General features: G+C 44.8%; 1 protein-coding gene and 1 pseudogene across 2 annotated transcripts; one reads left to right on the forward strand and one right to left on the reverse strand.

Annotated features, from left to right (window-relative positions):
- Positions 1–702: 702 nt before the first annotated feature.
- Positions 703–62235, reverse strand: OTUD4 (OTU deubiquitinase 4). Of its 2 annotated transcripts, none has more exons than XM_073549798.1 (20): positions 61610–62235; positions 54256–54339; positions 39223–39273; positions 37836–37882; positions 37245–37317; positions 36537–36618; positions 34521–34665; positions 30253–30310; positions 27979–28081; positions 19483–19547; positions 11592–11692; positions 9222–9343; positions 8969–9134; positions 7907–8063; positions 6179–6293; positions 4427–4476; positions 3265–3394; positions 2428–2682; positions 2305–2345; positions 703–1974 (listed from the first exon to the last, which is right to left on the reverse strand). In XM_073549798.1, the coding sequence occupies exons 1-20, from the start codon at positions 61763–61765 to the stop codon at positions 865–867; spliced, it is 3111 nt and encodes a 1036-aa protein (XP_073405899.1). In that variant the 5' UTR covers positions 61766–62235; the 3' UTR covers positions 703–864. The 2 variants fall into 2 exon arrangements, with proteins under 2 accessions (XP_073405899.1, XP_073405900.1); XM_073549799.1 differs by lacking the exon at positions 61610–62235 and adding an exon at positions 59202–59348.
- Positions 62236–82953: 20718 nt separating this feature from the next.
- LOC141052543 (large ribosomal subunit protein uL3-like) lies at positions 82954–84168 on the forward strand (annotated as a pseudogene).
- The last annotated feature ends 60011 nt before the right edge of the window (positions 84169–144179 follow it).

Consider the following 144179-nt stretch of genomic DNA (forward strand, 5'->3'; position numbering starts at 1 on the left):
TCCCTCCAAGATCTACAGGTTCACCTGACCTACTAATGTGTATGGCTGCCTTTAGTTTATCGATAGCTATATGTCACTCTACTTAAATATTGTTTCTAGTGCACTACTCTGAATCACAAATGGCATGATGTCATCATGCTAACTAACCAAGCTTTAAACAAAGAACTGCTGAATAATAGTTAGAATTTACCATAGGATGGAGGGTCTGAGACAAAAAAAATATATATATATTTCCATATTTACATTTTTAGTTGCCGCATAGACATTGACCCCCTCAAACAGTGAAGTGGTTTTACAGTCTGCAATTTACAGCACATCACCATAAATAACTACATTCAAGTTTCTCCTCTGTGTTGGAGTTTAAGTTGAAAGGCCTTTGGAATGGAAGCACAATCAGAAGCATCAACCTTTATTAAAAAAAATAAATCCCCAACTGTTCGGTAGTTTTAAAGAACAGTAAGGCATTTACACAAACAGCCAAGTTCAAACGTAGCATGACAATCTAATATCACTGCAAGTCTACTAAGTGCTGAGAAACTGGAGATCAGGCTGTCCAATCAGTCCTCTACTCACTACATATAACTACTCTGGTGGTAACAAATTACTACCACATCGTCGCTTTAGCTATTCCCACTATCAGTCTACTTCATCATTAGAACAAGAATAGTAAGAAACCCAAGTGGTATAAATTAAGCCGAGAAGTTAAAAAAAAATACAAATTTATTGACTACATTGCCCTTTCTCCCATTTCCGAACTTGTACTTTAAGAATATGATTCTCGTTTTCTTATCTTAACTATATATTGTCCAAATAAATATGAAGAAAAACATACAAACACTCTTAACTGTGATCAGTTATCAACTTCTACTCATGTTGCGGTTTATAAGAATCCACAAATTGTCGCCTTCGATTTGGCCGGCCTCGAAAATTTCTGTAATAGCCATCTTCTCTGCCTCTTTGTCCCCTCCAGCCCTCATCAGTTCTGGCATACTGGTAGCCCCCTCTGTTGGTTTGATAATACCTGTCATTTCGAGGCCGCCTACTCCCATATGTCTGATTGTAAAAGTTTTTGGATCTTCCACTACTCAGCATGTTAGACACCTCTCGCTCATCCTCTGAGCTCTCTTCCCTAGCTCTAAGTGACCTATCCGCAGGTGGAGTTATCTGGGCCATTATTGGTGGTACTGAAGCTGCTTCCTTTTCAATGGATGCTTTGCCATCTGGTATTTCAGGTAAGACCACAAGAACGTCCGTCACATTAGCTGGAGGCTTCTGCTTCTCCTTTCTGGCCATATCTGAAGTTGGTTCCTCTTGGACTACAGTGGTATTCGACACAAACTCTCTGGAATCAGCAGCAGGCAACAAAGGCCCAACTGGTTCGCTCACAAAATGCTGGGACGGATTTATTGCTGTTTGAACTGTATTATTTTCTAAGACAGTCCCTGCTGAAATATTTTCAGACAAACTTGAATCCTGAGGGTTAATATAGACATTATGTCGTACCATTGGGTTTTCAATGAACCCTTGATATGGATATCCATACCAAACATGTGGGAAAAATGGAGATGCTATTGGAAGAGGTCCCATATATGAGCCCTGTCCGAAAGAAGGTTGAGGAAGCATTGCCTTGTTTGATAGCTGGTCTTCAAATTCACTACCTTGTGCCTGAAACCGGCACTTTTCTTCTGAAGAAACAAGTTGTGGAGACATTTCTTCACCAATTATTGGGATTTGGACAGGCGAGGGCTGAACCACTGGGGGACATAAACTTGTAGGCAGTTGACTCTCATTCCCCACCATACTCTGATGAGCAAAGCATGAAGGCTCTACTTCACTTTGGTTTACAGCAGCTTCTTGTACCCAATGGCTTTGTGGGTAAACATGAACATTTGGATACATCCTGCAAATATTTAAATAGGCTTGATGAAGGGGATGCAGGTATAAGTGTGGGGGCCACATTGGACATGTATAAGCCTGGGGAGAAATGAATGAAGAGATAAAGTTTATTTGCTGTAGTTCAAACAGAAACAAGTCACAACATTAAAACTATAAAAAATTAACTAAAAAGTAATACAAAATTTTGTTAAAGGGGTTATTCACTTCTGGACTATGAAGGAACGTGTTCAGCTAACATGGCATTGTGGTGTTAACAGGTCTGCTAATATTTCGTAAGTAGCTTTTGCATCACTTCAGTACAGGCACTCACCTCTCGACATGAAAAGGAGAGGCACAGAATAACAAATCCACAGATATATGTACTATGAACATAATGATTGAGCATCTTTCACATGTCTGAACACTAACCTTTATGCCAAGGTTGTAAAAGAAATGCAGGATGCTTTTATCTGGAAAAAAAAAATTGAGGTCTTTAACACACTTGACAATAGTTACATCTGAAAAACAAGAGTCCACCTTAGTGGGACTTACCAGTAGGAAGGTCATCTCCGTTCTTACACAGAGAATAGGGAGGAGGAGCAGTGGCTCTCTCACCCTTCTCGTTTACTGGAAATCCAGGGTACAGGGGATCTTGGTAAGCACTCAGTGTCTGTGGCATAGGCAGTAAAGGCTGGGAAACTGCTGGAATTGAAACTGGAAGTGGCGAAAACTGGGCTGAATTCACCTGAGGTTGTAATATAGATTCTGATTCAGCTCTGGGTGAAGTAGGCATCTCCACTGAAAGCCCTGAAAAATGAAAGGCAGGTACATCAGCTACTATTGAAGTTTGGGTTTTTATGATCATGTAATATGAAAAACTTAAATATTTATATGTATCAAATCAATAGTAAGCCAAGAGGAGAGTCACCTTACTTTCCACGTGATTGTAGCAACAGCTCATCTTGACTGTTTTGTCACATACACAGGTCTATTAGATCTGTATGTCCAGATTTCATGTAACCCGCAAGGTCTGATTTACTCTGCTTGGTAACAGCAGTGGAGTCAATATATATATGTAAAGGCGGGAACCATCAATAATACTTATGTGGGACCACCTAAATGCATATCCATTAATATCAAAGCATACAAAAAGAAAAGACTATGTGCATATAGTCTTTTCTTTTTGTAAGCAGTGGAGTCAATAAGACACCTCCAGCTCCAGGGATACAGACCATACAGTTTGCAGCCATCCACTATACTCTTGTTGACCCTTGTAACGGATCTCATTATAGGTCCTGCATGTTTCCGTGATACATCATCCGTCTCACTATTTCACTAGGTGCTATTCTTTTACAGTTATATTTATGTGAGCAAGAAATTAAGACTAACCTGACCAAGGCGGGACCACGGTGGGTTCAGAAGGCACTGCGGTGGGCATCTGCTGCTCAGCAGGGGTTGGAAGATCGGTGTCATCATGTAAAACATCAGATTCAGAGGTAGCAAATGGCTTTATGATTTCCTGTCAATTAAAAATCAGCAATAAGTGAACAGGAGTATTATAATTTGCATTTTACAATGTTGCCAAATAATATAAGCACATCCTGACACTTAGCCTCCCTGCTCACTTTTTTTCTCTTCTAATAACGGGCCTCACTGCAGCAGCGAATATATGCATTGTATGGACATGGAGATTACATTGTGATTTAATTCATTTTATATTTCAATAAGTTGGATTTTTACATATAAAAAAGTGATATTTTTCTGTTTTTTTTAATTTTCAAACCGGGAAAATGTGGGTCGATTTAAATCTTTTTAAATATACTTAAATAAAACGTGTACCAGTTTTTTTTTACTCATTAAGTCTGCCTAGGGAACGCAAACCTGCACTCGTTTGACCACTTGCACTTATACTGTAACACTTCAGTACACAGTAGAAATGATGATCCGTGATCACGCCACCTAGATATGCTATTGGCACCTGCACTGTGATGGGAAGCTGTTAACTCTAGGCGATACGATCCTTTACCACTATAGTCAGGGAGTCATATCTACTTAGTTACCGTGGTGTACAATTACTTATCTAGCCTCTAGATTGGTAATACGCTATCTGTGGGGCAACATCTTTAGGACTTCCACCATTTTTTCTATAATTGGGAGATGAATACACAGTTGTGGGAAAAAAAAACAGCTTTGCACATTAAGAACTAATCTGGAGAAACGCTTAAGCTGGCCATACGCATAAGATGGTTGTCGGCCATTAGTTTGTTTGGCCATCTCTCCAGACTCCCCATATACACTCGAGGGATCTTGTGTTTTAAAGCATGGAGAGAGGAGAAAATTGCAGCCTGCCATCGACAGGTTCTGCTGACATTCATTTAATGTGTATGGAGGCCTGCACTCATCGATTATCTTTCATAGGAATTTAGGAAGCAACACTGCATTCAGCAATTGTGAAACCAAAAGTGGTTATTGACAGGTAGCCGCCCCCCCCCCCCCCCCCCCCCCCCCCCCCCCCCCCAAAAAAAAAAAGTTAAGGTAATTTAGTACTTACCTCACTTAATTTCTCCTCGATCACTTTTGGGGGCTCTGCTAATTTGGAGGCTTAGCAAAAGAAAATTACATATATTAAAAAAATTACATGTACACATAAAAGGTTAATAAGTTTTAAAACATAACCTAAAAGGGTATTTACAAGGAAAGATTATTTCACTTGGTGAACAAGAATTTTGAAGCAGGCCTGTGTGAGTTGGTAAGCCAAACTTTCGACTTCAACTCCTCAAATCTCCCCGCGCAGGATGCTTTGCCCAACTGCGGGCAAAGCCAAAAAGCAGTGGTGCGCATGCACCGGTGAACTAAGTCCCGGAACACAGCAAAATACTTTCGGGACATAGTTCACCGGTGCATGCGCACTAATGCTTTTCGACTTTGCCCGCAGTTGGGCAAAGCATACTGCGCGGGGAGATTTGAGGAGTTGAAGTCAAAGGTTTGGCTTACCAACTCACACATAGCAATTGAGCATTTCTGCTACACACAGGTGATCTCCCATGGAAACTATAGAAGCATGCAAAAAGTAAAAAAAATTTTTTAAAAAATATCAATATGTACAAGTTAACTTCAAATCACCTCCATTTCACCCAATTCAAAATAAAACCAAAAGAAAATCAAATATAAACAGCGTTAATGAGAAAAAAAAAATCAAAACGTCAGAATTACGTTTTTTTCTGGTCGCCGCTAGATTGAAATAAAATGTAATAACGAGCGATCAAAAGATCGTATCTACACCAAAATGGTATCAATAAAAACGTTTGGAGTGCAAAAAAAAAAGCCCCAGATCACGAAAAATAGAGACGCTACAGGTCTTAAAAAAAAAAAAAAGACAATTTTTTTTTTTTTTTTTTTTTTTACCAAACTTTAGATTTTTTTTTTTACCAATAAAAAAAACCACCGAGACATGTTTAGTGTCTCTTACAAACTCGTAATGACCTGGAGAATCACAATGGCAGGTTAGTTTCAGCATTTAGTGAACATGGTAAAAAAGCCAAACAAAAACGAGTGTGGGAATGCACTTTTTTTGCAATTTCACAGCACTTGAAATTTTTTCCCCAATTTACGAGTGCACGATATGTCAAAAGCAATGGTGTCGTTCAAAAGTACGACTTGTCCCGCAAAGAACAAGGCTCACATGACCATATTAATGGAAAAATAAAAAAGTTATAGCTCATGGAAGAACAGGAGCAAAAAACGAAAATGAAAAATGAATATGCCTCTAGCCGTGAAAGGGTTAATGATATAAAAAAAAATGGCGTACGACCCTTGTTAAGATGGATTTTTGGCACTCGCCGGAAAATCTCTTCTTGGAGCCTTCTTTGGGGGACACAGGTAACCATGGGGTGTATACTGCTGTCACTACGAGGCTGACACTAGGCAAAAAAAAAAGCGTTAGCTCCTCTTCAGCAGTATACACCCATCGACAGACTCAAAGCTCATTAGCTATGAAAAAGCAGTAGGAGAAACCATAGAAACCAAAACATCAAACTACCAGACCCAACATAGGCACAAAACACGAAGGGGTGCTGTCTCCCAAAAGAAGGCTCCAAGCAAGATTTTATGGTGAGCATCAAAAATCCATCTTTTTTAAGGCTTCATTGGGAAACACAGCTAACCATGGGACGCTCGAGAGCGAAGGTTAAATTACTGCAATTTGTTATTAAATAAGGTATTTCCTGACCATCGCCAATTGTTGTAAGTCGGAATGCTGGACACCCCATCATATAGGTCTGTAGGAATAGGTTTAGTAACTAACCTTTGTTTTTCTGATCATCTCCTTCAGATTTCCTCCTGGTGCTTTTTTCAGTTGGTGCTGGGATCTTTTTCAAGGGTAAAACTTCAGATCCCTGTACAGAATCAGCAGTTGAGGCCTGAAACAAAAATATACATAACATTTACCACTGTAGGCAGAGGCAAAAAATATCAGTAGAAGTTTGTATTCACAAGCCTAGGTTGTGTGGTTGACTCGTAGGGCTTCTGCTCATCACAAGATTAAAGGGGTTGTACAGTAAAAAAAAAAAATTATCACCTTTCCAGGATAGGTGACAAATTACTTATCGGTGGGAATCCAAGCGCTGGGACCAACACCGATCAGCAGATCAGATTGCTGGAAAAGGTTCAGCGTAGAACTCGGCAGCCCCATAGGGAATGAATGAAGAGCAGGTTGAACATGCTCACTGCCACTCCATTTTAACAAGGATAACACCTCTTCGTTCTGCTAATCGGTTAAGGTCCAACTGGACCTGACTGGACCATTACCTATCAAAAAGTTATCACCTGTTTATTAGTTTTCACCGGAGAATCCCTTTAGAGACCTTTGGGCTTTAGTTCCTGGTCACTGCACAATGCCCGTTTATTATTTAATCACGTCTTTGCTGCCAACAATAATGTATATGAAGCCTCACAGATCATTTTTACATGTATGTAAAGTAAAGGAGAGCAGATTTTCACCAAACATTTGTGTGAGATACAGAAGAATAAAGACCCCGTCACACACAGCGATATCGCTGTGTGTGATATGGATCATCAACCGGCCCCCCCTTGCCGGGTATCGCTGATTGCGTTCGAACATCCTGGGCCGTTTTTTTTGATCGTTGGTCTCCCGCTGGCCAGCACGCATCGCTGCTTGTAGCAGCGGGAGAGCAACGATCAGCGACGCTGGTTTCCAATGTAAACAGCGGGTATCTAAGAGCCGCGCGGCTCTTACATACCCGCTGTTTACAGTGGAAACTAGCTTGCTCGCTGGTCCTGATCGCTGGAGGGGCTGTCTATGTGACAGCGCACCAGCGATCAACTATGTCCCAGGGATCCCATCCACGTTGGATCGTTGGTGGGATCGCTGGGACATTGCTACGTGTAACGGGGCCCTAAGAAACATGGGGTTTTATTTTGCTTTCACGAGCAGAAATGCATGTAATCTACAGGACTATCAGTAAGGTTTTATCACAGCTGGGTTACTGAGGAAACAGGAGGTCTCAAAAACAAAAACTGCATTAGAAAAACGTGATAAAAATTCATGTAAGAAAGAAAAAAAAATGCACCCAAATTAGCTACCTGGAGTATAAGGCTATGGGCCCACGTAGCGTTTTAAAACGCACAATGAAAACCGGACTCCTTCCCAGAAATCGCGCAGTTTTTTCCGCGCGATTTCACCGCGATTCTGTTTGCGATTTTGCCGCGAAAAAAAGCGCAGCATTAGCACAGCATGTGGGGAATGCCATAGGAATGCATGGAGTGCGTCATGTACAAGATTTTAAAACGTTTTCGCGCCGAAAATCGCGGCAAAAACGCTTAAAAATCGTATCGTGGGCACACAGCCTAAAAGGCTGCTAAAAATCTGCAATATGAAAAACGTAATAAATCAGCACCATAGGAACTTAGCCTTACACTGTTGGTAAATATTTGACCAACAAACTACAGAGCTTCTTACAGCGGCCATTTTATCATGGCAAGAAAGATGCAATAAGACGCAGATAGAACGTACAGAGAGTGCAGGAAATGCATCGGTGTCTCGGTTTTGCATTTCATACAAGGACTTGGATTCCTCGATCACTTGTCTCTCCCTACGCTCCTCTGGGGTTAGGCCAAAGTGGACATTCTCGCGTTTGAAATAACTGGATTCCTCACTTTGCTCAAGCTTCCTGTAAAAAGAAGGTAAAGAAGTCAAGAATTCCAACTCTCTTCTCAAGTTACATATTGGGACAACTTCTGTTACGTCCCAGAGAGTAATAACCGTAAAGTGTCATTTTTCAAATTCAAAACAATCTTGTAACTGTTTAGAAATATTAATTTCAGTTTGACTGACAGTTCGCTCTGCACCGATGCAGGGAAGGCTGTCAATCAATGTGCCAGGGAGAGAATATGGCAGCTACTCACAGTACAGCGAGCGCTGACTAACCACTCCTTGCACGTCCCTATCGTGGACATAACTCAGCAGAGAGGAGCTCAGATAAAGACTAAAACCTCTGTCAGAATGAGCTCATTGACAGGTTCTTAGTTAACTCATTCTGCAACCAGCAATACACAGTGTAGTAGAGTGGCTATAAAATTCAAATTTTGCAAACTTTTTAATGAAACCCAATTGCAAAAAGGTTATCGTTTTCGCCCTAAATTCATGAGTTTAAGTTTAAAAAAAAATGTCCCCAACCTCATTAATTCTATAGTGTACTGCTTGTTGCCTAGGTTATCAGCCTCCTAAGATTGGCTGGTCTAGTCAAAACCAAACTGCTGGTTCCAATTTCAGTACCCCTGCTGCAGAATCAAACCATGCCATAGGGCTGATCGGTCAATCTTGAGAAGGCTGCGAAGTAGAGGAATGGTGCAGTCCTGCAGATTGAAGATGAGCGCAACCCTTTAGCCTGGAGAATCTTTGGAATGGTAAAGAAGCCCTCATGGAATGTGACTGTCTAACACTGATGGACACTAGTGCTCAGAACACTATCAGACAAATCTAACATAACCTACTGGGATCCCATAAACGTCCTAATGTACATAGTTATTTTTTTTTCCATATTCATAACTGCAGTATTTGCATTACGCAGTTCACCTTCCAGGCACTTTCGGAGGAGTCCTGCTCCGTCCCTTGTTTTCGATTAGGGTAGCTTGATCTGAAGACATCCCGTATGACTTGTTTGTGGAAGACTGGAGGCGGGAAGATGGAGGCTGAGATCTCACAGCTTTACTATAATTTTTTTGCCCTCTGTAATCCTTCTCTAAAGATTTGGGAAAAAATAAACATTGATAAAGCCCTCCTCTAGTATCTTCGCACAGAAAACCAGAACTGAAGCAGCTATGGTTACCTATAGGACCACTAGGGCCACTTGCAGGGGTCTTCTTTATCTTTTTCCCTGCAACAGTGTTCCAGCCATCTGCGCTGCTGTTTAGGGGGACCGGCTTAAGATTCTTTAACTGAACAGAATGTCTACAGAAAGTAAAAAGATAGAAGAAAATGAAAATAATATAAAACACTAGAACTGAATCACATCTACCTATACAAAACTGGAAACAATATCAACTGCAGCCCCCTTATCCAACTTTAGGGACATATATTGTGCTCTGTGGAATCTTCTGCAGGTACTATGGGGGTTTTACCTTTGCCTTTAACCAACAGCATTACATTTGAAGAATATGGATACCTTAGGGCACAACTTCGTTTTAGTTAAAGGGAACTGGTCACCTACAAAAAACGCTTTTTACTTTCAGTTATGGTGATAATCTGCAGGCAAATAGCGTTTAAACCTTCCCTGGTTATCTTACTGGAGCAGCGGCTACAGGGAGAAAATGAAGTTATATCCTCCCTGCAGCCGCTCGCTTTCAGTCATTGGGGTGGTGCAGAAGCTGTTCGTCACCTGTCACTACATAGTGAGTGTGCTGTAATTACTCCCCAGCACTATGACAGTCAGCTCTGCACACACTGCGGTGGTCAAAGAGTGTGTAGCCATGATTACAGATGATGGCTTGTTTTTTGGGAGAGGAGTTTTCATTTTGAATGGCACAATCCATTTTATCATGTGTGCTGAAAAGCAGGAAAAGAAATTCCGAGTGTGTCAAAAAAGCAAGAAAAAAAACTAATTCTGCAGAGGTTTTTTCTTTAAATTTACATCACTCATTATATGGTAAAAATGACATGCAAAGTTTTTTTTTTCCATTTAAGTGGTGGAAAAAAAATGAGATTTGGAAAAAACAAAACAAAAACAAACCTGTTTTGTGTCGCCATTTTCCAAGAGCCATAAAGGCTTCAATTTTTGGGCAATGGAGCAGTGTTAGGGCTTGTATTTTTTATTTTTGCACACTGAGCTGACATTTTTACTGATACCATTTTGAGGTAGATTCAATGTTTTTATTGCCTCAATTCATTTTATATTTTGATAGATCAGACTTTTATGAACATAGCTATACTACATCTGCATTTTTAAAGGAGGAGAGTTAAACTTAAATATAATTTTATAAAATTTGTGTTTCACAAATTTATTGTACTTGTCAGTCCCCGATGGGGACTTGAACATGCAACTTTCACAGAAGTACCGTCATGACTGACATATGAGTTTTCAATAAACCCCTGGCTATCAAGGTAACCCCTCAGTGCCCCATGATTTGTGTTGTGGGATTTCTGATGGCCGGTTAGAACAGATTGACAGCCACAAAGACAAGAACAGACTATCGAGTTTCACATGAAAGTTCTTTTCTTCTGGCCATTTTGAGAGTTTAATGGAACCAACAAATGTAATGCTCCAGATTCTCAACTAGCTCAAATGAAGGTCAGGTTTATAGCTTCTCTAATCAGCCAAACTGTTTTCAGCTGTGCTAACATACATGCACAAGTGTTTTCAAGGGTATTCTAACCATCTGTTAGCCTTCTTACACAGTTAGCAAACACAAAGTACCATAAAAAGACTGGAGTGATGGTTGTTGGAAATGGGCCTCTATACACCTATGAAGATATTGCATTACAAACCAGACGTTTGCAGCTAGAATAGTCATTTACCACATTATCAACGTATAGAGTGTATTTCTGAATCATTTAATGTGCCTCATGATTTGTGTTGTGGGGTTTCTGATGGCTGGTTAGAACAGATTGACAGCCACAATTAACATGTTAACAGCTGGTTTCCAAGCTTCACTTCACTTGTGACTGTTAGAGTAGGTTCACACAAGTGTATAAAAAATTGTTCACAGTTTCATCCAGGAAACTCAGGTGATTTTTTTTCTCGCCTATCCGAGTGCAGTTTGTATGCGATCAGTTTTTACAGCAGCAGCTATTAATCATTTACGAGGCCATTCCCAGTTTCCTCTGCTAAAAAATTGCAATGTGGCAGTAAAAAAAAAAAAAAAGGTGTCATGTTGTAGCTCAACATAGACTTGAATGGGTGAATTTCATCCAATTCACAGATGAAAGTAGTGCATGATGCAATTTTTTTTCACACAGATTTTGTCAGTAAAAAATAAATTTGCTCATCTGCACTGCCCTACTGAATAACATTGGTCCAAGTGCTGTCTGTTTTTTCATGGACAGCACTCAGACTGAAATTATGGTAGTGTGAATGAACCCTTGGAGGCACATGATGGCCAGGTTTCTGAGCCCACATCAAATTCAAGGAGCTAGCATATGATGTACCAATATGCCATGAATGGTAAGGGGTTAAGTATAAAGATGTAAAAGGAAAACGCACTTCTGCCCCAGTTCCTCCACAAAGACGTCAGCCGATGCATTATCTGCTCCAACCTCCTGGATGTGCGCATTATAAAACATTCCTCCGAGCTCCAAGCGAACCTGCAATCAGTAATTACCAGAATGGAGTACAGAAGAATCGTGCAATATAGAAAATGCAGCAGAAAAGAGCTCCCTAAAAACATCACTAATAGAGTCAAGTTAGCCATCATTGTGAGATGAGACACGGGCACATGATGGACACTACGGTGTCATGCATCCACTCATAAAAGCCTATGGTCACCAATTTTAAAAAGAAAAATAACTGTAGGAGGCAGCTAATAAGTGATCGCAGTTAATTTTTCATGGATGCGATATACACAAGTCCTTCCTTACTGTTCCTTGTGACTCGAGATGTTCTGGGACAAGTAGTGCAAGAGGACTAGCGATGAAGAAAAATTTGGGTAACAATGACTGACGGGGTGGCTGATCAGGTCATGATGCTCATCAATAGACATCTCCATCCAAGAGGACAGGTAAAGGAGGACACCGCAGTATAGCAGTGAAGAGTAGGGGTTAGAAGAACTGTGAAGGCGAATATATTAACGGATCTAATAAATGTGAGGTTTTAAATTATTTTTCCCAGTGGTTGCTACTATTTTCCTCTCCTTAAGATATTAAGTTCATATTTTCTGTATGATAAATTGTAGAAAAGGAGATTTTTGTGTACTCACTGTAAAATCTCTTTCTCTTAGCCTCCAATTGGGGGACACAGAACCATGGGTGTTATGCTGCTGTCCACTAGGAGGCGACACTATGCATAATCTGAAAAAGATTAACTTTGGCTCCTCCTCTGCAGTATACACCCCTGGACAGCGTCAGCCTTCTCCAGTTTTGTGCAAAAGCATTAGGAGGAACATAAACAGAAATAACATAACCATGCCTGTAAGAAGGCCATTATGTACAAGCTCAAAGAACAATATGAGAACTCAACCGTAACAACAGCCCGTAAGGGCAACAGGGTGGGAGCTGTGTCCCCCAATTAGAGGCTAAGAGAAAGAGATTTTACTGTGAGTACACAAAAATCTCCTTTACTCTGTCGCCTCATTGGGGGACACAGAACCATGGGAGGTCCCAAAGCAGTCCCTGGGTGGGAAGCAATGGACGAATATTGTGCTGACAGGTCCCTAAACTTGGGGCACTGCCGCCTGCAGAACCCGTCTACCCAGGCTCGCGTCCGCTGAAGACTGGGTATGAACTTTGTAGTGTTTTGTAAACGTGTGTAGGCTAGTCCAGGTGGCCGCCTTACACACTTGTTGTGCCGAAGCCTGGTGCCGAATGACCCAGGAGGCCCCTACCACCCGCGTAGAATGTGCCGTGATACCGGCCGGAAGAGGAGAGTTGTTAAGGTGGTAAGCCTCTTGTATGGTGGACCTGATCCACCTGGCAAGGGTAGCTTTGGAAGCCGGCAGACCCTTGTGAACGCCTTCCGGAAGAAGGAAAAGGGAATCAGACTTCCGGAAGGGTGCAGTCCTAGACATGTATATACGCAATGCCCTGACGAGGTCAAGCGTATGCAGAGCCTTCTCGACTCTATGAACCGGAACTGGGCAAAGGGATGGCAGTTAAATTTCCTCATTGAGGTGGAAGTTGGACACAACCTTCGGAAGGAAGGATGGAACCGTACGGAGAACTACCTTGTCCTGGTGAAAGGCCAGGAAGGGCCGTTTGCAGGAGAGTGCCGACAGTTTAGAAACCCTGCGTAGCGAGGTGATTGCCACCAGAAAGACCACCTTCTGTGATAGAAGGCGGAGTGGGACTTCTTTAAGGGGTTCGAAAGGTGGTGCCTGCAATGCTGTCAGGACCAGGTTGAGGTCCCACGTCTCCAGTGGATGTCTGTAGGGGGGAACCAATCGGGAGACCCCCTGGAGGAAAGTCCTCACTTGAGGCTTGTTAGCAATGTGTCTCTGGAAAAGCACTGAGAGCGCTGACACCTGGCTCTTAAGTGAGCCCAGGGATAGCCTGGCGTCCAGGCCTGATTGAAGAAAACCAAAGAACTTTTGGGAGGGAATAAGGGAGTGGTATCTGGCCACGGGATTCGCACCACGTAAAGTAAGCTCTCCAGGTACGGTAATAGATCTTGGCGGAGGCTGGCTTCCGTGCCCTGATCATGGTTCTAATGACATCCGGTGAGAGCCCTGCCTGGGTTAGAACCCAGGTCTCAAGGGCCACGCCGTCAAATTGAGGGCCCCTGAGTTCTGGTGGAAGAACGGGCCTTTTGACAGAAGATCGGGAGGGTCGGGGAGACGCCAGGGGGCGTCTGCTGTAAGTTGTACGACGTCTGTGTACCATGTACATCTGGGCCAGTCTGGCGCGATCAGGATGGTTGGAACTCCCTCTTGTTTGATCTTCCTCACGACTCTGGATATCAGGGGAAGAGGTGGAAAAATGTACAGAAGCTGGAACTGGGTCCAGTCCTGAACCAGGGCATCTGCTCCGAGCGACCGCGGATAGCGTGTCCTGGCCATGAAATTGGGGACCTTTGCATTGAGATAGGATGCCATTAGGTCCACGTCCGGGGTCCCCCAGCGATGGCAGATCTGGCGAAAAATTTCGGGATGGAGAGACCACTCCCCCGAGTCCATTCCTTGTCTGCTGAGGAAGTCGGCTTCCCAGTTGTCCACACCCGGGATGTGGACCGCAAAGAGTACCGACCTCGTGTCTTCCACCCAGTGGAGGATATGTGCCACTTCTCTCATCGCCTGGGTACTGCGGGTCCCGCCTTGGTGATTCACATATGCCACCGCCATGGCATTGTCCGACTGTACTCTGATATGAGAGACTGCCAGTAATTGACGAAAAGCTCTCAATGCCAGGAAGATGGCCCGAATTTCCAGGATGTTGATGGGCATGTTCGCTTCCACTGGTGACCACTTGCCCTGTGCTTTGTGATGTAGGTGCACCGCACCCCAACCTGTCAGGCTCGCGTCGGTGGTCAGGACCTTCCATTGACCTGAGAGAAAGGATTTTCCCGTTGCAAGTGAGGTTGGCTTGAGCCACCAGTGTAGGGACCTCCTGGTTGCCGATGTTAGCCGGAACTCCCTGTTGAGGGAGAAAGGATTCCTGTCCCAGGACTTGATGATGGCTAGTTGAAGAGGCCTGAGGTGAAACTGGGCAAATGGTACCACCTCCATTGCTGCGGCCATTATGCCGAGTACTCTCATGGCAAACCGGAGAGATCGGGGGGGAATTGTGGAGGAGTATGCGGACTCCTAGACGGAGAGCCAGTGTCTTGTCCCTGGGAAGGAGCACCAGACCTCTGGAGGTGTCGAATAACATCCCCAGGAAGGTCAGAGACTGACTCGGGGTAGTTGATGACTTTTGTAAGTTGACTAACCAGCCCAGGCGACTCAGAGTGTCGATAGTGATTGAGACGCTGACCTCGCAATCCTTGAAGGTGGAAGCCTTGATGAGAAGGTCGTCCAGGTATGGAACAACTACTATGCCTCTGGAGTGTAGAACGTCTATGGTGGCTGCCATGATCTTGGTAAACGTTCTGGGAGCCGTGGCGAGTCCGAACGGGAGAGCCACGAACTGGTAGTGGTCCTGGTTGATTGCGAATCTGAGAAATCTCTGATGGGCGGGAGCAATCGGTATATGTAGGTATGCATCTTGTATGTCTATGGAGGCGAGATATTCTCCCTTCTCCACGGACGCAATGATTGACAGAAGGGACTCCATGCGAAAATGACGAACCCAAACATACTTGTTGAGTTGTTTTAGGTCTAGTATGGGCTGAACGCTGCCTCCTTTCTTGGGGACTACAAACAGATTGGAGTAGAACCCTCGGAAGCGCTCTTCTGCAGGAACCGGTACTGTGACTCCTGCCTGAAGGAGGGAGGAAACAGCTTGATGGAAGGCACGAGCTTTGTCTGGCAGTTTTGGGGGAACAGAGAGGAAGAACCGATTCGGTGGGCTGGAAGTGAACTCGATCTTGTATCTGGAAGACACTATTTCCTTGACCCACCTGTCTTCTGTAATAGGCAGCCAGACCTGCTGAAAGAGTAGCAGTCGTCCGCCTATGGGTGAGGTGTCCGGAATTTGAAAGTCATGAAGAGGAGAAAGTCTGAGGTTTCCCTCCTTTGGGCTCTGCCTGGCCTGCTTTCGACTGCCAGGTCCTGTCTGGCCTCTGCGCCGCCCGTGGGTTGTCTGTGCGCGGAGAGCTTTTACGATTTTGTGCTGGGCACGAGACGGACCAGCCTGAAGAATTCCGAAAGGATCGGAATCGAGTTTGGTTATGCCTTTTTGAACGTGCGTTTAGGTTTTAGTTGAGGGAGAGAGGTACTCTTACCCCCGGTGGCATTGGATCTCATTGTATCCAACTTTTCACCGAAAAGCCGCCCACTGAGGTACGGGAGATGCGTGATGGACTTCTTTGAGGCTGCGTCCGCTTTCCATTCCCGCAGCTAGAGGATACGCCGGATCGTGATGGCGTTTGATGCTATTCCCTCTACACCTCTTGCGGAATCCAGAGCTGCATGAAGCATGTAATCTGCTACCACCGCTATTTGCACCGCCTGGTCCGACAGCTCAGGATTTGAGGCTTGGAGGCCAGCCTGCAATTTTTTGGCCCAAGCTATAATGGCCTTGGCCACCCAGACTGAAGCGAACGCGGTAGCCAGAGAGGCCCCTGCCGCTTCGAAGATTGAACGAGCCATGCTTTCTACCTGCCGGTCTCCTGCGTCCCTGAGGGTTGAGCTATCTGGCAGTGAGAGGAGGGTCTGTACTGCTAGCCTAGAGACTGGGGGGATCCACTTCGGGTGGATCTCTCCACTCCTTGGTGTCCTTCTGTGGAAAGGGGTACCTTGCTTTCAGATATTTGCGATTGGCGAATTTCTTCTCAGGCTGCGAAAACTGCTTAGTAAGTATCGCCTGAAATTCCGGGTGATTAGAGAAGACCTTAGGTGGTTTTAGAACACTTTCAAAACAAATTTTGTGTTCTGGGGCTTCCGGGGGTGGATCAGAAAAGTCCAGCATCCGATGGATGGAAGAAATTACGTCCTCAACTAGCGCCGTATTGCTCGGGGGGGCCAGGGGCCTCTCTGTTTCGTTGTCTGAGTCGGAGTCACAGATGCCTTCCGATTCCTGCGTGTCGCTAAGACGTTCCCTGGTGGGCGAACTGGGGCGGAGGTCTTCTGTGGTCAGGGATCGCTGTGGAGATCTGCGTTGTCTGTCTCTGTTAGGGGACGGTCTAGGTGACCTGGGACCACGGTGTCTCTCCCTGGAGGGTGATGACCGTGTGCTATGGGATGACGCAGATGAACGCGACCTGTGGGTCCGCTTACGTCTGTGAGTGTCGGAAATGGCATGTCCTTGACAAGAGCTGTCCCTTTGCTGGGTAACGTTCATAGCCGAGGCATGACCCTGCAGAGCCTGGAGTAGTGTGGAGGTTAGGTTATCTATGGACTGTGTCATAGACTGCGACATCTGAGTAGCCCATTCAGGCATGGTAGCCGACGCTGAAGCAATGGTAGGGGCTTCTTGGGGCTCTGACCCAGAATTTTGGATACAATCCCGGCAATGCGGGTACGTGCTGCCACTGGGGAGAGTGGTTTTGCAGGCTGTGCAGAAAGCATAAAAGCAGTCCTGCCTGGTTCTCTTCCTTGAGCCTGGCATAGTGCACAGAGGCTGGCTAGCAGAGGACCCTACAGGGGTGGCTACGCAGAGGAAAACTATAGGAGAACCTTATAGGTAATATGGATTCACAGCCGAGTAAAGAGAACCCAGCTGTGATCTTACCCCACCAGTGTCCCCCCAGGTCCAGCTCCGACAATTCACAGTCCTGTGCCCCCCGGAGACTGCTGACGTTGCTGCTGATGTCACAGACGACATCTGCTGCAGCGAAGATGGCCGCCGAGAAGACGAGGAGGAAGAAGAAGGGGGAGGAGAGCTGAAAAAGAGCAAGCAGGGCTATGTAAAAATGCGCCCTTTCTGCCTCGATCTGCCCCTTCTATGACACTGTAGAGTGTCATAGTCGTCATCCGGGGGCGGGAAGGAGGCGGCGGCTTCAGCTAGGCCAAAGCCGCGGTCTAAATTAGAAGCCTGATGCCCAGGAGGGCTCCAGGCCGGCGCGGATGTCCGGGAGGGGGTCTGATCTGAACCTGACCCCTCCGGATTGCGAGGCAGGATAGCGGTGGGGCTAGCAAGGGTAACGGGTCCATGTGAGGGGTCACCCTGAGGCGCTATGGAGCTGATGCTGCCGCAGTGACAGGAGCGCAGGGAGCCCTGTCTCTGTATGTGCCATGTCTGCCTGCACTCTCCCCCCGGCCCCAACAGGAGCCCGCAGCAGGGCTGGGGTCCCTGGCTGTTTAAGCTGCAGAATGCTGCCTTGTACCGACCCTACCTGGGGCGTCTCAACCTAATGCCCCCAGAGGGGGATTAGGGAGGGTACGTCTGTCAACATCAGGGGTTTTCATCCTCGCCTCGACCTCAACCCAGACCCCAAAGGGATTGGGGAAGGAGGGGGGTCTCGACTTCGAACCAGTACCCGAGGGACTGGGGAAGGAGCGACATGGGGAATAGCCATCTCAACTTCAACCGGGAACCCCATAATAGGGGGCCGAGGAAGGAGCCATGCCAGGAGTCTCGCTGGAGACCCACTTTTCTTCATCCGTAATCCGTCGGGAAAAAAAAAATCTTTAGGTGTGCCTCCTTGCGACACTAAGCAAAAACAGGAGAAGGCTGACGCCATCCAGGGGTGTATACTGCAGAGGAGGAGCCAAAGTTAATCTTTTTCAGATTATGCATAGTGTCGCCTCCTAGTGGACAGCAGCTTAACACCCATGGTTCTGTGTCCCCCAATGAGGCGACAGAGTAATTTTCAGGATCTCTGCTTGCAGTCAGCGAATAGAAACCCTCAGTGGACATTTCCAGGTGATATTTACGTGGTTGCAGGGCTTGTCACAGTCATTTTGTAGAATTCACATTGCTCTTGCAATGAGTTGAGCCTGTGTGCCCATCTCATGGTCTGGACAGATTATTCATTCCCATTCACTGAATTCAGTTCCCATGCATGGCACGTGATCGCATGTACACAAATCACATACTTAAAGTACATTTTAATCGATAGATCTTGGACTAATAATAATAAAGTCCACAATTGGATGTGTTTTAAAAAATGTTCCTGTGCTGAGAATCTTATAAATGTGCTCCTGTACTGTGTAATGGCTGTGTCTGACCGTACAGGAACATGGTCTGATCATATCACAGCTCCTGGGTAGGGAGGCAAGCAAAAGAGAATATACAGACATTACACCAGGGGATCACAGCTGATTCTTTTTGGGATATGAAGCATTTTCCTGCCTGTTTCTAAAAAATGTTTTACTAAAAAATGAAAAATCAGCTGTAATCTCAAACTCCAATATCTTAATACTCTTTTTCAACACCCCCCCCAGGAGCTGTGATAGGATCAGACCATGTTCCTGTGCAGTCAGACACGGCCATTACACAGTACACAGCAGGGGCACATTTATAAGATTATCTCAGCACAGGAACATTTTATTTAAAACACATCCAATTGTAGAAATGATTATTCCAAGTTCTATTGATTAAAATGAACTTTTGTTTGTGGGAAAACCCCATTACGGTCATGCACCTGCCACTCCCAGCACCGGAGAATCCTCACAGTGCACAGTGTACACAATGTGAAGATTCATAAATCTGCAGTCACATAGATTGACTGCAGGCTTGTACCTTAACTCTGGACAAACTTAAGAAAATGTCAAAGAAACAAAGAATAATCATTTTGTAAAAAAAAAACAAAACCCCAGCAACCACCAGATGGCACAGAATATAGTTAATGTTTTTTTTCTAGTATGAATACCGCACTTCGAAATAATCACAGAGTAACTTACCTGACATTTGTCTCCAACAGAATACTGCATGCCGGCAGCGATGGAGAAGTCCAGCTTCTGCTGATCTACAACACAAGCACATTAGGCATAGGCATACTAAATATACAAAGGTGATACAGAGCATGAGCCACTAAGTGGCTATCGGATGAACAAGAAACAGTGTGCACACTGACTCACGTATGACCTCATCACAGAGCGATGAACACAGACCCTATGGTAGTTACACAGGTATATCCCTCCCTAATATTTAGTCATCATCAGATCATAGATGCCAACTTGATAGTAAAGATAGTGAAGGTGCAAGAAGAAAACACACTGGTAGTACAGTCAGAAATAGGAGGCTGCGGTATTAATTTAGGATATTATGGGTGATTAGAAAAACCTAAGCAAAAAGGAGATTTTTGTGTACTCACCGTAAAATCTCTTTCTCTTAGCCTTTAATTGGGGGACACAGAACCTTGGGTGTTATGCTGCTGTCCACTAGGAGGCGACACTATGCATAATCTGAAAAAGATTAACTTTGGCTCCTCCTCTGCAGTATACACCCCTGGACGGCGTCAGCCTTCTCCAGTTTTGTGCCAAAGCATAAGGAGGAACGTAACCAAATAACATAACCATGCCTGTAAGAAGGCTACTATGTACGAGCTCAAGAACAATATGAGAACTCAACAGGAAACAACGGCCCGTAAGGGCAACAGGGTGGGAGCTGTGTCCCCCAATTAAAGGCTAAGAGAAAGAGATTTTAGGGTGAGTACACAAAAATCTCCTTTACTCTGTCGCCTAATTGGGGGACACAGAACCTTGGGACGTCCCAAAGCAGTCCCTGGGTGGGAAGCAGTGGACGAATATTGTGCTGACAGTCCCCTAGACTTGGGGTACTGCCACCTGCAGAACCAGTCTACCCAGGCTCGCATCCGCTGAGGACTGGGTATGAACCCTGTAGTGTTTAGTAAACGTGTGTAGGCTAGTCCAAGTGGCCGCCTTGCACACTTGTTGTGCCGAAGCCTGATGCCGAATGGCCCAGGAGGCCCCTACTGCCCGTGTAGAGTGTGCCGTGATACCGGTCGGAAGAGGGGAACTGTTAAGTCGGTAGGCCTCATGTATGGTGGACTTGATCCACCTGGCAAGGGTAGCCTTGGAAGCCGGCAACCCCTTGCGACTACCTTCCGGAAGAATGAAGAGGGAATCGGATTTCCGGAAAGGTGCAGTCCTGGACACGTAAATCCGCAATGCTCTGACTAGGTCAAGCGTATGCAGAGCCTTCTCCACTCTATGGACCGGAACCGGGCAAAGGGAAGGCAGTGAAATCTCTTCGTTAAGGTGAAAGTTGGACACAACCTTCGGAAGGAAGGATGGTACCGTGCGGAGAACCACCTTGTCCTGGTGAAAGGCTAGGAAAGGTCGTCTGCAGGAAAGTGCTGACAATTCCGACACTCTGCGTAACGAGGTGATAGCCACTAGAAAAACCACTTTCTGAGACAGAATGAAGAGTGGAACTCCTCTAAGAGGTTCGAAGGGTCGAGCTTGCAATGCTGTCAGGACCAGATTGAGGTCCCACGTATCCATCGGACGTTTGTAGGGAGGAACCAATCGGGAAACTTCCTGGATGAAAGTCCTTACTTGCGGTTTAATAGCAATGCGCTTTTGAAAAAGGACTGAAAGCGCCGACACCTGACTCTTAAGCGAACTTAAGGATAGCTTGGCATCTAGGCCCGATTGAAGAAAACCTAGTACCTTCGGGAGGGAATAAGGGAGTGGGACTTGTCCATGAGATTCGCACCAAGAAAAGAAGGCTCTCCAGGTACGATAATAGAGCTTGGCGGAGGCAGGCTTCCTTGCCCTGATCATAGTTGCAATGACTGCCGGTGAAAAACCTGCCTGGGTTAGAATCCAGGTTTCAAGGGCCATGCCGTCAAATTGAGGGCCCCTGAATTCTGGTGGAAGAACGGACCTTGAGACAGAAGGTCGTGGCGGTCGGGTAGACGCCAGGGGGCGTCTGCCGTAAGTTGGACGATGTCGGCGTACCAAGTACGTCTGGGCCAGTCTGGCGCGATGAGGATGGTCGGAACTCCCTCTTGCTTGATCTTCCTCACGACCCTGGCGATTAGGGGGAGGGGTGGAAAAATGTACAGGAGTCGGAACTGGGACCAGTCCTGGACCAGGGCATCCGCTCCGAGCGACCGCGGGTCGTGTGTCCTGGCCATGAAATTGGGAACCTTGGTATTCAGATGGGATGCCATTAGGTCCACATCCGGGGTTCCCCAGCGTTGACAGATCTGGTAAAAAATCTCGGGATGGAGAGACCACTCCCCCGAGTCCAATCCTTGCCTGCTGAGGAAGTCGGCTTCCCAGTTTTCTACACCCGGAATGTGTACTGCAGAAAGTACCGACCTTGTGTCTTCCGCCCAGCGGAGGATATGAGCCACTTCTCTCATCGCCTGGGCGCTGCGGGTCCCGCCTTGGTGATTCACGTATGCCACAGCCGTGGCATTGTCCGACTGTATCCGTATGTGCGAGGCTGCAAGCAAGTGATGAAAGGCTCTCAGTGCCAAGAGAATGGCCCTGATTTCCAGAACATTGATGGGCAATGTCACTTCCCTCGGTGACCACTTGCCCTGTGCCCTGTGATGTAGGTGCACCGCCCCCCAGCCTGTCAGGCTTGCATCGGTAGTCAGGATCTTCCATTGTCCTTAGAGGAATGGCTTCCCTCGTGTAAGCGAGGTTGGTTTGAGCCACCAATGCAGGGACCTCCTGGTTGATGACGTCAACCTGAACTCCCTGTCGAGGGAGAAGGGGTTCCTGTCCCAAGATCTGAGTATGGCTAGTTGAAGGACCCTGAGGTGAAACTGGGCAAATGGCATCCCAGACGGATGGCCAGTGTCTTGTCCTTGGGAAGGAGCACCAGGCCCCTGGTGGTGTCGAATACCATTCCCAGGAATGTTAGAGTCCGAGTTGGGATGGTCGACGATTTCTGTAGGTTGACTAGCCATCCCAGGCGACTCAGAGTGTTTAGAGTGATTGAGACACTGACCTCGCAGTCTTTGAAAGTGGGAGACTTGACGAGGAGGTCGTCCAGGTACGGGACGACTAGAATGCCTCTTGAGTGCAGGACGTCCATGGTGGCCGCCATGACTTTGGTGAACGTTCTTGGAGCCGTGGCGAGTCCGAACGGAAGGGCGACAAACTGGTAGTGGTTTTGGTTGACCGCGAACCTGAGAAACCTTTGGTGGGCGGGAGCAATTGGTATGTGGAGATACGCATCCTGTATGTCTATGGAGGCGAGGTATTCTCCCTGCTCCATGGATGCAATGATGGACAGGAGGGACTCCATGCGGAAATGAAGGACCCGTACGTAATTGTTGAGCTGTTTTAGGTCCAGTATGGGTCGGACGCCGCCTCCTTTCTTGGGGACTACGAACAAATTTGAGTAGAATCCTCGGAATCTCTCGTTCGCGGGAACCGGCACCACAACTCCTGATTGAAGGAGAGAGGAAACCGCTTGGTGGAAAACACGAGCCTTTTCTGGTGGTGTTGGAGGAACAGAAAGGAAGAACCGGTTCAGTGGAACGGAAGTGAACTCTATCTTGTATCCGGAAGACACTATTTCCCTGACCCACCTGTCTTCTGTAATAGGCAGCCAGACTTGCTGAAAGAGTAAAAGTCGGCCGCCTACTGGTGGGGTGTCTTCCGGAGGTCTCGAGTCATGATGAAGTGAAGTTCTGAGGTTTTCCTCCCTTGGGTTTCGCTTGGCCTGCTTTCGACTGCCAAGCCCTATCCGGTCGCTGCTGCGTCCGTGGGTTGTCTCTGCGTGGAGAACGGTTGCGGTTTTGCACTGGGCGCGAAACGGACCAGCCCGAGGAATTCCGAAAGGATCGGAATCGCGTCTGGTTTCTTCGTTTAAACGTGCGTTTCGGTTTTAGTTGAGGGAGAGAGGTACTCTTACCCCCGGTGGCATTGGCTATCATGGTGTCCAACTTTTCGCCGAAAAGTCTACCAGTAGAATACGGAAGTCGCGTGAGGGACTTCTTTGAGGCCGCATCCGCTTTCCATTCTCGCAGCCAGAGGATGCGTCGGATCGTGATGGCGTTTGATGCTATTCCCGCTACACCTCTGGCGGAATCCAGGGCTGCATGAATCATGTAGTCTGCTACCACTGCCATCTGGACCGCTTGGTCCGAGAGTTCAGGATTTGAAGCCTGAAGACCCTCCTGTAGTCTTTTGGCCCAAGCTAGGATGGCCTTGGCTGCCCAAACTGAAGCAAACGCAGGGCCCAAAGAGGCGCCTGCCGCTTCGAAAATAGAACGAGCCATGCGTTCTACTTGCCGGTCTGCTGCGTCCCTGAGGGTTGAGCTATCCGGCAGAGAGAGTAAAGTCTGCGCTGCTAGCCTAGAAACCGGAGGGTCCACTTCAGGTGGATCTGCCCATTGTTTGGTGTCTTCCTGTGGGAAGGGGTACTTCGCTTCCAGATATTTGCGATTAGCGAATTTTTTGTCAGGCTGCGCAAACTGTTTGGTAAGTATTTTCTCAAACTCATCGTGATTAGGGAAGACCTTAGGTGGTTTTTGAACATTTTCGAAGCAAATCCTATGTTTTGGGACTTCCGGGGGCGACTCTGGAATTTTTAGCACCCGATGAATAGAAGAAATTATGTCCTCAACTAGCGCTGTATTGCTAGGGGGAGAAGGTACCACGGACCTGACCGTTTCATTATCTGAGTCGGAGTCACCGATGCCCTCCGAATCCTGTGCCTCGCTAAGGTGATCCCTGGAGGGCGACCTGGGGCGGGGGTCTTCTGTGGTGGGGGATCCCTGTGGTAAATTGCACTGTCTGTCTGTGGCAGGGGACTGCCCAGGAGACCTGGAATGACGCTGTCTCTCCCTAGAGGGGGACGACCTTGTGCTATAGTGCGACTCAGGTGATCGAGACCTGTGAGTCCGCTTACGTCTGTGAGTCGGAAGCAGCATGTTCCTGAGACAAGCTGTCCGTTTGCTGTGTACCGTCCATAGCCGGGGCCCGACTCTGCAGAGCTTGCAGCAATGTAGCAGTTAGGTTGTCTATGGACTGTGACATAGACTGAGACATCTGAGTTGCCCATTCCGGCGTGGCCTGTGACACTGAAGCGTCAGTAGGGACTCCCTGGGGTTCTGACCCAGAGTTCTGGATGCAGTCCCGGCAGTGCGGATACGTGCTGCCACTAGGGAGCGTGGCTTTGCAGGCTGTGCAGAATGCATAGAAACATTCCTGCCTGGTTCTCTTCCTTGAGCCCGGCATAGTGCACAGAGGCTGGCTATAAGGGATCGTACAGGGGTGGCTACGCAGAGGGAACCCACAGAAAGCCTTATAGGAAGTATAGATTCACAGCTGAGTAATGAGAACCCAGCTGTGAGCTTACCCCACCGGTGTGCCCCTAGGTCCAGCGCCGACAGATTCCAGTTCTGTGCCCCCCGGAGACCGCTGTGATGCTTCTCTCCTGGATCTCATCCAGAAAAAATGGCCACCGGGGCTCTGAGGAGAGGGAGGAGGGGGCGGAGAGCTGAAAAGGGCGCGCTGGGCTGTGTAAAAACGCCCCCTTTCTGCCTCAATCCGCCCCTTCTATGACACTCCAGTGTGTCATTTTGGTCATCCGGGGGGCGGGCTGGGGGGCGGGGAAAAGGCGGCGGCTTCAGCTAGGCCGAAGCCGCGGTCTAAATTTGAAGCCTGATGCCCAGGAGGGCTCCAGAGCGGCGCGGTAGTCCGGGGGGGGGGGGGGGGGGCGGAATTGTACCAGACCCCCCCAGAACGGTCGACTGGATAGCGGTAGGGGTAGCGGTTTTTGTATGGGGGGCCCCTGAAGGGCTATGGAGCCGCTGCTGCTGCAGAGACAGGGACGCAGCAAAACCCTGTCTCTGCTGTGCCATCCAGTCCGCACCCTCCCCCGGCCCCCACAGGATCCCTCAGCCGGCCTGGGGTCCCTGGAAGCTGCGGAATGCTGCCTGATCTCCGACCCTACCTGAGGCGTCTCAACCTAATACCCCCTGCGGGGGATTAGGGAGGGTGCGTCTGTCACCGTCAGGGGGTCTTCATCCTCGCCTCAACCTCAACCCAGACCCCTTAAAGGGGTTGGGGAAGGAGGGGGGTCTCGACCTCGAACCAGGACCCGAGGGACTGGGGAGGGAGCGACATGGGGAAAAAAACCACCTCGACCTCAACCGGGTACTCCTAATAGGGGACCGAGGAGGGAGCCATGCCGGGAGTCTCGCTGGAGACCCACTTTTCTTCATCTGTATTTCCGTGAAAAAAAAAAAACGGAAGAAAAAAGGTGTGCCTCCTTGCGACACTAAGCAAAAACTGGAGAAGGATGACGCCGTCCAGGAGTGTATACTGCAGCGGAGGAGCCAAAGTTAATCTTTTTCAGATTATGCATAGTGTCGCCTCCTAGTGGACAGCAGCATAACACCCAAGGTTCTGTGTCCCCCAATTAGGCGACAGAGTAAAGTGTGCGTCTCCAGTGCAATATCTAATAATGGCGCATTGAGTTTGGGCTTACAGTTTGTGTTATTTGGTATTTAACATTAATAAATTTATATTTCTGACACCAGCATATTCCACAGCACTTTACAATTCAGAGGGGACATGGACAGACGATCTCAAACATTACAGAGTAACACATAATTGTCCAGATCTCAAGATAAGGGAGGGCCTGATTACAATTCACGAGGTCTAGGGAAAGACAAAAGGTAAAAACTGCTGGTCGTGTCTGGTCCAGTCTTTAATATAACAGGGGCATCCAAATAATGCTGTATGAACCGGTCATCATGCAGTCTTATAATGTTATACATAGCAATTTGTTAAAAAAGTTGTCCACTACTCCCTCAAATCAAACAGTGCCCCATGTAAACTAAACACCCTGGACTGCCACATCATGTGAATGCTGCAGCCAATCAGTGGTTACCGACTGGATGTATTGCTCACACTTCTCTTGGAAGAAACAGTTTTGGACCAGGGAAGCCGATATGTTAGGCCTGTTTCACATTTCCGCTATTTGACGGGAGGCTAAATCCGCCAGAGCCGTTAAAAACGGATCCGCCTCTGTCATGCGCTAAATGGATGTCAGCAGATCCGTGTAGTGTACGGAGAGAGGGAGATTTTTGCATTGCTGCGGCTTTTCCGGAAATGCAATTCAGGGTTAAATAGCTCGGCAGAGGAATTCTGCCGGCCATGCGCAATTGATAATAGCGGACCGTCGCTCTGAAAAAACGTTTCAGAGTCCGTCTCCTCCGCCCGGGAACTGCTAAAATTTTCACGGATCCGTCAAAAAACAGATGTGACAGACGACCACAGTCAAAATCCGCCACTAATGTAAGTCTATGGGGAAAAAAATGGATCCGCCAAAAAAAGGGGCGGATCCGTTTTTTTCTAGAAGTGGCGGATTTTGACTGACGTCAAACAACGGAAATGTGAAACAGGCCTTAACTGCAACTTTAGCAGCGGCGAATGATTGTTCAACTGTAGCATTCACTATACATGCCCGAAGAGAAAGCTCCAGTCACAAAAGTGAGTGTACTTGAGGTCTACCATGAGTCCCTGTGTCATGCCAACACTAAAGCATCCTGAGAGCCTTCATGCGTTGAGTTGCTTTTCATTCATGGAGTGGGATCACTCACAATTTTGCCAAAAGAACACTGCCATGAATAAAGAATGGGATTCAGAATTTTCCAAAAGCAACTTCTCCCAAGGTTCCAGAAGCAATTTGTTGATAAAGTTTTTTTTAGCAGCATGATGGAGTACATTGTCACAAGAAGTGATACTCAAGTGGCTCAGTGAATAAAACATTGAAATTTTGGATCAACAGCCAGGAAACTTCCCAGACGCCAATAACATTGAGAACTTGTGGTCAATCCTCAAAAAGTGGGTGGAGAAACAAAAACACAGAAATCATGATAAACTCCAAGCACTGATTAGACAAGATTGGATTGTGATCAGTCAGAATTTGACCCAGAAGCCGAGCATGTCAAGGTGAGTTGAAAAACTCTTAAAAAATAGAGTCAAAGCTGTAAATATTGTGTCTTTGTATAAACCTGATGCAATCATCAGTAAAAGTGTAAAAACTTATGAAATGCTTAAAATTCTACTCCAGTAACCACAGAAACATCCGACTATAAAAGACCTAAAGACTCTAGCAGCAAACTTTGTGAAAACAATTTTTCGTATCAGTCTCTCAACTTTTAGCCACAACTATACTGCGGTTTTTGTTTCACATGAGGCGCTTTTACTTCAGAATGGGCTGTTTAAGTAGTGGACAACCGCTTTAAATTGTTATACTGTGTGTGTGGGGGGGGGGAACTACTACCGCACACATGAATCCTGTTTCCAGCTGCTCCCATACACCATTAGATGGATACAAACATTTCTTCAAAAATTACCCCAAGCAAGGTGATAAAAGCACAAACAACTCCACCATATATAAACTCTTATTACTGATGCAAGTCTAGATACACCTACAGTATATAGTTTTACCTCTTTGTGATTTCATCCAGACCTCATACTCCACATTTCTAAACACTGCCGGGTTAAGCGATCTGAGAACAGATGTGGGGATAGAAGACTTTCTTTGGGGAAACTGCAGAGACCACACAGAAAAACGAGAGAGAAAAAACCCTTCCAGGTCTAATCAACAATGCTGAGTATTTAAACCATTGAGACTTGGTCTATTGTTAATCATACTGACTTTATAATAAATGAAATAAACTCTTAGAAAAACAATAAGTGTTATACAAGAGATAACCCTATGACTATATATTATCAATATAAAAAGAAATAATCAATGTCCACGTGAAAACATTTTTGTATTTGAAAAGTTCAAATGGAAAACATTTCCATGACAATATACAATTGAACATACAGCATCTGTATATGGGACACTGGTACTTTTATATTAAAGAAGCACTCCTCCATCAAAGTTTTTATCCTCTTAATATATTGCAATCATCATATTATAGAGCACAGTGTACTTACAATTGCTCATTTTGCCCTTCTACCCAGTTAATTCTTCTTGTTTCCATTAGGTCTATGACATCACATGATTAGTAACTGACTAGCTGACTCCTTCTAAGCTCTATGTAGAAACAGGAGGTCAATTTTCCCTGTATGAGTTGTCAAGGCAAAAGTCCCTGACAGGGGGAGGAAGTAACAGCTGGGTTAGGAGTTGAAGTGGGGAATGATAAATGCAGGGACAAGAGACTTCCTGTTTCTACACAGATTAAAGGGAAGAATTAGCTGGGTAGAAAGGCAAAATGTGCAATTGTAAGTACATAGTGTTGTATAATATGATTGCACTATATTAAAAGGGAAATCTGTTAACAGGTTTTTGCTACCTCATCGAGAGCAGCATAATGTAGCCAGAAAAGTGGAATCAGACGATGGATTATTTAGATTACTGTGTGCAGCCTTTCTGATACAATCAGAGCTTGCTTGTAGATTTAGAATGAAGCAGAGCTGAGGAATCTAATCCCACCCACACCAGGCTCTCCATAAACAAAGTCCATAGACAGTGAGCAGCTTAGTTGCCGGACTGAATAAACAACAGCATGCAATTTGACAAGTGACATATCTCTTAATTCTGTGTTTCAGCCTCTAGCTCCTGCTGTCTGCAGATTGCACAGCAAAAACCAGCTGACAGATTCCCCTTAAAGAGGATAAAAACTTTTATGGCAGGGATTCTTTAAAAAGAACTTTACAGCAGATGGTTCTGGCAGCATTAGTCAGACACTGGCTGTTTCAGAGATAATATACAAATAAAACCTAGTCAGAGACAATCTCTAATGACTAGTCCAAGAGGAAGGGTCCTGGTGGCTTCTCTCCCTGCAGAGTCTCCCTGAAAAGTCTTGTTAGCCCTAGAGAATGGGGTGGAGAGAAGTCACTAGGGACCTGTGCCTTGGACAACTTTTAATACTTGGCCTTTATTTTATTGCACCGATACCTTGTGAGCAGATATTTTTTTTTTATGGGGAAGATTGCCCAATATAGGATTTTTGCTATGACGGGGGGGGGGTTGGTCTAGGATTTCTATCTATGTAATTTAAATGGAGGCATTGGTTTTGGTTGGGGCACGACTAGTTTATAAAAAGGTATTGAGGGAAATCGTTTTTTTGCCGGTATTGTTACTTTAAGGGGATACTCAGATCATAATAACTGGAAATGGATACTTGGGGTATTGAAACCGTCAAAAGGAACATATGGCACCTTAATGCTGTCCAGGAGCAAAAAGGGAACCGTATTACTTTCTACTGGACCCATTTAAGAGGCACTTTCTGCCTGGCACACAGTCTGTACAGTTATGTTTTAATTTAGCTACAGTTTTTTTGACAGTTAATCATTATATTGTGGTAGGTGGATAGTTGGAAAGTTGATCTTTGTAGAGGTATGGTATTTCATATTTATTCACTATGTAGTTGTATTGTTAGTGATCGTGTAGTGGTGTTTTGTTGGCCTTGTATCGTGGTAATTTTGGTAATATTGACCTTTGTATAGTGGGTTTTAGTTTATAATGCTTATTCGTGGTATGGGAACAACAGTGATGGATGATATTTTATTTTAAGTGGCAGAGGGCAAGGTGGGTGTCGTATAGGGAGACATTTTGTAGGAGGGCACTCAAACTTTTAAATAACCTACCAATTTTCCAGGGTGGAAAAAAATAAGCACTCAATTGTTTCTGTAGTCATAATTCATCATTTTTAAGTCCTAGAGTGATTTGCTTATAAAGAGCCAATAGTAACATAAGCTATAACGTACCTTGCCATCCTTGTGAGATTTAAACCCATTCATATTCACAAAATTCAGATTATTATTCCTGCAACAATTAGGAAAAGGTCTAATAAATACCACTATGTATTCAGCCTCAAACAGATTTGCTTCATTTTTATTACAAAATCCTCACTCCTTGTCAAAATCGGGCGAGGGGTATCTAAATGACATCTCAATGAGGCCTAACATACTGACAACTGTATAGAATGGTCAGTCATTGATGAAATTCTATTCTCAGTCTCTTACTTGACTATTAAAGAACTTGTCCCCTCTCATAAAACTGTGTGCAGATGGCACAAGCTGCTGAGCTCAATGATTGACTGCAGACATGCCATCAGCGCTGCAGACAAAAAGCAGCAACAGAGACAGCAGCAGACAATCAGCACTTGATCCGGGGAAGGTAAGCAACACTATTTTATTACCACACCTTAAGGCCCCGTCTCACTAAGCGACTTACCAGTGATCCCGACACCGATATCAAGGTGTCAGGATCGCTAGTAAGTCGCTATGTGATCGCTGGTGAGCTGTCACACAGACAGCTTCACCAGCGATCAGCACAGCGATGCCGAGCGCCCTGCATCGCTGGCTATCGCTGTAGAAAATAGATTCAAAATAAAAAATATAGTTATTATCACCTTCCGATGTCCCGCGCAGTCTTCCTGCCTCTCTCCACGCTCCGGTCCCAGTGATCCTTTGCATGAATGACCGCGAGATGTCGCGGTCTCGCGGGATAACAAAGTCTCGCGGTCATTCGTGCAAAGGATCACTGGGACCGGAGCGTGGAGAGAGGCGGGATGGCTGAACGGGACATCGGAAGGTGAGAATAACTATATTTTTTATTTTTTTTATTATTTTTTACACCTGATCGCTGGTCTCCCGCTGTCACACACAGCGATGTGTGCTGGCCAGCGGGAGACCAGCGACCAAAGAAATGTCCAGAGATTTCTTGCAGCGATCAGCGATACCGGCAGGGGGGCCGCTCGCTGATCGCTGTCACACACAGCGATCTCGCTGGTGAGATCGCTGTTACGTCACAAAAGTTGTGACTCAGCAGCGATCTCGCTACCGAGATTGCTTAGTGAGACGGGGCCTTTAGAGATCAGAGTTCACAAAGTAAACAACCCCCTTTAAGTGCATGTATTCTAGATATAACAATACTAGTGCACCTCTGTTATGAAACAGAAGAACTTTACGAAATAATAAAAGTGGATAAAACAAAGAGGATCAATTATATGTACAGATAAGAAAAAAAAAACCCTAAAAAAACATATTTCTAGTTCATAAGTAAAAATACCTTAAAATTAACTTTTCAAAAAGCTGCACTGCAAACAGTGGGATTAAATCTAAAAATCTACAATATGTCACTACCTGCCTGCGCAGGTTGGCACCCTAGAGAGAAGAGAAAATGACACCCTATAAGGTTTTGTACCCATAATGAAGCATATAGTAAATTTTTATACATACCTTTGTTTCTAGTTCCTCTGGAGTTTTATATATGTTGTTATATCAATATTAACTTATGCACAGTAAAGGGAAGGTGCTTCACTATATAATAAGTCGATACAATTTCCACTAAGGAAGGGAAACTAACGCCACAAAAAAAAAACAAAAAAAAAAAAAAAAACACAGAAAAAAGACAAAATTGGACATAATTTCACACTAAACCCCAAACATTTTGTGCCACTCTGTTGCAAACTGCTCCAGGTCTCTCATATTTAAAGGGTGCCTTCTCTCAACAGCAATTTTAAGATCTTTCCACAGGTGTTTAGTGGGATTTAGATCGGGGCTCATTGCTGGCCACTTCAGAACTCTCCAGCGATTTGTTTGCATCCATTTCTGGGTGATTCTTGAAGTATGTTTGAGTGTCACTGTCCTGCTGGAAAACGCATGACCTACGACATAATTTCAGTTTTCTGACACTGGGCACTACATTGCGACCCAAAATCCTTTGGTAGTCGTCAGATGCCTTACACACAGTCCAGGCACCCAGTGCTGGTAGCAGCAGAACACCACCAAAACATCTTTGAACCTTCACCGTATTTGACTGTAAGTACTGTGTTCTTTTCTTTGTAGGCCTCATTCCATTTCCAGTCAACAGTAGAATGATGTGCTTTACCAAAAAGCTCTATCTTGGTCTCATCTGTCCACATGACGCTTTCACAGAAGGATTTTGGCTTACTCATGTACATTTTGGCAAACTGCAGTCTAGCTTTTAAATGTTTCTGTGTCAGCAGTGGAGTCCTCCTGGCCTAGAGTTTCATATCAAAGATGACTGATCGTTTTTGCTGACATTGATGCATCCTGAGCCTGCAGGACCACTTGAATTTCATTGGAACTTGATTGGGGCTGCTTATCCACCATCTGGACTATCCTGCGTTGCAGTCATTCATCAATTTTTCTCTGCCGTCCACATCCAGTGAGATTATGGCCAGTGCCATGGGTTGTAAAACTTCTTGATTATTTTGCGCTCCATGGACAAAAAAACCATCAAGATCTTTGGAGAGTGTTGATATTTTTCAAGTTAGCTTAGTGTAGCACACGCAGACACACAATGCAAAGATTGAGGTAACTTCTCCCCTTTTTATCTGGCTTCAGGTATGATTTTCATATTGCCCACACCTGTTACTTTCCAAAGGTGAGTTTGAACGAAAATCCCATGCTTGAAGCAAATAGTTTACCCATCTTTTTGGGGAGGTGCCAACAATTTTGTCTAGACCATTTTGGGGTTTAGCATGAAAGTATGTCCAATTTGGCTTTTTTTCTTCTGTTTTTTTTTGGGGGGGTTGTTCCAATACACACAAAAGGAAGAAACGTGTATAACAAAATATGTGCAATTTTAATAATTTTGTGAAGCAATTTCAAGGGTGATACCAATTTCGGCCATGACTAAGTCACATACTATTATTTAACCCCTTCGCGTCGCAGCCCTTTTTCATTTTTGTGTATCGGATTTTCCCTTCCCTTCTTCCCAGAGTCAAAACTTTTTTATTTTTCCGTCAATATGGCCATGTGAGGGCCTGTCTTATTGCGGGACAAGTTGTAGTTTTGAACGACACCATTGGTTTTACCATATCGTGTACTCAAAGATAGGAAAAAAATTCCAAGTGCAGTGAAATTACAAAAAAAAAAAAAAGAAAAAAGAAAAAAAAGTGCAATTCTACAACAGTTTTTTGATTTTTTTTTACCATATTCACCAAATGCTAAAACTGAGTATTACAATTCTCCAGCTCATTACGAGTTCATAGACATCAAACATGTCTAGGGGTTCTTTTTTATTTAAGTGGTGAAAAAAAATTCCAACGTTTGTAAAAAAAAAAAATAAAAAAAAAATTGGAGTCATTTTTCTGAGACCCGTAGCGTCTCCATTTTTGTGATCTCGGGTTGGGTGAGGGCTTATTTTTTGCATGTCAAGCTCACGTTTTTAATGACTTTGGAGCAGATACGATCTTTTGATGTTGCGGCAACCAAAAAAAACCCCGCAATTCTGGTGTTAATTTTTTTCTCGTTACGCCGTTTACCGATGGGGTTAATTCTTTTTTTATATTGATAGATCAGGCGATTCTGAATGCAGCGATACCAAATATGGATTTTTTTGTTTTATTTTGAATAGTGCGAAAAGGGGGTGATTTGAACTTTTAACTAGTTCGGCGCATGTCGCAAAGTGGTTAATTACATTTGTAGAACTTATTTAAAGTGTTATTTCCAGTGATTAGAAAATTATCCCTTTTCCTGAAGCTAGAAGATAACCTACTGAGTGCTGGGGGTTTGACAGCAGGGACCCTCAGTGATCCTGAGAACATGGCTCTGCAGAGCCCAGTCTTGAATAGAGTGGCAGTGCGCATGATTAACTTCTACTCCTTTCATTGTCTATGGAACTGAAGTGAAATATCTGAATGCTCTGCTCAAGTTTCTTTGGTATTTTCTTACTAAATAATAATAATAATCTTTATTTTTATATAGCGCTAACATATTCCGCAGCGCTTTACATTTTTGCACACATTATCATCACTGTCCCTGATGAGGGCTCACAATCTAAATTCCCCATCAGTATGTCTTTGGAGTGTGGGAGGAAACCGGAGTACCCGGAGGAAACCCACGCAAACACGGGGAGAACATACAAACTCCTTGCAGATGTTGTCCTTGGTGGGATTCGAACCCAGGACTCCAGTGCTGCAAGGCTGCAGCATCTTGGTAATAACCATTTAAAATATTTGCAATTCAATTTTGCAATCAATTTACACATTGCTTATAATTACCCAGCGAGTTTATTTTCCTCATCAGAACCTAAAGCTCCACTGATGAAATCCTCTTCAGGCTTTGAATCAAAAGTATCTGCTTTTAAGACTTCTTTTGTAACAGAAAGCCCCAATACCTTTTCATAGAGCAACTCATAAATGATGGCTAAAAAAAAAAAAAAAGATGCAAAACAGATTAGTCACCCACAAGCAAATTCATTTGCGTTCGCTGTAAAAGTATAAAGAACTGAATAAGTAATGCACACCATCCAATCATAATACAGAAGAAATTTTTTGCTTTTGAAAGGGGTTGTCCGGGCTTTTCACATAATCTCAGTACATATCTGGGCTGCAGAATTCTGACAATAAGTAACTAGTTTGCACGGTTTTCTAGATATTCTGAACAGAACGTCCAAGGGGGGGGGGGGGGGTGTTATGGCATTGAAATGAGAACTAGTCGTAACCTCCTACTCTACTCCAAACATACCCTATATAGCAACAACCCCACCCTCCATAGGTACAGGCCCTCCCCGTCCACATGAAGCAGCCCTCATCACACAGTAACAAATTCTTCCCCTCCAGCAGCCTCACTGCAGAGAGCAGACCACCCAGCTGCTCCTCCCCCAGACACACGCTGAACAGTGATCTATGGAAAGTGAAACTAGTAAGGAGTGAAAATCGTCCTGTATTCTGGGTCACTCCATGATTACAATACATAACTCATTATCAGTAATTCCTTCCCTCACTGTCCCAGGCTGCTGGCAGCAGTGAGAACAGACTGTGTGATGGCCAGTGATGGGGGTCTGCAGATTCTAATCTGCACAGGGGATGGCAGTCACTGATGTAATCTGTTGTGTGACAAAGCCTCTGCTGTGTGAATGAGACAGCTCTGTGTCACTGATATCTTCACACAGCAGTAGATTTGGTGCAGTGTATGTGCGAAGCTCCACCGAACTCCCAGCAAGCTCCAGTGACCAGCACCACCCACTGCCCACTCATTGGCTGGCAGTAAACTGCACCAGCACTCATCTTTATCATTATTCCAGCATTGGAAAGAACACAGCAGTGATCCTGTATTTGTGAAAGCAGCACAATACATACATATATACACCCCCCAACACTTCACACTGTTACAGCTGCTGATTGGTCAGGCTGCTCCCATCAGTATTTGTGTCATTAGAGACACAGTGCTCACACATACACTGCACCAAATCTGCTGCTGTGTGAAGACATCAGTGACACAGAGCTGTCTCATTCACACAGCAGAGGCTTTGTCACACAACAGATTACATCAGTGACTGCCATCCCCTGTGCAGATTAGAAGCTGCAGACCCCCATCACTGGCCATCACACAGTCTGTTCTCACTGCTGCCAGCAGCCTGGGACAGTGAGGGAAGGAATTACTGATAATGAGTTATGTATTGTAATCATGGAGTGGCCCAGAATACAGGACGATTTTCTCTCCTCACTAGTTTCACTTTCCATAGATCACTGTTCAGCGTGTGTCTGGGGGAGGAGCAGCTCTCTGCTCTCTGCACTGAGGCTGCTGGAGGGGAAGAATTCCTGTGTGATGAGGGCTTCTTCATGTGGACGGGGAGGGCCTGTAGCTATGGAGGGTGGGGTTGTTGCTATAGAGGGCATGTTTGGAGTAGAGTAGGTTACGACTAGTTCTCATTTCAATGCCATAACAACCCCCCCCTTGGACGTTCTGTTCAGAATATCTAGAAAACCGTGCAAACTAGTGACAGAAAGTAAATTACTTATTGTCATAATTCTGCAGCCCAGATATGTACTGAGATTATGTGAAAAGCCCGAACAACCCCTTTAATATCTCTTTAGAGCTTAGGTGAGCAACACCAAGCCACCATGGGGAAACCCCTCTATGTCTTGTACCATCATTTGACACATGGGTTTTTTTTGCCTTCCTCTGGATCAACATGTTAGGGCAGGTTAGGATAGGATATGGGTTCAACTAGATGGACTTACAGTCTTCCTTCAACCTTAATAACTATGTTACTATGTTTTAGATTTACTCACATTGGCACAGAGCGGCACTCTCAGGAAAACGTGCAGGGTATATGATGTCATAATGATTTCCATTAGAAAAACAAAGCAAGATCTAAAAGAAAAAAACACAATATGTACAACATCCTTTCAGTGTGGAATTACAGATCGCTCTTAAAAACGTCGGGCACAATGATCTTTTGGTTTGCCCAAAACATCTCGGCAGCACATAGTCACTTGTAAACGGGACCTACGGGGCCAAGAACAATGGCAGCCTATGCACACAGAATGGTCTACTGCAGATCGCTCAGCGTGCATCTTTAGAGCATTCTGCCTGTCTAACCTATTAATCGAATGGAACCAAGCAGCTGACTGGTGGTTGTGGTACTGCTACCGGTCGGCCGGTGTAATCCGCCAGTAAGGATAATTGGCCACAGGTAAACAGGTCCTGATATTAGCATGGCAGCAATGTAGGCTACTGGAATTGGGACAGAGGCCTAACGTTGTGTTATCAGTCAGACGCTCATTATACTCATCTGCTTGCCGCTGTATAACCTGGAGATATAAATATTAGATAACGGTTGTAAAATGTCATCTAGGATTGTTTTTATATTCGCTCTTTTATTCTAAATAATCATAAAAGAATGGAAATGTGGGTTTGCCCAGCAAATGTCTAACATTAGCTAATAAATCAATGGCATAATGAACCGTGCATTATAATTGTATAAAAATCCAACCAACCTTATCAGAAAAGCCATTATCAGTGACACGAGCAGGAGGAGCATTAGGTTCTTGATAAATGATAAAATCTTTGCTAAAGAATAAAAAGAAGAAACACTATCAGGTGTATCAGCTAACACAAGATATTTTACCCATTACTGAAGCAAAATGCTTGTGGTAAGAGGCAAGGTGTCCAGCATATGACATTTCTAAGAAATGGAACGCCGTTATAAAAACACATTTAGCTTCAAAGGAAATGTGGAACTTTTCCATAGACATCATAACCATTATATTTACAGGATCCTCTGGGGCTCCAAATAAGTAGTACTAATGCGTAAAGGGAACCTACCATCAGATGCTAGTTGATCGAACCGAATGCAGCTATGAATGTTTTACGCTGAAATGCCAATCATGGAGCATCTAATTAACTGAAAACTTCTAACACTGTTTACACAAGAACCACAAGACTGATTTCTTCACCCCAGGAATCATTTAAACAGTATAACACTGCCAACCTGACAGTGTCTGTCATTTACTTAGCAAAATCCTGCTGAGAGGTTCTCTTTAAATCTTTACTGCACATATATATGAAAAAGAAATGACATCACCTACCTGAACATTAAAGAAAGGGCACTTATTTCAACTTGACCAACCCATTCCTACAAGAAACAGGAAATTACAGTAAAAAAGTTCCCAACATAATTAGAAAATAAAAGCTATGCAAACCACAGTATACTATCACTAGAAAAACAAGAACAAAACACAAATCAGCTTTTAAAGGGACTCTGTCAATAGGATTATTCCTCCTAACCTGTCTATATGGACATGTAGGTCATAGGAAGCTGAATAAAATGATACTTGATATCTGCGATATGAAGTCTTATTCCAGAGAAATCCATGGGTTTTTTTTTATATGTAAACGAGTTGTTCCAGGTTCTGGGGAAGATGCCTGGAAGACAACTCTGCCTCCAATGCTTATTTTACATGAAGGGGAGTTACCAGTGTGATGTGCAATGGCCGCTCTCTGCAGAGCTGTGTGTGACAGGTTCCCTTTAAAACTAGTTAGGAATACTTCTTGAGATATTCCATGCTTTAGATAATCTTTAACTCTGATGTCTAACTTAATCCCTAGAAACGCAGATCTTCTCTACAAAGTCCCACATTTACCGTATATACTCGCATATAAGCCGACATTCAGCCCATTTTTGGGGGCTGAAAGTCCCCCTCTCGGCTTATACGCGAGTCATATACCGGGGGTCGGCCGGGCGGGGGTGTAGGCGATCATACACACCTCTCCTAGCATGTCTCTTGCAACCCCCATGCTTATTCCATCTTCTCTGCGCTGTTCTTCCTGCTTTCAGCGGTCACGTGGTACCGCTCATTACATATGTGCATATGTAATGAGCGGCTCATTACATATGCGCATATGTAATGAGTGGCACCACGTGACCGCTGAAAGCAGGAAGAACAGCGCTGAGAAGATGGAATAAGCAAGGGGGCTGCAAGAGACATGCTAGGAGAGGTGAGTATAGCGGAGGGAGACATTCACCTGTCCCCCGTTCCACCGCTGCGCCTCGCTCTGCTGTCTTGCTTCCTCTGGCAGTGACGTTCAGGTCAGAGGGCGCCATGATGTAGTTAGCAGGCGCCCTCTGCCTGAACAGTCACTGTGCAGAGCCGGCAACGCTGAGGAGCAGCAGCTGCAGCAGCAGGGACGAGGTGAGTATATAGGTTTTTTCTTTTTTAATTGAGGCAGCGGCAGCATTATAAGGGGCCACTAATAACTGTGCATCATTGTAAGGGGCCGCTCACTGTGCAGCATTATAAGGGGCCACTAATAACTGTGCATCATTGTAAGGGGCCGCTCACTGTGCAGCATTATAAGGGCAGTAGCTTCGGCATTTTCGGCATTTAGGCTTATACGCATTTGCCATTTACTTTTTATTTAACGCTTTGTTAACTTGAATATTAATATATCAGTCTACTATAGCATCTAGCGTACCTGTGGATTTTCCAGACGTTTCAAATACTCTTCAAAAGAGCCCTCAATAAACTAAAAAAAGAATAACAATTGATCATTAAGGTAAGAAGGACATTCCCCATCAATAGAAATTGCATTGCAATTTGCTGTGTCCTATTGTCTAGAATTTATATAGATCTAAACTCTCATAAGAGACAGTGGCTTTTCCCGCACTCCCAATGCTGGCTGCAGACAGGATCACAAAGGCCATCATAGCTGTTGCCCAACATCAATGACCCAGAGAAAGCCAGAACACTAAAATGGTTGTTCAGAATTAGAGAAAGATTTGTGCGTTCTCCACTCCTGTCCATGTATACAGTTGGCAAAGACCACAGCTTCTTAAGAAAATAAAATGCAGACCTTTTTTGAATCTCATATTACCCAATTAACCCCTCAGTGACCGAGGCAAGTTCAACCTTAATTATCAAAGCTTACAATGCTGTCACTATGTGGCAACAACTCTGGAACGCTTCAACATATCCCAGTGATTCTGAGATGATATTTTCGTGACACATTGTCATTTATGATTGTGGTAAATGTAGGTTGATATGTTCAGTGTTTCTGGTGAAAATTTTGAAAAATCTGCATTTTTTAAACTTTCAATCTTTATATATTTAATTACTGTACTTTCCGACATGCGCCGTATAGTTGTGTTCTTGCAAACCGCCGTACATATACGGTGCCGTGATTGCGCGGGCTCATGCTGAGTGCCACTGCAATGAAATGAGGGTGCCAGCTCTATATGAGAGCTGAAACTCTGCAGCAACACCCACGATCGCAGGTGTTTAACCCCCTCTGATGCTTCTGCCAATTGTGACAGCAACACTGTGTGGCATCGCATAGGGAGGGAGCTCCCTCTGTACTCCCATTGGCACAACGCGTTATGCCGATGGTCTCCATGGTGACCCCGGGGTTGCCCAGGGACGAAGGTGGCCTGTCATCTCATGCTCTGAAAAGCCGACACGCCTCGCTCCTGTATTTTAGATCACAAAATAAATAATGACCAAAAAAAAGAAAAAGTATGAATCCAGTAAAAACACATTTATGTACAAAAAAAACACTAAAAAAGTACATATTTGGTATCGCCGAGTCCGGAACGACCCGACCCATAAAACGGTCTCACTAGTTAACCAATTGCACTAATCTGTACCTCCCACTCCCAGCTCCAAAACTTCTCCCAAGTTGCGCCAATACTCTGGAATGCTCTACCCCAAGAAATTAGGACTAACCACAACATATACAGTTTTACGCGCTCCCTAAAAACACATCTGTTTAAAGCGGCCTATCATGTTGCCTAAATGAAGTCTCATATATATATATATATATATATCTATATATATCTATCTATCTATCTATCTCCCATTCACTATTTATATGAAAATAGCTCTCAATCAAACTCCACCGCACCCAAAACCCCCAAAATATTGGCTGGTGATTAAAGGCCCCATTACATTTAACGATGCACCAGCGATCCCGATCACGATATGACCCTGTCAGGATCGCTGGTGCATCGCTAAATGGTCGCTAGTGAGCTGCCAAACAGGCAGATCTCACCAGCGATGCAGCAGTGGTCGGCACTCACCTGTCAGACACGGCGATGATGACCGTCTTCCACCCGCGCCCATAGAGTCGCTCGTTGGCGCCAGCAGGAAGCCGACGACGAGAAATGGACCAGGCCGATCTCACGCGATCAACGATAGCCAGCGGGGGGAGCAGGTCGGAGGTAAGTGTCACATGTAGCGAGATCGCTACTGATATCGCTGCTGTGTCACAAAATCTGTGACGCGCTAGCGATATCGCTATGTGTAAAGCCCCCTTAACTCACGCAACCTTTATCTATCCCCCATCCCCTCAAGATAGCTGGATCATCACTGTAAATATGCACCTGTACTTTGTGTCTCCCCCCCCCGCCACATTGTAGATTGTAAGCTCTTACAAGCAGGGTCGTTTTCATTATGCTTTAATTTTTGTATTATCTTTAACATTGTTACTTATGACATAAATAATAAAAACAGGCAAAAAAAAAAAAAAAAAAAAAAAAAAGCATTTGCATTTTTCGTGAGCTCGGATTGAATGAGGGCTTATTATTTGCGCGCTGAGCTGATGGTTTTAACTATGCCATTTTGGTGCAGATACTGTAGGATCTTTTGATCGTCTGTTATTGCATTTTAATGCAATGTCGTGGCGACCCCCCCAAAAAAAAGTCATTCTGGCGTTTTGACTTTTTTCTCGCTACACCGTTAGCGATCAGGTTAATCCTTTTTTTTTGGTAGATTGGGCGATTCTGAATGTAGCGATACCAAATGTGTATGTTTGATTTTATTTCTATTGTTTTATTTTGAATGGGGCGAAAGGGGGGGTAATTTATTTTTTTAATTTTTAAACATTTTTTTTAACCTTTGGCATGCTTCAATAGTCTTCATGGGCGACTAGAAGCTGCTACAACCCGATCGGCTCTGCTACATAGGGGCGATGATCAGATTGCCTCTATACAGCGGATTTACTCACTTGCTATGAGCGCCGTCCACTGGGTGGCGCTCACAGCAAACCGGCACTGACAACCATAGCGGTCTCCAAGAGCCCTCCAGCTGTCATGCCAACACTCTGGTGACCCGCGATTACGTGATGTGGATCACCGATATGCGTATTTCCGGTAGCACTTGTTAAATGTCGCTGTCAGAGTTTGACAGTGGCATCTAACTGGTTAATAGCCTCGGGTGGATCGCGATTCCACCCACAACTATTACGGGCACATGTCAGCTGTTCAAAACAGCTGACATGTCCTGGGAAAGATATGGGCTCACCACTGGTGCCAACATCAAAGGGAGGGAGCCTGACATCTGCGTAAATGTACGCCCGGTGTCAGAAAGGGGTTAAAATAAAGCCAATTGATCACCTGCTGTTGATTTTTTCATTCTACCTCCCAAAAATCGCAGCAAGGCTCGGTGCACATTTATCCTGCGCTGATCACTTACAGTGGGGTTTCTCCGTAAATCTCTCATATACGTGATTCAGATGGCAACCCCGGTGGAAGATTCCCTAAAATGAGACAGATGGAAGCACTGTGGACGCTGTCTGGCCACCTGTGATCCGGCGCTGGCAGTCTTTTAGGCGTGCATAAAAGTGCTGTCCCACACAGTTTTGTGCACCTCTGAAAAGGACACCGCTGAACAGAGGCCAGACGGAGTCCAGAGTAACTCTGCTGCCTCATTATAGTGAATGGATCCATCGGGGGTGTCATCTGAATCACATCACTCAAAGATTTAGATGGAAACCCAAAAGTAAGTGGCCAGTGCAGAGAGCCGGACAAATGTGATTTCAAATGTTAAGTAAAATGTTTCCAACAAAAGCTTCAATTCAATTCATAAAAAAGCAAGTCCCCACTCAGATCTGTTATCTGTTAACGGAAATACAGGGGGCTTCCGTGTTACTGGTAGCACAAAGGCTCTGGAATAGCTCTAGGGCTCTTCGCCCCCCCCCCCCAAATGTAATTCAGCAAATTCTGCCCTCCCAAAATGGAAATGTCCCCTCCCTTTTAAGCCCCAGTGTGCCTGAACCACATTTAGCATCCACGTTTGGTATTTCTGTACCGAAGACGGCCCGCCTAATTTACATGTGCGGGTCTCCATAAGCATGAGCTGGGCACCACAGCGTACTGGTGACCACAATGTACTGGTCACTACAGTGGCAGTTTGCAATTTTCACTCAGCAACATCCACTGTTGCTTTTTTCTGCAACACACCCATGGAGTCAAAATCATCACTACACCTGTAGATAAATTCCCAAAGTGGTATAATTCCCAAAATGGGGTCACTTGAGCGGGGATTCTGCTCTTCTAGCACTGAGGGGCTCTGTATATGGAGACCGCAAACTATTCTTGCAAAATTTGTGCTCCAGGAGTCAGGAGTAAAATAGCGTAGTAATTACTTTTTATTCACTGTTATAAAACTCTGTGACACGACTGTGGTGTCGATATGATCACTGCACCAGTAGATGAATTAATAGAGAAGCGTAGCGTGTAAAATGGGGTTTACTTATTGGGGGGGGTGCTGTTTTGGCATCTCAGGAGCTCTACGAATGCACAACAAATTTTGGGGTTTACTTTTCCCTGTTAACCTTGTGAAAATAAAAAAAATAAAAAAAAAAGTTGTGGGCTAAAAGAACAGTGTGGGAAAAAATTTGATTTTATTTACACGGCTAAACGTTATAAGCTCCTGTGAAGCACCTGGGGGTTTAAGGGTGTTCACCAAACATCTAGATACATTCCTTGTCTAGTTTCCAAAATGGGGTCTCGTGGGAGGTTCACCACTGTTTTGGCACATCAGGGGCTAATTATTACAGCAAATTTTATATTCAAAAATTCAAAAGGCGTTTCTTCCCTTCCAAGCTCTACTGTGTGCCAAAAGAGTAGTTTTCCCCCACATATGGAGTATTGGGGTATTCAGGAAGAATTGCACAACAAATTTTGGGGTCCATTTTTTTCTGTTACCCTTGCGAAAATAAAAAAAAAAAAAAATGTGGGTCCAAAGCAAAATTTGTGTGAAAAGAAAAAGTTAAATGTTCATTTTTTTCTTCCACGTTCCATTAATTCCTGTGAAGCACCTGAGAGGTTTATAAACTTCTTGAATGTGGTTTTGAGGACTTTGAGTAGTGCAGTTTTTAGAATGGTGTCACTTTTGGGTATTTTGTCATATAGGCCCCTCAGTCACTTCAAATGTGGTACTTAAAAAAAAAAAAAAAGAAATAGAATTTGAAAATTTTGTTGGAAAAAATGAGAAATTGTTGGTCAACGTTAAACCCTTCGAACTCCCCATATAAAAAAAAAAAAAAAAAATACAATTTGGCTGATGTAATGTAGACATGTGGGAAATGATATTTATTAACTATTTTGTGTGACACTACACTCTGATCTGTAAAGTTTGAAAATCGCTAAATTTTCACCAAATTTCCGATATTTTCACAAATAAATGCAAGTCATATCAAACAAATTAGCGTTCCAGAATTATTACAACAAAGTGACACTGATCAGAATTGTAAAAATTGGACTTGTCAGGAATATGAAAATGTGAATACAGGCTTCGGGGGTGAAGGGGTTAAACCAGTCATGCTGTACAAAATAATAATTAAATACCATATTACATATGCCTACTTTAAATCTGCATCATTTTTTAAACGGTAATTTATTTTGCTAGGGTGTTAAAAGGGTTAAAGGTGTAACAGCAATTTATTTTTTCCCTTCCTGCCTTCAGCGGTCACGTGGTACCACTCATTAAAACTCATGAATATGCACATATTCATGAGTGTAATGAGTGGTATCACGTGACTGCTGAAGGGAGACCATGGAGAAGCGGGGCTGCAGAGACCGTGCCAGGAGGGGGTAAGTATAGCAATATTCACCTGTCCGGGGTCCATCGCTGCTCACCGCTGTCTGCTGCATCCTCTGTCAGTGACGTTTAGGCAGCAGAGGGCACGATGACGTGGTTAGTGCGCGCTGCAGCCTCTGCTGGCTGAACAGTCACTGAGAGGGTACGGCGAGATATACTTCGCGTTCTCGCCTGTTGATGGTTCAGGGGAGAAGGGCTCCTTGAAAGGGTCCGTCACCCCCTTCACTCTGTTAACCCCTTCATGACCCAGCCTATTTTGACCTTAATGACCTGGCCATTTTTTGCAATTCTGACCAATGTCCCTTTATGAGGTAATAACTCAGGAACGCTTCAACGCATCCTAGCGATTCCGAGATTGTTTTTTCGTGACATATTGGGCTTCATGATAGTGGTATATTTAGGTCAATAATTTTTGCGTTTATTTGTGAAAAAAATGGAAATTTGGCAAAAATTTTGAAAATTTTGCAATTTTCAAATTTTTATTCTGTTAAACCAGAGAGTTATGTGACACAAAATAGTTAATAAATAACATTTCCCACATGTCTACTTTACATCAGCACAATTTTGGAAACATTTTTTTTCGTTAGGAAGTTATAAGGGTTAAAAGTTGACCAGCAATTTCTCATTTTTACAACAAAATTTACAAAACCATTTTTTTTAGGGACCACCTCACATTTGAAGTCACTTTGAGGGGTCTATATGGCAGAAAATACCCAAAAGTGTCACCATTCTAAAAACTGCACCCCTCAAGCTACTCAAAACTATATTCAAGAAGATTATTAACCCTTCAGGTGCTTCACAGGAACTAAAGCAACATGGAATGAAAAAATGGACATTTTAATTTTTCCAACCAAAATTTTATTTTAGCATCAGTTTTTTCATTTTCACATGGGTAACAGGATAAAATGTATCCTAAAATTTGTTGGGCAATTTCTCCTGAGTACACTGATACTTCATATGTGGTCATAAACCACTGTTTGGGCGCACGGCAGGGCTCAGAAGGCAAGGAGCGCCATTTTACTTTTTGAATGTAAAATATGCTTGAATGTTTAGCGGTTGCCATGTCTTGTTTTAAGAGTACCTGTGTGCCTAAACATTGGAGCTCCCCCACAAGTGAGCCCATTTTGGAAACTAGACCCTCCAAAGAACTTATCTAGATGCATAGTATGCACTTTGAACCCCCAGGTGCTTCACAAATTGATCTGTAAAAAAAAAAAGTACTTTTTTTTTTTCACAAAAATTTTATTTGGCCTCAGTTTTTTCATTTTCACATGGGCAACAGGATAAAATGGATCCTAAAATTTGTTGGGCAATTTCTCCTGAGTACATCAATATCTCATATGTGGTCATAAACCACTGTTTGGGCGCACCGCAAGGCCCGGAAGGGAAGGAGCGCCATGTGACTTTTTGATTGGAAAATTAGCTCCAATCGTTAGCGGACACCATGTCGCATTTGGAGAGCCCCTGTGTGCCTAAACATTGGAGCTCCCCCACAAGTGACCCCATTTTGGAAACTAGACCCCCGAAGGAACTTATCTAGATGTGTGGTGAGCACTTTGAACCCCCAAGTGCTTCACAGAAGTTTATAACGCAGAGCAGTGAAAATAAAAAAATAATTTTTTTTCCTCAAAAATGATTTTTTAGCCCGCTATTTTTTATTTTCCCAAGGGTAACAGGATAAATTGGACCCCAAAAGTTGTTGTCCAGTTTGTCCTGAGTACACTGGTACCCCATATGTAGGGGAAAACCACTGTTTGAGCGCACGGCATGACTCAGAAGGAAAGGAGCGTCATTTGACTTTTTGAATGGAAAATTAGCTCCAATCGTTAGCGGACACCATGTTGTGTTTGCAGAGCCCCTGTGTGCGTAAACTTTGGAGCTCCCCCACAAATGACCCCATTTTGGAAACTAGACCCCCTAAGGAACTTATCTAGATGCATAGTGAGCACTTTGAACCCCCAGGTGCTACACAGAAGTTTATAACGCAGAGCCGTTAAAATAAAAATATTTTTTTTTCCTCAAAAAATTATTTTTAGTCCACTATTTTTTATTTTCACAAGGGTAACAGGATAAATTGGACCCCAAAAGTTGTTGTCCAGTGTGTCCTGAGTACGCTGGTACCCCATAAGTGGGGGGGGACCACTGTTTGGGCACACGTTGGGGCTCGGAAGGGAAGTAGTGACGCTTTGAAATGAAGACTTGATGGAATGGTCTGTGGGCGTCATGCTACATTTGCAGAGCCCCTGATGTACCTAAACAGTGGAAACCCCCCACAAGTGACCCCATTTTGGAAACTAGACCCCCCAAGGAACTTATCTAGATGTGTGGTGAGCACGTTGAACCCCCAAGTGCTTCACAGAAGTTTATAACGCAGAACCGTGAAAATAAAAAATCTTTTTTTTCCACAAAAATAATTATTTTAGCCCCCATTTTTTTATTTTCCCAAGGGTAACAGGAGAAATTAGACCCCTAAAGTTGTTGTGCAATTTTTCCTGAGTACCCTGATACCCCATAAGTGGGGGTACACCACTGTTTGGGCACACGTCGGGGCTCGAAATGGAGGGAGCACCGTTTGACTTTTTGAACGCAAAATTGGCTGGAATAAATGGTGGCTCCATGTCGCGTTTGGAGAGCCCCTGATGTGCCTAAACAGTGGAAACCCCTCAATTCTATCTCCAACCCTAACGCCAACACACCCCTAACCCTAATCCCAACCCTAATCATAACCCTAACCACAACCCTAATCCCAACACACCCCTAACGAAATCCCAACTCTAACCCTAACCACAAGCCTAACCGTAATCCCAACCCCAACCCTAACCCTAAATTCAACCCTAACCCTAAATTCAACCCTAACCCTAAATTCAACCCTAACCCTTAGTCCAACCCTAACCCTTAGTCCAACCCTAACCCTTAGTCCAACCCTAACCCTTAGTCCAACCCTAACCCTTAGTCCAACCCTAACCCTTAGTCCAACCCTAACCCTTAGTCCAACCCTAACCCTTAGTCCAACCCTAACCCTTAGTCCAACCCTAACCCTTAGTCCAACCCTAACCCTTAGTCCAACCCTAACCCTTAGTCCAACCCTAACCCTTAGTCCAACCCTAACCCTTAGTCCAACCCTAACCCTTAGTCCAACCCTAACCCTTAGTCCAACCCTAACCCTTAGTCCAACCCTAACCCTTAGTCCAACCCTAACCCTTAGTCCAACCCTAACCCTTAGTCCAACCCTAACCCTTAGTCCAACCCTAACCCTTAGTCCAACCCTAACCCTTAGTCCAACCCTAACCCCTAGTCCAACCCTAACCCCTAGTCCAACCCTAACCCCTAGTCCAACCCTAACCCTTAGTCCAACCCTAACCCTTAGTCCAACCCTAACCCTAGCCCTAACCCTAGCCCTAACCCTAGCCCTAACCCTAGCCCTAACCCTAGCCCTAACCCTAGCCCTAACCCTAGCCCTAACCCTAGCCCTAACCCTAGCCCTAACCCTAGCCCTAACCCTAGCCCTAACCCTAGCCCTAACCCTAGCCCTAACCCTAGCCCTGGACCTAACCCTAATGGAAAAAAAAAAAATATATATATTTTATTATTTGTCCCTACCTATGGGGGTGATAAAGGGGGCGGTGATTTACTTTTTATTTATTTTGATCACTATGAAAGTTTATCATAGTGATCAAAATAAATGAATGAATCTGCAGCGTTGCAGATTCGATTCGGCGCACTGCGCATGCGCCCGCCATCTTGCAAGATGGCGGCGCCCATGACGCTGGACGGCAGGACACCGGGACGGATAGCGGGAGATCGGAGGCACAAAGGAGGGTGAGGGGGTGATCGGAGGGTGAGAGGGGATGATCGGAGGGCTGGGGGGGCGGAGAGAAGGCGGGGGGGCAGATCATGACGGCGGCTGCCGATCGGTGCCGTCAGAAGGTGGCGGCAGCCGATCGGTGCCGTCAGTCGGTGTGGGGGGGGTCGGGTCTCGGTGTCCAGCCATGTCCGATGCTATTTCAGCATCGGCCATAGCTGGATTGTAATATTTCACCAATTTTCATTGGTGAAATATTACAATCGCTCTGATTGGCAGTTTCACTTTTAACAGCCAATCAGAGCGATCGTAGGCACGTGGGGGCTAAGCCACACCCCCAGGTGTTAACTCTGAAGGGTCCTTTGTGTGCGGGTCGGGTGACCTTTCAGTGACCCCGGTCACCCGACCCGCAGGGGGGCTATTTATAGCATGACGCCTACGTAGGCGTCATAGGTCGTTTGGGCACTGCTTTTCATGACGCCTACGTAGGCGTCATAGGTCGTGAAGGGGTTAACTAAAAAATAAAAATTTACAGAAAAAAATCAAAAATTGAAAACAAAAACGTTGGGGTCTGAAGCCAGACCCAAGTTCTTCCTACAGACACTAAGCAAGAACTGGTTCAATCCCAGCCAGTGGGCGGGTGTATACTGCAGAGGAGGAGTTAACTTCTATTTTTTCACTTAGTGTCCTCCTAGTGGCAGCAGCATAACACCCATGGTCCTGTGTCCCCTCAATGAGGCGTAGGAGAAAATTTAGTTTATTTGATGCAAATTTGTCACTTAGAAAAGAGTTAATAGGTGAAACTAGACCCACCAATTTATTGCACAATTTCTCCTGAACATGGTGATGCCCCAGAAGTCACCAAAAACTACTGTTTGGCCACACATCAGGGCTGAGAAGGCAGGAGCGCCATTTGACTTTTGGAGCCTTAGAATAGTTTGCAGGCGATGTTTGCGGAGCCACTAAAGTATCAGAAGAGCAAAGTCACCCTATTATAGAAATTACACCTCTCAATGAATTATCTATGACTGCAGTGACTATTTTGTAACATACACCCCATGATTTTATTTCTGGACAATTGCAAATATGCCAGTCTAGTGTCCATACATTGTGCTCCCACATACACTGTGCTTCTGGAGACACACACTGCTGTAAGGCTATGTGCACACATTGCGGAACTCCCACGGAAGTTACCGTGGGAATTCCATTCCGCGGGAAAACCGCTTTTTAAATTCCCGCGGGAAAACTAGCGATTTGCAAGCGTAATTAGCTTGCAGAACACTAGCGTTTTCCAAGCGATCTGTAGCATCACTCGGAGAACTGATTGACAGGTTGGTCACACTCGTCAAACACAGTGTTTGACTAGTGTGACCAACTTTTTACTATTGAGGCTGCCTATGCAGCATCAGTAGTAAAAAGATCTAATGTTAAAAATAAAAAATCGTGTTTTTCTCACCGACGTCCCGCGCAGCGTCCCCGATCCTCGTGATGATCCCGTTCCCAGTAATGCCTTGTGAGACCACTACGTCATCACAAGTCCTTGCCACAAGGCATTACTGGGAACGGGAGTTGGCGGGAGCATCGGTAAAGGCCCCGCTACACATAACGATGTCTGTTGTGAATTCGCTTTCTGGCCTACCTCTGGTTACTAGTGAAGGTAGTGGAGCTTGTTATATTGACAGAGGGGTCGTGAGTTCACTTTCCGGGCTGCCTCTGGTGGTTACTGGAGGTAATGGAGCTGATCTAATTAACAGAGGCCTGCCACCTGGTAATGAGGCGTATGACTGGAGATCTGGAGTTTCTGACTGGATTTAAGACAGCCTACTCCCTCTATCCCTGCTGGTGATTTTTTCCTGCCTCCTGAGGTCTTAGTTTCCAGCTCAGTCCCTGCATGCTCAGCTAAGTGTTCTTTTGTTATTGTTCACATTTGATCTGGTTTTGTCTATTTCAGTTTTGTGTGGTCAGCCAGCTCCGGCTGGGGCTGTGCTGAATTTCCATCCTTATGTTACTGCTTGTGCCAGTTTGTTTTTGTCCCTTATTAGATTGGCCTCTTTTTGCTCTGCTTTCAGAATATACCAGAGTGCTGATATAGTGGGCGAAGTCTAGTGACTTCAGTATTTTTCTATCAGACGTGTTGGGCATTTTTTGCAGGGTTTTTTGCGTGATTGCAGACAGAGTCTTTCCTTTCCTGTCTAGTTAGTGTGGGCCCCATCGTTTGCTCAGTCTGTTTTCCTACCTGCGTTTGTGTTTTCATCTTGTCTCACCGACAATATATGTTTGGGTGGCTATCTATTCCTTTGGGGTCTGCTCTGGGGCAGTTTAGATTTCCCCTTTCTTGCTTTAGGCTTATTTAGTTCTCTGGCTGTGTCGAGGCGTCTAGGATCATCGTAGGTACGCTCCATGGCTACTGCTAGTTGTGTGGATAGGATCAGGGGTCTGCAATCCGCTTAGTTACCAACCTCTCTGGTTTTCTGTGGCTTAGCTTGGTCTTGCTTTCCTCCTCGGTGACCCAATCATAACAGATGTCCCAGCGATCCCACCAACGATCCGACATGGATGGGATCGCTGGGACATCATTAGACAGCCCCTCCAGGGATCAAGACCAGCGAGCAAGCTGGTTTCCAATGTAAACATCGGGTATCTAAGAGCCGCGCGGCTCTTAGATATCCGATGTTTACATTGGAAACCAACATCGCTGGTCTCTCGCTGCCACACGCAGCGATGCGCACTGGCCAGAGGGAGACCAGCGATCAAAAAACGGCCCAGGACGATGGAGCGCGATCAGCGATACCCAGCAGGGGGGCCGGTCGCTGATCCCAGTCACACACAGCGATCTCACTGGCAAGATCGCTGTGGCGTCACAAAATCAGCCGGAAAATAAATACGCCGGAAAGTAAATATAACCCGATTTTTTATTTTAATTCTATTTTTTACAGGGATATAGTACCCACAGCCTGGAGGAGTCTCCTCTCCTCCACCCCCTGGGTACCATCCGCAAATGTTCTGCATACTTTTCGTATGGTGGGCACAGCCACATGCGGAAAGTAAACAGAACAATGCATTCCTATGTGGGCGGAATCACTGCGATTCCACAAAATAATGAGCATGCTGCGTATTTTTCCGCGATGCGATTCCACCACGGTAAAATCCGCAGCATTAGCACAGCATTGCGGAATCCCATAGGATTACATGGGATGCTGTTCTTTTGCGTTTTCGCAGCAAAATCGCGTGCTAAAAACCGCCGCGAAAAAACTGCAACGTGTGAACGCAGCCTAAATTGTTAAGTGTGCACTCCCCGCCACAATAATGCAAACATCTGGCCCCTTACTGCGGTTTAATACAGGAAAGATGTATATCTTTGTTCCGCGTTAGCCAGTAGATAGAAAAATATTTAGAATTGAGAGTCCTCAGTGGTTGATACCTTTTAATGGCTAACTGAAAAGATGGTAACAAATTGAAAACTTTTGAGACCTGATGATGAGACCTGAGTAGTCTCGAAAGCTAAAAAGACGCCTAAAATGGTGGGATACCACCGGAACAGAGAGCAGACTGAGTCCATAGGGACTCCATGTGGCTCATAAGAGTGTAGTTCAGTCAGGGCTTTTGTCTGAATAGCGGTTTTTGTCATGTACACAGAAACCCCGACAAGCGCTCAGAGGAGAGCGCATGATAAATGTGAACAGAGCCTTGGTCTGATTTTTTTGGGAGGTGAAATTAATACAGACAGTATAGAATAGAATAGTTCTCATTTTTGTGAAGTTCACTGTGAGGTATAAGTGATAAGGTGGATTTATCCTTCGGGTCAGTACACTTACAGCAATAGAAAATTTATATTGTTTTCTTATATTTTGATAATATCACACAGTAAAAATGCTTTTTCATAAAAAATAGTTTTCTGTCGCCACATTTGAGCGCTGTAACTTTTTATTTTTAGTCGAACAAAGCTTTATGAGGGCGTATTAATTGCGCAACGAGTTGGATGATATATTGGTACCTTCTTGGGATACATAATGTTTTTTGATCACTTTATATTCAGATTTTTTAGATGCAGAATGAAAAAAAAAACAGCAATTTTAGTTTTTATTTTATATTTTTTCTTGCGCAGTTCACCGTGCGGTAAAAATGATAAGACCGATTTGTTCATCAGGTCTGTACAATTGCAGTGATATCAGATTTATTTTTTTTATGCATTTCTACTTTTACAGACTAAAAATATTTTACAAAAATGAATTTGTTTTTGCATCGTCATTCTGAAAGCTGTAACTGATTTTTTTGACAAATGAGCCATATTAGGGCTTGTTTTTGTGGGACAGTTTGGAGATTTCATATATACAAATTTTTTACATGTCTTTTTGATCGCTTTTTTTACTCAATTTTTGTGTGTCAGTATGATTAAAGTGTGACTTTTTTTAGTGGTGAAATGATTGTTTTTTTTGGTGCACTTTGTGTTTATTTTACCTTTTCACTTAGTCCTACTGCGGGACATGTATATTTTTTTGTGTACTGCAGTGCCTGAGACCCGTCAGAGAATCTTTTCCATGGCCCGTCAGGACTCGGCTTATAGCTGGATCTCACAGGCCACTGTACCCTTGTGTCATTGGATGACCTCAGGGTACCACGGCACCAAGCAGCCCCCGACATTACAATCGCGGGGAAGTGGGGGTACGGTCCTGCCATAGTGTTTTAACCACTTTGATACCTCATGGCAGCAGTATTTAAGGGGTTAATCGGGCCCGATCGGTTCCAAAACCGGCAGGCAGGGGCCAATACCGCAGGGTGTCAGCTGTCATCCGGGGGATTTGTGCCAACCTGGGGGTGCTATTCACTTATTCCTGACCGCTGTTTAAACACAGCCCTGAGGAACACGTCCCCAAAACGGCCTATTGGTGGTGGTTAAGATTGTTCCCATGAGGAGTTTTTGGTTCGTGTTTGACGTTGAGAATTTTCACTGAGCAAAACATTCATCACCTTACAGTCCAGCACAGTGGGTGGGTGTCCAATCTTATGCCCACTGTGCTTTCTTCTTACACCGGGCAAACTGACCGGCCGTGCGATTTCTACATCGGCAACATGTCAACTTCTCTTGCTAGGGTCATAAAACTAAGCTTTATGTGCGGATTTTCACCACAGAATTGCATCAGATGCAGAAAGTGCATATGCCTTTTTCAGAGCGCTGCACGAAAGCGGTTAAAATACTTGGAATCCGAACATGACTGTATGAATAAAGTTTTGTTAAACGCAAATACCAGGAAGTATTGAAAACACTGCAGCTTTAATTAAAACTTGACATTAAAAAAAGAAAAAAAAATTGCAGCATCAAAACCCAAGTTACTTAATTTACCTAATAGGGGCAGAAAATCTGCAACATCAAAAACTCCCCAAATACTCATCATGGCAGCATTGCCTACAACTCTGGAAAGGAGACGGCGTAAGTGCTGTATAGGTATGTAGATTTACTTGCCTCCAGGCTTTCACATTAATGCAGGTAACTATGCCTGTTCTGCAAAGAACTGCAACAACAAAAAAAATCACGCACCGACGCCAGCATCAGGAGACCGGGCAGTGGCAGCTAATAATTAGGAGTGATGGCAAATTATAGTTTTATCGCTTTCTTTCCCCAGTAAAGCATAGCCTTCCTTCAGAGACAATACGGAACAAGACAAGAGAGGAATGCCCACTGAAACGAAGGGACAACTCTTTATTAAGATCATCATGGAACCTATGAGCCCATTAGATGGAAAGTCTCCATCAGCTGGTGATGTCCCAACAGGATGTATGATGGAGCTGGGAAACTAGACACTGGGAAATGGAAACTCTCATCTTACTTACCGATTCAAAATGGGCTCGATTGTCGCTCAGATACTGTATACAGGATCGCCTTATTTCCAAATGTCTTGCCTGAGAGTGCAAAATCTAAAACAGGAACATAAACATATTACATAATCAGATTATGCCATCCTTCTATTGATTCCTGCCAACATGCAGAATGAGACTTTCTACACTTATTACAGTGTCACTACCTAAACTCTGATGGAAAGAGCAGAAGTGTCCATTCTTGGCACCCTGGAAATGGCCAGAACGGGCAGTGTGGCTGAGTGGGCATTGCCTGTATGCCAAGAGGGGACCCGGGAAACAGGCTAACAGGTACCAGGTAAGCAACAGAAAGGGAGCTGCAGAGGATTGGGGAGGGTGACAAAAAAATAAAAACAGTCAGCATGAATCAGACCCTGGCTGCACAACTGCAGCCAGGTATTGGCTTGTTTTCTCCAAAATGCTCCAGTGTTATGCCGAAAACAGTTTCAAAAGGCAAGTGATGGGAGAAGACGATAGTGAGACAAGACTAGTCTGGCGCGCTCCCACGCTTCAGCACGTTCCGCTCTAGATGACAGGTCTCTTGCATGTGTGTACACAGGAAAGGGCCTGTCAATCACCTGTAAAGGCGGAGGGAAAAGCCAGCAGGGGACTTCATCACTGGTCTAATCTCGCATATGTCTATAGTACCAGGTGGCAATTCAAACTATATTCAGAGAGAAATTGAGCAGCCACGTGTCGATTCACGCTGCTTGTAGCTTACGCACCATGAATAGAGTGACTGCTTTCCTGTCTAAATATTTTTGACTGCCTGGAAAGAGGCTATAGGAATCGGTGCAGGAGACCAGCAGCTGGTCCATACCTGGTGGTCCGTACGCAAACTGGGAATGTCTAAGGGAATCTGTCACCTATTTTTTCACATATAAGATGCGGCCATCGCCATCAGGGGTAGTACCGCTGAGCACTGCAGTGCACAGGCAAAGTTCAGAGAAGTCCGGCGCCTGCGTACTGCAGTACTCTGCCCTCAACAGGGGGGGGAGAGAGAGAGAGAGGGGGGAGAGAGAGAGAGAGGGGGGAGAGAGAGAGAGAGGGGGGAGAGAGAGAGAGAGGGGGGAGAGAGAGAGAGAGGGGGGGAGAGAGAGAGAGAGGGGGGGGAGAGAGAGAGAGGGGGGAGAGAGAGAGGGGGGAGAGAGAGAGAGGGGGGAGAGAGAGAGAGGGGGGAGAGAGAGAGAGGGGGGAGAGAGAGAGAGGGGGGAGAGAGAGAGAGGGGGAGAGAGAGAGAGAGGGGGAGAGAGAGAGAGGGGGAGAGAGAGAGAGGGGGAGAGAGAGAGAGGGGGAGAGAGAGAGAGGGGGAGAGAGAGAGAGGGGGAGAGAGAGAGAGGGGGAGAGAGAGAGAGGGGGAGAGAGAGAGAGAGGGGGAGAGAGAGAGAGAGGGGGAGAGGGAGAGAGGGGGAGAGAGAGAGAGGGGGGGAGAGAGAGAGAGGGGGAGAGGGAGAGAGGGGGAGAGAGAGAGAGGGGGGGGAGAGAGAGAGAGAGAACGTCCACTCAAGACAGCAGACGCCAAAATTATGACAGATCCATCAAAAAACGGATGACTATCCGTCAAAATCCGCCGCAATGCAAGTCAATGGGAAAAAAACCGGATCCGCCAAAAAAAATGTCGGATCCGTTTTTTGCAAAACGTCGGATTTTGACTGTCGTCAAAAAACTGAAGTGTGAAACAGGCCTAATCCAACTGTAATATAACCAAATATTTTAATCTCATGCACGAAACATTGGAAATAAGAGGTAACATTACAACTTTTTTCCCAATCAAGAATGTATCAGTGTGAAGTGGTAGTACTATAGGATCTGTGTTTTGACACCGTACTAAACAATGTAGTCATAAATAAATACGGTTAAACTTTGACTGGTTTCACCCTTGTCCTATGTATCAATTTTGCTGTACATTATACATCTAAGAGAACCACCTTCTTTGTTAGACAGAACGCTACAGGAGCCATTCATCCCCCTAAGCGGATGATCATGCATGTGAATTTGTGTTGTGAATTACTGATCCTCATTACGATGGCGGTGATACGCTTTATCTTATCATCAATATCAAGAATCTGAAATCTTCATCAAATTCTTGAGTTCACATGAGTAGATAACAAGTATATACAAGCACTGCATAGTAACACAGACAGGTGCGTCATGCTGCCTCTGGCTGCAAATATCTAAGGGGCAACTAAAGGATAAGAGCCGTGTACCGCCTCATTACACCACAACGCTCGCCCTCGGGGATAAACCCCGGACCCCCACTGATCAATAATTCTAAACAGAAGCTACTTGATATCAAAACCATTTCTAAATGTTTAGCTATCCTATAGGATGTGTATACCCGGGGCGTACACATCGCATTTTTTCCCATCCAGAATTTCTGTGGGCAGAAATTGCGCTGCATACTGGGACTGGTGAAGTGTTGATAAGATTTCACAAAGTCTCATCCACATACTAGGGAGAAAGACTGGAGCAGAAGCTGACCAGAATTGTGCCATGTTCTCACAGACCTGCCCGCTGGCGAGCTTCTGCAGAGCAGTAACCGCTGCGGAGTTGTGCAGAACTACTCCCGATTTGCTGCGCATTTCACCTATTACAGTGAGGTCTTTGGTGGAGGAAATCCAGACTTTTTGACTATACATCCTAGAATAACTTTCTGTGGTTTTGTCCTGACAAAGAAGTTTGATACTTCGAAACGCGCTGACCAATACGTTGAACCCATTTTGTTTCCATTGCTTTTAGAATAAGTTCGAGTATTTTTGGCTTGGCATAAACTGCAGTAAAAAAAAATAAGTGTGAAATTCTGCTGCTGTTATATGCAGATTTTTTGGGGGAAAGAAAATCTGCAAAATCTCCATGTTCACCTACTCTCAAACTCCGCACCATCTCAATTTATGCTGTGTATTTCCCTAATGATTCCACCTTTTGTAAACGAATAGGATGAAAATGACTAAAAATCGAACCCATATTGAGCTGTTGAAATGTCACGACAGATAGGCACTTTGGCATTGAAGGTACCAGTTTTAGACTACTCGGGCTAGTATACAAACATCCGTAGAAATGTACTTTCTGCTATGATCAGACTAATAACTAGAGATACCTGGCAGATACCTATAGTACCAGGATCACCCACACACAAACATGATCATCTCAATGTTCAGTGGGGTGGGAAAGAAGCTGATGCCAAACAACTGATAGTGGCTTATCTCCTTTGAACACAAAAGGATCGGGTGTTGAAATTTTCAAAGTCTGATCCTTCTGAGCCTGAAGGGGCCTTTACACATAGCGATATCGCTAAAGCGTCATCAATTTTGTGACGTAGCAGCGATATCGCTGTGTGTGATACTTACCTCCGACCGGCTCCCCCGCTGTCTGTCGCTGATCGCGCGAGATCGTCCATTTCTCGTTGGGCGCTTCCTGCTGGCAGCGACGCGGGCGGGAGGATGTCAGGATCGCCGCGTCTGAAAGGTAAGTAATGACCGCTGCTGCGTCGCTACATCGCTGTGAGAGCTGACTGTGTGGCAGCTCACTAGCGACCATTTAGCGATGCACCAGCGATCCTGACCGGGTCGTATCGTTGTCGGGATCGCTGGTGCATCGCTAAATGTAAAGGGGCCTTGACATCCGACAACCAGGACCCCTGCTAAGTGCCCAAGATGGGTTTCCATAAATAGCAGTGCTGAGCCTCCTGAATCTACAAGATTGATTATACTCAGTGGGAGAAGCAGAATAATAATCTTGTAGTTATGATACCTTTTAATAGCTAGCAAAAACAAAATAAGTGAAGTTACAAAGCAAGCTTTCCAGAACACTTAGGCTGTGTGCACACTCTGCGGATTTTGCTGCGGTTCCGCAGCGATTTTGGCCATGTACCATGATTCCCTATGGGAACCAAAAACCGCAGTGCAGACGGTGCGGAATTTTCCGTGCGGATTATCTGCGGTTTTCAATCCGCAGAAAGAATTGACATGTCAATTCTTTCTGCGGATTCTCCTGCGGTTTGCCATCTCCTCTATTGACGAGATGAAAAACCGCAGGGCAAAACCGCAGGTCTTTTGACCTGCGGTTTCACCTGCGGATTTTACAGAATCCGCAGCGTGTGCACACAGCCTTAGGTCTCTTCCTCAGGCCTAAGTAGTCTTGTTAGCCATTAAAAGGTATAACTACAAGATTAAAATGTTGTTTCTTCCACTGAGAACAATCCTGAATCCAAAGGCACTCCTAAAACATGGAGAATGCGCAATCATGCATCAGGGCACTAAGGGGGAAAGGACAAGCCGCCATTGTGTCTGCTGGGATCACAAGACAGCAACACCTGTCTCCCACCTCCACACTGCACATGTCTAGTGTACAACTAAAGTACCACTTGAGGCTAGTTACACACTAGCGGTTCTCAGAGCTGTGGAGGGCTGCGGACGTCCTCCGTGTAGCTCCACCCGTTGCCGCACCTCCTCCGGTCAGCTCTGCCTACAGCCGCATGCAGCCTGCATATCCTATCATTAACATTAGGTACGCAAGCCGGACGGATGAATGCGGATGCGATCGCATGCGTCATTTTGACGATGTGGTGACCCGTGTAGAATGCAACGAGTTGGAAATTTTTTTTCACTGCATCGTCAAAACGTCACATGCGGATGCATCTGCATGGCCTGCGTACCTAATGTTAATGATAGGGTATGCAGGACACATGCGGCCATAGGCGAAGCTGACCGGAGGAGGTGCAGCAATGGGCAGAGCTACATGGAGGACGTCCGCAGCTCTGAGAAACCCTAGTGTGAAACTAGCCTTAGTTGTTACAAACCGTTATCTGCCGAGTCTCCATGTGTGAGACAAACTAGCACATATTTAGCCCCAGGAACGCTCATTGGTCTTGTGATCTCTACTGCATGTTATATGTCACCAAGAAGTGTACTGTTCATACCCACCTATCAACAGTAAGGTGCATGCACACCAGCACTACCGCCAGGTAAGGAGCTACAACTCAGGCTCAACCACCCATCTTGGAAAGCCGGCTCATCTACACAGTCCCTTAGGACTCATGCCAACCCACAGAGACACCCCCCCCCACCTAGTGTTCAGGCCCATCCGCAGGGACACCCCCCGCCCCACCTAGTGTTCAGGCCCATCCGCAGGGACACCCCCCGCCCCACCTAGTGTTCAGGCCCATCCACAGACACCCCCCTCACCACAGTATTCAGGCCCATCCACAGACACCTCCCCCACCACAGTATTCAGGCCCATCCACAGGCACCTCCCCCACCACAGTATTCAGGCCCATCCACAGACACCCCCCACCACAGTATTCAGGCCCATCCACAGACACCCCCCCCACCACAGTATTCAGGCCCATCCACAGGCACACCCCCCCCACCACAGTATTCAGGCCCATCCACAGGCACACCCCCCCCACCACAGTATTCAGGCCCATCCACAGGCACACCCCCCCCACCACAGTATTCAGGCCCATCCACAGGCACACCCCCCCCACCACAGTATTCAGGCCCATCCACAGGCACACCCCCCCCACCACAGTATTCAGGCCCATCCACAGGCACACACCCCCCACCACAGTATTCAGGCCCATCCACAGGCACACCCCCCCCACCACAGTATTCAGGCCCATCCACAGGCACACCCCCCCCACCACAGTATTCAGGCCCATCCACAGGCACACCCCCCCCACCACAGTATTCAGGCCCATCCACAGGCACACCCCCCCCACCACAGTATTCAGGCCCATCCACAGACCCCCCCCCCACCACAGTATTCAGGCCCATCCACAGACCCCCCCCCACCACAGTATTCAGGCCCATCCACAGACACCCCCCCCCACCACAGTATTCAGGCCCATCCACAGACACCCCCCCCCCACCACAGTATTCAGGCCCATCCACAGGCACACCCCCCCCACCACAGTATTCAGGCCCATCCACAGGCACACCCCCCCCACCACAGTATTCAGGCCCATCCACAGGCACACCCCCCCCACCACAGTATTCAGGCCCATCCACAGGCACACCCCCCCCACCACAGTATTCAGGCCCATCCACAGGCACACCCCCCCCACCACAGTATTCAGGCCCATCCACAGGCACACCCCCCCCACCACAGTATTCAGGCCCATCCACAGGCACACCCCCCCCACCACAGTATTCAGGCCCATCCACAGGCACACCCCCCCCCACCACAGTATTCAGGCCCATCCACAGGCACACCCCCCCCCACCACAGTATTCAGGCCCATCCACAGGCACACCCCCCCCCACCACAGTATTCAGGCCCATCCACAGGCACACCCCCCCCACCACAGTATTCAGGCCCATCCACAGGCACACCCCCCCCACCACAGTATTCAGGCCCATCCACAGGCACACCCCCCCCACCACAGTATTCAGGCCCATCCACAGGCACACCCCCCCCACCACAGTATTCAGGCCCATCCACAGACCCCCCCCCCACCACAGTATTCAGGCCCATCCACAGACACCCCCCCCCACCACAGTATTCAGGCCCATCCACAGACACCCCCCCCCCCACCACAGTATTCAGGCCCATCCACAGGCACACCCCCCCCACCACAGTATTCAGGCCCATCCACAGGCACACCCCCCCCACCACAGTATTCAGGCCCATCCACAGGCACACCCCCCCCACCACAGTATTCAGGCCCATCCACAGGCACACCCCCCCCACCACAGTATTCAGGCCCATCCACAGGCACACCCCCCCCACCACAGTATTCAGGCCCATCCACAGGCACACCCCCCCCACCACAGTATTCAGGCCCATCCACAGACCCCCCCCCCCACCACAGTATTCAGGCCCATCCACAGGCACACCCCCCCCACCACAGTATTCAGGCCCATCCACAGACACCTCCCCCACCACAGTATTCAGGCCCATCCACAGACACCTCCCCCACCACAGTATTCAGGCCCATCCACAGACACCTCCCCCACCACAGTATTCAGGCCCATCCACAGACACCTCCCCCACCACAGTATTCAGGCCCATCCACAGACACCCCCCCCCCCCCACCACAGTATTCAGGCCCATCCACAGGCACCTCCCCCACCACAGTATTCAGGCCCATCCACAGGCACCTCCCCCACCACAGTATTCAGGCCCATCCACAGACACACCCCCCACCACAGTATTCAGGCCCATCCACAGACACCCCCCCACCACAGTATTCAGGCCCATCCACAGACACACCCCCCAGCACAGTACTAACTAGGCCCATCCACTGAGACCCCCTCTCTCCTAATCCAGACACCCCCCAGTGTCCTGGCCCATCCCCAAAGGACCCCACATAACCCGCTCAGGGTCTGTACCTGCTCAGCCACTGCCCTGAACAGACAGGAGCCGTCCTTGGCAATCTTCTTCCTGTACAGCCCAAGTGCCCTCAGATAAGAGTCCATTGCAGCCTCCTCCGGGCCTCCATCACTGCCGGGGGCAGGGGCTGCGCCTTGCTCTCTGTGGCCGGCCATGGCTGCCCAACTGCCACAAAGCAAACGCCGAAACGAGAGTCAGGAAAGGCCAGCGAAGCGTCCTTATCTAGCCCACATGGGCGAGGGGTAGGCGGGCAGACGGGCCGTGTGGCATGGAGCCTGTGTGTGGGGGGCATGAGAGGGGCACAGGGTCTCCACGTGTAGTGCCAGCTGGAGGTGACAGACAGGGCCCTGCTACAGAGCGGCGGGCAGCATGGAGCCCGGGCACATGACGGCGACCAGAGGAGGAGGGCGGAATGAGCCTCAGTGCAGGAGCCGCCGGGGACACAGCCAGAACCGAAAGTGACTCCGGAAAGGGAAAAGTTTTGTTTTCAGTTTGGAGGAGTAATGGGAGCAGGAAGGCGGCGGGAGCAACGGGAGGAGGAGCAGGAAGTGCGGGGAGCAGCGCGGACAGGCGCACAGCGGCCTCACTGCGAGCGCCCCCGAGCTCTGGGCTGAGGGAGCACAGCGGCGTGTGCGGAGGGGGCTGCACGCTGTGCTGGAGGGGGCGTACCTGTACACTGCTAGTAATGGGGGATGTGTACCTGTACACTGCTAGTAATGGGGGATGTGTACCTGTACACTGCTAGTAATGGGGGATCTCTACCTGTACACTGCTAGTAATGGGGGATGTGTACCTGTACACTGCTAGTAATGGGGGATGTGTACCTGTACACTGCTAGTAATGGGGGATGTGTACCTGTACACTGCTAGTAATGGGGGATGTGTACCTGTACACTGCTAGTAATGGGGGATGTGTACCTGTACACTGCTAGTAATGGGGGATGTGTACCTGTACACTGCTAGTAATGGGGGATGTGTACCTGTACACTGCTAGTAATGGGGGATGTGTACCTGTACACTGCTAGTAATGGGGGATCTCTACCTGTACACTGCTAGTAATGGGGGATCTCTACCTGTACACTGCTAGTAATGGGGGATCTCTACCTGTACACTGCTAGTAATGGGGGATCTCTACCTGTACACTGCTAGTAATGGGGGATCTCTACCTGTACACTGCTAGTAATGGGGGATGTGTACCTGTACACTGCTAGTAATGGGGGATGTGTACCTGTACACTGCTAGTAGTGGGGGATGTGTACCTGTACACTGCTAGTAATGGGGGGGTGTACCTGTACACTGCTAGTAATGGGGGATGTGTACCTGTACACTGCTAGTAATGGGGGATGGGTACCTGTACACTGCTAGTAATGGGGGATGGGTACCTGTACACTGCTAGTAATGGGGGATGGGTACCTGTACACTGCTAGTAATGGGGGATGGGTACCTGTACACTGCTAGTAATGGGGGATGGGTACCTGTACACTGCTAGTAATGGGGGATGGGTACCTGTACACTGCTAGTAATGGGGGATGGGTACCTGTACACTGCTAGTAATGGGGGATGGGTACCTGTACACTGCTAGTAATGGGGGATGGGTACCTGTACACTGCTAGTAATGGGGGATGGGTACCTGTACACTGCTAGTAATAGGGGATGTGTACCTGTACACTGCTAGTAATGGGGGATCTCTACCTGTACACTGCTAGTAATGGGGGATCTCTACCTGTACACTGCTAGTAATGGGGGATGTGTACCTGTACACTGCTAGTAATGGGGGATCTCTACCTGTACACTGCTAGTAATGGGGGATCTCTACCTGTACACTGCTAGTAATGGGGGATCTCTACCTGTACACTGCTAGTAATGGGGGATCTCTACCTGTACACTGCTAGTAATGGGGGATCTCTACCTGTACACTGCTAGTAATGGGGGATGTGTACCTGTACACTGCTAGTAGTGGGGGATGTGTACCTGTACACTGCTAGTAATGGGGGATGTGTACCTGTATACTGCTAGTAATGGGGGATGTGTACCTGTACACTGCTAGTAATGGGGGATGTGTACCTGTACACTGCTAGTAATGAGGGATGTGTACCTGTACACTGCTAGTAGTGGGGGATGTGTACCTGTACACTGCTAGTAGTGGGGGATGTGTACCTGTACACTGCTAGTAGTGGGGGATGTGTACCTGTACACTGCTAGTAATGGGGGATGTGTACCTGTACACTGCTAGTAATGGGGGATGTGTACCTGTATACTGCTAGTAATGGGTGTGTGTGTGTGTACCTGTACACTGCTAGTAATGGGGGATGTGTACCTGTATACTGCTAGTAATGGGTGTGTGTGTGTGTACCTGTACACTGCTAGTAGTGGGGGATGTGTACCTGTACACTGCTAGTAATGGGGGGGGTGTACCTGTACACTGCTAGTAATGGGGGGGTGTACCTGTACACTGCTAGTAGTGGGGGATGTGTACCTGTACACTGCTAGTAATGGGGGATGTGTACCTGTACACTGCTAGTAGTGGGGGATGTGTACCTGTACACTGCTAGTAGTGGGGGATGTGTACCTGTACACTGCTAGTAGTGGGGGATGTGTACCTGTACTCTGCTAGTAATGGGGGATGTCTACCTGTACTCTGCTAGTAATGGGTGTGTGGGTACCTGTACACTGCTAGTAATGGGGGGATGTCTAACTGTACACTGCTAGTAATGGGGGGATGGGTACCTGTACACTGCTAGTAATGGGGGTGCGTGTACCTGTACGCTGCTAGTAATGGGGGTGCGTCTACCTGTACGCTGCTAGTAATGGGGGTGCGTCTACCTGTACGCTGCTAGTAATGGGGGTGAGTCTACCTGTACGCTGCTAGTAATGGGGGTGCGTCTACCTGTACGCTGCTAGTAATGGGGGTGCGTCTACCTGTACGCTGCTAGTAATGGGGGTGCGTCTACCTGTACGCTGCTAGTAATGGGGGTGCGTCTACCTGTACGCTGCTAGTAATGGGGGTGCGTCTACCTGTACGCTGCTAGTAATGGGGGTGCGTCTACCTGTACGCTGCTAGTAATGGGGGTGCGTCTACCTGTACGCTGCTAGTAATGGGGGTGCGTCTACCTGTACGCTGCTAGTATTGGGGGTGCGTCTACCTGTACGCTGCTAGTAATGGGGGTGCGTGTACCTGTATAGATATCCCCCATTACTAGCAGCATACAGACCCCATTACTATATATGTGACATGCACAGGTGTGAACAAGTCGGTCAGACAATGCTCACACCACCCAATGGCTGACACACAACAAGAAAACACAAAATGACAAATTTGCAAAAATACCTTGCAGTAAAAAACATGATAATAATCAGCAAGTGCTGTATAACAAATACAGGGTATTTAGTCGATACGTTTTTTGCAAAAAATATATACCAAGCTGCTTCACCACGTCACGGTAACCCTTCACGAAGCAGTCCCTATCTAATGTATTTCAAACCTGAACATGTGAACAGTGTCTAAATGAACAGGATACAGACAGGCGCCTCCTAGTATATGGGCTTGTGGTGTAAGACAGCTCTTTTATGTGCATGTCACACAGGAGAGGGGTGGGGTCTGCTTCGTGAAGGGTTACTGTGGCGTGGTGAAGCGGCATGGTATACATTTTTTGCAAATAACGTATCGACTAAATACTCTGTATTTGTTATACAGCACTTGCTGATTATCATGTTTTTTGCTGCAGGGTATTTTTGCAAATTTGTCATTTTGTGTTTTGTTGTGTTTCAGACCCTATTACTAGCAGCATACAGGTACCCCCCCCCCCACTGCTAGCAGTATACAGGTGCACCCCCCCCATTACTAGCAGTATACAGGTAGACATCCCCCATTACTGCTAGTAATGGGGGCTGTCTACCTGTATACTGCTAGTAATGGGGGTGTGTGTACCTGTATGCTGCTAGTAATGGGGAGATCCAAATATTCCAGCACATCTTCTTACTTAAAAATAGGATCTTTATTGAGAAATCTTCATTAAAAATCCAAAAGCAGGATACAGGTTAAAAAACCATGGTAAAGACAGGCACTTCCGCGTTTCAACTCAACAGAGTCTTACTCATAATGACCACATACTAAAAATTCCCAACCATATATCCTGCGCTAGGAACTGAAGACAAATCAGTATGCACCTGATGAATTAACTCAATGTGAACCACAAATAAACTCAAAGGATCATATGATTGCAAAGAATACCGTCAAACCATCTACATGTAAAGGCAACCAACCCAGTATAAATGCTTCTTAAGAAATTTTATTTACAGATTCAAGGCTGTGCAATGGGGGCCAAATTTAGCCCCTCCCTGCTAGTAATGGGGGATGTGTACCTGTATACTGCTATTAATGGGCGATGTCTACCTGTACGCTGCTAGTAATGGGGGATGGGTACCTGTATACTGCTAGTAATGAGGGTGTGTGTACCTGTATGCTTCTAGTAGTGAGGGGGTGTGTCCATTTCTAAAGCTTTGAGACCCTAAAGAACCACAGTGTGAGCCATTCTCCATAAATGGCGAAAACATGGAACAGTTGTGAACCTTCCCAGGAGTGGCCAGTTGACTAAAATTACTTCAAGAGCGCAGAGATAACTTATCCAAGAGGTCCCAATAGACCCCACAACTGCATCTAAAGAACTGTAGGCCTCAATTGCCTCAGTTAAGGTCAGTGTCCATGACTCCACCAAAAGAAAGAGACTGGGAAAAACGTCCTGCATGGCAGTGTTCCAAGACGCAAACGACTGCTGAGCAATAAGAACATAAAGGCTTGTCTCAGTTTTGCCAGATAACATCTTGATGATCCCCAAGACTTTTAGGAGATTTACTCTGTGGACTGGTGAGACATATGGCTAGGTTCACATTTGCGTACGGAGGATCGGCGGCCGTCTGCGGACTTCCTCCGTGAAGCTCCGCCCACGGCCGCACCTCCTCTGGTCAGCTCCGCCTACGGCCGCATACTTCTACATGTGGCCTGCGTACCCTATCTTTAGCATTGGGTACGCAATGCTCCACATGCGTCGTTTTGACGATGCGGCGCCCGCATCAAATTCCAACATGATGCGCTTGACGCGAATCGCCGCACCGTCAAAACGACGCATGCGGAGGCATCCGCATACAGCGACACGACCTGCGTACCCAATGTTAAAGGTAGGGGGTACACAGGCCGCATGCACAAGTATGCGGACAGAGGCGGAGCTGACCGGAGGTGTGGCCGTGGGCGGAGCTTCACGGAGGTAGTCCGCAGATCCTCCATACGCAAATGTGAAGCCTGCCTAAGTTGAACTTTTTGGAAGGTGCATGTCCCATTGCATCTGGCATAGAGGTAACACTGCATTTCAGAAAAGGAACATCATACCAACAGTAAAATATGGGGGTGGTAGTGTGATCTGGAAGACTTGCTGTGGTAAATGGAACCATGAATTCTGCTGTCTACCAAAAAATCCTAAAGGAGAATGTCCAGCCATTTGTTCGTGACCTCAATCTAAAGTACACTTGGGTTATGCAGCAGGACAATGATCCAAAACACACCCGCAAGTCCACCTCTGATTGGCTTAAGAAAAGCCAAGTTAAGACTTTGGAGTTGCCTAGTCAAAGCCCTAACCTTAATCCAATTGAGATGCTGTGGCATAGCCTTAACAAGTTGGTTCATGCTCGAAAACCCTCCAATGTGGCTGAATTAAAACAATTCTGCAAAGATGAGTGGGCCAAAATTCCTCCCGAGCATTGTAATCATTACCAGTTAGCAGTGATAAGGGTGGCCCAACCAGTTATTAGGTTTAGGGAGGTAATCACTTTTTCACAGAGTGCCCTGTAGGTTTGGATGTCTTTTTCCCTTAACTATAAAGACTGCATTTTGTGTTGCTTTTGTCTAATATTTAAATTTGTTTGGTGATCTGAAACATTTAAATGTGACAAACATGATTTTGTTGTCTGATAACCTGGGGCCAGGGGCTTCTTCCCTGTCCCTGACTTTAGGAGTGCCCTAGCTATCCCTGCTCTCCAGGTTCATGCTGATAATGAAGCTGCTGGGGCCACCTATCTTGCTGAACTGAATCAGCCCTTCCCTTTCCCACCCAGGAAACTGGAGAGAAATAGTGTATGTAAATACACAAACCAGACAAATAACGTACAGGGATAAATAATATACAGAATATTCACCCACAGACAATAGCGGGAAACATCGGATTGATAAGGAAGGTAAAAAAATAGGAGAGGATAGGTACTATGCACACAGCCAAAACCCCAAGCAACTGTCACAGAACAATTCTGCAACTCTGACTCTGCCACTCCTCACCAGGCAGTACAAGACTTAACACTGACAATCTGTTCTTGGAGGACAACCACACCAAATCACCAACACATAGGTCCGTAGTCATCAAGTGTCTGCGATCAGCCACACTCTTGTAGTTGGACCCCATCTTCTTCAAATTATTGAGAACCCCTTGCCACATAGACATAATAAATAGATCATGAAAACCTTTCCTCTACAGCTATTTCTCAGGAACGATTCCTATTAAATTAGGTGAACTAAGGATGAAACTCATAGGCCCTGAAGAATGGGGACTTACCAGTAGACTCATGACAATGGTTATTCACCGTGAATTCAGCTAAAGGTAAATAATCCAATGCTCCTGATTGTCAGACACAAAGCTCCTAAGATAAGTCTCAAGATTCTGGTTAACTCAATCAGTTTGCCCATTAGACTGTGGATAAAAAGCTGAGGAAAACGACGGATCCCCAACCGAGTGCAAAATGCTTTCCAAAATTTGGAAATAAAGTGTACCCTCTGTCAGAAACTATATCTGTAGGAATCCCATGTAATGTCACGATTTCTTTGAATATTTGCACCAAATGTCTTGACGTTGAACAAGGCAGATAGTGCAATGAAGTTAGACATCTTGCTGAACTTGTCCACGACCATCAAAATAACTGTATTGCCTACAGATAAATCCGTAATGAAATCTACTGATAAATGAGTCCAACGTCTACTGGGAATCTCCAACGGTTGGAAAGACCTGGATGTTTGAGTATGAGGGGTATTAGAACGTGCACACACACACTATAAGCAGCTACATACACCAGAACATCCTGATCAGGGCCGTAACTACAACCGGGTTAGCCGGGGCGCTGCCCCGGGGCCCCAACCAACCAACGGGCCCCAAACTGATGGTAAAAAATTGTATTTTAATACTTTAATTTCTCATACAATACCCAGCTCCTATATTATTCGAGTTTAAAGTTAATAAAAATAACGAAAAGATCCATGAAAGTGCAAGCTTAAATGTTTTTTGTTCGTTTATACTTTAAACAGGGAAATGCTATTTAGCTTAGTAACAGGAGCTCTATGGCAGACAGTAGACTGTTAGCTGATCGTGTGGTGTCGCGCCAGGCGGTGACTCAGCCAATAGTTCAGGCAGCGGCTGTGACGCGACGTGCACTTACACTGAGGTCTTGTTTACCCCAACTGCTGAACTGCTCATTGGCCATTGCTCATCGGACAGCGGCCAGTGTCGGATCATCAGTGCAGTCTGTGTCGCATGTTGTAGTGCGTGTGTAGGTAGATAGTATTTAGTATTACCGTATTTTCCGGTGTATAAGATGACTGGGCGTATAAGACGGCCCCCAACTTTTCCAGTTAAAATATAGAGTTTGGAATATACTCGCCGTATAAGACTACCTCTCTTCTACGGTGTGATTCCCATTGTGAACCCCACACAGCCCTTCATACAGTATAATGGCCCCTACATCTCTTCACATTGTATTATGGCCCCCACACAGCATTAAAGGGACACTGTCACCAGGATTTTGCCATCCCATCTGTTAGCATAATGTAGAGATAGAGACCCGGATTCCAGCGATGTGTCACTTACTGAGCTGCTTGCTGTACTTTTAATATAATTACTGTTTTCCCTGCTTCATATTTAGCAGTAAATGAATGTGCTGGACTATTTGATTAGTCCTACAATGTTAATCTCAAACTGATTGAACAGTGATTTTATGAAAACTACACTGAGCAGCCCAGTAAGTGACACTGGTGACAGTGTCCCTTTAAATCGCCCTCCATAAAGTATAAAGGCTTCCTCATAGTCCTTCAAGTATAATCATGCCCCCCACAGAGCCCTCCCAGTATTATAATGGCTTCCACATAGTATAATTGGCTCCGTATATTATAGTGCATCATCCATTGTCACCCATTATAATGCACCATCATAGTGCTCCATATAGTATACTGCACCCCCATAGTCCTCCATATACTATAAACATGGAGAGGGGTGATGTGCCAGCATCGTGTGGAGGGGGGTGGAATATGGGGATTGGGATGTGCCAGCACCGTGAGGGGGTAGGTGACATGGAGAGGGATTTGTGCCTGTGTCAAGATGGGGGGGTTGGGGGAGTACAGGGGGCAAACTTTCCTGTCAGATAATGTCACCCGGAGGACAGGAGACTCTCATTTCAATAATCTCCAGGAGCTCTGCCAGCTGTCAATGACTGGAAACCTGCACTGGCCTGGAGATTTGTAACAATATGTTAGTCTGGAGATCACAGAGAGTTGGCAAGGCAGGCACAGTGCACACTGTAACAAACTCTCAGCATTGAGAGGAGACAGTCTCAGCAGACACAAATATCTCTGTGACAAACTGTGAGAAGCCCTGCCCCTCTCCAGTCTGCAGGTCTATACTGCTGCGAGGGGGAGGAGGTCAGGAGGAAGTCTCCATAATCACACATTCCTCCCGACTCCGGGTCATGCAGTATCTATCTTCTCAGTGAGTCAGCTACCTCTTGTTTTCAATAATCAGAGCTGTGTACAACCCCCCCTCAGTCTCTCCTCACAACCGGGAGGGAGCAATAGTGACTGCTGTACCTGTGGCCGGAGGTTGTAGTATTTGATGTCTGGCACCTCTTGGGGGAGGCAGAAATGTCAGCTCCAGTCTCTCTCCTCCTGGAGAGAGCGGCTGGACACAGTGCACATATCCTGGGCTGGGCAGCCGCACTGTCTCTTTGCCAGTAGGTGGCGCCCTGCACTTGGCGTATAAGGCGACCCCTGACTTCTGAGATTTTCAGGGGTTAAAAAGTAGTCTTATATGCCGGAAAAGGAAAATACGGTACTGTGATTGTGTTTGTTAATAAAACCGTTTATTATAAAGCGAATTCGGCACCAGCCAAGTGGAAATAAAAAAAGACAGATTGCGAAAAGAAGAAACTTGGAGGCTGAAAAAAGTTCGAAGAACTTAGCAGCATGGCTGGATGTTGAAAACCACTCGACAGGGAATGATATTGAAATCTCACAAAAATTAAATTCAGATACGTCGGAACAAGACAACCTTAATAATGATAATGACTCGAAAAACCAAAAATTTATAGGCGAAGAAGATATAACAGACCCAACCAATGATACACCAAATTTTTTGGAAGATGAAGATTCTGCCTACTACAACGCCTTTCCTACTGTGATTGAAAATCAAGATAAGAAGCATAGGCTGATAGCGTCTGGTCCAATACAGCCTGACGGACCATTTCCCAAGGATATCAATCAACAAGGTCGATCTTTTTCAAGTAACTATTATTTTATCAACACAAAGTCAGGGTTGAAGCTTAAAAGAAGTTGGTTATGCTACTCAACAAAATTAGATTGTGTTTACTGCTTGCCATGTTGACTATTCCCTCAGTCACAGTCGGAAGCACTTGAATACAGAAATCGTGTATTACCGTTTTCAACAACCAGAGTTCGAGACTGGAAGCATATTTCAGAACGTATTTCAGTTCATGAAGCATCCAAAAGCCACACACATGCTTGTGTAGTTTATGAGCAATGGTGGAAACGTGGTACTTTAGAAGACGATTTCGACAAAAATGTGGAGAGTGAAAGAAGCTTTTGGCGTAAAGTTCTTGAAAGAATCCTGAATGTGACATTGACACTTGCAACATGTAATCTTGCGTTTCGTGGATCTATTGAAAAGTTAGAATATAGTAACAAAGGAAACTTTCTCTCGATAGTTGAGCTTTTGTCAAAATATGACCCAGTACTACAAGAATTGCTTCAGCGTCTGCAAGGGACTGTGAAATACCTCAGTCCTAAAATTCAGAATGAGCTTATTAATCTATTAGCCTTACAAATCAAAGATGAAATTGTAGTTGAGCTTCAAAATTCCTTGTTTTTTTCATTGATCCTAGATACCACCCAGGACATAGCTAAAATTGATCAGATGAGTGAAGTTTACCGGTATGTCAAAATAGTTAATGATGAAGACGGGAAACCTATTGAAATCAAAATATGTGAAACTTTTGTATCCTTTAGAGAGATAAAAGATCAGTGTACTGCATCGAAGCTCAGCCCGATTCACTGAATTCAAAATCGAAAGTAACACTGAAAACTCTTAATCCATCTCATTGGTCTGGCAGACATGATGCAGTGTATGCACTGAAACACAGGTTTTGTGACGTGATGAAAAGTCTTACTCGCAGAACTTTGACTTCCAAAAAAAACAAGGAAAGAAATGAAGCACAGCAGCTAAAGCAGCTAAAGAACAAACTTGAAAGTTTTGATTTTGTATTACTTTTGGTTGTGCAGTGTGAAGTCTTAGAGACTCTCAACCTCGTATCGAAATCCTTACGATCTGAAACCATGGACCTCTTGTCTGCATATGAGTTATTGGGTAATGCATTGTTAAAGATAACCGAAATGTGTGAAAGGTTTGAAGCACTTGTTTCTGAAGCATCAGATGTGTGTAGTCAATGAGGAATAAAAAATGAATTTCACCAGAACAGAGTAAGGAAAGTGAAGAAACACTTTGAGTTGTGTGAAGACGAGAGATTAGCAGACCCAAAAACTTGTTTCCGAGTTACTGTGTTCTATCCAATAGTAGACACACTTTGTATTCAACTTCATCGCCGCTTTGAAGGGATGAAAGCTGTTCTTGACTCTTATGAAGTAATGCAACCTGATTTTTTGGCCAGTGAAAGAGATATTCACAAAAAAGCTGTTGATTTTGTTAACAAGTTTGCAGATGATGTAACTCCAGCCTTTCCTTCACAGTTATGTTCAGTAAAAAAATTTTCAAAAGCAACTGGAAAAAAATGAAAAGTGTTAAGGAATTTGCTGATTTCCTAATAGTCGAGCATTCTTCACTTTCATCAAGCTATCCAGACGTCTGCACAGCGTGCATCATGTATTTGACTGTTCCTGTGACTGTGTCTAAGGCTGAACGATCCTTCTCTAAGCGTAAACTCATAAAAAACTACTTGAGAAGTACTATGGCTCAAGAAAGACTCAGCAGCTTAGCTTTACTTTCAATTGAGAATGATCGAGCTCAACAGATCAACTTTGACAAAGTAATTGATGAATTCGTTTCTCAGAAAGTTAGGAAACAAATGTTTAGTTCACAGTTGTCTCCACCCCAAGGAAAATAAAGGGAGAAGACATCTACCTTAACATTCTTATTCCCGGCCTATGGGTCACGAAAGGGTTGACTCTGGTGAAGAAATAAGACCATCTTGCCTGTCTAGGTATCAGATACTTAGCAGATTCTAAATATGACAGATTTTTATGATTAGTAAGTACTAATGATGAGCGAGTATACTTGTTACTCGGGTTTCTCTAAGAATGCTCTGGTGGTCTCCCGAGTATTTTGGCGTGCTCGGAGATTGTTATTGTTGCCTCAGCTGCATGATTTGCGGCTGCTAGACTGCCTGAATACTTGTGGGGATTTCCTAACAAACAGGCAACCCCCACATGTATTCAGCCTGTCTAGCAGCCGCAAATCATGCAGCTGCGGCAACACAAGCTAAATCTCCGAGCACGCCAAAATACTCAAAGGATTATTGCAGATGGAAAACATTTTTTCAAGGTATCAAAAGCCTCCTGGGTCAGACTGGACAATTTGGAAAACTCTGTCCCTTTCCTGGTCATATCCCTCAAAGGTTTAGCAAGCACCGAAAAAACATTTGATGAACTTTTGGTAGTAGTTGGTGAAACCCAAGAATATTTTCAGGCTTTTAGGTCCTCATTACGATCCCAATCTAGTACCGCCTGGACCTTCGCGGATCCATGCAAGAACTGGTGGATGACAAAAAATAACCCACAAAACATGCATTTGCCTGGTTTGACAAATAATTTGTCTCTCAATATCTGAAGAACCTGCTTGACATTTACCTGATGTGACTTGAGGTCAGGCAAATAGATCAAAATGTCATCAAGGTAGACCACAACAAACCTGCCTGCCAGGTGTCTAAAGATGTCAATAACCAAGTGATGAAAGACAGTGGGAGCATTAGTCAACCCAAATGGTATCATAGTGTCCCTCAGATGTAATATTGAAGGCTGTTTTCCAATCATCCTTATTGATGCAAATTAGATTATAATCCCCAGTGAGAAATATTTGACTCCCAAATTCTGATTAGAGGTCTGGGGTGAGATGGAGAGAATATGGATCCTGTACCGTGATCCAATTGAGTTAGCAAAAATCTAGGCAAAGGCATAACCCTCCGTCTTTTTTCTTGTAAAAGAAAATCCCTATTGCAACAGGATATGAAGAAGGTCTAATATGACCCTTTTCCAGACTTTCAGCCATATAGTCTTTCATGGCCTGCCTCTCTGGACCAGAGATATTGTATTACCTGCTTTTTGTCCTCTTGGCCCCAAGAAAAAGATTAATGGCGCAATCGTAACGATGACGTGAAGGAAGTTCCTGACAACCCTGTTCTGAAAACACATCCCTGATGTCAGACAGGTATTCAGGCAGAGATTGGGTTCCCACCCTGGCTAGCCGGGTGTCCAAGCAGTGTTTTAGCAATACTCGCTCTATTTAACCACCTCTCGAGTCTGTTAGTCTACTACAGGGTTGTGAAGCATTAGCCATGGTAGTCCGAGAACCACATGAGAGAGCAAGCCTTCTGGACATAGCAAAGTACAAATTTGGAGTGCATGGCCCCTACCTGTAGCTGCAACATACAAACTACCTGAGTAAAATACCACTGGCTCAAGGGGGCAGAGTTAATAGCGATAATGTTTATTGATTTAGACAATACATGTGGTTTGAGGCCATGGACCTGGATGAACATAGCGTCGATCAAATTAAACGCCGCCCCACTGTCCAGAAAGGCATAAATGACCACCTTTGCTGAGATGGATCTCGACCTGTAAAAAAATTGAGATTTACCAACGGTCTAAACAAGTACTCCTGGGTTGCCAACCACCCTACAACCTGGGCTCTTTAGTTTTCCGGCAACTGTTTACGGGGGATATGGAAAGACATGCACCCACAAAATGACCCTTTTCACCACAGAAAAAACATACTCCTCCTTTATGTCGAACTACCATTGGTCCCACAGATTGTGCAGCACCATCCAACTACATGGGTTCCATGGTAGACTCAGACCCAGGTTCCCTTGTCTCTGGGCCTCCAAGAAATGGAAGTGTCCCTTTATGTTTCTAATGAAGACGGTGGCCCACACAGATAGCCAGAGACATGGCCACCTACAGGGAGACCAGAGTTTCATACAGGGCAAAGGCATCCTTTACCCTTAATAATAATAATAATAATAATCTTTATATAGTGCCAACATATTCCGCAGCGCTTTACAGTTTAACAGTTTCAAAGCACAAGTTATAAGTAACAACGTTAACAATACAGTAATTAAAGCAAAGTTAGACAACCCTGCTTGTGAGAGCTTACAATCTACAATGAGGTGGGGGAGATACAAAGTACAGGTGTGTATTTACAATGATGGTCCAGCCATCTTGAGGGAGTGGGAGATAGAGATAGTGAATGGGCTACACATGCACACTTCCACATAAAATGACTTTGATTATTGAACGTGATAGGCCCCTCTGAACAAATGTGTTTTTAGGGAGCGCCTAAAACTATGCAAATTGTGGATAGTCCTAATTTCTTGGGGTAGAGCATTCCAGAGGATTGGCGCAGCGCGAGAGAAGTCTTGGAGTCGGCAGTGGAAGGTAGATTAGTGTGGAGGTTAGTCGAAAGTCGTTTGCAGAGCGCAGCGGTCGGTTAGGCTGATAGAAGTGAGGGAGGAGATGTAGGGGGGTGCCACGCTGTGGAGAGCTTTGTGGGTGAGAACAAGTACTTTGAATTGGTTTCTATAATGAATAGGCAGCCAATGTAATGATTGACGAACAGCGGACGTGTCCGAGTACCGATTAGCCAGATGGATGACCCTGGCTGCTGCATTAAGTATGGACTGGAGAGGGGAAAGTTGAGTAACGGGGAAGCCAATTAATAGAGCGTTGCAGGAGTGGAACAAGGCAACATTGAAGGGTTTTGTTTCCATTGTGAGAAATGGGTGGATTCTACAGATGTCCTTTAGGTGTAAGCAGTAAGAGCGGGCAAGAGATTGTATATGGGATGTGAAGGAGAGATTGATGTCAAACATAATACCCAGACAGCGCGCCGGCTGCCAGGGTGTTATGGTGCCGCCCACAGAGAGGGAAATGTCAGACTTAGGGAGGTTAGCAGTCGACGGGAGCACAAGAAGTTCAGTTTTGGAGAGGTTGAGTTTCAGATAGAGGCCGAACATGATGTTGGAGACTGCAGACAGTTACTGGCGTTCTGTAGTACAGCCGGGTAAGGTCAGGGCATGACATGTATAGTTGTGTGTCATCAGCATTAAGATAGTACTGAAAGCCAAATCTGTTGATGGTCTGTCCAATTGGGGCCGTGTAGCGAGAGAAGAGAAGGCCAAGGACTGAGCCCTGAGGTACCCCGACAGTGAGAGGAAGAGGAGATGAAGTGGAGCCAGCGAACAAAACACTGAAGGAGCTGTCAGAAAGATAGTAAGAGAACCAGGAGAGGGCAGTGTCCTTAAAGGGCACCTGTCACCCCTTTTTTGAGATATCATATAATGATATCATTCAATTGTGTGCCACATAAGGATTCTCTTAGTACTTTTGCTTCCCCCTGACCCCGCACCTTTCATGCATAAATACCTTTTTTATATCGGTTCAGATGTATGTAAGCTGCCGCTGTCTGGTCCGCTGGGCAGGGCTTATTCACCTGCTCCCCCCTCCCTGTCTTGCTCTACGTATTTTTTCTTGTGTAGAGCAAGACAGGGAGGGGGGAGCAGTTGAATAAGCCCCGCCCAGCGGACCAGACAGTGGCAGTTTACATACATCTGAACCGATATAAAAAAGGTATTTATGCATGAAAGGTGCGGGGTCAGGGGGAAGCAAAAGTACTAAGAGAATCCTTATGTGACACAGAATTGAATGATATCATATCTCAAAAAAGGGGTGACAGATTCCCTTTATTGCCTAGTGACTGGAGCCTAGAGAGTAGGAGACAGTGGTCAACAATATTGAAAGCTGCAGAAAAGTCGAGAAGAATGAGCAGAGTGTTCACCGTTACATTTTGCTGTCAGAAGGCCATTGGTAACTTTGAGTGCAGTTTCAGTCGAATGTAGGGTGCGGAAGCCGGACTGTGAAGGGTATAGGAGTGAGTGAGTGGAGAGGTAACGGGTAAGGCGGGAGTAGACTAGGCTCTCCCAAGAGTTTCGAGATGAAGGGGAGATTGGAGACTGGTCTGTAGTAGTTTGTGCAGGATGGGTCGAGAGCGGGTTTCTTTAATAATGCTGTAACGATAGAGTGTTTGAAGGAGAAGGGGAAAATGCCCGAGGAGAGGGAGAGATTAAAGATTGTAGTCAGGTGAGTTGTGATGACTGGAGAGCGAGACTGGAGGAGATGTGCGGGAATGGGGTCGGTAGTGCATGTAGTCGGACGAGAAGAAGCGAGAAGTCTGGAGACTTCTGTGATGGGATCAAATGTGGAGAGTGAGCCAGGGGAAATGCAGGGAGGGATGGGAGTCACAGCACTTAGTGGTTGGGAGTGGCTTTCCTGACGGATGTTATCTATTTTTTTCTATAAAGTGGGAGGCCAGGTCATCAGCACAAATGTCTGTGTTAGGGGCTTGTGCTTTTGGCCTGAGGAGGGAGTGGAAGGTGTCAAAAAGTTTCTTGGGGTTGATGGATAGTGAGGAGATCAGGGTGGTGAAGTAGGTCTGTTTGGCAAGGTGAAGGGCAGAGTTATAGGTTCTTAGCATAAATTTGAAGTGGATGAAGTCTTCTGGTGTACGAGTTTTCCCTCCATAAGCATTTAGCACTCCTAGAGTATCGCTGGAGAAGTCGAGTTTGCGATGTGAGCCAGGGCTGTTTTACTCTGTGTTTTGAGGTTCTGAGGGTGAGGAGCGCTACTTGGTCAGGGTGCTTCTGAGTGTGTAACTGTAGTGATGGACAAACAGAACAGGGCAGGAAAAAGAAGATTGGGGACAGTGATGAGTGTAGGGAGTCTGAAAGTGTATGAGGGTTAATGGCTTGTAGATTTTTGAATGTGTGGTAGGTAGGAGTGTGCTGGAGTGGGCGAGGATTTGTGAGGGAGAGAATGTTGTGGTCAGAGAAGGGAAGCGGTGAGTTATTTAGGTAGACTGAACAGAACCGAAAAAGACCAGATCAAGGGTGTTACCGTCTTTGTGTGTCTCAGAGGTTGAGAGCTGTGAGAGGCCGAGAGAAGTGGTTATTGATAGAATCTGGGATGCAGATGTGGAAGTGGGGCTGTTAATGGGGATGTTGAAGTCTCCCAGTATAAGAGTTGGAAGTTCTGAGAACATGAAGTGTGGCAGCCAGGCTGAGAAATGGTCAAGTAAGTAAGTGGGTGAGCCTGGGGGCCGGTATATGACCGCTACTCTGGGGGAGAGAGGACGGAAGAGCCTGATGGTGTGGACCCCAAAAGAAGGAAATGAGAGTGATGGAACTGGGGGGATGACCTGGAAAGTGCATTGTGGGAACAGGAGTATGCCGTCTCCACCACCAAGTCTGTTTGTGGGTCTCGGGGAATGGGAGAATTGTAAGCCACCATGGGAAATGGCAGCAGGGGAGACAGTGTCAGAATCCAGGATTCGGTGAGGGCCAATTGATTCAGAGAGTTGTTCAGAAAGTAATTGTGCTGGAAAGGAAGCTTGTTACATACAGGCCGTGGATTCCAGAGGACACAATTGAAAGAAGGAGATGAGGGAGTGCAAGTAATATTAATAAGATTAGTATGGTTTCGATATGAGGTAGGGTAGGGGTTGAGGTTGGGGGATGGTGGACCAGGGTTGGGGGAGATGTCCCCCGAAATCAGTAGGAGTAGGAAGATAAAGAGCAAGTAGCTATTGGAATTGTAAGAAGTTTTTTTCTGCAATGTGTATGTGCAAGATGGGTTGAGGTTTTTCAGGAAGGTAAGTGTGATGAAAATACTGATATATATACTCTATATCGCAGGGGGGCTTATTTTAGATATACCACCTCTGCCACCAATATGTCACCAACTGAAGGGATTTATGTATATCCCGCTTTCCAGTTTGGAGCTTGCAGCTCTCCGGCGCCCCCCTTACCCTCAGGTCAGTCAGGGAACTGCACCTAGGATAAGTAATCGCCGGACGGGCCACCTGGATGTGTACTGGCTGTTAGGCAAGCTGCAGTGAGGGAAAACTACTCCCAGCCGCAGCCAGGGAATAAGCTTATAAAACCAGTTCCGTCACTGCCAGCTTTACCCAACAAGCCCAGAACACACTTCACTGCAACCAACTCCGATTTTTAATTAATCACAGGTCCGGAGCAAACCCAAATTAGTAGCGTAATTCACTTCAGAGGACGTGCAGATACGTTATAGAGCAAAGAGAAACGAAACTAGTAATTTTATATATTTTACTCCAAAAGGTAGGAAGTGTTTACAAAAGGGATAAGAGATATTACAAAGGGAGACAATTGAAAATATGTACAAGACAATTACAAAAATAGCAGGAATTAAAAGAGAAGCACTTACATTTGCTTAAGTCATTTCAGGCAGACCATTGGGTGCAGGGGATGGGTGATACATTACTGTGCATCACAGCCTCTCTGTATCTCAGCTTTCCCAAGCAAAAGACTGCTGCATTATGGGCTTACACAATCTTATATCCCCTGGTCGTGACATCACTGAAGGGGCTGAGTTATGGAAGCCCTCCTCTTTTTTTTTTTTTTTTTACCAATGCCTAATAGCTCATAAGTATCATATCTCAGGGAGGGTACCTCGGATAGCGATGAACAGAGTATCTTACTCTGCATGACCTTGGCGTTCATTTAAGTCCAAACTCGAGGTATTGGCATGAATCGGCTAAGTAGGAATCTGTTTCTTGGATTCTGCTGGCGCTGGAGTCTAGCAAACTACAGGGTGGGTAGCTATATCGAAGCACATCCCTAATATGTAACTTTCATACTTGTAACACCAACTGGGGTCAAGATATGCCCTAATAGTTAGATCTTGCATCAACTCCATCTTAGACACAGAGCACATGTTTCTACACAAAGAACTGACCTCTGCTAATTAACACATTCCTGAGGGAGGGGCAGGAGGGGTTTTGGATTACATGCAGGCAGAGGGAGAGAAAGCTGCAGCTGCGACAGGGGGTGGGGGAGAAGGAGGGGGGATCAAAAACACACAGCATATCTTGAACAGACGTAATGGATGTAGCAGAGCTCAGTGTGTGTGTGTGAGAATGGGAAGTTCTAGAAAGGTACTTTGAAGGTGAGCATTTACATAGTATTATTACAATAAGTGCATGGGAGCTGTACATGGGAGAGGAAAGTATAGAGGGGCTGATGTGTATGAGTCGTGATGGAGGGTGGATGGCAAGGGACCACAGGAGAAAATGAATAAAGCATATGGATAAAAGGAAGTACAAAGTGTGATTTACCTGACTCCTGCCCTGATTAACTGCCATGGAATAACTGCTTTTGCTTGATACTTAGCTAATGCGATGCTTTGCTAAATGCGTGCACCTCTTAGAATGTTTCTAAATTTATAGGCCCCAATACAGGGACAAGAGAGGGGGATTGTGGGAGCTGTTTGTTATACCCTTACCGATAACCCTTTATGGAATTGGCTACAGAGTGCGGGGTCATTCCATTTAGTATTGATGGACCACCTCCGAAACTTGGAACAAAACTCCAATGCCCCCTGGTCTCCCTGCTGAAGATGACATAGTGTACACTCATCCAGGGAGATGTGGTTGGGGTAATCATACATGTGACCCAGTGCCTGAAAAAATTCTTCACCGGAATGAGTTGAGAGTTGCCTTGAAGAGAAAATGTCCAGGCTTGAGTGTCTACCTGAAGGAGAGAAATTACGATCCCCACCCATTGTTCCAGAGGGGATCGTTCCTGAAAGCAACAAGCTTGCAGAGAACCTGTCAGGCAAAGCGATCTTGGACTCAACCAGGGGTTGTTTGGGAGTCGCAGTCCCCAAACCAGACTTGTGCCGGTGCTGCAAAACAAAGTGAAGATCTGTCACGTCTAGATTGAACAGTTGCCCAGCAAGAGCAGTAATTGGATCATGATTGATCAAAAAATAGTGTGGGCCAGTGTTACTGTCATGTATCTGTTGTCTCATAACCCAGGGCCATGGGCTTCTTCCATATCCCTAACAGGGCGCCCTAGCTATCCTTGTTCCCCAGGTTACTTCTGATGCTGAAGATGATGGGACCTTGTTCCTTGCTGATTTCCTGAATCAGCCCTTATCTGTCCCCTCCCCCTGGGAAGTAGGGAGGAATATTGTATGTAAATACACAAGCCAGACAAGAAAGAACATACCGGGATAAATAAAAATATCAATCATGCAAAATGTGCACTCTCAGACATCAGAGGGAAACACTGGAGTGATAAGGAAGGTAAACAAAATAGGAGAGTATAGGGACTATGCAACAGTCATAGAACAATTCTCCAGAATGCCTCTGCCAACACCGACTTCTCCATTCCTCACTAGGCAGCACAAGACTTAACACTAGCAATGTAGATTGACAAAGGCAGGGATATATAGGAGAGGGGGGTGGTCAGTACTGAACAGCTGAGACCATCCAAGCTGGAAGCCTCAGAGACTCCAGGCTAAACAAATTAACCCCTGTACTGCTAACAGAAACCTGCACCATTTAATATGAAGGTGAACTGCTTCTGATCAGTGCAGGGGTACATGAAATCAGACACTGCAGTCTTCTGGCCCCTCTCTGTTGCGGTAAACCCATGACAATAGATACCTCTATTTTGCAAGTGATGGAGAATGTATACCTATATACTGCTAGTGATGAATGATTTATACCTGTTTAATGCTAGTGATGGGAATGTATACCTGTATACAGCTAATAATTGGGGATATATACCTGTGTACTGCTAGTGATGGAGGATGTATACCTGTATACTCCTAGTGGTGGAGAATGTATACTGCTAGTGATGGAGGATATATACCTGAATACTCCTAATAATGGGAAATATATTCCTGCATACAGCTAATAATGGGGGATATATACCTGTATACTGCTAATAATTGGGGATGTATACAGTTGTGCTCAAAAGTTTACATACCCCGGCAGAATTTTTGCTTTCTTGGCCTTTTTTCAGAGAATATGAATGATAACAGCAAAACTTTTTCTCCACTCATGGTTAGTGGTTGGGTTAAGCCTTTTATTGTCACACTACTGTGTTTTCTCTTTTTAAATCATAATGACAACCCAAAACATCCAAATGACCCTGATCAAAAGTTCACATACCCTGGTGATTCTGGCCTGATAACATGCACAGAAGTCGACACAATTGGGCTTGAATGGCTACTAAAACTAACATTGTCACCTGTGACAATTGCCAGGACAATTGTTAGGGATGCAAAGAAAAACCGACAACATCAGCTGAAATACTGGACTCTCTACATTGATTATGTAGCCACTGAAACAGACTAAGGGACTTTTTTAAACGCTTAGGAAGCCTTTGCAGGTGTTTTTTTGTTAATTATTCTAATTTACTGAGATGATGACTTTTGGGTTTTCATTGGCTGTATATCATAATCATCAGCATTAGCAGAAATTAACACTTGAAATATATCACTCTGTTTGTAATGACTCTATATAAGATGTGAGTTTCACTTTTTGTATTGAAGACATGAAATAAATTAACTTTTTGATGATATCATAATTTTGTGAGAAGCACCTGTACCTGTTTACTACTAATAATTGGTGATGTATACCTGTATACTGCTAGTGATGGGGATGTATACTTGTATACTGCTAATAATAAACAATGCGTACCTGTATACTGCAAGTAATGAAGGATATATACCTGTATACTGATAATAAAGTATTTATACCTGTATACTGCTAATAATGGGGCATATATCCCTGTATAACTCTAATAATAATAAAGGATATAAACGTGTATACTGTTAGTAATGTAGGATGTACAGTAGCATGTAAAAGTTTGAACACCACTGGTCAAAATTACTGTTATCGTGCTCTTCTATTACAGGCGGGAGGCGCGATGTCTCACCGGAAGTTCTCCGCTCCCAGGCACGGGTCCCTGGGCTTCCCACCACACGAGACATTGTGGCAAGTTAAAGAGCTTCCCCAAGGATGACTTGAGAAAACCCATCCACTTGACGGCTTTCTTGGGCTACAAGGCCGGCATGACCCTCATTGTGCAGGAGGTAGACAGACCTGGCTCCAAGGTGAACAAGAAAGAAGTTGTGGAGGCAGTGACTATTGTGGAGACTCCCCCTATGGTCATTGTTGGAATTGTGGGGTACGTCCAGACCACGTGGTCTTCGCAGCATTAAGACCATTTTTGCTGAGCACATCAGTGATGCATGCAAGAGGCGCTTCTACAAGAACTGGTATAAATCCAAGAAAAAGGCCTTCACCAAGTACTGCAAGAAGTGGCAAGATGAAGAAATCAAGAAGCAACTGGAGAAAGACTTTGCAAGTATGAAGAAATACTGTCAGGTCATCTGAGTCATTGCCCATACACAGATGCGTCTGCTGCCCCTGCGTCAGAAGAAGACTCATCTCATGGAGATCCAGGTGAACGGAGGGACTATTGCAGAGAAGGTGGACTGGGGTCGTGAGAAGCTGGAGCAGCAGGTGGCAGTGTCTGGCGTTTTTGGTCAGGATGAAATGAATGATGTCATTGGAGTCACTAAGGGAAAAGGCTACAAAGGTGTAACTAGCTGTTGACATACAAAGAAGCTGCCACGTAAGACTCATAGAGGTCTGTGAAAGGTTGCTTGTGTTGGAGCTTGGCATCCTGTCCGTGTTGCCTAATCTGTGGCTCGTGCTGGCCAGAAAGGTTATCGCCACCATACGGAGATCAACAAGAAGATCTACAAGATTGGGCAAGGCTACCATTCAAAAATGATAAACTTGTGAAGAGCAATGCCTTAACAGACTAATTTGTCAGACAAGAGTATCAACCCATTGGGCGGCTTTGTTCATTATGGAGAAGTGAAGAATGTCTTCATCTTGCTGAAGGGCTGTGTTGTTGGGACCAAGAAACGAGTCCTTACCCTGTGCAAATCCCTCCTGGTGCAGACCAGCCGTCGTACATTGAAGAAGATGGAACTCAAGTTTATTGACACAACTTCCAAATTTGGACATGGCCATTTCCAGACAGCAGAAGAAAAGAAGGCTTTCATAGGTCCACTCAAGAAAGACCGCTTGGCAAAGCAGGAAGCATAAGTCTGAACTTACATTGTGCCAGCTACCACCTGGGCCACATTGCTGTATTGATGGATTTCTTATTAAATGCTAGAAAAAAAAAAAAATTACTGTTATTGTGAACAGTTAAGCACGTTGAAGATGAAATGATCTCTAAAAGGCCTAAAGTTAAAGATGACACATTTGCTTTGTATTTTAAGGAAAGAAATATAAATATATAGTCATTTTTTACATTTTAAAAAGAAAAATGGTCCGATGCAAAAGTTTGGGCACCCTTGGAGATTGAGTGCTTATATAACGTTGACCAAGGTTTCAGACCTTAATTAGCCTGTTAGGGTTGTGGCTTGTTCACTATCATTGTTAGGAAAGGCCAGGTGATGCAAATTTCCCAGCTTTATAAAAACCCAGTCTCCTCTAACCTTGTGCCAAAAAACAGCAGCCATTGGTTCTTCTAAGCAGCTGCCTAGCACTGTGAAAATGAAAATGTTGGAGGCCCACAAAGCATGAGAAGGCTATAAGAAGATAGCAAGTTTCAAGTTGCCCTTTCTTCAGTTCGAAATTAAATTAAGAAATGGCAGTTAACTGGAACAGGTGTCTTATAGACACCTCGCCATTATTAATCCTTGAGCTTGATGTCACCAGACAATACACAGGTGACATCAACCCCACAAATATGAACTCTACTTGCCACCGCTAGAGGGCAAGTGGAAAGAGCTGGGCAACGAGCCAGAATTGGCACATATAATAGAGGTGCCATTTCTGGGCAGCTGCAGGCTGCTATTTCTAGGCTGGGGGGGCTATATCAATAACCCTTACCATCCTGAGAATACCAGCCCCCAGCTGTCTGCTTTAGCAAGGCTAGTTGTGAAAGATAAAGGAGACCCCATGCCATTTTTTTTAAATGATTTATTTTAATTGCTTAAAAAAACAGCATGGGGACCCTTTTAATCTTGATAACAAGCCTTGCTGACAGCTGAGGGTTGCAGCCCCAGCTGTGAGTTTTTCCTGGCTGGTTATAAAAAATACAGGGGATCCCAAGACAGATTTTTTATTTATTTATAGCGCAGGCAGCAAGTGATGAATACTCTCATCAGCCGCTCCTGCTGTTGTTAGCGGCAGCAGGTGTAGGCTGATGGGAGTAATAGTAACATCAGCCACTGCCTGCTCTCATTGGTATCACTTAAATATAGCTCTCATCATTCTCCTCTGCTTGCGCTAATTGCTGGCAGAGCAGGGGAGAATGATGAGAGCAGTCTTCAGCACCAGGTGCCGGGGAACAGCGCTTACTGTACCACTGCTTCTCAGATGTCGGGACATGTCAGACGCTTATCTCAGTATGTCATCTGTGTAAACAGGTGTGGGAAGTTTTGCGGCCCATGCTGCTGGTAAATAACATATGTCTATGTGTGAGTCACACAGACACGCAGTCCGTTGAAACACACTGACATGTGCACAGCAACATGCAACATAGATTTAATTGTGTCTGCGTGTGTAAGTGTCTCTGGTATGTGTGAAAACAGTCACAACACATACTGGACACACTGACGTCTGAAAGAGCCCTAAGGTTATAGGATTGAAATCCCTTTTCTCCAAAATTAGTTCACAGATTTTTTTATAATTAGCCTGTGAAAACAAAATATTGTTTTTTTTAAATATGTTGATTTAGCTCAAAAATGTTAATTTCTGCAAGACGTGATAAGAAAGATATGTACTAAAGTTTATTGCTCAATATCGCCAGAGTAAAGCCTTACCCTATATGTGGTTGTACCCTAGTGTATGGGCCCAAGGCAAGACTCAGAAGGGAAGGAGCGCAGATTTTCCTGGAATTATTATTATTTATTATTATAGTGCCATTTATTCCATGGCGCTTTACATGTGAGGGGTTATACATAATAAATACAAGTACAGTAATCTTAATACATGTCACGACTGGTACAGGATGAGAGGACCCTGCCCGCGAGGGCTCACGATCTACAAGGGATGGATGAGGATACAGTAGGCGAAGTTAGAGCTGGTCGTGCAGCAGTTTGGTGGATCAGTGGTTACTGCAGGTTGTAGGTTTGTCAGAAGAGGTAGGGCTTCAGGTTCTTTTTGAAGGTTTCCATGGTAGGCGAGAGTCTGATATGTTCTGGTAGAGAGTTCCAGAGTAGGGGGGATGCGCGGGAGAAATCTTGTATGCGATTGTGGGAAGAGGAGATAAGAGGGGAGTAGAGAAGGAGATCTTGTGAGGATCGGAGGTTGCGTGCAGGTAAGTACCAGGAGAAAAGGTCACAGATGTGTACGGAGGACTCAGGTTGTGGATGGCTTTGTATGTCATGGTTAGGGTTTTGAACTGGTGTCTTTGGGTAATGGGGAGCCAGTGCAGGGATTGACAGAGGGGAGAAGCTGGGGAATAGCAGGGGGATAGGTGGATTAGTCGGGTAGCAGAGTTTAGAATAGATTGGAGGGCTGTGAGAGTGTTAGACGGGAGGCCACAGAACAGGAGGTTGCAGTAGTCAAGGCAGGAGATGATGAGGGCATGGACTAGAGTTTTTGCATATTCTTGGTTGAGGAATGTACGGATCCGTGAAATATTTTTGAGTTGAAGTTGGCAGGAATTGGAAAGGGCTTGGATATGTGGTTTGAAAGAGAGATCAGTGTCAAGTATAACCCTGAGGCAGCGAGCTTGAGGGACTGTAGAGAGTGGGCAGCCGTTTACTTTAATGGATAGGTCTGTTGGGGTCGCGTGAGATGGAGGAAAGATGATGAATTCTGTTTTCTCCATATTAAGTTTTAGAAATCTAGCGCAGAAGAAGTATGAAATAGCAGACAGATATTGAAGGATTCTGGTTAGTAGGGAGGTGATATCTGTTCCAGAGATGTAGATCTGTGTGTCATCAGCATAGAGGCGATACTGAATGCTGTGAGATTCTATGAGCTGTCCGAGGCCGGAGGTGTAAATGGAGAAGAGCAGCGGCCCTAGGACTGAACCTTTCGGGACTCCAATGGATAGGGGGCGCGGTGAGGAGGTGGTGTGCGAGTGGGAGACGCTGAATGTCTGGTCTGTTAGGTATGACGTGATCCATGACAGGGCCAAGTCTGTGATACCAAGAGATAAGAGGGTCTGTAGTAATAGGGAATGGTCCACTGTGTCAAAGGCAGAGGACAGGTCCAGGAGGAGGGCAGAGTAGTATCGCTTGGCCTTGGCAGTTAATAGGTCATTGGTGACCTTAGGGCAGTTTCAGTGGAGTGGTGCGGCTGGAAGCCAGATTGTAATTGTGGTCAAAGAGGGAGCAAGAAGAGAGGTGGACAGTTCAAGATGGATGTGTTTTTCCAGTAGTTTTGAGGCATAGGGGAGAAGTGATATAGGGCAATAGCTTGATAGAGAGGATGGGTCAAGAAAGGGTTTTTTTGAGGATAGGTGTGATTGAGGCATGTTTAAAGCTTGAGGGGAAAATAGTTGTTAGTGATAGGTTGAAGAGATGTGTTAGGGTTGGGATGAAGACTGGTGAGGTTTGGGATGAAGTGGTATGGGATCGGGTCAAGTGCACAGGTGGTGAGATGTGATCTTGAGAGTAGAGTGGAGAGTAGATTTTCTGTAATGGTGGAGAAGTTGGATTTGGAGAAGGAGGGCTGGGCAGTTAGGAGGAAGGGCTCTGGGGGTTGTCGACCAAAACTGTCTCTGATGTTACAAATCTTCTGCTTGAAAATAGAGGCAAAGTTTTCAGCTGAGATAAGTGGGGAGGGAGGAGGTGCTGGGGGACGGAGGAGAGAATTGAAGGTGTTGAATAATTGTTTAGGGTTGTGAGACGGAGGATATGAGAATGAAAAGTAGGTTTGTTTTTCTGCAGCGAATGTGGCCTTGAAAGTAGTGAGGGACTGTTTGAATGTGATGAAGTCGTCACTGGAGTGGGATCTTTTCCATCTCCGCTCAGCAGCCCTGGAAGCTCGTCTCAGTTCTTTGGTAAGGCTGGTGTGCCACGACTGTCTATTGATTTTGCGAGCTTAGGTATGTATGAGAGGGGCAACTGATTCCAAAGCTACAGCTATTGTGGTGTTATATAGAGCGGCAGCGGCATCCGCAGTGCGTAGGGAACTTATGTCTATAAGAGGGAGGAGGGATTCAGACAGTGAGTGTAGATCGAGGTGTTTAAGATTTCTTCGAGGGTGTGCAAGTTTGTAGGGTGGGGATTGTGGACCTGGAGAGGATAGGGAAGAGTCATCTTGTCCGGCAAGAAAAGAGCCGCCATACAGCTCCATCATCAGAAAAATAAAAAAGTTATAGCCCTCAGAATAAACCGATGCAAAAATAAAAGTGCCAAAACATAAAAAAATTATATAAATGAGGTATTGCTGTAATCGTACTGACCCGACGCGGAACAGTATAAACGCCCCCCCCCAAAAAAAAATAGAAATTCATGAATTGCTGTTTTTTGTTAATTCTGCCTCCCAAAAATCGCAATAAAAAGCGATCACAAAAAATGTCATGTGCCCAAAAATGGTACCAATAAAAACATCAACTTGTCCCGCAAAAAACAAGCCCTCACCTGACTCTGTGGGCCAAAATATGGAAAAATTATAGCTCTCAAAATGTGGTGATGCAAAAACTATTCTTGCAATAAAAAGCGTCTTTTAGCATGTGACAGCTGCCAAAAATAAAAACCCGCTATAAGGCCTCTTTCACACATCCTGATATTTCCGGTACCGGAGATGGCAGTGGCCGTGTGTGTAATCCTTGTGGCACACGTGTGGCATGTGTGTGCCGTATCAGTACTTCAAGGACGGGCGCCAGGAAAGAAGCGTTGCAGTAAGCGTTGTTCCCTGGCACCGGGTGCTGAACATGGCTCTCATCATTCTCCGCTGCTCTGCTGGCGAATGGCACAAGCAGCCGAGAATGATGACTGTTACATTTAACCCCTTAACAACAGCCGATACTCCTTTTAATGGCGGCAGTTAAGGGTACTTAAACCCACAGCACCACTTTTTAACGGCGCTGAGGTTTAAGGTTATAGCGCCACCCAGCGTCAGAATTTCTCCGGGGTCTTGGTTGACAGGGGTAGCCGAGACCCCAGAGAACAGGATTCAGGTTGGTTTTTACCGACCACGGAGTTGCAATCACTGTTATTAAGAAAATAACAGCGACCGCAAAGAAAGGTTAGATTTTCCATTTAAATTCTCCTCTGATGTGATCACACATCAGAGGAGAGAGAAATAGGGTACCCCGATCACCCCCCCCTGGTAGCTCCATTGTCCCTGCAGGCCCCCATGAATTCCTCCGGGCTGCCAGCTTCTTCTAGGAGGAAATGGCGGGCGCAAGCGCAGTGCGACAGCCGAGATCTGCCGGCCGCTACCCTGCAACAATAGACTTTTTCCTATTGGTTCATTTTGATCACTGTGATAGACCCTGCACTTAGCTGTTTATTTTATTAGGTTTGCTCAATAAAATTACAGACCTCAACATTGAAATTGCAACACCAAGAAGGAAAAGTTGTGGATATATGGAAATTACAGGACCGATAATAATAATCTACAGAGTAAGAAAAAATGGACACAAATTTTCGAAACATCATGATTTTATTCAGGATGGGCGTCACATGCAGAAATGCACACACATGTCCTGACAGGCTATCAATGAGGTTAATATTGATTGTCTGAGAAATGTTCTACCACACTGAATGCACTTTGGTACTTATGATAATGTTTTGAAGGTTTCTGCTGTTCTGTTATCTTTGGAGCTATGCAAATGTGAGACAACAAACTATTCTCCTAAAATGGTTCTCCTTCCCTTATGAGCTTTGCCATGTGCAAAAACATTGATATAGATCCAGATATATGGCATTACCTTACCCGAGGGAAATTGATTTAAAAAAAAAAAAAAAAAAAATTGGTACTTTCTCCTTTTACTCCTTTTGAAAATGAAAAAAAAGTGGCTAAAACGTTATTTTAGTGGAGAAAAAATTTTGAATTTTTCATTTATTAATTTGCATTAGTTCATGTGAAAGGTTATCAAACTTAAGAGCAAAAAAACGGATCAACAGGCTGAATATCAATGAAAATTTGTTCTTTATTTCATTCCGTTAAGAAAAAAAATTGTCCAGACAGATTAAAAATAGTCCAACATTCTGCCGCGTTTCTGGACGTAGCCCTTAGTCGTAGAATATGGCCGTATAGCAACAACGGAAGTTATGTATAGAGGTACAACCTCCTGCGACATCACAATATAATTAACACATAGAAATAACTTTTTTACTTATATTATGTAAATCATACATCATTACATAGAATCATAGAATCGTAGAGTTGGAAGGGACCTCCTGGGCCATCTGGTCCAACCCCCTGCTCAAAGCAGGATTCGCTAAATCATCCCAGACAGATGTCTGTCCAGCCTCTGTTTGAAGACTTCTATTGAAGGAGAACTCACCACCTCTCGTGGCAGCCTGTTCCACTCATTGATCACTCTGTCAAGAAGTTTTTTCTAATATCTAATCTGTGTCTCCTCCCATTCAGTTTCATCCCATTGCTTCTAGTCTTTCCTTGTGCAAATGAGAATAAAGATGATCCTTCTGCAATGTGACAGCCCTTGAGATATTTGTAGACAGCTACTAAGTCTCCTCTCAGTCTTCTCTTCTGCAAGCTAAACATTCCCAAATCCTGTAATCTTCCCTCATAAGACAAGGTTTGCAGACCGGTCACCATTCTGGTCGCTCTTTTCTGAACTTGCTCCAGTTTGCTGATGTCTTTTTTAAAATGTGGCGCCTAAAACTGGACACAGTATTCCAGATGAGATCTAACCAAAGAGGAGTAGAGGGCAATAATGACTTCATGTGATTTAGACTGTATGCTTCTGTTAATACATCCTAGAATTGCATTTGCCTTTTTTGCTGTTGCATCACACTGTTGACTCATATTTAGTCTGTGATCTATTAGTATACCCAAGTATTTTTCACATGTGCTGTTGCTTAGCCCTATTCCTCAGAATTCTGTATATGCTTTTTTCATTTTTATTGCCCAGATGTAGTACTTTGCATTTTGCCCTGTTAAAAACCATTCTGTTAGTTGCTGCCCACTGCTCCAGTTTATTTATATCTTTTTGAATCCTCTCTCTCTGTACTCTAGTATTAGCTATCCCTCCTAGCTTTGTGTCATCAGCAAATTTAATCAGTTTACCCTCAATTCCTTCATCTAAATTGTTGATAAAGATGTTGAACAGGACAGAGGCCTGTGGTACCCCACTTGAGACATTCTTCCAAATGGATTTGCAGCCATTTACCACCACTCTTTGGGTCCGATCACTAAGCCAGTTATGAATCCACCTAACAGTTGCCTTGTCCATTCCATACTTAGTCATTTTTTCAATAAGGATTGTGTGAGATACTTTGTCAAATGCTTTGCTAAAGTCAAGATATACTATATCTACAGCATTTCCCTGATCCTCCCAATCAAAGATTCTGTCAGAGGGAAATTAAGTTAGTCTGACATGACTTATCAGTTACAAACCCATGTTGACTCTGTTTAATCACTTCATTCTTATCCAGGTACTTACAAACATGTTGTTTAATAACTTGTTCAAAGATCTTTCCTGGTATAGAAGTCAGACTCACCGGCCTATAGTTACTTGGGTCCACCTTCTTCCCCTTTTTGAAGATAGGAACAACACTTGCTCTTCTCCAGTCTTCTGGGACTTCTCCTGTTCTCCAAGAATTTTCAAAGATTATGGAGAGGGGTTCAAAAATTTCTTCTGCTATCTCCTTCAGTACTCTAAGGTGTAATTCATCTGGACCTGGAGACTTGAATTCATTTAGGTTAGCTAAGTGTTTCCTCACTATCTTTCTGTTTATAGATATCCTGGATTCTTCTATTCCCTTAATAGGACAGTGAAGAACAGTTGATGTTACATTTCCTTTCTGAGAGAAAACAGATGCAAAATAGGAATTTAAAAGTTCGGCCTTCTCAACATCCTGTCTTACAATTTCATCATTTTCATCCTGTAAAAATCCTATAGCATCTTCTTTTACTTTTGACATATCCCCAAAATCCTTTATTATTCCTTTTGACGTCTCTTGCAAGCCTCAATTCATTGTCAGCTTTAGTAATCTGATTTGAGCCCTGCAAGTTCTGCAGACAACATTATATTCTTCTTTAGATATGCCTCCTTCTTTCCATTTTATAAACATTTCTTTCTTTCTTTTTAGCATGTGCTTACAACTGATTACCTTTTGATTAAGCAAATGCGAAACTCACGTCAGGGTGTGGAGACACGGTCCCTAGGCATCCTGTTACTATCGTCACGGGTAAGCACTAACATTATTTTGGGGCACTCAGCTGTTTCCTCTGTTGATATAATGCAGATTTGCAGCGTTTTCTCATAGTATGTCAATTCTTTTTGCGAATCTGCAGTGTTTCTGCACCCATTGACTTCCATTGAGTCAGGCACATCCGCAGCAAAACCGCAGGTGTAAAAAAGATCTGCGGATTTGCTGCGGATGTGGGTGCGAGAAGCGCTGCAGATCGGGAGGAGGAAGGGAGTGTGGGTGGAGATTGTGTGCATGTCTGTTTGCGTGTGTGTGTGTGGGGGGGTCCCTGTAGGTGTGCGGGTCTGTGCAAGCAGCCATTGTCTGATGGGACTACTGCTCCCATCCAGCTATGAATGCTCACAGTGATAGCATTGCCAATGATGGGACAGCAGTCCCATCAGACAATGCATGTGTTCAGTAGTAAAAAAAGAAAAAAAAAACATACAGAACATACAGTACATACATATACACATACATTAGACAGTACATATCACCTAGTCCCCGAAGCCCTCTATCTCCTGTAATAAAAATAATAAACCAACCTATACATATACCTTTCCACCGTAAACCAGTTAATAATGAGTGTCCCACGACGATCTCCCGTGTTGAACACTGACATCGGGTGATGTCAGTGCTCTACAGGGGCTCCCGCGATGAAGTGACAGTCAGAGGTAATCCTACGCAATGTATCCCTCCGCCGTTGCCGGGAGAAAGGTCGCCTGAGTTCATTCTCTCACCGGCAGCGCTATGTGAGAAAATTCCCACGCAGCATTTGCCGTAAGGTGAGAGCCTGAACTCAGGTACCCTCTTCAATGATGCACTGCAGGAGCCGTTATCTCCTGTCAGTGCATCATGGGAGGCCCTGGAGAGCAGTGACATCGCCCGATATCACTGCTCTGTAGGGGATATCGTCCGATATCACTGCTCTGTAGGGGATATCGTCATGGGACATTCGTTATTAATTGGATTATGTCGGAACAGGGAGTCTATTGCTTTATTACTTTTTATTTATTGCAGGTGATCGAGGGTGTCGGAGAATTAGGTGTGGTTGTAAGTATGGTGAAATTAAGAATATTAAAATACTTTTTATGGCTGTGTGTGTCTTCAACTCCTTCACTACTATAGGATTAATAATGGATAGGCGTCTTATTGACGCCTCTCCATTACTAACTGGGCTTGATGTCACCTTATAATACAAAGGTGACATTAACCCCTTATTACTCCATATGCCACCGCTACACGGCAGTGGGAAGAGAGAGGCTAAGAGCCGGAATTGGCACATCTTACAGATGCGCCATTTCTGGGGTGGCTGAGGGCTGGTGTTTGTAGCCAGGGGGGCCAATATCCATGGTCCCATCCTAGGCTATGAATATCAGCCCGCAGCTGTATGCATAGCCTTTTCTGGCTAATAATTATAGGGGGACCCCATGTCATTTTCTTTGGGGCCCCCGTATTTTAATAGCCAGTAAAGGCTATGCGAACAGCTGCGGGCTGATATTTATAGCTTGGGAAGATGCATGGGTATTACTCCCTTTCCAGGCTATAAAAATCGGCCCCCAGTTGCTGGCTTTCCCTCTCTGGACTGGAAAATTGAGCGGGAGTCCACACAATTTTTTTTCACTTTTTAATATATTCCACACTGCTGGTGGGTGTAATGGTTGATCCAGGCACACAAATAGGTTTGCGGTTTTTTACTTTGCTTACGTGTTTTGAAGTATACAAATTTCTTCTTCAGGACAAAACAACATATGCAAGCAACATGATACAGACACATTTATAGGGTTCAAGTTTCAAATCATGGTACCAAGAAGACACATGATGTGTCAAAGTTCATCAAGTACCAGTAACGGAAAACAAATGGTTAATCAAATAAAAAGGAGCCAAAACAAATTAAATATGAAACTACATAACAAATAAAAAGCTTATCAAATTGATGATCAATTTGTTAAGTGTCCTTATAATAATATATTTGTTTAAAATATATATTTAAAATATAAGTGTGTCAAGAGGGTTTGAACTTATGATGTGATCATGGCTCGATGCTAAATCACAGCGTACCCTTTCACTAAGTCCCTACCAATTTTTTAGCATAAAAATTTGGGTGTCCTTGGTTACTAAGCTCCAAAAGGTGTATTATAAAAAAGACTTTATTCCAATATCTGGGTATATTTGTGTTTTTTGCATGTGAGAAAAAACAGACCATCTTTCAGCAGTGTATTGGGTCCAATTTTCTTCCTTTTCTGTTTTGTGTGTCCATTTTTACTACTGGCTTTTCTCATATGCAAAAGAATAACAAAAAAATTAAAAGCTTCTCCTAACCATCAACTTACCGTAAATAGTAAAAGAACAGACAGCACATACAGTAGATGGTATCTGTGTGCTCCCCTTTTTTCTATTTTCATGAACCCATTGACTTACATTGGCATCTTTGATCCACGAGTCAGATAAAGGAAGGTCATGTCTCAGGTTTGATTTTTTTTTTGTTGTTGTGAAAACATGGTTGTCAGAAAAGTGTGGACAGGTGCATAACCGTATATACTAAAAAGGTTCAGGGTGTGTGCACACGTAAGCGTTTTTTTCGCGTTTTTACAGGCAAAAAACGCTTAAAAAACACTTACCAGGAGCATCCCATTCATTTTAATGAATTCTGCACTTTTTGTGCATATTGATGCATTTTTTTTTCCGTGAAAAAACCGCATCGCGGTAAAAAACACAGCATGCTCATTAATTTCGCAGAAAAATCCGCATTTCTAACTATTTTCTATGAGACTGGTGATGCTCCGGAAAAAAACGCATAAAAAACGTGCAAAAATCTCACGGAAAAAAAAAAACACGCGTTTTCTAGGAAGGAGTCCGGTTTTCAGTCAGGAATTTTCTGCATACGTGGGTACATAGCCTAAATGTTCCATCCATGAAAACATGGAGAGAACACGTTAAAAATGGACACCTGAATGTGCCTTAACACCTGCCATTTAGCACACACCATGGAGAGGTTTTTAGGCTAAGCATCCTAAAGATATTTAACTGATGAAAAATGTATAAATCTGCAGGCAGACAAACGGACCAACTCATCAAGACTGACATAGTGCCCGTCTTGGTGTTTAATTCATTAAGAGAATTTTGTCGGCATGCACCTTGTGCACAGTGCCAGGAAATTTTGCTCCAGTCAAGAACTAGAGCAGAATTTCGGGCGTAAAAAACACTGTCACTTTTCATGAATCGATTGGGCGCCCGGTTCCTTCTCAGCTCCGCCCATTTCAGCGGATCTAATCAAAGAGGAGTGAAAAAGTCCAGAAGTTGCAAGGTTTATTTATAAACCTCTGTGTTGCCCACACAAGTGTGACTTTTCAAAGCTTTTATACCACCGTTTGTAGAGTAAAAGCTTTGCTGAATTGGCACCAAAGAGTTCTGTAAAATTTAAATTTACAAAACTGATATCCTATGTAAATTTGTAAAACGATTACTATGGTTGTTTAGTAAGATATATGTAAACATCCCATAAGATACACTGAGACTGCTATATATATATATATATATATATATATATACAGTCATATAAAGTTTGGGCACCCCTATTAATGTTAACCTTTTTTCTTTATACCAGTTTTGTTTTTTGCAACAGCTATTTCAGCTTCATATATCTAATAACTGATGGACTCGGTTATATTTCTGGATTCAAATGAGGTTTATTGTACTAACAGAAAATGTGCAATCTGCATTTAATCAAAATTTGACCGGTGCAAAAGTATGGGCACTCTTATCATTTTCTTGATTTGAACACTCCTAACTACTTTTTACTGACTTCCTGAAGCACTAAATTGGTTTTGTAACCTCATTGAGCTTTGAACTTCATAGCCAGGTGTATCAAATCATGAGAAAAGGTATTTAAGGTGGCCACTTGCAAGTAGTTCTCCTATTTGATTCTTCTATGAAGAGTGGCATCATGGGCTCCTCAAAACAACTCTCAAATGATCTGAAAACAAAGATTATTCAATATAGCTTTTCAGGGGAAGGATACAAAAAGTTGTCTCAGAGATTTAACCTGTCAGTTTCCACTGTGAGGAACATAGTAAGGAAATGGACGAACACAGGTACAGTTCTTGTTAAGCCCAGAAGTGGCAGGCCAAGAACAATTTCAGAATGGCAGAGAAGGAGAATGGTGAGAACAGTCAAGGACAATCCACAGACCACCTCCAAAGACCTGCAGCATCATCTTGCTGCAGATGGTGTCACTGTGCATCGGTCAACAATACAGCGCACTTTGCACAAGGAGAAGCTATATGGGAGAGTGATGCGAAAGAAGCCATTTCTGCAAGCACGCCACAAACAGAGACGCCTGAGGTATGCAAAAGCACATTTGGACAAGCCAGTTACATTTTGGAAGAAGGTCCTGTGGACTGATGAAACAAAGATTGAGTTGTTTGGTCATACAAAAAGGCGTTATGCATGGAGGCTAACAAGCACAGCATTCCAAGAAAAACACTTGCTACCCACAGTAAAATTTGGTGGAGGTTCCATCATGCTTTGGGGCTGTGTGGCCAATGCCGGCATCGGGAATCTTGTTAAAGTTGAGGGTCGCATGGATTCAACTCAGTATCAGCAGATTCTCGACAATAATGTGCAAGAATCAGTGACGAAGTTGAAGTTACGCAGGGGATGGATATTTCAGCAAGACAATGATCCAAAACACCGCTCCAAATCTACTCAGGCATTCATGCAGAGGAACAATTACAATGTTCTGGAATGGCCATCCCAGTCCCCAGACCTGAATATCATTGTCCATGCTCGGCGACAATCAAACTTAACTGAACTGGAATTGTTTTGTAAACAGGAATGGTCACAAATACCTTCATCCAGGATCCAGGAACTCATTAATAGCTACAGGAAGCGACTAGAGGCTGTTATTTTTGCAAAAGGAGGATCTACGAAATATTAATGTCACTTTTATGTTGAGGTGCCCATACTTTTGCACCGGTCAAATTTTGTTAAAATGCAGATTGCACATTTTCTGTTAGTACAATAAACCTCATTTGAATCCAGAAATATAACTGAGTCCATCAGTTATTAGATATATGAAACTGAAATAGCTGTTGCAAAAACAAAAATTTTTATAAAGAAAAAAGGTTAACATTAATAGGGGTGCCCAAACTTTAACATATGACTGTGTATATATATATATATATACACATGTAGGAGACACAGAGCCTACTGTATATATATATATCACATAGGAGACGCTGAGGCTGGTGTAATACATATAATTTTCACAGGAAATTTATTAAATAATCTGGCTAGGAGGATGTTGTCAAGACAACAATATGGTATCCTTACAATAATATTTTTGGATATCGTGAGAAGTAAACTCCCAATTAAATAATAGCATCATTTGCAGAAACTGGAGTACCAGCTTCCAAATATAAAGATAAAATGTCAATTTTTTTTAATGTAACAAGAATGTGACAAAACATACACAATGCTAAAGGAGGTGACCAAAAGAAGTTCCAAAACAATCCCCAAGGTCTAGTAGGCAAACATCAAGAATAGCATAGTTATGTAGTGGCATAAAACAATAAGGGTACCTTAGGGTACACTTAGCGATGCACCAGCGATCCCGACAATGATACGACCTGGTAAGGATCGCTGGTGCGTCGCTAAATGGTCTCTAGTGAGCTGTGAAACAGACAGATTGTCACAGTCCAATTCTTGGATCTGTGTCAGATTCTGGATTCCCTAATTTAAACCTTTTTTTTCCTTTCAGGCCTTTGGGGCCTTAATATGGGTTCTTGCCCCCGGTGGCCACAGGTGTTATTACATGTCTGACAGTTTTCTTTGCTTTACCTTTTGCCCCCGGTGGTCACTGGGGTTATTACATGTCTTTGGTTTCCCTGCTGATGGTGACCACTCCTTCTTTGCTATATAAGGTCACCTGGTGTATCAGCTTGTCTTGGTAATAGCAGGTCCTTGGTGGATTCCAACCACGGTGAAGTGAGCAGCTGGCTCTGAGTTGTTTAGCCACTGCTGAAAGCTGATCTGGTGCTAAACTCTGCTGCCCGGTGTTTGCAGCAGAGAAAGATGGTGAAGGTATCAGCTGGCTCTTAGGTGTCGAGCCACTACTGAAGACGTTGAAGATAGCAGCTGGCTCTTAGGTGTCGAGCCACTGCTGAAGATGGTGAAGGTAGCAGCTGGCTCTGAGGTATTTAGCCACTGCTGAAAGCTAATCCGGTGATGAACTCTGCTGCCCGGTGACTGCAGCAGAGAAAGATAAGTGTTTTGTTGTTTTTCCCCGTTTGGTGTATTTTCCTTCGTGTGTATTAGTGCAGCGGTGGGACCAGTGTCCACACTATCCAGTTCCCTAGTAAGGGATAGGTGCAGGGCTAGTGAGGGATTCAGGTATTCTGGTCAGCAACAAGTGAAGAGCCTGTATAGGGAACATTAGAGGTGTCCACGTCCCCGTTCCCTATTGCAGGGCCCACCGTTGTAACTGTTTCCCCGGTGTCCCCCTTTTGTCTTGTTGTTTCAGTTACCGACCTGCGGGTCATGTCACACAGGACAGGTATTCGTGACAGTCTTGTTGTTTCAGTTACCGACCTGCGGGTCGTGTCACACAGGACAGGTACATGCGACACAGATATATACCAATGCAGCAGCGATCCATATAACGACCTTGGCGGTCGTTGGTATCTTGTCACACAACGGCTATTCAGATGACTACCGCCTGCGTCCATGTGTTCTGCGTCGCCAACGAGGTCATTCGTTGGCGTCAAACACTGCGTTGCGAGCTGGCCAGTGTGACACCAGCGATGAAAAAATGGCCCCGGCCAATCAAGCACGATCAGCAAGATCACAGCGGGGGCCCGGTCGCTGCTCTGTGTCACATGTAGCGAGATCGCTAGCAAGATCGCTGTTGCATCACAAAATCGGTGACGCTTCAGCGATCTCACTAGCGATCTCGCTATGTGAGAAAGGGCCTTAAAAAGCGACTACTGGAGCAATGTAAAGTGATGGCAAAAAAATAAGAGAAAGTACACATTAAGTAATAGCCCACTTATTCATTGCCCAGCTACCAATATATAGCAGCATAATGGTGTATGCTGTATGCAAGGAACAATATTAACAGCCTTTACTTGTAAAGTGCCCACCCCTGACAAACTGCCTGTGCAGAGTCCTGGGGAGAGCCCCAACACACGTTTTATGTTCACTTTCCCAAGGTGTGTGGTCGTATAATATACACTGGGACTGCTGTATATACATCACATAGGATACATTGGAACTAGGGTATATACAGCACATAGGATATACCGTGACTGGTGAATATACAGCACATGGGATGAATTGGGACTGCCAGTGACGTAACTAGAATCTCATGGACTCCGATGCAAAATTTAGATCTTGGCCCCACCTGCATGTTGGTCAGATTTGGGCCCTTGTAGCATTCTAGATCCTATAAAGACATACGTGTTTGTCCCCTTTGTAATAATCTTCCCCATCCTGGGCCTCTTTCAGTGATGATTCCCCCAATCCTGAACCCCAAGCTATAACATTTTCTCCCATCCTTCACCCCTTTCTGCTATAATGTCTTCACTTTGGTATAATGCCTCCCTTTCACATCCAGGTGAAATTAGCATCAGTGGGCTCCCCTCCACCATGGGTGATCCTTATGCCCCTGGGGACTGCTGTATATACATCACATAGGACACACTGGAACTGGTGTATATAAATCACATGGGAGATATTGGGATTGATGTAAAGACATCATATAGGAGACACTGTAACTGGTGTGTAGACATCATATAGGAGCCTGCAACTGCTGCCTTCACCATAGGAATGGGAGTCCTCAAACAAAGAATGTACTGACACTGGCCAACATCAAGACCTAATCTTTAATTGCATGCGCTGCAGTGTTCAGTATTGAATGTTGCCTGCTCGTAGTCTAAGGATTAATTAAAGGGGTCAAGCACTGCGGTGCCCAGAAATTTTCCTGGGGGCCAGGGGAAATTACATCAATGACTTCTATGGCCCACAGACCAGAGTTACCCCATCCCTGGCATAGAGCCTGCCCTCCAGAAGATTATAAACATGGGCCCCCGATTCATCATTTCCTTTTCATAAGTCATTTTCCTTTTTTGTCCTGTGGTACTAGTTGTTGTTTTTAGTGCCAACTTGATCAAAATGGTGCACAAAATTAATGAATTTGGAAAAAAGTTAAAAAAAATTTCTTCCTGTCTTGAACAGTACTGCTTTTGCGCCAAAAGCCACACAAATTGTGCCAAATTGCTGGCATACCCAAAAAACACACACAGGGGGAACAAGTGAAAATTTGCCAAATTTTGGGATTTCTTTAAGTGTTGAAACTGATAAATCGTGCAAAAGCATTTGGACTTGCTAAACGCTACCTAGAAAGCAAAACCAGGTGAGCCCATATAAAATAGATTTTAAAAAAATGCGCAAAAAGAATAATGAATTGGGTGCAAACACAATAAGGCACAAAACCCCCAAAAATAGCAAAGGCAATGATGAATTAGTGCCATATATTTTAACTTCAAGAAGAAATGCCTGGTTATGGTGATCTAACTTGCATCAGATATAGGGCCCTTGAGAGAATATTCTTTTTCAAGGAATGAATTCTCCCAAATTACGATAAAGATAGCTTGTTTCAGCTGGGCTAGTCTGATTTTATCTTTTATAGTAAAGGAGCAAAGAAAATAAAAATCTTTGTGGCTTGAGATCCAAGTACCCAGATAGGCCAATTCTGGAAAGGAAAGGCATCTTGTGGGGACTGCATTTTGCAGACACTATTGCACTTGGGATGTTGATAACCTATAAATTATGCGTGTTTCCTTTATACTTACTAAGGTGTCCAAGTCTGTGGTACATTTTTAATGTTTCAGTCTTTTACAATTCTACTTCCAGATTCGTTTGAAATCTTTTTTTTTTAATTATTGTGACAGGATCCACTAGATGGTGCAACTCTTCTGCCAATAAGCGATCTGCCAAATTGCAAATACTTTCATTCACTGAACAAGCAACATTCAATGTGTCATGACTTATTTTATCATTACTGTACATGATGATGTTTACTATACTTTTATTTGGGTGTATAGTAAAATAATTTTTTTAGACACATTTGTGCCATTTTTTCGTGGCAAATTTTACTCTAATTTAATGTCATATCTGGCTTTCAACACATTAATTCACAACCTGTATACTACCGTAATTTAGATCAATTTTTGTTATACACATCAGTTTGTAAAACTAAAGTGCAAAGTAGACATGTTACGCAGCTTCGCCTGAATTAAGCCACATTTATCGATGTAGTTTTTTTTAATTGCATCAATTTTTCGAGCATTGTGGATTAAATGTTGAAATCTCTCCCCCCTCTCTCACTCCATTTTGATAAATTAGTTGCAAATGGGAGTGCTACCTCCAGCAAGACTGTGATAAATTCTCCCCATGCTGTTTTTCATACAATTTATTTTCCTAATAAGCTGAAACTGTTACAGAAAGCCTTGTGACTGTGGATGCTAACCAGGTCTCTAGAACTAGGGGCGCCCTAGTCTATCCCAGTCCACTATGTTACTCCTGAAAGTGGAGAGGTCGGGATCACATGCTCCTATATCAAACCTTATCTGCCCCCTCCTTCACCCAGGGAGGATGGAAGCCAAAGTGTATAGTGTAACACTAACCAGGCAAACAAGGCAAGATGGACAGGGATAAATGAAAATAACAATCATGCAAAATACACTCCCTAAACAAGAGAGTGGATCACAGGGGAGTTAAAGGAAGGATAAACCAAATAGGAGAGGATGAGGATGTGCACAGAAGCAAAACTGACAGTAACAATCTCCTGAACAACTCTCCAAATGCCTACTCCATCCACGAACTACACCTCCAACTCCAAACCAGGCAGTAAGAACTAATACTGGCAATTCCTAAGTGCCAGATACAAGCATATATAGTAAAAAGAAGTGACAAACACTTAACAGCTGAGACAATCTGGGTAGGAAAGCACCAGGAGCTTTATCTGAACAGATTAACCCTTGCATTGCCAGCAAGGTAAAAACCTGCACTGTTTAGTAAAATGGTGAAGTGCTTCTAACCAGTGCAGGAGTTAGTGAAACTGGACACCATGATCTTCTGACCCATGGCAGAAACCAGAGGAGCAACAGGTGACTAAGGGACCGTTTCATTCAACCAACTGCTGAGAATGAAGATTTTTAAGCCTGTTTAAATGGAATCTGTCAGCATGATTTCACATCTAAAACTATACGCGCATGTAGCTTTTTCAAAATACAAGTCCAGCTATACCTTAATGTGGCCAGTCCATTCCGCTGTTACTGCAAAATTGAATTGATATGCAAATGAGGCTGAAGAGCTATTACTGATCTGAACCTTCCGTCACTTGAGCTCTATTCCCCAATCATCACCACCTCCTCCTGCTTGACTGATGGTTTCTTTGCTTGAAGTCACACAGTATAGAGGCTGTCAGTCAAGCAGGAGTAGGCAGCCCTGGGTAGGGAATAGAGTTGGCAGGACTGACACTTCAGATCTAGAAACAGGTCTTCAGTCTCATTTGCATATCAATTCAAATGCTAATTGCTCAGCAACAGAGAAATAGATTGGCGTTGTATGCTTATGCTTATGGTTATGCTTGACTTGTCTGTGTCTTAAATTTTGCTGACAGATTCTCTTGAAAACTCATTTCACCCGATGAATGAATGTTTTGCTTGCATATCAGGTGATCGACAACATGTTTACAGCTAATTATTATCGTGAAACAAGCGTTTCTAAGAACGCTCATTCATGATAATCTTTAAGGGTGCGTACACACGCTGCGGATCCGCACCGGTTTTGGTCCTGCGGGTCCGCAGCAGTTTCTGCTGCGTTGTACAGTACCATTAAAATCAATCCAAAATGAAAACCGCTGTGCAGACAGTGCAGATTTTTCCACGTGGATTTGCTGCAGTTTCAAAACCGCAGCATGTCAATTCTTTGTGCGGATTCCGCTGCGGTTTGGCACCTGCTCCATGGCAGGTGTCAAACCGCAGAGGAAACCCGCAGGCTAATCTGCAGAAAAACTGCAGATATTTTTGACAAATCCGCGTGGACAAATCCGCAGGACAATCCGCAGCGTGTGAAAACAGCCTAAGTGTTAATCCACCTTGGGCGTCAGTCACTCTGGACGGTGTTGCCACTCCTTTATTCTAGTGGGGGTTTTATTATTGCTCAGCCAAAAATAGCTTTTGACTTTTTGGACCATAAAGGTTAAGGTTTCTTTAATAAATGCCTTCTTGTTACTCCTGTAAGGCCCAGTCACAGTCTGATCTTTATAGGAAACCGTGATTTACACTTGTATCCCTGAGGGGGGTAAAAAGAGAGTAAAAAATAAAAAGCATAAAAAAACTAAAAACAGTCATGACCAAAATTCATCCTTGAAATTGTTCCAGAAAATTATTGTAATTACACATGTTTTGTTGTACACATGTTTAATTCCTTTTTGTATATTGGAACAACACAAAAAAAACTAATGTAAAAAGGCAAATTGTTGGCACCCTCAGCTTAATATTTTGTTGCACATCCTTTAGAATAAATGACTGCAATCAATCGCTTCCTATAACCATTAATTGTAAGATTACTCTTCAGAACTTTCCAGTGCTTTGTTTCAATCCATTTCTGCGTGTTTCTTGAAGTATGTTTGGGGTCATTGTCCTGCTGGAAGACCCATGACCTTGGATGCAAACCCAGCTTTCTGATGCTGGGCAATACATTGCGACCAAAAATCTGTCAGTGTAAGGATTCCAGACTTTCCTTTGTGCCGTATTTGCCCTGATCCAACATGGAGTATTGTATCTCGCCCTGTCATGGAACTTCCTGTCTGTCCTGATTTAAGAACGGGTCGTGTGCCCCTCTTTGCCTGAGTATTTTGTTGCTGTTGGCTCCTGAGCTCCTGCCTGTCTGCTGGTGGACTTCCTGCTGCTGCTCGTTACTCGGTTTTCTGCCTCTCCATGTTCTGCTGCCTACAGTCCTCTGTGCGTCTCCCTGATGCTGTCTGTGCGTAACTACTGTCTGGACTGCTAGTTGGAGCTATTCGCCCCTAGAACTGCTGTGGCCAATAAGGAATCCTGACATCATCATCTCCTCTAGGTCTGTGTTAGCCTGGGCTGTGGTGTTGGACTTGTGTGGGACTTTCAGCCCAAAAGGTACACATAGTGACATTCTCTGGTTAATGCCACTTCTATATAATGCTGGACTTCTACGTTTAAGTGCTGTGTGCATTTCCACCTTTATGATTGCTGGACTTCTACACTTTAGTGCTGTGTGCGTGCTCATTCTTAAATATCGCTCGACTGTCTCATTAAAAGCGGTGTGCTTACTCACATACTTTCTGCTGGACTTCTACATTTAGTGCCTTATACACAGCTGCGTTATATTACTGTTGGACTGGTTATATTAGCGGTTGCACCACACTCTTCAGTTACTCTGGACATTTCTATATTGAGCTGTGCATTTGTTACTATTACAGGAAGTGCTGTTAGTTTTACTTTACTTGCATCATTCCATATTGTGCTGTGTTTTCGTTACTATTGCAGGAAGTGCTCTGTTAGTTTTGTCACACTTGTTAAATATACTTATTTGCATAAACTTTGGTCTCAGTTTCATATTATCCCACACAATCAGATTCCATAGTACCCATATAATTGTTACAGTCAGTAATCTTCAGATTTCATGATGCTTAGCACACCGTCAATGCACCCAGTGCCAGAGGCAGCAAAACAACCCCAAAATGTATTTGAACCTCCACCATATTTGACTCTAGGTACTGTGTTTATTTGGAGGCCTCATTCTGTTTTCAGTAAACAGTAGGATGATGTTCTTTACCAAAAAGCTCTATCCTGGTCAAATCTCTCCATGAGACGCTTTCCCAGAATCAGTTTGGTTTACTCATGTACATTTTCACAAATTGCAATCTAGCTTTTTAGGTCTCTGTGTCAGCACTGGGGTTCTCCTTGGTCTCTTGCCATTTCATTCATACTAGCTGTCATATGCCTCAAAAGGTGCAGGAGGGGAGTGGTTATGTTCGTCGAACAAGTTGGCAAACATATAAGTGCTTGTCGAACCAAACGTCAAAAGGTTTGCTCATCTCTAGCTGCCACCACCATGTTTGATGGTGGAGATGGTGTTTTCAGGGTTATATGCAGTGCTAGTTTTCCGCTACACATAGCGTTATGCATTAAGTGCAAAAAGTTCTCTTTTCCCCTGATCTGACCAAAGCACCTTCTTCCACTTGTTAGCTGTGTCACCTATATGGCTTTTTACAAACTGGACTTTTTATGGCTTGCTTTCAAAAATGGCTTTCTTCTTGCTACTATCCCATAAAGACCAGGTTTCTGGATTACATGACAAATTGTTTTCCTGAGGACAGATTTTCCTACTTGAGCTGTGGATCTCTGTAGCTCCTCCAGAGTGACCATGGGCCTTGCAGCTGCTTCTCTAACTAGTGCTTTCTTTGCTTGTGATGTCAGTTTATGTGGTAAGCCATATCTTGATAGGTTTGCAGTTGTGTTAGTGATCTGTGTGATTTTTAGACCTTAGACTATTTGTTTATAACCTAACCCTGCTTTACTCTTCTTCACAACTTTATGCCTGAACTGTCGCAGTGTTTCTCAACTCCAGACCCACAACAGGTCATGTTTTCAGGATTTCCTTAGTATTGCACAGGTGATGGAATTAATGCTTGAGCAGGTGTTGAAATCACCTGTGCAATGCTAATGATATCCTGAAAACTTGACCTGTTGGTGGGTCTTGAGGACTGGAGTTGAGAAACACTGGCTCTAGTGTGTTTCTTGGTTTTCATGATATTGTTTGATCCCTATTGTTCTCAATCAAATCTCTGAGGCCTTCATAAAATAGGTGTAGTTATACTGAACATAAATTACTCACATTTGGACTCAATTTACTAATTATGAGACTTCTAGACACAATTAGTCACTCCGGATTTTATTTAGGGGTATCAGATGACAAGGGGAGTTGAATACAAATGTACACCTCAATTTGCAGATTTATTTTTAAAAATAATTATAAAATCATATATTCTTTCCTTAACAGTTCACAAATACTTGCTACTTTGAGTTGGTATATCACATATATAGTTTATATCTCTTTATATAGAGTGTATTTGAGGAGTAAATCTATATATGTGGTAGATAATGTTTTAACCCCTTAGTGACATGGCCAAATTTTTAAAATCTGACCAGTATCACTGTGTGGATTGTTTTTTTTTATGATACATTGTACTTTATGATAATAGTAAATTTATGCTGATATTTTCAGCATTGATTTATAAAAATATCAGAAATATTACAACAAAATTTCCAAAAATTAGCAATTTTTGAACTTTGATCTTTAATCCAGATAGTAATACCACACAAAAACATTAATAAATAACATTTCTCTCATGTCTGCTTTACAACAGCACTATTTGTAAAACATTGTTTTATTTTGCTAACATTTTAGAAGGTTAAAAATGTAGCAGTAATTTTTCATTTTTTCAAGGAAATTTGCAAAACGTATTTTTTTAGGGACCTATTAAGTTTTGAAGTGACTTTGGGGGTCCTATATATTGGAAATCCCCAAAAGTGATGCCATTTATAAAACCTGCACCCCTGAACGTATTCAAAATTGCTTTCAAGTAGTTTATTAACCCTTCAGGTGCTTTTCAGGAATTAATGCAAAGTGACATAACAGAAATAAAGAAATTTATTTTTACAATCTAAATGTTGATAACTTCTGAACAAGCCGCTACAGCTGACAGACTTTTAAAGCCATTATTTGGCCATGAATTACCATGGCAAACATTAGAACCACACGATCAAGATCTTAGGGTGTCGATGGGATCCCTCACACACTTTTAACCATCTAGGTGCTGTAGTCTTTATTGACAGCAGCATTTAAGGGGTTAAAAGACTATAATCAGAACCAACACTAATTGTGGCTGATTGTTGTCAGCTATAGTGTACAGCTAATGGCTGCTGGATTGTCACCCGCTGGGGGATGCTAGTCTCTTATATCACAGGTCAGTAAAAAGACGTAGATTTTGGTGGTCACTAAGGGGTTAAATATGTGCTGTGGGTGTAAAAAATATTTTACTTATTATATATGGGTTTTATTGTGGATATACAGTATGCATTGTGTATAAAGTGTGCTCTTCTTCTGAAAATATATAAATGAAGTATATAAAAAAATAGTTATGCAATTATGCTTGAATGTTGTAGGGGATGTCAGACCTCTACAACAAATATTCAAGCCCCAGGGATAGTTTGAAATAATAAAATTAGGTATACTCACTTGCTCTAACTCCTGTGAAACAAGTGGAAGCATCTCCAGTGTTCTGCAAAAGGGCAAGAACACATGACTTCCCATTCTTTGGTTACTTTAGTACTGGGACCTTTGATTGGCTGCAGTGGTCAGTCGACTGGAATGCTGCTCCATCTCAGACTCAACCGACAATGCACTGTTCCAGTCACTATTCTTTGGTTACGTTAGTACTATGGTCTGTGATTGGCTGCAGTGGTCAGGTGACTGGAATGCTGCTCCATCTCTGACTCATCCGAAAATGCACTGTTCCAGTCACTATTCTTTGGTTACGTTGGCACTAGGGCCTGTGATCGGCTGCAGTGGTCAGGTGACTGGAATGTTGTGCCATTTCAGGGACATCCGTTGATGACCTGTTCCAATCACCTGACTTCTGCAGCCAATGACAGGGCCTAGCATTTAGATGCCAAATGATTAGACATTGTCCCTTTGTGTCCTGACAAAAACCATCAGAGCCCTTTGCACCTGTTTTTGTTTATACTGAGACATGGCACTGAGACATTTTTGTGCGAAGAGTGTATGGAATAATGTTCATTATCTCCAGGTTGCCACTTTCAATACAGCAGCTGGACACTTCATAAAACTAATAACCTGTAGATTAAACCTATATTTGCAGGTTAATAGCTTCATCTGACCAGAAAGGTTCCATTTAATAAAAGTCTTAAAACAAATTATTACACTAAATGAAGACATTTGTGTCCAGGTCGGTTTTCTCACACTTGTTTAAATTGTCAGATTGGAGACACGTACACTCCACACCGATATTATAGCCAAACTGGTGTTGCATTAGCCTTTCTGGCCATTATGCAAACTCTAGCTGGCATTTCTGGTTGATTCTATATTTTATTATGATTGTCTTTTAAAAATTTTTGTAAGCAATGTAAATGTAGTACTTGTGTCAAAAATGTATGGTAATCAAAAATGTGGCACTGGCAACAAACATTGAAAAGTGAGAGAAAAAATATCCCAAGCCTTAGCCAAAATTATGGGAGCCGATAGCAGCAGCAACACCAGCAGTATTGGTAGCAACCATCCCAGCAGTAGTAGTAGTATCAAATGAAGGTCACAATTGGGCTACTTTGCCACTAGCAACCATATCAATGGGGATTTAACAAAGGGAAAAAATGGATTATATGTCACATCATTTGTCTCAGTCACAGCAGGATGATGTGTAAGGGGGACGACGAGACCACAGGTACCTGCGTGCCGGGTCCGCTACTAGAAAGGTTGCATCCCCTGTTCCTTGGGGGAAGTTTTAGTGAGGCAGAACCTCCCCTCTGCCTGGGGGAAGTTTGAGTGAGGCGGATCTTCCTCCTGTCCGAGAGGGGCGGGGAGACAAAAGGAAAAAGCGTGCGGAGCAGGGGGTTTTGGCGTGAATAGAGGGCAGCACGCAGTCAGGTGAGTGACACTCCCCATCCTCCCCACAGAGTACCAGCGCCACGACAGGCCACACTGAGAGGGTCCCCCGCTGTCTGCAGAGGGACCCCTTCACTAAGGGAAGCCATGTGTCCAGCAGCAGCCAGGCAGAGGAGTGCTCCGTCCTGGGAGCATCAGCAGTGTGCAGGCGAGGGTTCACCATCTTCCTCCGCCAGCAGCGGAGACCAGAGGAGGAGAGGAACGTGCAGTGTGTGCCTGGTGACTACAGAGAGAGGTGTAGTGTGCCCGGTGACTACAGAGAGAGGTGCAGTGTGCCCAGTGACTACAGAGAGAGGTGCAGTATGCCCGGTGACTACAGTGAGACGGAGATGTACAGTGTGAGCCCGGTGACTACCAGAGAACAAGGTGCCGTATGGTCCATGTCTGTGAGTATAGCGTATGTGCCACATAAGAGTGACCTGGAATGGGACAGACACTTGCGCCCTGACGTTGCCAGCGAATATTTACCCAGACACTTGCTCCCTGACTTCACGAATGTATATTTGCAGAGCCACGTTGGGCTCATACAGGACTGTGGCCCGCACCCTTGTCACCCACTGCAGCATATGGACTAGGCTCAGCGGAAGTTACCGGAGACCGACCGCTGCCACCAGAAGACGAGGCATTGTTGCCCACAGGACCTTCCTGGAAAAGACATCGTGCCAGTTGTAGCGGGCGCTATTGAGTTCGCCAGCAGGAGTTACAGTTTGAGGAGCTCCTGACACAAGTGGTTCACAAGAAACGCCATAAACTGATCGTTTATTCATGAACTCTGCATATCCTTTTGCAATAATACTGTTTATTTCCCTGTTTAACTCATTACCTCCCTGCATGGAGTATTCCACTGTTATTAAAGTTGTTAACCCTTGCTCTGCCTCCTGTCCATCACTGCATCCCGCAAACCTGCTTACAGATGTAGTCTCTGACAGAGACACTAAAAGTTTGTGTTCTGCTCAGTCCACCTCCTCCACCGCCATTATACATAACTAGATTAAGGCCCGATGCTATCGCAGACACACCTCTTGCCATGTTAACCCTCAATACACACACACCTCCTCAACACACACTCCTCTCACCTTTCACCATCTCCACTCACATCCACTCACTCTTTCACTCCACATACGACCCTTTCTCTCACTCCGTCTCTCATACTCACACTGTCATCGTCGCTGCTCCATGATCCCCGACATCTTCTTCCGCCGGCGCCATCCTGGATCCCGACGTTGTCCACGCCGGTGACATGTTCTTGCGGCCATGCCATCTTGAGTATTCTGAAATCCTGCGAGTGGACATTAGTGGAGATAGTGAAAGGTGAGAGGAGTGTGTGTTGAGGTGTGGTGTGTTGAGGGTTAACATGGCAAGAGGTGTGCTGTGACATCACCAGTTACAACTGGACGGAAGTTGTTACAACCCGGAAGCTGCTTAGCGCATTTATTATAGTAGATTAAGGCCCAATGCTATCGCATCGAGAGGATAGTGACACACCTCTTGCCATGTTAACCCTCAATACACACACCTCCTCAACACACCACACCGCCTCAACACACACTCCTCTCACCTTTCACCATCTCCACTCACGTCCATTCACTCTTTCACTCCACATACGACCCTTTCTCTCACTCCGTCTCTCATACTCACACCGTCATCGTCGCTGCTCCACGATCCCTGACATCTTCTTCCGCCGGCGCCATCCTGGATCCCGACATTGTCCACGCCGGCGACATGTTCTTGCGGCCATGCCATCTTGAGTATTCTGAAATCCTGCGAGTGGACATTAGTGGCTCACCATTGTCATTTTGAAACACGACTGCTACTTCACTGACAGTGGGATTATTGTAGCGTCGAGGGTCTTGAGTACGATCTTGTTTAATAGCCATAGTGATGTTTGGCATGACAGTTCCGTTTTGTAGAGATTTAATTTTTTCTTGTTCTTCCACATCACGTAACATTTGATAAGCTTCCACAAAAGGATTAATAGTTTGGATTTGAAGGGCAATAATGTTCATCAATGTAGGATGACATTTTTGATTTTCTTTACATCGTAAGCGTTGTTCGTTTGCGGTAGTGGTATCAAGAATGTAAAGTTGGGCAAATGCGCGTTGCTGGTCATCTGAGGGATGTAGTGTTCCAGTTCTATGAGAGATCTGGCCATGTATGCGGAAACAGTATGGGCCATATCCAGGAGGTGGTGAAATATTTGCACCCATGGAGGCAAAAGCAAAGGAACTGTTAATACTTCGAATATTATCCATGAAATTTTTGCTAAATTCACTTTGCCCTTTCAGCAAACGTGTAAAGACATCAGGATATTGTAGTATGGGTACATGGACTTTACCCTTCTGACAGCAGAGCGTAAAGTTGTTATCAGAAGGTATCTCTGCTACAAAATGCAAAGCTTCGCAATGCTCACATACATGGGTCATGTCACCACAGCTGTGTTCGGTAATACTATTTTCATCATTAGTGAAAATGTGAGGTTGTAGTAGAAGTGCATGTCCAACCGATGGGGTGCGCCTAGTTTTGAGACCAACGTATATTTGTCTTGGTTGCACTTTCTGCGGGCTAACTGCAGCTTGTATGTGAAGAAACTGTGCGTTGGTATTGACTAATGGTGGTATTGATAGGGCAGAAACAGATTGCTGATTAGTTATGTCAGTGAACATCATATAGGATGAAATGTGGTAGTAACTTGTTCCACATGCTGATGTGGAAGCATCCTGTTGTGAGTCTACTAATAATGATGAGGAAGAAGCCGTCTGTTGTTGGCGGTGATGGCGTGTAGAGGCTTCTTCAGCCAATGTAATAGATTTAGAATTAGGGGATTCGTGTGTGAGATGACGGCGTTTATAAGCCTTAATCTTGTCAAGTCGATGCTGTTTTTCCTCAGGAGTCTCATTAGCACGGCGTTGTTTTTGTCGTAGTGCTAAAGCTGCTTTTCTTTCACTGGCATTGGCATACTGTGCATCGGTATTGAATGGTGGTATTGATAGGGCAGAAACAGATTGCTGATTAGTTATGTCAGTGAACGGCATATGGGATGAAGTGTAGCAGTAAATTGTTCCACATGCTGATGTGGAAGCATCCTGTTGTGAGTAATAATAATGATGAGGAAGAGGCCGTCTGTTGTCGGCGGTGACGGCGTGCAGAGGCTTCTTCAGCCAATCTTATGGATTTAGAGTTAGGGGATTCGTGTGTGAGGCGACGGCGTTTATAAGCCTTAATCTCCTCAAGGCGATGGTGTTTTTCCTCAGGAGTCTCATTAGCACGGCGTTGTTTTTGTCGTGCTAAAGCTGCTTTCCTTTCACTGGCATTGGCATACTTTTTGTTATGACTCATGTTGGCACAGGTAAAGGAGTCTATTTGGCAGTTATCTGGCAGTGAAGAAGGCGTCCTGGAGTATTGTAGAGTAAACAGATACTAATTGACCCTGTAATTGCCCAGCAGTAGTTATGAAGTGGTAATGGCAAATTGGCCCTGTAGTTAGACACCGGCAGAGGAGCAAGGCAGCGGTAGTTATGGCGGTAGAGGCAAATTGGCCCTGTAATTAGACACCGGCAGAGGAGCAAGGCAGCAGCAGTTATGGCGGTAGAGGCAAATTGGCCCTGTAATTAGACACAGGCAGTGAACAGTCAGAGGAGCAAGGCAGCAGTACTTATGGCGGTAGAGGCAAATTGGCCCTGTAATTAGACACCGGCAGAGGAGCAAGGCAGCAGTAGTTATGGCGGTATTGGCAAATTGGCCCTGTAATTAGACACCGGCAGAGGAGCAAGGCAGCAGTACTTATGGCGGTAGAGGCAAATTGGCCCTGTAATTAGACACCGGCAGAGGAGCAAGACAGCAGTAGTTATGGCGGTAGAGGCAAATTAGCCCTGTAATTAGACACCAGCAGAGGAGCAAGGCAGCAGTAGTTATGGCGGTAGAGGCAAATTAGCCCTGTAATTAGACACCGGCAGAGGAGCAAGGCAGCAGTAGTTATGGCGGTAGAGGCAAATTGGCCCTGTAATTAGACACCGGCAGAGGAGCAAGGCAGCAGTAGTTATGGCGGTAGAGGCAAATTAGCCCTGTAATTAGACACCGGCAGAGGAGCAAGGCAGCAGTAGTTATGGCGGTAGAGGCAAATTGGCCTTGTAATTAGACACCGGCAGTAAACAGGCAGAGGACCAAAGCAGCAGTAGTTATGGTGGTACAGGCAATGCCAAGCGTCCGCACAGCAAGTCGGCGTGAGGTAAATGACGCAATTTCACGAATGCAAGATGGCGTCGGCGAAATCTCGCGAGATTTCGCCGACGTCGTTAACACCTCTTGCTATGTTAACCCTCAACACACCACACCGCCTCAACACACACTCCTTTCACCTCCACTCATGTCCACTCACTCTTTCACTCCACATACGTTCCTTTCTCTCACTCCGTTTCTCATACTCACACCGTCATCATCGCTGCCCCGACATCTTCCTCCGCCGCCGCGATCCAGGATCCAGACGTTCTCCAGGCCGCCGACATGTTCTTGCGGGACGCCATCTTGGATTTCGTGAAATCCCGCGATATTCAAGATGGCGTCGCCGCAACAACATGTCGCTGGCGTGGACGACATCGGGATCCAAAAAGATGGCGTCGGCGAAATCTCGCAAGATTACGCCGACGCCATTTTGGATCCCGATGTCGCCCACGCCAGCGACATGTTCTTGCGGGACGCCATCTTGGATTTCGTGAAGTCCCGCGATATTCAAGATGGCGTCGCCGCAACAACATGTCGCTGGCATGGGCGACATCGGGATCCAAAATGGCGTCGGCGTAATCTCGCGAGATTTCGCCGATGCCATCTTTTTGGATCCCGATGTCGTCCACGCCAGCGACATGTTGTTGCGGCGACGCAATCTTGAATATCGTGGGATTTCACGAAATCCAAGATGGCGTCCCGCAAGAACATGTCGGCGGCCTGGAGAACGTCTGGATCCTGGATCGCGGCGGCGGAGGAAGATGTCGGGGCAGCGACGATGACGGTGTGAGTATGAGAAACGGAGTGAGAGAAAGGAACGTATGTGGAGTGAAAGAGTGAGTGGACATGAGTGGAGGTGAAAGGTGAGAGGAGTGTGTGTTGAGGCGGTGTGGTGTGTTGAGGGTTAACATGTGCGTGTGTGTGTGGTGACGTCACCGGTTACAACTGGACGGAAGTTGTTACAACCGGAAGCTGGTTAGGGCATTTATTATTACAGATGTTGTACAAAGGTTTCATTGACAGAATCAGAATTTCGCTGTTTTTTATCCTGTCCTTAATGTACAGCACACAGAGTTCTAACAAAGAACCATTTCTTCCAGTAGATTTATTCCTAGAGATAAACAGTCACCCTTTGTACTCGGATGACATGGGATGGTAGGTGATGGAGGACATGATTATAATGCCAAGCTGTGTTGCTAGCACTGCAAACCATGGTCATAGTGGCAATGGCAGTAGTAGTACCACTCTGAGCCAGGGCAAATCTTTTGATGGGGGATAAGGCGAGTAGGCAAGGAGCTGTGACCATTTTCCATACCAAGGCAATTGTGAACCGAGTCATGAATAAAGGTGATGAGGAGGTGATCTCATCAGAGAGAGAGGTTGGTGGAGTCGGCATTAAAGAGCAGAGCTGATGGCCAGCCAAAAGATTTCCTAGGGGAAGATCATCTTATTCAGCGGTATGCTCGGTAACTGGTGATGTTATACGAGTGATTGAGCTGATGGCCTGTTCCCTGACACTATTAGGGGGTTAGATGTATTTTATAATCATGTAGGTTGTCAAGAAAACAACCACTGGGGCTGTAGTCTAACCTGGGCAGGGTTAACTGTAATGACCTGCCCAGTTCAAGGAGGGGAACTGAGAGTTAGTGCCAAGTCCAGGAAGTGACAGTTCAGTGCAGGACAGTAGTGTGAAGTGACTGCAGAAGTCTCATTCATTGGGTTGCTAGGGACAATGTTGTTCTAATATTCGGGGCAATGGATTCCGAAAAAATACTCTTCCGTGTGATTCCATCTGCTAGCCTAGGGAACTACGAGATGGATGTCGGGACCCTTGGGTGTACTCAGCCTGTGAAGCTACAGGGAAAGATGAACTCAGACTCTATGAGGCGGAAGGTATTGCAATCCGTGTGCACTGCTAATGGTGGAGAACACTTCCTAGTTCTAGTGAAGATAGCAAGTGGGACACGTTATGTATACTGAGAACCAGGGCTGAAGTTGTGTCCGGTACCTGTGGGAAAGACGACAACCCATTGGGTCTTATTCTATATGCCTGTTTGTAAAGACTGCTAACTGTCTAGTAAAAGTTTGATTGATTTACAAAACCTCTGTTCCATGGATTGATTGCTGCCAAGGTTCCAGAAGAGGAAAACCTGGAGTCAATGGAGGCCTACAGGCCAGAAGTAGGTGTGATGCACCCCACACAGCAGCACACGGGAGACACGACTACCTCACTTGGGCCCTTTCCAATGTCATGGCTGTTGTTGGTGTAGGAAGCTCAACAGTGCCTGAATATTTTGGTGGCCATTCCTATCTGTGGGCATCTTTATTGTAGGAATTATTTTCCACGTTGCCAGAATAGCAATCTATTGCAGTGTGCAGGCTTTGCTGTTGAAAAAGAAGCTCTGTACATCCTGTCACTCGTGAACTAGGAACTACATCACTCCATCAGCACATGAAAGAGCATAAGTTGCTCATGTGGGGAAAGCTAACTGACCAGTAAAATAAGCAAGACTATCCTCACGTTCATCTTTCTGATAACCACTCTGCACCTCAAGGTAGTGCCTTATATTTGTCATCAGCAAAATCATGATCATCCTCTTCTGCTGTTTTCCGTACTCTACCCCCTCTACCTCAATTGTGCAATCAGTTAGCCTTTTAAGTGCCCAAGAAACATTCGTCCACTCTTCCATTTGTCCAAATTCACTGCAACCAATGCCAAATCATCTCGATTGTACTGCCTTTCACAAAAGAATAACATGCTCTCAGCCTTGATGGGAGAAACTTAGCAGTCATTATTTATTGGAAAAAGCTGTCCTTGCCAGCTTTGGGCATGATATGCAAAATTTTCCCCAAACAAAATCTATCATATCCCTTGCATCACAGTTTTAATACATCTCACAACTCTCACTTATTTTCTAATTTTTCTTGGTAACACTCTGCACAGGTTTGGGCAGCATACAAAGGGCAAAATTGCTGTAATGTTTCAAACAAAAATTCTTGGAATTATGTAAGTGCAATTTTCTTTGACAAAATTCTAAGTTGTCATTGAAATTGTTAAAATAATATGGGTGAGGGGGGGCATGTAAATTAGTTTACTACCAGAAGAATGTGCTCCTTGCTTGGTTAAACTTTTGCAAAGTTAACACTCCCCCTCATTTGGGTTTTCAGCTCTGCAGTGGACTAAAATTGTCCAGTAAGTGTGGCTAAAATGAGAGGCCGATTTAAGAAAAAAAGAAAATGTATCTGGTCATGACAAGGTAAAAAAAATAACCACCTCTTTAATACTTTTGGACACTTGTAGGAAAACTGCAGTCAGTTAAAGGGAACCTGTCATCTCTTTTCTGTCCTACGAGCTAAAAATATCATTTTTTTCAGTGTCAGCTATGCATTCCCTAAATACTTATGTAACCCCCTGACTCACCATGTTTCACCCATAACAACTTTTTATATTTCTCCCGCGATGTATGCTAATAGGATCTGTCCGGTCCGATGGGCGTGCCTTTGGTTTACTCACTCCACCCCTCTTCTCGGCAGCTGCAAGTAGTCCTTGATGTGGAGGACGCAGATTGCTGTGAAATATCGCGCCTGCGTAGTCAAAAGGTTTTTCGTGTGTGCGCACTTCTGCTTTTCGGCTTTGCCCGCAGTTGAGCAAAGCATATAGCGCACGCACGAGAAACCATTTGACTGTACTGACGCGATATCTCACACTCAAATAAAATCCAGTGAATTCTGCGCTCCCAAATCCAAATATCCCCTTCTTTCTGAGCCCTATTGTGCCTAAACCACAGAAAGTGGCCACAAGTTTAGCATTATTATAATGAAGAGAAATCACTTAATTTACGGGTGCGTATCACAGAAGCACAAGCTGGGCACTGCGTATGGGGGTGCTAAAAGATATGGGGGCTCTACACTGTATGGGGGCACAATGTATGGGTACTAGATTGGCAAATTTGCAATTCTCCAGAAAAAAAGCCTGTCATGGATGTTACAAAATAGTCACTGCAGCCATAGATGAATTCATTGAGAGGTGCAGTTTCTACAATGGGGTCACTTTGTTTTTTTTCTGCTGTTCTGGCACCTTAGGGGCTCCACAAATGTCTCCTGTAAACTATTCTAGGAAAATCTGACATACAAAATCTTTATTACAAGTAAAAGAAATCTAACTGAGAACTTACTTCCTGGTTGAGAATGTCTAAAAAAGAAATCAACAGGACAAATGAGGAAAAGTACTCTTTTTAGGCTCTGTCAATAACTGTTGTTGAGGATTCGCTGAGCCCATGTCCACCCTTGCTAATTTGTTTTGAAGTGATTTAATCCTATGATAAGCCATAATTTGTGGTTGTTGGAACTTCTCTAGCCCTGGGTGGTTTCCAGTCACTATGGGCCAGTACTTATGTAGAACCTGGCCAATTTTTTGGGTCCAGGACAGTATGTGGACAAAAATGGAAGACATTTACGACCCTCCCATTTCTTTATGGAACACAAAGTAGAGGTCACTTGCTCCAGCACCCTCTTCCAATATCCTCTTTTTTGAAAATTGTAGAACATCTGTTTCTGTCTAGAGTGTCTCCTATTGGGATCTGACACAATCCTCTCGCTTTTAAATTTCCTCACCGTTAGAAATTTAACCATAGAGGTGGGGTGAGAACTGTCATATCTAAGTAGGGAGTTCCTATCAGTACTCTTTCTAAACATAAAGATTAGCAATCGGATAAACATTTTTGGCAGTGAGGGTGATCAATGAGTGGAACAGGCTGTACGTGAGGTGGTGACTACTCCTTCAAAGTAAGGACCCCGTCACACACAGTGACTCACCAGCGATCCCGACAACGATATCAACTTGTCAGGATCGCTGATGTGTCGCTACATGATCGCTGGTGAGCTGTCAAACAGGCAGCTTCACCAGCGATCAGCACCAGCGAAGGCGAGCGGGCGCGTCGCTGTGTACGTTAGTTACCAGCGCACTGATGCAGGGAGCTGGTAACTAAGGTACACATCGGATTTCTAAGTGGTGCGTGTCACTTAGAAACCCGATGTGTACCTTGGTTACCAGCTCCCTGCATCAGCGCACTGGTAACTAAGGTACACATCGGGTTTCTAAGCACCGCGCGCTGCTTAGAAACCCGACGTTTACCTTGGTTACCAGCGCGCTGATCGCTGGTCATTGCTCTCCCGCCTGCCACATGCAGCGATGCGTGCTGGCCAGCGGGAGACCAACGACCCAAAAAAAGTCCTCAACTTTCAGGAACGATCAGCGATAACCGGCAGGGGGGCCAGTCGCTGATAGCTGTCACACACAGCGATCTCGCTGATGAGATCACTGTTGCGTCACAAAACTTGTGACTCAGCAGCAATCTCGCTAGCGAGATCGCTATGTGTGACAGGGGCTTAAGTCTTCAAACATTTTATGATTCCGTCTATCAGTCATGCCGGCTCCAGTAAGAGCAGACCATTGATTTTGGCTAGAAAATCACTTGCGTCTTTAACATAAGACCTAATACCCAATACAAAATCTCAGAGTACTTTGTCAAGAAAAAGTCATGTCAGACTAACTTAATTTCCTTCTATGACAGAATCACTGATTGGGTGGATCAGGGAAATGCTGTAGATATAGTATATCTTGACTTCAGCAAAGCATTTGACAAAGTATCTCATACAATCCTTATTGAAAAAATGACTAAGTATGGAATAGACAAGGCAACTGTTAGGTGGATTCATAACTGTCTTAGTGATCGGACCCAAAGAGTGGTCGTAAATGGCTGCACATCCAGTTGGAAGAATGTCTCAAGTGGGGTACCACAGGGCTCTGTCCTGGGCCCTGTATTGTTCAACACCTTTATCAACGATTTAGATGAAGGAATTGAGGGTAAACTGATTAAATTTGCTGATGACACAAAGCTCGGAGGGATAGCTAATACTAGAGAAGAGAGAGAGGATTCAAAAAGATATAAATTGGAGCAATGGGCAGCAACTAACAGAATGGTTTTTAACAGGGAAAAATGCAAAGTACTACATCTGGACAATAAAAATGAAAAAAGCATATACAGAATGGGAGGAATAGGGCTAAGCAACAGCACATGTGAAAAAGACTTGGGTATACTAATAGATCACAGACTGAATATGAGTCAACAGTGTGATGCAGCAGCAAAAAAGGCAAATGCAATTCTAGGATGTATTAACAGAAGCATACAGTCTAGATCACGTGAAGTCATTATTCCCTCTACTCCTCTTTGGTCAGACCTCATCTGGAATACTGTGTCCAGTTTTGGGCACCACATTTTAAAAAAGACATCAACAAAACTGGAGCAAGTTCAGAAAAGAGCGACCAGAATGGTGACCGGTCTGCAAACCCTGTCTTATGAGGAAAGATTGCAGGATTTGGGAATGTTTAGCTTGCAGAAGAGAAGACTGAGAGGAGACTTAATAGCTGCCTACAAATATCTAAAGGGCTGTCACATTGTAGAAGGATCATCTTTATTCTCATTTGCACAAGGAAAGACTAGAAGCAATGGGATGAAACTGAATGGGAGGAGACACAGATTAGATATTAGAAAAAACTTTTTGACAGTTAGAGTGATCAGTGAGTGGAATAGGCTGCCACGGGAGGTGGTGAGTTCTCCTTCAACAGAAGTCTTCATACAGAGGCTGGACAGACATCTGTCTGGGATGATTTAGAGAATCCTGCTTTGAGCAGGAAGTTGGACCAGATGGCCCAGGAGGTCCCTTCCAACTCATCGATTCTATGATTCTATGACTAAAGATGGATTCCCTCCTTGCAACAATGGGTCTGTCAAAGGGATCTTTTAACCTATTGTTTATTTTTGGGAGGATATACAGTACTGGCATAATTGGATTCTCCTGCATCAAATATTTACAAAGATCTTCAACAATAACTCCCCAGGCATAAGCCTCTTCCACAACCGACCAGTCACTGAATCTACTCCAGTATTCTACATTTAGAGTAACTAGAAATAGGCATATGTGACGGAGTATGCAACAGAGCAGGAAGAGACAGCAGACCAATAAACAATCCAACAAGATTTATTGGAAAAGGGAACTGGGACAACACAAATGAAAGTAATTCTGCAGCGTCCTTAATTAGTCCACAATGAGTCCACACAAAGAGAGCAGATCCGGGGGCACCACCCGGCAATCAGACATCAGGAAAATATAGAAATAGTCCTTGGGTGAATTTAATGGATCCAGCAGATGAGGGACACAACACAGTTACACGTGGCCGCTTCTAACAATACACATGGTCACTGGGATCTCGCTTCAACATAAGATCCCAGCCCTTCACAGGTCACCACACAACAAGTCTTTAGATTCAGTCCTCAAATCCAGTAGGGTGGTGAGACATCACAATTCCAAGGGGCTGATTCCAACACCCACCCCTTAAACATAACTCCAAGGACTAAGAACATTCCAGAAACCCTGTCTGCAGTCTCTGTACAGGTTTGTGTATTGGAGATGCCCCCTACAGAGTGTAACAAAGACAAGCATGCCCCCACCGGATACAGAGCAAGGAATGCTAATGTAAGCCTGATTACAGTATGGTCCATGTGTGCAGGTTGGGGGTTGACTCTCTGTTACAGCATATATACATTTATGTCAGTCTCCTGATTTCACCAATGTATTGTTTATTGTCAGTTACCACAAAGGTATCCCCTTATCAGCAGGTTTGCACATAATTGACATATTATGATTAATGTCATTAAGGGCCCCCTGTTCTCTCATAGTGATGTTATGAGGATTCCGGCACTATTTTAGACACTTCCTTTGCCACCAAAGATACAGTATATAGGATTTGACCTCAATATTGGCAGTAGGTGCAGTGTTTTTACTCTTGAAACGCAAATCAAGCTCTGTACCTTTATATATTGGATTAGCTTTATGATTATCTTTAGGGTCCGCCCCAAGCACATTTTTACTAAAATGATGTTTCCATCTTAAGTTATGGAGAAAATGGGTTAGGTCAATTTCCAATTGGAAATTATCAGTGGAAGTCACGGGGAAAAACAATACACCCTTATTAAGTAACAGTTCATTCTCTTTAAGTGGTCTATCAGAGATATTTACCACTAGTTCCAAATCATTCTCCTCATACAAGGTGGGTTCCTCCTCTGGGGACAATTGTTGTAGCTGCTTCTTCCGTGCCGATGTGCTATTCCTGCCACCGCATCTCTTTCCTCTATGTTGTTGTGGTGGCTGTCTAAAAAAAAAAAGGTCACCCTCAGAGCGATCTGAATTTGAAATGATGTTATAGCCTGACTTGATCGGTCAAGTAGTCTTCCTCTGGATTGGTCGAGGAGTCCTCCTGTTGTCTCCATGTTGTGAAGTTTGACACCTGTAAATTCGGCCAGAATTATACTCCTCCAAGTATCTAATCCACCTGTTCCTTTTGTTGGTCTCCAAATTGTGTCAGATCCCGATAGGAGACACTCTAGACAGAAACAGATGTCCTACAAATTTTAAAAAAAAGAGGATATCCAAAGAGGCTGCTGGAACAAGCGACCCCCAGTCTGTCTTCCATAAAGAAAAGGGAGGGACATAAACGCTTTCCATTTGTGTCCACATACTGTCCTCGGAGCCAAAAAATTGGCCAGGTTCTAAGTAAGTACTGGCTCATAGTGAGTGGATCCTACCCAGGGCTGGGGGAGTTGCACCAACCACCTATTATGGCCTATTGTAGGGTTAAATCACTTTGAGACAAATTAGTAAAGGTAGATTTGGGCTCAGTAAATCCTCAACAACAAGGTGGAGACCGTGTGATGATCATAAAGAAAAAGGAGATCATGTGGATCCATAGATTGAACACAATGAGTCCTAACGGTCTAAATAATGACTTTAATGACAAAGGCCCTGTGTGGCCGAAATGGTGCTAATTTTCCTCTGTGTACCCTCATGTAAAAAAAAAAAAAAAAAAAAAAAAAAAAAAATGTTGTGGAAGGAAGATATCTGGTCACTTGGATTTTTGGAGTTGGTCCTGGTTTTTGCTATAATGTTTAATAGGAATGTCTTAATTGAAATTCTGTAATTTATTTTATTTTATCTACTTATGTTTTTGAGTTTTTAAAAGTTAAAAAAATGTGTTTAATAAAAATTAATTTGATAAAAAAAAGTAATCTATGAATGCATGCCGAAGCTACTTCATAATCAGTTGTGCAGAATAATCCATTTTTTACATATAATTCTTAGTTCTGGAGCAGTCTTTGCATTTACCTATTACCACAAACTCATGCTAACCTTCTTAGAAACAAATTACAATATATAATAAAATGTTGACATAATATAGGAGGTAAGCAATGGGGACTAAGATGCAGGTATAAACCATAGGGTCACTATTGTAAAGAAGCGGGGTTTTCCACCAGCAAAGTAACAAGGCAGTGACCCAGGCAAGTTCCGTGCAATAAAAACAAAAAAAGTCTTTATTTGCCAAAAACAAAAATTAAATACAGACCTTTTACGTCCAGCATTCTGTCTCCTCAGCATTCTGTCTGCTCCAAACACGACGAGTTTTGTTTCTACCAAACAGTTCTACTTTGGTTTCATCAGATTATATGACATTCCCCAATACTCTTCTGGATAATCCAAATGCTCTCTAGCAAACTTCAGACGGGCCCGGACATGTACTGGCTTAAGTAGGGGGACATGTCTGGCACTGCACGATCTGAGTCCCTGGCGGCGTAGTGTGTTACTGATGGTAGCCTTTGTTTACGGTGGTCCCAGCTCTATGCAGGTCATTCACTAGGTCCCCCTGTGTGGTTCTGTGATTTTTGCTCACTGTTCTTGTAATCATTTTGACCCCACAGGGTGAAATCTTGCGTGGAGCCCCAGATCGAGGGAGATTATCAGTGGTCTTGTATGTCTTCCATTTTCTTATTATTGCTCCCACAGTTGATTTAATCACACCAAGCTGCTTGCCTATTGCAGATTCAGTCTTCCCAGCCTGGTGTAGGCCTAGAATTTTGTTTCTGATGTCCTTCGACAGCTCTTTGGTCTTCACCATAGTGGAGTTTGAAGTGTAACTGTTTGAGGTTGTGGACAGGTGTCTTGTATACTAATAACAAGATCAAACAGATGCCATTACTACAGGTAATGAGTGGAGGACAGAGGAGCCTCTTAAAGAAGAAGTTACAGGTCTGTGAGAGCCAGAAATCTTGCATGTTTTAGGTGACTAAATACTTATTTTCCACCATAATTTGAAAAATAAATCTTGCCAAATCAGACAAGGTGATTTTCTGGATTTGTTTTCTCATTTTGACTCTCATAGTTGGGGTTTACCTATGATGTCAATTTCAGGCCTCTCCCATCATTTTAAGTGGGAGAACTTGCACAATTAGTGGCTGACTAAATCCTTTTTTTCCCCAATGTATGTCTCCAGACATATCCTGGGGGTCATGTAACGACAATCATATATGACTCCCATCACTACCACACACTATCCATTCATCAATTCCAACATGAAGACACTTCAGGAGGAAGAGAAAGATACGCTATGCAAGCATTCTCCAAAGGTGCAAAATTCAAGAAGGTCACTGATGTAAAAATGTGTCATTCATGTCGAAAAGAGAAATGCAGCTATTAGTGGTATAGTACAGTACAGACCAACAGTTTGGACACACCTTCTCATTCAAAGAGTTTTCTTTATTTTCATGACTATGACAATTGTAGATACACTCTGAAGGCATCAAAACTATAAATTAACACATGTGGAATTATATAATTAACAAAAAAGTGTGAAACAACTGAAAATATGTCTTATATTCTAGGTTCTTCAAAGTAGCCACCTTTTGCTTTGATTACTGCTTTACACACTCTTGGCATTCTCATGATGAACTTCAAGAGGTAGTCACCGGAAATGGTCTTCCAGAAGTCTTGGAGTTCCCAGAGATGCTTAGCACTTGTTAGCCCTTTTGCCTTCACTCTGGTGTCCAGCACACCCCAAACCATCTCAATTGGGTTCAGGTCTGGTGACTATGGAGGCCAGGTCATCTGGCATAGCACCCCATCACATTTCTTTCTTGGTCAAATAGCCCTTACACAGCCTGGAGGTGTGTTTTGGGGTCATTGTCCTGTTGAAAATTAAATGATGGCCCAACTAAACGCAAACCGGATGGAAAAGCATGCCGCTGCAAGATGCTGTGGTAGCCATGCTGGTTCAGTATGCCTTCAATTTTGAATAAATCCCCAACAGTGTCACCAGCAAAGCACCCCCACACCATCACACCTCCTCCTCCATGCTTTACGGTGGGAACCAGGCATGTAGAGTCCATCCGTTCACCTTTTCTGCGTCGCACAAAGACACGGTGGTTGGAACCAAAGATCTCAAATTTGGACTCATAAGACCAAAGCACAGATTTCCACTGGTCAAATGTCCATTCCTTGTGTTCTTTAGCCCAAACAAGTCTCTTCTACTTGTTGTCTGTCCTTAGCAGTGGTTTCTTAGCAGCTATTTTACCATGGAGGCCTGCTGCACAAAGTCTCCTCTTAATAGTTGTTGTAGAGATGTGTCTGCTGCTAGAACTCTGTGTGGCATTGAGCTGGTCTCTAATCTGAGCTGCTCTTAACCTGCGATTTCTGAGGCTGGTGACTCGGATGAACTTATCCTCTGCAGCAGAGGTGACTCTTGGTCTTCCTTTCCTGGGGCGGTCCTCATGTGAGCCAGTTTCTTTGTAGCACTTGATGGTTTTTGCCACTGCACTTGGGGATACTTTCAAAGTTTTCCCAATTTTTCGGACTGACTAACCTTCATTTCTTAAAGTAATGATGGCCACTTGTTTTTCTTTACTTAGTTGCTTTTTTCTTGCCATAATACAAATTCTAATAGTCTATTCAGTAGGACTATCAGCTGGGTATCCACCAGACTTCTGCACAACACAACTGATGGTCCCAACCCCATTTATAAGGCAAGAAATCCCACTTATTAAACCTGACAGGGCACACCTGTGAAGTGAAAACCATTTCCGGTGACATTCTCTTGAAGCTTATCAAGAGAATGCCAAGAGTGTGCAAAGCAGTAATCAAAGCAAAAGGTGGCTACTTTGAAGAACCTAGAATATAAGACATATTTTCATTTGTTTCACACTTTTTTGCTAATTATATAATTCCACATGTGTTAATTCATAGTTTTGATGCCTTCAGAGTGAATCTACAATTTTCATAGTCATGAAAATAAAGAAAAGTCTTTGAATGAGAAGGTGTGTCCAAACTTTTGATCTGTACTGTATATTATGTTATATTATAGTTAATGCAATTCTACGTTCATTTAGAGATGTAGAAATCTAATTTTGCATGTAAATGATTTTCCATAAACCTGTCAGTAATCGGACACATGTTTTTTTTTCACTGTCAACAATGGCAACAATGAATCCAGTGGGGTGATGTAATGGTCATATCACTTACATTATTTTCTCGCACTGCATTAGCCAGGGATGAGCTTACTGTAACTGTATCTGTAAATCATGGCATGCAGGATGGAGGAGCAGTCCATATTTCTGCACTACTCAGTCTGGCACCATCAGTGGGCATGTGTTTCTTTTGAAAAGAATTTGGCCTAGCACCAGGCTCGGTGTAGTTGACTGAAAGAATACAGATTTACAGTTGCAAACAGCATCATAGCCTTCCTGGGATCCAAACTTGCAGTAGCTTTCTCTTGAGTGAAAACTGATCCATGCCTATTCTTAGACTACAGCAAGTGATGGATCTCTTTCTTTGGCAGCCTAAGCCCAAACCATTGACATTGTGGTCTAGGATTACATTCCAAGCTGAGGACACAAAACTTTCCTTTTCCTTTATGTATTTTACAATATATCACTTCAAGAGCAATTATTGGGAATCTGATTTTTAACATAACATTTGTATCTAATATTGCTTTCATCAATATGTTATCCTTATTTGTAGGGATGTAAAATTTTGCTCCAAAATATGACATTTGCATTAAATTAGACTGGGTCATATAAATTCAATAGGAGAATCTACATTTTTAGGCCTGACATTTGCAGTATATTAATGGGAATTAAATCCACGCTCTTATTTCCTATGTCTTTCTCTGGTATTACAAGAAATACAACACGTAATGATAGCAGTTAGACATTCTATATAATGTGAGTGCGGAGAGCTCCAGGCAAGGAATGTGTCCTCATAAGTCTGTTCTCCTCAGGCATAGCTAAGTAGGATGCCATTCCCAATTAGCAGAGGATATATTTGTATAAGAGAAGTGCCAGAACTGCCACTATGCTGTCAATTCAAGAAACCTAAAGTAAAAATAAAATTACATTTACAAATAACCTAGTAACCTAGTAATGTAGAAATTAAAGTAAATTTTCAACACAAAAAATTAATTTTTTTAAGAGTTATTCAGACATCAATTTTCACGTACAAGTTCTATCAGTGGTTTTAATAGATATCATTCCTACCTATAGTCTATGGGGCTGTTCACATGTCCATGTATTTTTGTGGACCAAGTCGTCATTACAAAATCACAAAGACATGTCTGATTTTGATTAGATATCTTGGATCTATGATTCTATGTCTGAGATGGTTTAGTGACTCTTGCATTGAGAAAGGGGTTGGACACGATGAACCTGGAGGTCCTTTCTAACATTCTATGATTATGTCATACTAGTGTAGTGTAGTCAGCCAGAGCAATAGTAGTGGCGGAGCTTAACAGGCTTTGTGTGCTCTGGCCTCCCTCTACATAAAAATCACGTTTCACTTTCAGCTTACTTGCCTCTGCATTTTCTGCGCCGTCAGGGTTCTTCCTTTGCTTTTAAGGTCACCTTTGGCCCTTTGTGCAATAACAGAGACACAGTTCACTTGTAACTTGAAGCAATAAACTTTACTTTCAGGAATTCGCAGGGCATTCAGACTTAACACAGCAGTTTCCACATTATTCGTCACTTCAGCTTTCTCTTCTCTACTCTCCTTGTCACACGGCTCGAGATCGGGTCGTACCATGCTGTACATTTTCCCGGCGTCCTCCCTGTGCAACCTTGCCTGTTGTGGGGGTTCCCTCAGCCTCCGATTCGCCCCGGTTCTGAAGGCATCAGCCCATGCAATGATCCCCCTTCTATCTTGCCATGTCCTTCTCTGTAGCCTTTCTCTCTCTCTCTGCAACTCCTCTGGTGGTGCCTGTGTAGTATCCCACATTCTGGATGCCTGGGCTCTCACCCAAATGAAATGTTGCAAGTTTTTTACTGCTGCTCGGGCCTTTGCCCACCCGAGCTCTATGGGCGCCCTTGCCCTTCTCCCACTAATTAGGAAGCTCCTTTCCTCTAAGGTCAGCCAGGGGACTCTGCGCAGCCTCACTGACATCAGCGGTAGTCTGTGAGGCTGTGCGGAGTCCCCTGGCTGACCTGAGATGAACGTGGGAAAAAGTTCAGAAACTTTCCCACACTAATTAGTTCATCTCCAGTCAGCCGGGGAGGCTGCGCAGAGATGAATTACTTAATTCAGCAATGGTTTACAGCGGGGCTGGTCGCATTAGCACCGGTCCTCATTGTAAACTAGTTAACCCCTTCTGATGGATTGCAGCTGGGGACCTGACTGAAAAGCGGAGAAGTATGTATATTGTTGTTTTTTTATTTTATTTTTTTTTACAGATCCATGGCTTTTTTTTGGATTAGCAGATGAATAAATGTGATAAAAAACTTGGTGTGTTTATTTCATTAAAAGAGTTTTTAATTAAAGTCTGTGTGGTTTTTTTAACCCTTTACTATTCTAGGGTTAATAATGGATATGTGTGTTATTGAAACCTCTCCATTATTAATCTGGCTTAATGTCACCTTTCAATAGCAAGGTTACATTAACCCATTCTTATTAACCCATTAGCCACCACTACAGGGCAATGGGAATAGAGAGGCTAAGTGCCAGAAAAGGCACATCTTATAGATGCGCCTTTTCTGGGGTGGTTGGGGGCAGATTTTTTTAGCCGGGGGGCCAAAAACAATAGTACCTCTCTAGGCTATTAAAATCTGCCCTCACTCACTGTCTTTCCCTCTCTGGTGGAAAAATTACTGCGGGAGCCCATGCAATTTTTTTCAACAAATTAACCCCTTTATTAAACACCTACATGTCCCAAATTTTACACATACCCTAATCTAATTATTAGTCAAAGATATATAAAAAACTAAATGAAATGAAATGGTTTACTGTATGTAAACCATGTGTCATTTCATGTTGGGTTTTATATTGATTTTACAGAAGCCGACAATTGATTTAGCGGCTATTCTGCTATGTCGAACTCTATGAAGTGGTGAGTTCTCCTTCAAGTCTTCAAACAGAGGCTGGACAGACATCTGACTGGGATGATTTAGCAAATCCTGCTTTGAGCAGGGGGTTGGACCAGATGGCCCAGGAGGTCCCTTCCAACTCTACGATACTAGGATTCTATGAAATGTAAATTTATACAGTACAGACCAAAAGTTTGGACACACCTTCTCATTAAAAGAGTTTTCTTTATTTTCATGACTATGAAAATTGTAGATTCACTCTGAAGGCATCAAAACTATGAATTAACACATGTGGAATTATAGAATTAACAAAAAAGTGTGAAGCAACTGAAAATATGTCTTATATTCTAGGTTCTTCAAAGTAGCCACCTTTTGCTTTGATTACTGCTTTGCACACTTTTAGCATTCTCTTGATGAGCTTCAAGAGGTAGTCACCAGAAATGGTCTTCCAACTGTCTTGAAGGAGTTCCCAGAGATGCTTAGCACTTGTTGGCCCTTTTGACTTCACTCTGCGGTCCAGCTCACCCCAAACCATCTCGATTGGGTTCAGGTCTGGTGACTGTGGAGGCCAGGTCATCTGGCGTAGCACCCCACCACTCTCCATCTTGGTCAAATAGCCCTTACATAGCCTGGAGGTGTGCTTGGGGTAATTGTCGTGTTGAAAAATAAATGATGGTCCAACTAAACAAAAACCGTATGGAATAGCATGCCGGTGCAAGATGCTGTTTTACCCATGCTGGTACCATATAATGTACTGAAAAAAATGCTATTCTGCCACTGTTTTTGTGGATTAGTTTTTATCACGATTATTATAGTAGAAATAACCAGACCATATGATTTATCAGATAAAACTAGTATATTTTGTATTATTTTAGTAACTAAAAAATTCAGAACCTTGTAAAAAAACATTTCTGAGATCTGTACAGTAACTACCATTATTATTATTATTATTATATTTCCACCAATAGAGCTGTACGAGGGCTTGTTTTTTTGCACAACGATTTGGCATTTGTACTGCTGCTCTTTTAGGGTAAATAGGATGTTTTGATTGCTTTTTATTCCATTTTTTGAGAGACACGTGGTTAACGAAAATAGGGAATTCTGCCGTATTGTTTAGGTTTTTTTCAAAGAGTTTAGCATATGAGTAAATTACTGTTATATTTTTTATATATTAGACATTTCCAGACGCGACAACAGCAGACAAGTTTACTTATTTTTTAACCCCTTAAAGACTGCCAATATGCCTTTTAATGGTGGTCGTTAAGGGGCCTTTAACCCCTTCATGACCCAGCCTATTTTGACCTTAATGACCTGGCCATTTTTTGCAATTCTGACCAATGTCCCTTTATGAGGTAATAACTCAGGAACGCTTCAACGCATCCTAGCGATTCCGAGATTGTTTTTTCGTGACATATTGGGCTTCATGATAGTGGGGATATTTAGGTCAATAATTTTTGCGTTTATTTGTGAAAAAAATGGAAATTTGGCAAAAATTTTGAAAATTTTGCAATTTTCAAATTTTGAATTTTTATTCTGTTAAACCAGAGAGTTATGTGACAAAAAATAGTTAATAAATAACATTTCCCACATGTCTACTTTACATCAGCACAATTTTGGAAACAATATTTTTTTTCGTTAGGAAGTTATAAGGGTTAAAAGTTGACCAGCAATTTCTCATTTTTACAACAAAATTTACAAAACCATTTTTTTTAGGGACCACCTCACATTTGAAGTCACTTTGAGGGGTCTATATGGCAGAAAATACCCAAAAGTGTCACCATTCTAAAAACTGCACCCCTCAAGCTACTCAAAACTATATTCAAGAAGATTATTAACCCTTCAGGTGCTTCACAGGAACTAAAGCAACATGGAATGAAAAAATGGACATTTTAATTTTTCCAACCAAAATTTTATTTTAGCATCAGTTTTTTCATTTTCACATGGGTAACAGGATAAAATGTATCCTAAAATTTGTTGGGCAATTTCTCCTGAGTACACTGATACCTCATATGTGGTCATAAACCACTGTTTGGGCGCACGGCAGGGCTCAGAAGGCAAGGAGCGCCATTTTACTTTTTGAATGTAAAATATGCTTGAATGTTTAGCGGTTGCCATGTCTTGTTTTAAGAGTACCTGTGTGCCTAAACATTGGAGCTCCCCCACAAGTGAGCCCATTTTGGAAACTAGACCCTCCAAAGAACTTATCTAGATGCATAGTATGCACTTTGAACCCCCAGGTGCTTCACAAATTGATCTGTAAAAAAAAAAAAGTACTTTTTTTTTCACAAAAATTTTATTTGGCCTCAGTTTTTTCATTTTCACATGGGCAACAGGATAAAATGGATCCTAAAATTTGTTGGGCAATTTCTCCTGAGTACATCAATATCTCATATGTGGTCATAAACCACTGTTTGGGCGCACCGCAAGGCCCGGAAGGGAAGGAGCGCCATGTGACTTTTTGATTGGAAAATTAGCTCCAATCGTTAGCGGACACCATGTCGCATTTGGAGAGCCCCTGTGTGCCTAAACATTGGAGCTCCCCCACAAGTGACCCCATTTTGGAAACTAGACCCCCGAAGGAACTTATCTAGATGTGTGGTGAGCACTTTGAACCCCCAAGTGCTTCACAGAAGTTTATAACGCAGAGCAGTGAAAATAAAAAAATAATTTTTTTTCCTCAAAAATGATTTTTAGCCCACTATTTTTTATTTTCCCAAGGGTAACAGGATAAATTGGACCCCAAAAGTTGTTGTCCAGTTTGTCCTGAGTACACTGGTACCCCATATGTGGGGGAAAACCACTGTTTGAGCGCACGGCATGACTCAGAAGGGAAGGAGCGTCATTTGACTTTTTGAATGGAAAATTAGCTCCAATCGTTAGCGGACACCATGTTGTGTTTGCAGAGCCCCTGTGTGCGTAAACTTTGGAGCTCCCCCACAAATGACCCCATTTTGGAAACTAGACCCCCTAAGGAACTTATCTAGATGCATAGTGAGCACTTTGAACCCCCAGGTGCTACACAGAAGTTTATAACGCAGAGCCGTTAAAATAAAAATATTTTTTTTCCCTCAAAAAATAAATTTTTAGCCTGTTATTTTTTATTTTCACAAAGGTAACAGGATAAATTGGACCCCAAAAGTTGTTGTCCAGCTTGTCCTGAGTACGCTGGTACCACATATGTGGGGGGGACCACTGTTTGGGCACACGTTGGGGCTCAGAAGGGAAGTAGTGACGTTTTGAAATGCCGACTTGATGGAATGGTCTGTGGGTGTCATGTTATGTTTGCAGAGCCCCTGATGTACCTAAACAGTGGAAACCCCCCACAAATGACCCCATTTTGGAAACTAGATCACCCAAGAAACTAATATAGATGTGTGGTGAGCACGTTGAACCCCCAAGTGCTTCACAGAAGTTTATAACGCAGAGCCGTGAAAATAAAAAAATATTTTTTTTTCCCTCAAAAAATTATTTTTAGTCCACTATTTTTCATTTTCACAAGGGTAACAGGATAAATTGGACCCCAAAAGTTGTTGTCCAGGTTGTCCTGGTACCCCATATATGGGGGGGGACCACTGTTTGGGCACACGTTGGGGCTCGGAAGGGAAGTAGTGACGCTTTGAAATGCCGACTTGATGGAATGGTCTGTGGGCGTCATGTTACGTTTGCAGAGCCCCTGATGTACCTAAACAGTGGAAACCCCCCACAAGTGACCCCATTTTGGAAACTAGACCCCCCAAGGAACTTATCTAGATGTGTGGTGAGCACGTTGAACCCCCAAGTGCTTCACAGAAGTTTATAACGCAGAACCGTGAAAATAAAAAATCTTTTTTTTCCACAAAAATAATTATTTTAGCCCCCATTTTTTTATTTTCCCAAGGGTAACAGGAGAAATTAGACCCCTAAAGTTGTTGTGCAATTTTTCCTGAGTACCCTGATACCCCATAAGTGGGGGTACACCACTGTTTGGGCACACGTCGGGGCTCGAAATGGAGGGAGCACCGTTTGACTTTTTGAACGCAAAATTGGCTGGAATAAATGGTGGCTCCATGTCGCGTTTGGAGAGCCCCTGATGTGCCTAAACAGTGGAAACCCCTCAATTCTATCTCCAACCCTAACGCCAACACACCCCTAACCCTAATCCCAACCCTAATCATAACCCTAACCACAACCCTAATCCCAACACACCCCTAACGAAATCCCAACTCTAACCCTAACCACAAGCCTAACCGTAATCCCAACCCCAACCCTAATCCCAATTCCAACCCTAACCCTAAATTCAACCCTAACCCTAAATTCAACCCTAACCCTTAGTCCAACCCTAACCCTTAGTCCAACCCTAACCCTTAGTCCAACCCTAACCCCTAGTCCAACCCTAACCCCTAGTCCAACCCTAACCCCTAGTCCAACCCTAACCCTTAGTCCAACCCTAACCCTAACCCTAACCCTAGCCCTAACCCTAGCCCTAACCCTAATGGAAAAAAAAAAATATTTTATTATTTGTCCCTACCTATGGGGGTGATAAAGGGGGCGGTGATTTACTTTTTATTTATTTTGATCACTATGAAAGTTTATCATAGTGATCAAAATAAATGAATGAATCTGCAGCGTTGCAGATTCGATTCGGCGCACTGCGCATGCGCCCGCCATCTTGCAAGATGGCGGCGCCCATGACGCTGGACGGCAGGACACCGGGACGGATAGCGGGAGATCGGAGGCACAAAGGAGGGTGAGGGGGTGATCGGAGGGTGAGAGGGGATGATCGGAGGGCTGGGGGGGCGGAGAGAAGGCGGGGGGGCAGATCATGACGGCGGCTGCCGATGGGTGCCGTCAGAAGGTGGCGGCAGCCGATCGGTGCCGTCAGTCGGTGTGGGGGGGGGTCGGGTCTCGGTGTCCAGCCATGTCCGATGCTATTTCAGCATCGGCCATGGCTGGATTGTAATATTTCACCAATTTTCATTGGTGAAATATTACAATCGCTCTGATTGGCAGTTTCACTTTTAACAGCCAATCAGAGCGATCGTAGGCACGTGGGGGCTAAGCCACACCCCCAGGTGTTAACTCTGAAGGGTCCTTTGTGTGCGGGTCGGGTGACCTTTCAGTGACCCCGGTCACCCGACCCGCAGGGGGGCTATTTATAGCATGACCCCTACGTAGGCGTCATAGGTCGTTTGGGCACTGCTTTTCATGACGCCTACGTAGGCGTCATAGGTCGTGAAGGGGTTAAGGGTCTTTTAAACCTCTCTGAGAAATAAAAGTATACAGCCGCCTGGTGGCAATACCCACAGATGTCAGCTGTACATGACAGCTGACACCCTGCTGTATTGGACCAGCTGCTTTTGAAGCCGATCAGGGCTGATTAACTCATTAAATACCGCTGTTATCATCAGTGGTATTTAAGTAGTTACAAGGGGGTCACAAGACCCACTTAGCAACCTTTGGACTCCCTCAATGAGAATCACAGGTCGTTGAAATCTCATCTCTCGAGATCTTTGTCCCAAGATCATCATGTGCGCATGCTCCTCCCCTGGTGGCGCCATATTCCCGGAGGCCACTGCACATGGAACCAGGGCCGGACTGGGACTAAAATTCAGCCCTGGCATTTGAAGTTACACAGGCCCACTAGTCACACGGTGACTATATAATATCTTTGTACACTTGTAGCTTACAAGAAGTGAGAGGAGATTAACACGACTATATAACATGTAGTCACAGCTATGCCCAGTATTTCAGCTCAGTCCTATTTATTGCTTTTAGTTACAGTACTCGTCCCAAAGCTCTGTCCCCTTTTGTATGCATGATTACAGAATTCCTGGCAGAACTGCTCTCTATTGGGCAACCAGACCCCCTGGTCATAGCCGCCCCTATCATACCTCCCAACTTTTGAAGAAAGGAAATATGTACAAAGACTGCGGCGCGCACAGCGCGCCGCTGCAAATTTTGGCCACGCCCGGCCACATCCATTTATCAACTAGTCACACCCATGTCCACACCTAATCGCACCCATTTAGCACTGCTGATCACACTGACTGGTACTGAGGGCACAGTAGCTGGCATTATGGGCACACTGACTGGCACTAAGGAAGAGAGAAAACAGAGAGAGAGAGAAAAAAGAAAACAGAGAGAACGAGAAAGAAAGGGGAAAGAAAGAAAGAACAGTGAGAGACAAAGAAAGAACAGTGAGAGACAGAGAAAGAACAGAGAGAGAAAGAAAGAAGTAAAGAAAAGAAAGAAAGAACAGAGAGAAAGAGAGGAAAGAAAAAGAAAGAAAGAGGGGAAGAAAGAACAGAGAGAGAAAGAAAGAACAGAGAGAGAAAGAAAAAGAGAGAAAGAAATAAAGAAAGATTCTACAAAGATACTATAGCAGCCCGGCTCCCATTGTAGTGCCCACCTGAGCCTCCCGGTGCAGGACCTATCATGATTCGCTCACATGGCCGGCATCCCCGATTCCAAGGCGATCCTGCTGTCTGCGCTGTCGGAGGAGGACACGGTGATGGATCTGAAGCATTCCTGGTTCCGTCACAATCTCCTCAAGAAATTATCTCATTTCCGGTCAGCTTCCAGCACATCACTTCAGGTGGAACGTCATGTGTGTGTTTTAAAATGCTCCTCGGGGCTCCGCCGTGTACTCCTGTGTCCGTGGGAAAAGCACGCTTTGTATGCTTTGTACACACTTGGCTCCGCTCCGTACACACACGGCTCCTCTCCGTACACCTCATACACACACGGCTCCTCTCCGTACACCTCGTACACGCGCGGCTCCACCTCGTACACCCACGGCTCCGCTCCGTACACCTCGTACACCCGCGGCTCCGCTCCGTACACCTCGTACACGCGCGGCTCTGCTCCGTACACCTCGTACACACACGGCTCTGCTCCGTACACCTCATACACACACGGCTCTGCTCCGTACACCTCATACACACACGGCTCTGCTCCGTACACCTCATACACACACAGCTCTGCTCCGTACACATCGTACACACACAGCTCTGCTCCGTACACACGGCTCCGCTCCGTACACATCGTACACACACGGCTCTGCTCTGTACACCTCATACACACACGGCTCTGCTCCGTACACCTCATACACACATGGCTTGGCTCCGTACACCTCGTACACACACGGCTCTGCTCCGTACACCTCATACACACATGGCTTGGCTCCGTACACCTCATACACACATGGCTTGGCTCCGTACACCTCGTACACACGCGGCTCCGCTCCGTACACCTCGTACACGCGCGGCTCTGCTCTGTACACCTCGTACACACGCGGCTCCGCTCCGTACACATCGTACACACACGGCTCTGCTCCGTGCACCTCATACACACACGGCTCTGCTCCGTACACCTCATACACACACGGCTCTGCTCCGTACACCTCATACACACACGGCTCTGCTCCGTAGACCTCGCACACACAGCTCTGCTCCGTAGACCTCGCACACACGGCTCTGCTCCGTACACCTCGCACACACGCGGCTCCGCTCCATACACCTCGCACACACGGCTCTGCTCCGTACACCTCGCACACACGCGGCTCCGCTCCATACACCTCGTACACACGGCTCCGCTCCGTACACCTCATACACACACGGCTCCGCTCCGTACACCTCATACACACACAGCTCTGCTACATCCACACTGTAAATCCTGACCCCACACATACTTACCCCAACCAGCACCATGACAACAGCAAAGCAGAGTCTTGCAGACGGTAGAGGCAAGGCTGAGCGCACAGGACCTGTGATGAGGTCACAGGAGGGGCGGAGTCAGGGGTGACATGATCAGGGGTCTGGACAAAGGCTCCTGATCATGTGACCCCCTGACTCCTCCCCTCCTGTGACCTCATCACAGGTCCTGCGAACAGAGCGAGCAGGCAAGCGAGTGCGACGCTGTGAGTGGCTGCGGGGGGGAGGGGGTCTCATGCCAAGGCGAGGGCGTGGCGGCTTATCTCCCTGCAGTGCGGGAGGAACTTGGAAACTATCACCGCCATGCCCGCAGAGGGCCGGCGGCAGGAGCAACAGTGGCCGCAGCCGCTGGCAAGCCCACGTGACAGCGGCCCAGCGGGAAAATGCCCGGTTGGTTATATTGCCAATCCGGGCCTGCATGGAACTGTGGAAGTGCCAGAGCTCTGACCTGTCGCAAAATGTCAGAAGAGCTCTGGGCAGCGCCGGACACCTATGCAGCACGGCTGGGCACTGGAGACACTCGTAGCACCGGCCAGCAACCGACAGGCACCAGGAGACACCCAAACACCCCCTCATCCCAGCCTATGGCCTACACCCACGGTATCTGTAAGGCATGTATGCTTTCTAAGACGCACCCCCATTTTCCCCCAAAGTTTGGGGAAAAAAGTGTGCCTTACAAAGAGAAAAACACGGTGGGCAATTTTCTGTGTGGGCAATTTTCCTGTGGGCATTTTTCCTGTGGGCAATTTTCCTGTGGGCAATTTTCCTGTGGGCATTTTTCAGGGAACCAGTGGCCACTTTTCACTTACAGACCCCCATATTTAAAGCCCTCTCCTCGTGCTGCCCCTTCACCATATAGTGCCCTCTCTTCACACGTTTTCCCCCTCTGCTTACTGTCTAACTAATACTGTACACCCACACTAAAACAGCACAGTTACATCAGCAGCATGATGAGGTGACTTCATCACATCTCTACACATTGATGTAGGGTGTTGATTAGCTTTTCTTTGCCCCTGAAACAACAATGCTCATATCTTCAATTCAATTGTATGTATAGCTCAAGGTTTACATTAATAAATTCTTTTTTTAATGTCTCAAAAAGAAATATCAGGGACCTTGAAATACAGTGAGTGGGTTTGAGGAACAGTTATCCAATGTGTATGGCCAACTTTATAGCAGCTTTGTCTATACAATTTTATTACGATATGTCCTTTGCAGTGAATCTTCATACTTTATCATGTTGTTTTAGATGTAAAATTCAGTACTAGTTAATTTCTTCATATACAGCTCTGGCAAAAATTAAGTGACCACTGCACAGTTTTATAAAAATCAGCATCTCTGCATGTCTGACAGCCATTCCATTCCAGTGTCAGTTGAAATCCATCTAGAGTACACCTCATTCCACTTAATGTGCTTCTGATTAGGTGATCACCTAAACCAAATCTTATTTAATGAAGGAAAGTTTAAAATACCCTGCTGTGGTGTTCACAATCCTCTTGCAATAGGACAAGCTGGATGGCAAAACAAGTGCTAATAATATCCCCAAAAGTAATAGGAATGAAAAAATAACTTTTTTTGGCATCGCTGGCCATCCTGTAAAAAATAGAATCAAAATAAAAAATATAGTTATTCTCACCTTCCGACGTCGCGTTCAGCCATCCTGCCTCTCTCCACGCTCCAGTCCCAGTGATCCTTTGCGAGAATGACCGCGAGATGTCACGGTCTCGAGGGATAACAAAGTCTAGCTGTCATTCGTGCAAAGGATCACTGGGACCGGAGCGTGGAGAGAGGCAGGATGGCTGAACGGGACTTCGGAAGGTGAGAATACTATATTTTTTAATTTTTTTTATTATTTTTTACACCTGATCGCTGGTCTCCCGCCTGTCACAGCGATGCGTGCTGGCCAGCGGGAGACCAGCGACCAAAGAAATGTCCAGAGGTTTCTTCCAGCGATCAGCGATACCGGCAGGGGGGCCGCTCGCTGATCGCTGTCACACACAGCGATCTCGCTGGTGAGATCGCTGTTAGGTCACAAAAGTGGTGACTCAGCAGCGATCTCGCTACCGAGATCGCTTAGTGTGACGGGTCCTTTATTTTGCATCTGTGTTCTCTAAGGAAACAATTGTAATATCAACTGATCTTCACTGTGCTGATGAAGGAATAAAATAATCCACACTATTTCTAAACAGAGAGATGGTTAGGGAACACTTAGCTTATTTAAATTTATTTAAATCTTCTGGTTCAGATGAATTACACCATAGGCTACTGAAAGAGTTAGCAGAGGAAATTGCAGAACCACTAGCCAGAATCTTTGCAAAATCCTGGAAAACAAGAGAAGTCCCAGAAGATTGAAGAAAGGCAAATGTTGTCTCTGTCTTCAAAGCAGGAAAGAAGATGGAGCCAGGAAATTACAGGCCAGTGAGCCTTACTTCTATACCAGAAAAGATATTTGAACAAATTATTAAACATCATGTATGTAAGTACTGATAAGAATACAGTAATTAGCCAGAGTCAGCATGGGTTTTTAGCAAACAAGTCATGCCAGACTAATCTAATTTCCTTCTATGATGGAATCACTGACTGGGTGGTTCAGGGAAATGCAGTAGATATAGTATAGCTCAACTTCAGCAAAGCAGTTGAAAAATTATCTCATGCTATACTTATTGAAAAATTGCCAAGTATTAGGTTGAAAAGGCTTTGGTTAGGTGGATTCATAACTGGCTCAGTGATCATACTCAAAGAGTGGTAATAAATGGTTGAACATCCAATTGGAAGAGTGTTTCAAGTGGGGTGCCACCACAAGGCTCCGACCTGGTCACAGTGTTGTTCAACAGTTTTATAAATCATCTACATAAGGGAACTCAAGGTAAACTGATAAAATTTGCAGATGATGCAAAGATAGGAGGGATAGCTAACAATATAGAAGACAAAGAAATTATTCAGAAGGATTTAGATAAGCTTGAACAATGGGCAGCGGCTAATAGATTGTTATTTAACAGGGAGAAATGCATAATTCTATATCTGGGCAAAAAAAGCAAAACTTATATCTACAGAATGGGAGGAATAGAACTAAGCAACAGCACATGTGAATAAGACTATATATATGCGTATACTAATAGATCACAGACTATACATGAGTCAACAGTGTGATGCAGCAGCAAAAATGGCAAACACAGTTATAAGATGTAATAAGAGAAGTATAGAGTCTAGATCACGTGAAGTAGTTATCCCACTTTACTCCCCCCTTGGTCAGCCCTCATCTGTAATACTGTGTCCAGTTCTGAGCACCACATTTTAAAAAAGACATTGAAAAACTGGAGCGAGTTCAACGAAGAGCTACAAGGATTAGTGAACTGCAAAGTATGTCCTACAAGGAACGGTTAAAGGATCTGGGAATGTTTAGCTTGCAAAAAAGAAGGCTAAGAGTAGACTTAATAGCTGTCTACATATATCTGAAGGGATGTCACAGTGTAGAGGATCATCCTTATTCTCATTTGCACATGGAAATACAAGAAGCAATGGAATGAAACTGAAAGGGAGAAGATACAGGTTAATTATTAGAAAAAACTTTTTAACAGTGAGGGTGATTAATGAGTAGAATAGTAGGCTGCCACGCAAGGTGGATAGTTCTTCTTCAATGGAAGTCTTCAAACAGAGGCTAGACAGACATCTGTCTGAGATGGTTTAGTGAATCCTGCAATGCATTGAGCAGGGGGTTGGACATAATGACCCTTGAGGTCCCTTCCAACTCTAATATTCAATGATTCTATCTATAGTGGCTAGTGCACTTTTCACTTAGTACAGAGTTCCAAATCCACAGATGTAAATATAATGTCAGGGGCGGACCTACCGCCCGTGCAGCCCGTTCATTGAACGGGGGCCCCGGGGGAGAGGGGGCCCCTCCAGCATTGCATGGCTAATTATTTCAAAATTCAAATTAGCCATGTGTAGCGCAAGGAGGAGAGCAGAGCTGCGGGAGGCGGCGGGAGTGGGTCTGACTCCTCCTGAGAGTGCGAGCGCCGGTGCAGAGGAGCCAGCCCTGAGGTCACGGTGAGATCAGCCAGCATCAGTGCAGCGGGGCCGCTGTGGGGGACGAGAGGAGGAGACAGTCTGACTGTCACTCTCTCACTGTGCCTGTGGCACCGGATGGTGGCTGCAGCCGCAGGTCAGTGTGTGTAACACGTCTGTCTGTGCGAGTCACTCACTGTGTGCCTGCCGTGCCCCTGCCCATATGCTGCAGCAGCTCAGGAATGCGGACACTGTCTGGACAGTGTGGAATCTGGCCTGCCCTGCCTGCTCCAGGTAAGAGTACCAGAGCTGAGCAGGACTGAGGGACTGGGACCGAGGCAGGCATGATTTTCGGGGGGCTCCTGGGGTGGGGAAGAACTGAAGCATGACAGGCATGATTTTGGGGGGCTCCATCCTGGGGGAGAACTGAAGCATGGCCTGGCTGTTCATGAATGGGGGGCCCCTGGCCTGGGGAGAAGGGAAGCATGGCCTGGCTGCTCATGAATGGGGGGCCCCTGGGGAGAAGCATGGCTGCTCATGAATGGGGGGCCCCTGGGGTAGATGCTTGGCTGCTCATGAATGGGGCGGCTCATGGGGGGAGAAGAAACATGAATCGGGCGGCCCACATAGGGAGAAGCAGCATAAACTGGGGGGGCACATGGGGACAAGCAGCATAAACTGGGGGGCCACATAGGGCGAGAAGCACTATGCCAAAAGTAGACCGCATATGGGGGAGAGCACTATGAAACAAAGGGAAACGGGGGTGCCTATATATATTACCTGGAGGCTGTCTTGGGCTATATATGCTATTTAGAGGCTATGCTGGGCTGTATATATTACCTGGAGGCTGATTTGGGCTGTATATATTACCTGAACCCTATGCTGGACTGTATGTATTACCTTAAATCTATGCTGGACTGTATATATTACCTGGACTCAGTAGAGGCTATGCTGGGCTGTATATATCACCTGAAGGCTGTGCTGGGCTGTATATATTAACTGGAGGCTGTGCTGGGCTGTATATATTAACTGGAGGCTGTGCTGGGCTGTATATATTACCTGAAGGCTGTGCTGGGCTCTATATATTAACTGAAGGCTGTGCTGGGCTGTATATATTAACTAGAGGCTGTGATGGGCTGTATATATTAACTGGAGGATGTGCTGGGCTATATATATTACCTGAAGGCTGTGCTGGGCTGTATATATTACCTGAAGGCTGTGCTGGGCTGTATATATTAACTGGAGGCTGTGTTGGGCTGTATATATTACCTGGAGGCTGTGGTGGGCTGTATATATTACCTGAAGGCTGTGCTTGCCTGGGCTGTATATATTACCTGAAGGCTGTGCTGGGCTGTATACATTGCCTGAAGGCTGTGCTGGGCTGTATATATTAACTGGAGGCTATTCTGGGCTGTATATATTAACTGGAGGCTGTGCTGGGCTGTATATATTACCTGAAGGCTGTGCTGGGCTGTATATATTACCTGAAGGCTGTGCTGGGCTGTATATATTACCTGAAGTCTGTGTTTGGTGCTGTATATATTAACTGAAGGCTATGCTGGGCTGTATATATTAACTGGAGGCTGTGCTGGGCTGTATATATTACCTGGAGTCTGTGCTGGGCGCTGTATATATTAACTGGAGGCTGTGCTGGGCTGTATATGATATTTGGATGCTGTGCTGGGCTGTATGTATTAACTGAAGGCTATGCTGGGCTGTATCTATTACCTGGAGTCTGTGCTGGGCACTGTATATATTACCTGAAGGCTGTTGCTAGACTGTATATATTAAGTGGAGCCTGTGCTGGGCTGTATATGTTATTTGGATGCTGTGCTGGGCTGTATATATTAACTGAAGGCTATGCCGAGCTGTATACCATATTTTATTTGGAGGCTGTGCTGGGCTGTATATATTAACAACTAGAGGCAATGCTGGGCTAGTGGGCTATATTTGTTATTTGGAGGCTGTGCTGGCCTGTGTATATAATTTGGAGGCTGCAACTCCCAAATAATAAATACAGCCCAGCAGCACCCTACAGATATATCCAGCCCTGCGTAGCCTCAATATTATATATACAGTACATTTATGGTGGGAAAATCCGCAGCAAAAATTGGCATGGTGTAAATTTTCCCGCTCTAAAAAACACAGCATATCCGCTGTATATTTTAGTGGCACCATGTAACGCGGATTTAGCACAACTGGACTTGCCGCGGCCGGCCGCAAGCCCGATAGAGAAAGAATGGGGCTTGCCGGATCGGTGCCACAAGTCGCACGTTAGGCGGCAGAGCTGCAGAAGTCTGCCGGATCTGCTGCTAGTGTCGAAAAATGCCAGTGTGAAAGCATCCTTAAGGGCAAAAAGAAAAACCATATCAAGTCAGATGCAGTTTTCGCCTGATCTCATCGGATACAAAAAACTCGCCTATATGAAGGCACCCTAAACTAAATATTACAATCTATATGTTTACATAACTTTGTTGCCCTATGAATGGCAGGGGGGGGGCCCGAAAAATTTCTTGCACAGGGGCCCACTACAGTCTGTGTGCGCCCCTGTATAATGTGGATTTGTCAATAGATTTCACAACATAAGCTACAATATATGCAATTATACATAGATCTCTTAGACCTGACTTCAGGGGCGTATTTAGAGTTTATGCTGCCCTAGGCACTTTTAGTGCTGCCTCCCCCATTGGTGAGTATGACTGTTGCAGACACTTTGGCAAAAATCGCTGATGTGAAAGTAGCCTTTCTCCCCAGTGCAGCCATCTCCTCAATGCAGCCATCTCCTCAGTGCAGCCATTTCCCCAGTGCAGCCATCTCCCCGGTGCAGCCATCTCCCCAGTGCAGCCATCACCCCACTGCAGCCATCCCTTCAGTGCACCCATCTCCCCAGTGCAGCCGTCTCCCCAGTGCACCCATCTCCCCAGTGCAGCCATCTCCTCAGTGCAGCCATCTCCCTAGTGCAGCCATCACCCCACTGCAGCCACCCCCTCAGTGCAGCCATCCCCTCAGTGCAGCCATCTCCCCAGTGCAGCCATCCCCTCAGTGCAGCCATCTCCCCAGTGCAGCCGTCTCCCCAGTGCAGCCGTCTCCCCAGTGCAGCCGTCTCCCCAGTGCAGCCGTCTCCCCAGTGCAGCCGTCTCCCCAGTGCAGCCGTCTCCCCAGTGCAGCCGTCTCCCCAGTGCAGCCATCTCCCCAGTGCAGCCATCCCCTCAGTGCACCCATCTCCCCAGTGCAGCCATCCCCTCAGTGCAGCCATCCCCTCAGTGCAGCCATCCCCTCAGTGCAGCCGTCTACCCAGTGCAGCCGTCTACCCAGTGCAGCCGTCTCCTCAGTGCAGCCGTTTCCCCAGTGCAGCCGTCTCCCCAGTGCAGCCGTCTCCCCAGTGCAGCCATCCCCTCAGTGCAGCCATCTCCCCAGTGCAGCCATCCCCTCAGTGCAGCCATCCCCTCAGTGCAGCCATCCCCTCAGTGCAGCCGTCTCCCCAGTGCAGCCGTCTCCCCAGTGCAGCCATCTCCCCAGTGCACCCATCCCCTCAGTGCACCCATCCCCTCAGTGCAGCCATCCCCTCAGTGCTGCCATCTCCCCAGTGCAGCCATCTCCTCAGTGCAGCCGTCTCCCCAGTGCAGCCGTCTCCCCAGTGCAGCCGTCTCCCCAGTGCAGCCGTCTCCCCAGTGCAGCCGTCTCCCCAGTGCAGCCGTCTCCCCAGTGCAGCCATCTCCCCAGTGCAGCCATCTCCCCAGTGCAGCCATCCCCTCAGTGCAGCCATCTCCCCAGTGCAGCCATCCCCTCAGTGCAGCCAACCCCTTAGTGCACCCATCTCCCCAGTGCAGCCATCCCCT

This window comes from Dendrobates tinctorius, unplaced genomic scaffold (assembly GCF_039654945.1).
Source record: "Dendrobates tinctorius isolate UK_male_01 unplaced genomic scaffold, ASM3965494v1 ptg000161l, whole genome shotgun sequence".
Lineage (NCBI taxonomy): Eukaryota > Metazoa > Chordata > Amphibia > Anura > Dendrobatidae > Dendrobates > Dendrobates tinctorius.

Excerpts from the sequence above, each read along its gene's own strand:
- OTUD4 (XM_073549798.1), bottom strand. The coding sequence starts at position 61,765 with ATGGCCGGCCACAGAGAGCAAGGCGCAGCCCCTGCCCCCGGCAGTGAT. Across the intron at positions 36,619-37,244 it reads ATAATGGCTTTTCTGATAAG|ATCTTGCTTTGTTTTTCTAA; the intron begins GTTGGTTGGATT and ends TTTTTCTTTTAG. Across the intron at positions 11,693-19,482 it reads CTGTTGGAGACAAATGTCAG|GTTCGCTTGGAGCTCGGAGG; the intron begins GTAAGTTACTCT and ends TACTGATTGCAG.